Genomic DNA, 144,179 nt, shown 5'->3' on the forward strand with positions numbered 1-144,179 from the left:
GAAAGTCTCACAGGCGTGTACTTATGTAAGACGTACACAGGGAAGACATGTACCAGGAGACATCAACAGAGTACTGACGTTCCCAAGGGAATGGATAAATACTGCACATTCAAGTAAGTGAAAATGAATGACCTAGAGGTACACACTTCAACATGGATGAATCTCAAACACAACAAAGCAGAAGCAAAGGTCACACAAAAATACACACACTATTGCGGTGTGATTAATTACTTTTGTGTGTGGCCTTCCTAGCCATGATCTTCTATCTCCCACCCAGGTAACTATGTGATAGGGTAACTGTGGCCTACCAAGGGCTTGGTCAGTTTTGCCTTAAAAGAGAACCAATTCCAGAGCAGAGAGAAGGAGCCCACCACCACCAAGGAAGGAGAGACCTACAGCTGAGACCCGGCAGCAGGAGACGGTTAGGTGGGCTTCCCAGCCCATGGAGAAAGAAACTTAAGTGTCTTTGGGCAGACACTGAGGGCCAAGGAGAGGCGTGCCTGCGAGCACTGCTGGGAAGAGGCTATCCTCATGGAAGAACTGGATCCTGAGTGTTCCTGAACCTGAATTGTAACTGTTATTTCCCTAACAAATCCCATAATTGGGAGTATGGTCTGTGAGTTCTGTGTGGCCATTGCAATGAATTAGAACCCAGCAGAGAAGTAGAGAGTGCTGTGCGAGGGACAGCTGGTGTCAGAATTAGCAAAGATGGCGGAGAGAGGAGGCCTGTCTGATTCCCGCCTCAGAGGAATCAGCCTTGGGCTGTTGATCTTGATTCTCCTTTCTGTCATGAAGTGAGAGGAGGTCAGACACCGTCCCCATGCTGTTTTTAAAACAGTGGTTTCATTTTTACTCAAGGATGTGTAGATAGATGGTAAAAGTTAAAACTGCAATAAATAGACTGCAAAATTTAGGATACTAGTTACATCTAAGGAGGCCTGGTGGTGCAACAGTTATGCACTCGGCTGCTAACTGAAAGGCTGGAGTTTTAAACCCACCCAGAGCTCCGAGGGAGAAAAGACCTGCTGATCTGCTTCCATAAAGATTACAGCCTAGAAAACCCTATGGGGCCGTTCTACTCTGTCAGAGACGGGGTCCCTATGAGTGGAAATCGACTACAGAGCGCCTAACAGCAGCAGTTGCATCTAGTAAGGGGAATGAGGTGGGATGCAAATGGAGAAGGGTACACTGAGGGCTTCAAAAGAAGTGGCAATGTCTATATTTTAGGCTAGGCAGAGGGTACACATTTTCTTCATACCTTACATATACATAATTACCATTCTATTATTATACTTGATTTTTTTTAAAGAATTTACAAACACTGATCACTTCTTTGGAGGGATCACTTCTAGTACTACAGTGGTTAAGAGCTATGGCTGTTAACCAAAAGGTCAGCAGTTTGAATCCACCAGCCACTCCTTGAAAACTCTATAGGGACAGTCCTACTAGTCCTACTCTGTCCTATACGGTCACTATGAGTCGGAATCAACTTGACAGCAGTGGGTTTTGGATCACCTCTTTAGAGGGGGAAGGTAAACGGTTTGTTTGTATATTAAGAATAGTGTGTAATGGAGCAGAAATCCCTTCAAAATGGCGGCTGTGATGCCCAAAGCCATTTATGTGCCCACGCGAGTGCACTATATATCAGTTACTAATTCTTAGTCTTTTCCCACATTTTATTTTTATTAGTCCACTTTTTTTTTCTTTCTTCTTTCACTCCTAAATTTTAGTTTGTTATATTTTATGCATCTTTATTAGATAGCTCCCATCCAGTCGATTCCAACTCACCATGACCTTTGGTACAACAGAAAGAAACACTGCCTAGTGCTGCGTCTTCACAGTTGCAGGCATGTTCAAGTGCATCACTGCGGCTGTAGTGCTAGTTCCTCTCATCGAGGGTCTCCTTCACCCTCGTTGGCCCTCTACTTCACCAAACACGATGTCTTCATCTAGGGATCGAGCCTTCCTGATTACATGTCCAAAGCAAGTGAGTCAGATGACGTTCTGCTGTGATCCACAAGGTTTTCATTGGCTAATTCTTGGAAGTAGACTGCCAAGCCTTTCTTCCTAGTCTGTCTTAGCTTGGACGTTCTGCTGAAACTTGCCCACCATGAGTGACCCTGCCAGTATTTGAAATACTGATGGCATAGCTTCCAGTAACATGCAAGCCACCACAGCATGACAAACTGACAGGTGGTGAATGCGTCTTTGTAAATCACCCTAAATAACTTTTTAGAACAAGATACAAAAAAAACTCAAACCCATTGCCATCAAGTTGATTCTGACTCATAGTGACCCTATGGCGACCCTAGAGGACAGATTAGAACTGCCCCATAGGGTTTCCAAGGAGTGCCTGGTGGATTCGAACTACTGACCTTTTGGGTAGCAGTCATCATTCTTAATCACTATGCCACCAGGGTTTCTGAACAAGATACAGTGCAAAATAAATGAGACACACATTAAAAATAATAATATGGCGATGCAGACAGGTTGAAGGGATCATCTTCTAACTAGGCACACAAAATACTAAAAGGGCTCATGCCAGATTACAATTGGAGTGAACTTGGTGGTTATCCCAGTATATCACCACTTAAACGTCAAGCTCCAGGAAAATCCTTTCTTCACAGAACAGATGAGTCTAAGTAAATCATTGGGAATCCAGTAAGAAATGTCACGCATGAGCCAACAAACATAGTGAAATAACTGGGGTATTTTTTTTAAGTACATGTGAAGAATTGTGATCGCAGTGAAACTCACAGAAGCCACACTAGAGAAGTAAAGATGAGAAGCTTCACATGGCTAATATGGTGGCTTTGAACCCTTACACTTAGAAAATGTATTTACACATCATGGAACAATCTACAGAACAGTCTATTTCCTTGGTTACAGAACCAGAATTGCCATGCATTAATAACCCTACAATTATATTGCAAACTTCAGATGTATAATCCCACCGACTTTAAGCCTTGAGAACAGCTGAACTATGCAGAAATAGGCACACGCTGGCATTGCAATTTTCATTTAAAAATATTTTTATTCTTAGAATGCTATGAACAAATGAATGCATATGGGCATAATACAATCTCTCATTTAAAAAGAACTGGGCTAGTTGTGAACAAAACAACTTGTCAGAAATAAAGTCAAGGAGCTGGCAATTAAATGCATCATAAATCAATTAAGAAATATATACTCTATGTTGAGGTTCTTTCTTTCAGAAAAGAAAAAAACCTGTTTCTAGAACATGAAAGAAATTGAGTTTCTTCCATACTAACTAGAAATGCCAACACCAGGCCAGAGGTACAGAGATTATTAGGCTTAAGACACAGCAGACAAGATGCCACTTTCTCCCTTTCTGAGCACAATGATTTTACCATTTCCTCAAAATTGAAATCAAGTCCTTTTGTCAAATGTATCTAGCATCTCCCACAGGGAGAAAGTAAGGTTTTATCAAGGAATCATTCTTATCAAGGAATCATTTTGTATTGAAAGTCAAGTACTCACAAAGAGTTAAAAACAAATGAGATGCCCCAAAATAGATCACTTAACAGGCACTTGATAGTTTTTTTTTTTGTACTCTAGAAACACGTTTGGACTGACCGGAAGAGACAACTGAATGCCTCTTCGGTTAGTGGAGGTGATCCCTGGTTTCTGACCAAACACCTTCCTGCAGGCTGCATCTTCACTGAGTAGAGAGCTCTACGGCGCACATGGCAGACACTCTGCCCTTGGACTGGCACACACTGCAGCTTCCATCTGCTCAGATGGGGAAATGGGAAGGAAAGAGGCAAGGTGTGAAGGAAGACTCTTTATCAGGCACAAAGTAACCTGCAGAAATATGATGCAAAGGAGACACTATGCTGTGAAATATGTAAAATGATCCACGAAACTGAATAAAGGAGGAGAGCCCTCCATGACCCTCTGCTGCTCTTTACTCCTCCTGAGGCAGAGACAAGGATGAGCTCTGAGTGCTTGGAATTAGGAGAGCCCCTCCTCTGGCTGGGATTAAAATGGAGCCTTTTGCGCTGTGTAAAACCAACCCTCAAGAAAGAGTCTGGTGGGAGACCTTAACCAGGTCCTCCAATATCCACTCTGCTCTCCCCACATCTGATTCCCTATACTCATAGCCTTGGGATATCACATTTTATCCCTGTTAATGACAGTCACCATGAGAAGCCAAGGACTTCCAGGTTACTGCTCATCCCTGCAATTTTTATTGTCATATGGCCTCTTCCATTCCTTTCCTGACCCTGTCCCCTCTACCCCTCCCCAGTGCCTGAAACCTGTGCTCTCGGGAACTCACAGGCAGCCACCAGCAAGATACTCTCTATCCTTGGCGTCTTCTGTGAATGCTCCCCTCATCTTCCTGACATCTGGTTCTTCCCTAGCCGTCATAACTGCTGCCTATTTTCTCCCCATATTCCTTGAACCACAGGGTTTAGAGAAAGGATGGATGTCTGTACTGCTTCTCTTTACTACATCCAGACTATTCTCCCTCCATTCCTCTTCCATAAAAACCCTCAGCTTTGAATCGCACAAAATCAGATGTAGCACCCTGTCCGCCTCTCTTTGGGAAGATCTGGGTTCCTGGCTCCTGGACCTTCCCCATCACTGTTGTAACCATGATGCTCGGGAGTTTCAAAACCCACACAGATGATCCCTCCAATACTCTGGCCTCTCAGTCTTGTCCTCTGCCCTAACTTCAAGGACATACACCAGTTCTTAACTGAAATTCCTTCCATGTTACTCTCCAATACCACCATCTCTTCTCTTTCAAGTTCCACCCTTTGGTATCCCAATTCCTACAAACCTCTGACTCTACTGAGACCTGCAACCCATTGATCCTACCACTTATCATTGTCTCTCACCCTCTTAATATCCACCTCACTTTCTTAACCAGTTTAAATTCCAAGATCAATTGTCATAACCACATTCTCTCATATACCCTGAACTCTCTTCCTCACTGTCATGTGGACCTGCTCCTTGGCAAAACCAACGTGATTAATTTCAACACTTCACTTATTCGTATCTCAGCCCACACAGAGAAAAAACAGCCAATCCCAATGAATGGCCTCATTCTAAATTCATGACCTGGAACCTAACATGGGTACTGTTACTACTGCTGCGCAATCGGCAAACTCCTCAACAGTGTCATCTTCAACTTTTCTCCTCCCTTTTCTCTTGAATCCACAGGAACTTGATGAAATGAACGGACACTGAATAATGCCACCAGATTCTAGACTAAAACAAATTTAGTTCTGTGAAAGGAAATTTTATATGAGATTGACTTCAAGTTTCTAAGGAGGTATCTATGTCCCAAGTTAGAATATGTACCCAAAGATTCCCCTTAGCACAGGTTCTTAAGATAAAACCAAAAGAGAATGGATGGCAGAGTGCACTGAAGATTTAAGCTCACTAACGAACTTCCTTCAAACCTACTCTGATTCTTTAGACCATGGGCTCATACCCTACTAACCCAGAAGAATGCCCATTAACTACAGACAAATGCCTTTATTCTCTGAGCCTGGAGAAAATAAAAACAATTCTAAATAATGGGATGTCAATGGAAAATTAATAAAATTATCAAAAACTCTAAAAAGTTTTCTTGGCTATTGTATGTGTACCAGGTCAACAGGTTATGATTTTCCCATGTGAAAAATTATTAGCCTGATGCTGCTAGAGGAGAACACTCACATCAGAAAAGCAAAAACTGGATTAAGGAATGACTAAAGCCTAATTTTATCTGCAAAGCTAAAAAGTGACCTTTTCTCCTGTAAAATACATTCTCTTACTTTTTCTCCAGCACTGCCATAAAAGAATACTATTTTAGACTCACTGGCCATGTTATCAGATTTCAACTGCAGGTGTTTAGGATATCTAATGAATTTCCAATAAATGAAATTACCGGAACCTTTTTAAAATAAAGTGCCAAAACTGGGAGCAACACTCAGTTAAATGATGTTGGAGGTCCATAAAATTATGCCAGATCTCTCCTTCAGTGTAAAACGTTTGCCATTTTTCCTTTCATATTCGGGTGAACACTCAAGGTAAGTATTAAATTTGAATACATGTGTCAATAAAATCCCCCCAAGGCAGGTACGTAATATATTCCACACCACACAACTGTATACCTACTTGATAATATACCGCCTTGAAATTATTTGACTTTAAGCTTCTAGGGAACAAGGACACTCCTCTGTATGACATCCAGTGTCATAGTGTGTATGTAGCCGAACTTAATAGGTGCTCTATAAAAACAATGTCCAGTCTTTCCAACCCATTCAATGCTCTGCCTTATTCAGATAATGTTGCAAATACTCCGTCAGAAGGGCCAAGCATGTTTTAAATATTGTTAGGACTTGTGAGAGTCAGGCATGCTCCTTGTACAAACATTCAAGCTGCCCAGCAAAATACCAAAGCAAAAATAAAAATCATCTGGAAAAAAATACTAGTATTTTATTGAATATTCCTTTTTTTTATACACATACTTTTTTTTATACACATACGTACGATTTTTGCATAAACGGATTTATACTTTTCATGTTGTCCTGTGATATGAATTGTTTTAACTTAATATATCATAGATATCCTCCCATAAAAACAAATAAAGAACATATTTTAAGTGGCTATATAGCATTCTGTGGTACATATGTATCATATTTAATAAGAAATTTCCTGCTAATGGATATTTAAGTTATTTCTAGTTTTTTTTCTTACCAAACAAAGCAACGATGAGTATTTTTGTGGATGTATCCCTCACAGCTGTATCTTCTCAGGATAAATTCTAGAAGGTGAATTGCTGGGCAGAGTTTACATCTGTACATATGCTGTCAAACAGCCCTCCGGAAAAGTTATAACAACGTACACCCAACTAACCACACTGATCAAGAAGTCCTCTCTCTTGCCAAAACTACTATCAAACTTTATCATCATTGCCTATAGAATTGCACTTTAGGGCTATTAACATACAAGCATGCTCTAAATATTTCAGTTAGACATATCTTTTCAATATTGTGTACAGTGATTTTTACCATATACAAGCTTTTAATTAGTATGTAATAAAATTAGCAATTTTCCTTTAATAGTTTCTGATTTTCATGGCATTTATATAGAAAGATTCCATCACTCCAGAAGTTTTTAATCATCAATATTTTTTGTTAATTCCATTTTTCTTAACCTTTCTGAAACCAGACACTTCTTTGGGAATCTGATGAAACCAGAACTATCCAGAAAAATGCCCAAAAATATAAAAATTTTGCAGACAATTTCAGACAGCTCAACGATTCATTAAACAGCTATGTGATCTTGGGCAAATCACGTTTCCTATTTGTATGTTTCTCTGCCAACTAATGTAGAATAAAATATTTATCAGAGCACTAAGTGTACACATATGATGGATATAACCATTCTATCCCTTGGTCAAGCTGCTTCCCTTCTAACTTCTTCTCTCGTGTGTACTCCATCCCCACTGCCTTGCTCATCTACCCATGCATAATACATGAATAATTTGTGAGTAAACTTGTAAAGAGGAGTTCCCTTTTATTTCTGCCAGTTGGCACCTCTGGCCCAGCCCACACATATAAAGAGGTTTGGAAGAATTAGGAAAGAATGGAGCATGTATCCCTCTCCATTTTCTATCCTCTGGGCTCATTTCAGAGAGCTCTTAAGTTCATTTTATAATTTTTAAATTTTTTATTAAAGTTCTTACTTGCTCATCACTTATCTTTTGGCCACTCTCAGTTTCTATAAATCCTGGGTTTTTAATGTTTACCAGACTATAGGACAAGGTTTAAAATAAAACCCTAGAGGGTTACCGGGAATTGGAAAATCTTAAAACTTATGAAGGACATAAACTACTGCGTTGTTGAGAGAAGATAATAGAAGTGAAACTACTGACTACTCCAGAAGGCGGTAAGTGACACTGTATATTGCTTCATAAGTAGCAAGGAAGGAAGACTATGTCAGATGTAAGAAGTAAGGGTTTCATGGAAAAGCTAAGTTGTATGACCCAATGAGAGTCAAGAAAATTACAGTACTTTAATGATGAGTGCTTTTACAGCATCTCCTTGAAACTCAAAGGAATGACCCCAAAATCTGGGTCACAGCCCAAGGTTTGCTACACAAAATCTCATCCTCAGCTGAAACATCGCGTTCTTACAAATGTCCTCCTGGACCCTAAGCCAGCTTCCCATGTGGACTTCTGAACCTATGCCGTTGTAGTGCGCCACTGAGTCAATTCCGACTCATAGCGACCCTATATGACACAGCAGAACTGCCCCAAGGGCTTCCTAAACTGTAATCTTTACGGGAACAGATCATCAGGTCTTCTCTCCTGCAAAGTGGGTGGTGGGTTCAAATCACCAACTTTTCAGTTAGCAGCCAAGCACTTAACCATTGCACCAACAGGCCTCCTTTCTGTAGCTCTACATACTTAAATTTCTCACCAGACTTTTAAGTATTTCTTCAGTGTCTATCCTCTGCATGTCATGGTATGCTCCATGTAGATGTTCACCTTATATCTCCTGCTCCTTGCACAGCGCGTAGCACAAAAAGGTGAATGAATGAATGAATGAACAAATGGATGAAGGGATAATTGAATCAATAAACTGATGGACCAAAAAATGAGGTCGTATACCAGATGATCTCCAGAGTGTGTTAAGATGTGAACGTACCAAGGCCATTTTTTTTTTTCTTTTTGAACTCTATAAATGCCTGGGTCTAATTAGGTTAAAATATTTATGGATCACCTATTTTGAACAGTCTTGTGCTTGGTCTACAGGGAGAAAAAGGGTGAGTAAGGATACATAAGAATTATGTCTCATTCCTGCCCGTCAAAGAAATGGGTCTGGCTAGAAAGGGAAAATTTTCATTGAACAACTAGGATCAAGGAACAGTACAGCTTTAATGAAAACAGTGACTTCACGAGTATAACTGAGAACCCAAGGAACAGAGTAACTCATCTGAATATAAGGAGTTTGGAAGACTCTCCCAATTATGTGGGCGAGAGTACATTACACAGAGAAGTGACCACACAGCCGATTGAAATGAGGCCTCGTGGGAAAAACCTAGACCCCTCCCACCTCCTCACAGTGAAGGGGAAAAGAAGCTCCTTAAGTCAAAATTGGGGCTTCTGACATTACAAGCTTTTCATGGGGATACAAGGCAAGGAAAAGTAAGATTCACCTCAACAGATGAAGTCAGATATGGCCAAACTGATACTAATGCAGAATGCCTTCCTGAAAGAAAAAAAAAAAAACCAATTGCCATTGAGTGGATTCCGACTCATACCGACCCTACAGGACAGAGTAGAACTACCACATAGTTTTGAAAGTGTGTCTGGTGGATCTGAACTCCCCACCTTCTGGTTAACAGCCTTAGCACTTAACCACTACACCACCAGGGTTTCCCAGGCTGCCTTAGCGGCAAGAAAATTTGAAACCTTCCAGAAAAATAAGTGTCACTCTGGGGAGATCCAGGCAAGCAGAAGAAAAAATATAAGAATTGTAGGTAAGTTAGGGGGAAGGGACCAAGATAGACTACAAACAGAAACTATTAATATAATGAAGCTCCCATATTCTGAGCTCCTGCTATGCGCGTCACACAGTGCAGGGGACACAAAGAATGCCAGAGAAGCACATGGCATGGCCCCTGCTTTGTACAGACCTCCTTGTCTTACTGTGGAGACAAACTCTGTAATGGAGAAAAAAAAAAACACCCTATTAAGAAACGAAGGCCCCTGCTCCCAATCAAGATGTGGCCCCAAAGAAGCAAAAGGAGGTAAACAGAGAGGCCTGGAACAGAACTGTGGATCAGGGCTTTGTCCTTGGCACCTCTTGGTCTCCTCCTTCAGCCTCTCCTCCATCTGAAGCACTCCTCACCCACTCCTCCTACCCCAGGGAAGAGGACTTGTAGGTGCCAAAGTGGCCTGCCCTCCTAGTCAAACAACAGAAGCCAGGAAGGGAACTCCAGACAGGCAAGTGTGGCAGGGAGAGTGCCAGGCAGCAGTGATTCCTGTGGTTGAGCTGGGGGTGAGCTCCAGGCTTAGATGAAAGGAGAGCTGCAAGCCAGTTCTCATCTTCCCTCAGGAGCAAATCCTCAGAGAACCAGCCAGTCCTGCTCTGTCCCGCCAGATCTTCTTTCTAAATTAGGAGAGAACAGGAGAGTGCTCCCAGGAGCGGGAGAGGGATTCTGAGTAGCCCACACAGCAGGAAATAGAGAGGTTTATTAAAAAATGAAGGCGGATTAGGCTACCTAACCCCTAACACAAGTCAGCGAAGCAGTAACAGTTGAGCTCCTGTACATCTTTCTTTCCATTTATTTATTTATTTATTTTTACTTCTCTTATTCTTTCCTATACTTTGGAAACCCTGGTGGCATAGTGGTTAAGTGCTATGGCTGCTAACCAACAGGTCGGCAGTTCAAATCTGCCAGGCACTCTTTGGAAACTCTTTGGGCAGCTCTACTCTGGTCCTATAGGGTCGCTATGAGGCGGAATCGACTCGACGGTAGTGGTGTTTCTCATACTTTATAGTTTCTTAAATTGTACATTAGGTGAAAAGTTAACAGAGCAAATTAGATGCCAATTCAACAGTTTGTACATAAAGTGTTTCATGGCCTTGTGTGTCAGCACTCTCCCCATTTCCACTCCGAGTTCCCCGTTTTCTTTTATTCTGGTTTTCTACCTCTTCCTGCCTTCTCATCTCTGCTTTTGGGCAAATACTGCCCTTTTGATTTCGTATAATTGATTGTTCTAAGGAGCACATTCCTTTCAGGTGTTATTGTTTATTTTATGGGCTTGTTTATTGTTTGGATGAAGGTGGTCTCTGGGAATGGCTTCAGCTCCAGGCCAGAAGGGAGTCTTAGGGCCACAATCTCAGAGGTTCTTCCAGTCCCTGTCAGAACAGTTCTGCTCTTTTTTGGTGGATTTTATTTTTTGTTCTATATTTTTCTCCTGATCTGCCTGGAATCCTCTGCTGGGACCCCAGTTGGTCACTATATTAACAACTTTTTAAAAATTCAAAATCAATAGTTAAAAAAAAATCACCTTGCTCAAAGGCTGCTTTTATTGCTCCCTCCATCTATGAATATTTCTAGTGTGGAAGGACACAGGGTTCAGGCCCTGATGCCTTCTCTTCAGAAGGAATAACAAGTAATTTAGGGCAACTCAGGCCCCTAGTTTATTGTTACAACTCTTCCTTTTCTTTAACCCTCAACTCACTCAAACACAGGCACTCTCTCCTCTGTCAGTGCTTATACAGTGAAAAGATCAGGGTTCCTGTTGCCAGCCCATAAGATCTCTCCATTCAAAAAAGTTACACTAGATAATATTTGTCATTATGAGTCTAAAAAATAATCTATCTTAACTCTGCTCCAAAAGAGGGATCTGGGAAGAGTAATGTATTCTGCTGGATCCTTTTACACCACGGTTATTCCTATGGTCTTTTATATATTTCCCTCAGAGCCTGAGGTAAAAAGAGAGGAAATTACAATATTTTGACAACTGGCAAGGATCCAATGAGTAATATACATGAATGACCAAGGAAGGGAGAAGTGTCCAAGAAGGTGTGTTCAGTGTCTCTCAGCAATAAACTCAGGAGGAGAACAGAGAGATGAAGTTAATTCAATGAGAACACACATATATATAAGCTAACCAGGCCAAGCTAATAACTAAAAGCCAACAGGTCAAACTAGAGAAGCAATACAAGGAAAACTCAGAAGTTATGGTTACTTGAATGGAAAAGAATTTAAAAATTTTTAAATTTTTAAAAAGCAAGGAAAAGAGAAAAAGGAGTAAGAAAGAAGGAAAAGGGGCTGAATAAGGTACGCTTTGAGAAACCAGAGTTTACAGGTGTAACATATAGCTTCAATCATTTGAGCAAGAGGTAGAAAATGATGTTTTAAAGAGAAGGATGAAAGGAAACATTGATGTGCTCTCAGCGCCAGCCCGAGGAGGGCAGAGCTGCAGGAGAGCATCACTGTTTGATAACACTGGCAGGCTTGTTCAGGCTAAGCGTGTTATCACTGAGAATCAATATGGGGCAGTCTGCGTAAATGAACTTCCAGGGCTTGTCCAAGCTATCCTGTTAATGTCACGTTGCATTTTGTTAAGTGATGTTTGGAATAAAAAGCTTATCAGTTGGGCCTTAGAAACCCTTTAAAGTAGTATTCCTTGTCATGACAGCTATAACCTCAGCATTTGACACTCACGATAAATCTCACTACAACTGAGAGGAAACAAATGCTGAGCAAACGAATCAGTGCTCAAGGAGGCAGAGTGGCTGTGAAATTGCTGTCAGTTGCTGATACGGGTAGATATGCCATGCAGGACACCATGTGTGTGCACGAACATAATTTCCATAATCACTGGGGGTGGGGGTGGGCAATGGACCTTTAGGTGCATACCGATAGGGTAGAAGTGCTAGGATCCTGTCACAGAAAGATGTGGTTAGAGAAGATGTGAATGTGGCAGGTAGAAGATAACTAATCCAGAATTGAGGTGTCAACCAGCTCTCAATATCCGATCATCAATAAGTTAATCAGCAAGCACGTGTGATGAGTTTATATTCAGAGCTCTGTGCTAGACAGGCAGACAGAGGACATGGGCGGGAGAGTACCCCCAAGGCCATCCTAAGTGCTTCACCTCACTTTATGTTCACAAGCAACCTATCAAGTAGGTATTATGATTCTTATCCTGCAAATAAGAAAATAATATTTACAACAACAAAAAAGAGTAGCTGCTGAGGCTGCTTATGTACAGCCAAAAACCTCATGGGATTTGCTTCTCTGGTGTGGAGGTTTAGGGTCTTGGATACCCCAACTCATTGGCCAATAACAGTGTCTCTGTTCTGCCACCTGGTTTGTTGAGTAGTGCCTGGGGTCTTTCAAGTGGCCATCCAAAGCACAACAAATGGTCTATATTTGCCTGGAGCAACAGAGGAAGAAGGAGAGTCAGGAATAAGAGGAGGATATGGAATGAGTGGCTAACTGGCTCCAAGAACAACTGCCTCCTTTGCCATGAGACCAGAAGAGCTGGATGGTGCCCAGCTACCACTGCTGAATATTTTGATTAAAGATTTTGTAACAGAATCCTGGTCAAAAGCAGGAAAATGAAAAACAGATTTTCAAATTTTCATGGAATCCAGACTTTCTGGAGCCATAGAAGCAGGATGAACCCCTCAAACTACTGCCTTGAAAACTTAAACTAAAGATATCCCCTGAAGTCTTGTGAAAAACAAACAATAGTTTAGCTTAACTAGTAAAAAGGGTCTGCCTAAGCATTACGCTCTTTGAAGATCTATCCATACGGAATCAAACTGACAAGAGCAACTCAAAAGAACAGATAGGAACCTTAGAGGGCAGTGAGTTTATGTCGATGGGGGAGGAACAACTCCGAAAAGGAGGGTGAGAATGGTTTCACAACTCAAAGAATGTAATCAGTGCCACTGAATTGTACATGTAGTAACGGTTAAATTGGTGTATGTTTTGCTGTGTATATTCTTGACAACTACAACAAAATACATTTTATAAAAAAGAAAATTAAGGCTGAGTGAAATTAAATACTTTGCTCAAAATCACATTTCTAAAAACTGATAGAGACAGGATGGGAATACAGATTGATCCAGCTACTAAGTTCAAGGTTTATCAAGGCCATCAAATATTCACACAAAAAAGGAGGCGGACACCTATGCACGAAGGAGAGAAAGGGGGCACAGACCAGTTTGGATAAAGGACATGTTGTGTGCACAAAGAGCAGAAAGAAAGGGAGGCTGCAGTCAGCCTGGGGACGGCCTTTATACCCAGTTAAGAAGCACTTTGTCTTACAGCCCATTAACTCTGGAAATAATGGACTGACATAAGAGAAAATGCAAAAGATTAAAGGACCTAAACAAGGTAACACCATTCATGCAGGAAGAGAAAAGATAAAGGGGTATTTGGAGATACCCTAGAAGGGACAAAAAGTTAAAATCCAGGACTGTAAAAATGGAATTTTGGTCTCTTTTCTAAATTGGGGTCTCTAAATATTTCCTGGAAACCCTGGTGGTGTAGTGTTTAAGGCTACGGATACTGACCCAAAGTTCAGCAGTTTGAATCTACCAGGTGCTCCTTGGAAACCCTATAGGGCAGTTCTACTCTGTCCTATAGAGTCGCCATGAGTTGGAACTGACTCGGCAATGGGTTTTAAATAACGTCCTGACCTTTAATATCTGGCAAATATTTTATTACTGTCCAAAATTAAGAGTTCAAAAGTGATCAATAATGGTGCCCTGCAGACACCAATTGCAGCCCTGACAGGGAACAAAATGGAGACTGCCTGAAGGAGGAGAAAAGTGGGGTGTAGAACTGAAATTCTCATAAAAAGGCCTGACTTAATGGTCTGACTGAGACTGGAGAAACCCCAGAAGACATGGCCCTCAGATTCTCTGTTGACCTAGAACTAAAACCATTGCCAAAGCCAACTCTTCAGACAAAGAACAGGCTGGAGTATAAGACATAAAATGATACTCATGAAGAGTGTGCCTCAAGTGTGAGCTCAAGCATAACAACGATTGTAAGGATAGCACAGGACTGGGCAGTATTTTGTTCTGTTGTGCATAGGGTTGCTATGAGTCAGAACCGACTCAACGGCAGCTAACAACAGCGGCATCATCTTGGGCCATGTTCAAGCCTTTAGGTTATGTTATTTCCCTGTTTGCATGGTCTGATAGAGCTCATGAAGGTCTTAAAATTAAGACAAAGTGTAAGTGTAACTTTCCGGTAGCAAAGCAAGGGGTAAAATGCAAAGCATAAACATAAATGCCTAGCACCTCAGTGGTGTTAGACCTATTAGAGTCTAAGTCTGGACCCTCATCCTACATCTGCTTTGGAAACATGGTGGACATTACTCCTTTTTCTTGCCAACTTGCATCTTGTGAATATGCTCTCCTTACACCGGGATTACATACTACAATTTGAGACCTGTCCCATTTTCCCAATCTCCTTTGCAGCTAGGGCACAGGTACATGACCTTGGCTTCACCAATTGGAAGCTTTGCAGGTGACTTTGGTTTGGAAGAGAGAGAGTAAGGTAAAGAGATACATGCCTTTTTCTGGGCCATCCATTTTCTGGGAAGGATGGCAGTGAAGGTTGTTGTGTTTTCTGGACAATGAGAGGTGTTAAGTTCTAGTACCTAGGCCTCAGCATTACCAATATGATCTGTGATGCCTGTGCTCAGTAGCAACATTGGCTAAAGAAGGAACAGCTGTTACAGCAAAAAACAGTACTATTCAGCAGAAAGGAGCCCTGGTGGTGCAGTGGTTAAGCATTTCACTGCTAACCAAAAGGTCAGTGGTTTGAACCCACCAGCCACTCCACAGGAGAAAGATGTGGTAGTGTGCTTCCATAAAGATCTATACCTTTGGTGACATCTCCGATCAGCGGCTGATCTCTAAAATCTACATGATACTGCAAAAACTCAACAACAAAAAGACAAAAAATCAATTACCAAATGGGCAAAGGATATGAACAAGCACTTCACTGAAGGAGCCATTCAGGTAGCTAACAGATACATGAGGAAATGCTCATGTTAAAAAAAAAAAAAAAAGCCAATAGAGAAATGCAAATCAAAACTAGAATGAGATTCCATCTCACTCCAACAAGGCTGGCATTAATCCAATAAACACAGAATAATAAATGTTGGAGAGGTTGTGGAGAGACTGGAATATTTAGATACTGCTGGTAGGAATATAAAATGGTACAACCACTTTGGAAATCGATATGATGCTTCCTCAAAAAAGTAGAAACAGGACGTGGTGCCAAGATGGTGGAATAGCCAGACAGTTCCTGCGATCCCTCTGACAACAAAGACCCGAAAAAAAAGTGAAACGATTATATTTATGACAAGCTAGGAGTCTTGAACATCAACGGCAAAGTCAGAAGACGGACTGAGCAGCAGGGAGAGGAATAGATGGTTCAGAAGCGGAGAGGAGTTACTGGACCTGAATCACCGAGATCCCTCAGGCACCATTCCTGGAAGTGGCTGCAGTGGGCTGTTAGCAGTGTTCTGCTGCAGTTTCCTAAGGGAGAAGAAGCCAGCCACACAGCCTGCTGGCAAGAACAAGAGAAGAATGGCTCTCTTGGCAAAAGCCAAGCACTTGTGTATGTTTTACTGCACCCCCCACCCCCAGGCTGGCTTCAGTGGCTGTTGATGTCCCTGGGCCTGAGATAGGCCCTGTTGAGCACCCAGAGCCAACCTCCAGGCTTTGGAGTAGGAATAAATTCACAACTGGGTGAAAAGATAATTTGCCAGTTCCAGTAACCGGCAGCGCTCAGGACTGAAGAGGCTCCTGTCCAGGCATAAATGGTCCATGGACTTTGAATATCTTTCCCCCCTGCATGGACCTGTGAGGGCGTATTCCAGGAGAATAGGCTTTTGATGATAGACTGCAACCATTTCAGCTGTGCTGTGGAGAGGTGGTTGTTTTATATCTGACACTGCTTTGCCTCTTAAACAAGGGTCCTCACCTACCCACATCATGGGCACAAGGGCTGGTGGCTCCACTCAGGTCACCCTGCCACTCACGACATGGGTCCAAGGATAGCTGGTACCTCCCAGTCCTTACAACCACAAGCACTGGGTGCCCATGGTATTTCTGCAGAACCCACCCGCCTGTACGCTCTAGGGAACAGGGACACACTTTCTTCACAGATACATGGGGGATGTTTCTCAGCCCCCTCCTTGTTCAGAGTGTGACCCCCTGCTGCAACCCAATACCAGACCTACAGTAATCACCCCTGCCCCTCTAAGACTGTAGGAAAGAGCCTGTACCACACACTAGATGATCAGCTACCTGGACACCTGAGCTGAATCCACACAAGAAAAGTGAATGGACTCCTAGACTGATATATCTGATAACAGCTCTAGCCATCTGGTGACAGGACAGCAGAATTTTAAAGGTGAAAATAATCCAGCTAGCTCACTCAAGCAACCCATTTGGGCATATCAAAACAAAACAAGCAAAGAAGCTAGGATACAGGAAGCAAAAAATCTTATGAGTGGGTCACTAAGGGTAATAGTGAGTGGTGCCACTCCCTTTTCCACCCCTTGATTCCTGGACCCATGAATCCTGGCTATGGGAGATACAACACCATATACTGGACGCTAGTTTAGAGCATATACAGCCTCTAGGTGAACACTGCCCTAACCCTGCAAGGTACTGCCACCTGGCTGGCACTGTAATTGTGTCTTTAGGAGTCCATTCCGTCATTCTATCAAACCAGCTACTTCAGAATGATGGGAACATGGTAAGACCAATGAATTCCATGAGCATGGGCCCACTGCTGCATTTCATTTGCTGTGAAGTGAGTCCCTTGATTAAAAGAAATGCACTTGGGATACAATGATGGTGGATAAGGCGTTCTGTAAGTCCATGGGTGGTAGTTTTGGCAGGAGCATTGCATGCAGGGAAGGTAAATCCATATTCAGAGTAAATGTCTATTCCCGTAAGAACAAAACTTTGCCCTTTCCATGACGGAAGTGGTCCAATGTAATCAGCTTGCCACCAGGTTGCTGGATGATCACTTTGAGGGGTGGGGCCATATCGGGGACTCAGTGTTGGTCTCTGCTGCTGGCAGATTGGGCACTTAGCAGTGGCTGTCACCAAGTTGCCCTTGAGGAGTAGAAGTCAATGTTTCTGGGCCCATGCATAACCTCCATCCCTGCCATCATGGCCACTTTGTTCATAAGCATTGATGGGAGTACCTAGGAAAGGAGGTGAAGTGGTTTCCACAGAACACGTCATCTTATCCACTTGATTGTTAAAAAGTCTTCGTCTGCTAAGGTCAGTCTTTAGCAAGGGTTCACATGAGACACAAATATCTTCACTTCTTTGGCCCATTCAAAGAGGTCTATCCACGTATCTCTTCCCCATAAATCCCTGTCTCCAGTTTCCCAATCATGTCCTTCCAAGTCCTTGACAATCCAGGTAAACCACTGGCCACAGCCCATGGATCAGTATACATACATTCACACATCTGGCCATTTCTCCTTCCAAGCAAAGGGAACACCCAGGTGCACTGCTCATAGTTCTGCCCATTGGAAGGATTTCCCTTCACCACTGTCCTTCAGAGAGGTCCCAGCAAGGGGCCATAGTGCTGCTGCTCTCCATTTTCAACCAGTACCTGCATGTTGCACAGAACCATCTGTAAACAAGGCACAAGTTTTCTTATCTTCAGTCACCAGATCATAAGGAAATCCCCATGAGGCCATAGGTGCAGACTGGGAGATGAAAGGTATGTGACAGGAGTGGAGACCATGGCATTGGGGCCATTTCCTCATGCAACTTACTTGTGCCTTCGGGTCTTGCTCAGGCCCGATCTTGTACATACCACTTCCATTTAATGGTGGTGCGCTGCTGTGCATGTCCAAATGTATGACTCTCTGGGTCAGACAACATCGAGTTCATAATGGGAAGCTCAGGCCACATGGTGACTTGGTGGCCCATGGTTAAGAGTTCAGTCTCTACTAAGGACCCATAAGAAGCCAAAAGCTGTTTGTAAAAAGGAGAGTAGTTATCTGCAGAGGATGGCAGGGATTTACTCCAAAATCTTACAGATCTATGCTGTGTTTCATCAAGAGGGACCTGTCCTTCAAAACAAGGATGAAGAAAAAGGCACTGGCCAGATAAATGGCTGTATACCAGGTACCAGGAGGTGTGTTAATTTGCAGTTCACTCCTCCAGGGCAACTCCTCTTCCAACATCAAATCACAAAATGGAGGCTGATTACATAATGTCTGCCAAACCCTTGATTATGATGATTATGGCCTAAGCAAACTGACACATAACATGAGCCATCACAGTGGTGATGAAAATCTTCTGACATAGGTACTGATGATGGTTCAGTAAGACTGTAAAAGTACATAAAGCCACTATACTACACACTTTAAAACTACTAAAACATTTTATTTTATGAGAAATCTACCTGTTAAAATAGTATAAACTATAAAGTGATCTGGAAAAATACTACGACAAAACCAAAAAAATTCCCACTGAGGTGAGTTGAAGAAAGGGTGTGTTTCTGGAGCTGATGTTCCCTAGCTGTGAATGAGGGGTGGCTGTGGAGGAGTTACAGAAAATGGCTCATCCCCTGGTGACCAAGGCAGAGCTGGAGATGGAGGACCTGGTGCTCTATAGGGCTGTGATGTTGAGCAGGAGCAGGATCGACATCAGCAGGTGATCTGGGAGCCATTCTGGAGGTGGCCCAGGATTGAAATCTACCCCTCCAGCTGTTTGTCCATCTGCTGTTGGTGATGGAGCTGATGATGGAATAGTTGGTGCACTATGGAGCTCCAGTGTTAGTGCACGAGCAGGAGCGACATTAGCAGGTGGTCCAAGAGCTGGTTCTGAAAATGACCCCCGTGGTCCCTGTCCCCAGGAAGTCACAATCTGTAAGGAAAACATGAAGATGGATAGAAGAATGAAAAAAAAAATACATGCAAAGAAAACAGCGTATTTTGTAGAGAAAATAAAGCAGGGTGCTGTGAGATAAGGCTAGGGTGTGGTCCAAAAGGCCTCACTAAGGTGACATTTATGTGTGACCAAATGACAGGAGGCAACAGCCCTGCATGAGTCCAGGACAGCATGCCAAGGAAAAGACATAGCTCGTGCAGAGACTGGGAGGCAGCCATGAGTTTGTCTAGAGTGGGGGTTGAAATGCAGCCAGTATGGCTAGAGGGAGCTGAGGAGGAGAGGAGGCAGGGAGGAGAAGAACAGGTCCAGGACCCATGACCTGGTGGGCTGGAGGAGTTATCTCCTGCTCTGTGATAACAACACCCACAAAACTAATGACCCAGAACAGCACACAACACACAGTCTCTGTGTGCCAGGACTCCAGGCATAGCTTACCTGGTGACTGCCCCAAGTTCTCATGTGCCTGTGGTTGCTGTCTCAACTGAGTCTTGAGTCAGGAGATCTGCTCCCTACACACTTGCATGTTATCAGCAGAACTCTGTGAGCTGTTAGACTTCAGGGCCTCACTTCCTGTCTATTGATCAGGACCCTCCCTCAGCTCTGTCACATGAGTCACTCCATGTGCAGGTCATACATCACAGCTGCTTCCTGGGGGGAGAGAGAAAAATAAATGACAGAGAGAGAGATGACTGAGAGACAGAGAGAGAGGGAATAAAAAGAGAGCCAAGTAACATTTCCCAAATGGGGTCATTATGAGTTGAAATCGACTCAGTGGCAACTAACAACAACATTCTTCAGAAGTGAGTCCCTGAGTCCAATCCACACTGAGGGGAGGGGGCCACACAGGATGTGGAGACCAGGAGGTAGGACTGTTGGGAGCCATCGTGCAGGCTGCCTACACCCAAGTCTGAGATGAGGCACTGGGTTAGATTCTAAATGTAATGAAAGTTATTGGAGGGTTTTATTTTTTATGCAGAGGGTGACAATATCTGATGTTCATTTCATTCCAACCCCCTCCTGGTGCAGGCTGGGAATTGAGGCCAAGAGAGGAAGTGACTTTCCCAAGCTCACACCACCAAAACGCAGCCCTGTTTGGGGATCTACTCCATGCTGCTTCTCAAGCCTGCTTGAAATTCTTCCATTGCTGAGTTTGTGCATTAGCTACAGGGGCAGATTATCCAATAGGCAAGGTAAGCAAGGTGATCACCATATCATTGATGGGGCAAAACACATGTGAAATTTTTCACTACAGATTAGTAAGTAAGCACAAGTAGACCAATGCTTGCCTTGCTTACAGGGTCATCTGCCCCCGTCAGGGATTGTAAATTTGAAAAGAGGCACCGATTCTGTAGGAAGGTAACGTGGGGTTCGGAGAGAGAGACTTCAGCCATACCTAGAAGCAGAGTATTAGATGTGGTGAAAAAATATGAAAAGGTGAAAATGTTCATTACAGGTGATCTGCATAAGCAGGTAAGCCCTGTGCTTACCTTGCCTATTAGATAATCCACCCCTGATTAGCTACAGGTAATGCCTGCCCACAGGTTCTATAGATGTTATCTCACATATACCTGCTGAGTTCCATAGGAAGATGACGCTAGAATGATCCCTATTGTTTGGGTAGGGGGACTGGGGAGGCTCTGAGAAGCACCTAGGGTCACAAACTGGTTGAGAGGGATGAGCTTTGTCTGAACCCAGCTTTGTCTGCTCAGAGCTGGGGCCCTGGCTACACCCAGGCCTTCACTGGGTTCTGGGGGGGAGGGGGAGGGCTGTGTTGGTGTCACTGTGTACAGTTATGGAGATGGCAGGGGGACAGGTGAGCACTCAGCAACCCAGAGCAGACTTTGGGGAGGTCTTATCTGACATCAGGCCCAAATCAAGAGACCCAGGATATGACCTCACTTCCTTGACAACAGAGTACATAGAACTTGGAACCCTGGTAAACAGCCCCCTATCCAGCTCACTTGAGTGGAGACACTCAAACTAGGAACATGTTTTCTTGTTGTCTCCCATCTTCCCTTGTATCAAAGCTTGAGAGACCCAGGAGTTCGACACTTTCACCAAGGCTGAGGCATGGTCTCGTCCCCCAACCACAGAAGCTCAGGCCATTTACCAAAAAGAATCCGAAGGTAACACAGGGTGGTCCAGGGCTGCCAATCCAGGCCAGGCCACCACTGTGATCCCATCGGGGCAGCCACATATCCCTCCTCAAGTTCATACCATCCCCTTGGCCATGCCAGGCCTTGTCCTCATGGGGTCCCTGGTAACCAGTGCTGGGAGGAAATGTGGACACAACTGATGAGGCAGAAAGTCGTTGGCTGAGGCAGGGTCCATTTGGGAGAGAGATGGTGGGGGTCAGGGAAGGAGGAGCCATGTGATCTGGGTAGATTTGGGAGGGGAGGAGTGATAATGAGGATGATGAAAATGGGGCTGCTGCTTCAGGACTAGCACACATTGAGGGCTCCACCAAGCTCCATCCCCAAGGCCTCTCACTATACGGAGCTCATGGGGCTGAGTCTGAGCATGGCTGGGTGTAGTCCATCAGGCTGGGTGCCTTGGAGACCGAGTGCTGGGGTGGCAAATGTAGAGGCCTCTTTCACTTCCCTGCCCTGACACCCCTGATCACACAGAATGCTAGGATTTAAGTATACCCAGGGGTTCCAGTTCAGACCAGGTCTTAGGGAGGGACTGTTTGGGTCACAGGCTGAGTGAGCACTCTCACCTGGGCCTTCTCAGAGATCCAGCTGACCCTGAGTGGGGCAGTCAACGTGCAGCCCTAGCTGCTGGCATTGCCTGGGCCACTGCTGACCCTGTGCCAGCCCAGCTTCTGCCACATCCTGCTGCAATAGTCAGAGGTTGATTTTTCTATCCATGGACTTGGTCAGTGCTGGATGGTGCTGCCCACAGTCCAGCCCACCCAGCATGGGGCAACTGGGAGCTCCTCGGAGGCACAAGGGCTTGAGGGGCAGAGAGGGAAGGAGGTGGCTTGGAGGGGCTCTTGATGCCTCCCTGACTGCTGCCGGCACTGTCTCTGCAGAACTCTCCACAGGAGATCTCCACGGAAAAGGAGAACGGCATCATGTACTCGGTCTACCCCACGGAAGGGGCCAGGAAGGGCTGGCACAGGTGCTGGGTGAGTGCGGGGGGAGGAGACTGGCATCCCCACACAGGGACCCGAGATGACCAGAGGGGGCCCAGGGCCCAGACACCACCCTGTAGACCTCAAGTCCCTCTCAGGACTTTTCCTCTCGAGGGTCCCCAGTCTCCTCCCTAAGGAATACACCTCCCCACCCACCCCACTGCCTTCCCTGCCCTGGGCAGCTACAAAGTCACTCTTCCCATATTTGTAGGAATATCAGAAATGAGGTTTTTGTCCTGTCCTCACTTCACATAAGCCCACGCATCTTTCGCATGTTGCCACTGTTTTAGTGGTTAACTTTCAACCCCAGGGCCCCAGGCAACAGTCGGCTGGACTGTCCTTCCACACCTTCTCCCAGCTTCACGCGTCATCACAGTTAGCAGGCTTCTTTTACCCAGAAGTGCAGGGCTTAGGCTATGACACACCTTTTTCTACAACCTGCATCTCGGGGAATACATCACATGACACCTTCAGGTCAGGGGCTGTATCCTGGCTTGACACAGAATGTTCCAGAAGGGAGGCCTGTCCCTACAGTGACTGAGACTTTCGCTGCTGCTGGCCCTGGACTGATTCCTTGTGCTGCCCTTTCAGCAGGGCTGCAGGAAAGCTTCCATGTGTCCTCATATACTGACCCAACCAGGACAGATTCCCAGGAGTGGCATGCTGGGGGAAGGATATGCACATTTCAGGTTAGGATCACTAGAGCCAGGCTCCTTCCCAAAACAGCGGTCGCAGTCCCGGGGCCCAGCAGTTTGTGATGCTGGCTGTGTCTCTGCACTGAGCCTGTTCCAGGTGTTATGGCCCTTTTCCGTTTTGCCAGTCTGCTGTCAGGGTGGCCAACAGAACTGCTGGGTGGCTCCGAGGCACCTGTTGGCCCTAAGAAGCTGAGCCACCTCTCAGTCCTTTACCAACTATTGACATTTGATCTCCATTAGCCATTTGGTCAGGTCCTCAGTTCTGTAGGGGATTTTCTCCCACCCCAGGATCTCCAGGCTCTCACACTTGGCTGGATCTGGGTGCTCCATAGCTTCAGGTTCTCAAAATCCCCTTTAATGTACAGAAAGAAAAATCTGTGTCTTCCTTATCTCATGGGTGTGTCTGCTCTGTGCACTGTCTTCAGCTGGGAGGAAGTGAGCTTGCACCATACCTTCCCCTCTAAGTCAGGAGCAGAGCAGGCCTCACCTAGCACAGAGGGAACATCACTGAGCCCTAGTGTCAGACAGCTCTCGGCTCTGACCAGGTGACTTCATGTAGACAATGGATATCACCAAGCCTGTTTTCACATCTCTGGAATGGGGTGCTTTGTGAGGACTCACCGGGATACTGCTTGCTCTTCCTCCAGGGAGATACCATGGTTACTTCGTTAACAAAATCACTTCAGGTTCCTAATGTTTGTAATCATCCCCCACCTCCAATCCTGCTTGGAAAGCTGAGTCCTGTTTGCTGCTGAAGGCACTCGTGTCCCACCTCCTGCCACAGGTCACTGAGGGAGAGGGAGTGCAGGCCTGGGCTGAGCTCTGGGCCCCCAACCCTCCTGGCGGTTCATGGGGCTGCCTCTGATACTATGTCCCTCCTCTGTCCCACCCCAGTGTGTCTGTGGTTCTGATGAGGACCTGGATGAGGCCTGGGTGATGAAAACCTTCAAGGCAGGCTCACTGCAGAAGCTGGTGGAGCTCCTGGTGCCCACCTACCTAAAGGGTGACTTCTCGTACATCAAAATCTTTCTGGGAGCCTACAGAGCCTACGCCACCACCCAGCAGGTCCTAGACCAGCTACTCCAAAGGTGAGTGCTCTGCCCTAAACAGCCCAATGGGGACTCTACCCCCTACCTGTTCTGAGTCTGGAGAATGTCACTTAACCACTCAGAGCCTCAGTTTTCTCCCCTGAAAAGTAGGGTGGTAAAGGTCCAATCAGCTAGAATTAGTGTCAGGACAACATGGGATAAACCACAGGAAGTGTGTACCTGCAGCCCAGCTCTGTGGTAAAGGGTGTTGGGGGGGCTGGGATGTTCACATTTATTATTTTCCTCTCTCCCATGAAGAAGCTGTTTGCCTCACCCCTCACTGACTACGTACCCTTGAGCAAACTTACTTCCCATTTGTAAAGGGGAGGTGGAGATTCCATATAGTGGGTCCTTGTCCTTGGTGCAGCCAGAACAGGGATCCCTGGAGGCTGGTAGAGGGGCCCCAGGACTCTCAGATATCTGGGAAGGTGCTGGTTGGGTTCACTCATTCACCAATCATCCATGAAGCCCCTATTCTTGCAGACACTGTTCTAGATATTTAGCATTGTTCAGTGAACAAAGCAGATAGGAAGCTCTGCCCTCCTAGGCCTCCATTCCAGTCTGAGAGTCAGACAGGAACACTAGACATCTTAAGCAAGTGGTGTCCACAGTTCATTAGATGTGACATCCTCATACCACCTCTAGGTATAGATGTAACCACCCCTATTCTGCTGAGTACGGTGAACCCCAGGAACAGCTGAAAGGGTGAGTGGACTTTGTGTGGAGAAGGAGGGCCTCCTACCTCTACAGAACGGTGGAGATTTTAGGGGGCCTTTGTCTGGATTGGGGTTGGCAGACTCTGGGCCCCACACATCTAGATTCCACTAGAGAGTTGAGTTTAGGGGTGCCCCTGCAGGATGTAAGCAGATAGAGAGCTGGGAGTGGATCCAGGGTATCATGGGGAGCAGAGGGGAGGCTGGGGGCTCAGAGAGGCCCCTGAGAGAATTCATCCTCCCACAATTTCCTCACATCACTGCTTGCTCCCTCCTCTATTTGGGGCCCAAAAGAAGAGGTGGGGGGGGGCAGGACTGGAGAAAATTGCTTCCAAATCCCATTCCCCGGTTGTGGGTGCTCAGCTGCATGTGGGGCCCCAGTCCCAGGGGAGAACAATGTCCGTGGGAGAAGAGACACTCACACACGTGCAGAGAACCAGGCAGCACGCTGGTGCAGACGCTCCAGAGGAGGAGCCCTATGGCCTGGGCATCTGGGTCAGGGGATGGGCTCTGTGTGTCGCCCAGCATCAGATAATCCTGGAGTACTGCGTGCCAGGCTGTGAGATGAACACGCAGACATGCATCTCTGTGCCCGTAGAGGATTACTGTCCAGTGGGGAGAGGGCCAGGGGACTGAAAGGGATGTAATTCAGGCTCCCCGAGGAGGGAAGAATTGGTCAATTGTTGATGGGAGCTCCTTGGATAAGCCTCTGTGCTAGCCTCCTGTCAGTGACCTGCCACTGTCAGGGAAGCCAGAGGGCATGATACAGGGTGGTGCTGACCTTTGGAAGGTCAGGGGCAGACAGAGGGACCGCCCCCTTGTAGGGGTGTCCTGGGAGGGCAGTGTGGCAGGAAAAGCCAGGCCTCTGACCCTGCTCATCACCACCCACCCCCAAAGCCATCTCTTTTATCCTGGGCACATGGCTGAAGGAATACCCGGAGGATTTCAATCAGCCCCTGGACTTTCCCTGCCTAAAGCTTGTGGTGGACCATGTGCATGTGAACATGCCAGGCTCACATCTGGAGCGACGTGCCCAACTTCTCTTGGCACAGCTGGATCAAATGGAGGTCACTGAGGCAGAGCCAGAGGGTGGGAAGACTGGGGATGACTGCATGTGAGCTTGTGAGGGGCACAAGGGAACACCCCCAGAGGTTGGGGTTGAGCCAGAGCTCAGAGTAACTTGAGAACGTCCTCTGGTGGACTACAGTCTGGGAAGACTTCCTGGGGTGGAAATCTTGGAAATGGGCTTCTCTTCGTGGCAGTGGGTGTTTTCCATCATTGGCAAGGCACGAGGAAAGGTAGACATGGTAGTGAACCTTTCTCCTCTTGCAGCTCCAGAGCCGGGGCCAGCGCCAATTGTAAAAGGAGCTCAAGTGCTATGTTTGCCCCAAGAACTGACTCCTGGACAATCTCCTGGGGTACATTCTGCTCCTGTATCAGCACCAGAGTGCCATAGTGCACCACCTATTTTGTCATCAGCTCCAGCACTGGCACCAGAGGCAGAGCTGCCTGGAGGGGTGAACCCCTATCCTGGGCCACCTCCAGAACTGGCTCCCGGACCACAAGCTGATGTCAATCCTGCTCCTGCTGCTGCTCCAACACCGGAGCTGCAGAGAGCACCAGCTATTCCATCACCAGCTCCATCGCTGCCACCAGACCCAGAGCTGCCTGAGGGGTGGGATTCTTATCCTGGGCCACCTCCAGAACTGGCCCCTGTACCACCTGGTGAGGTTGATCCTGCTCCTGCACCAAAACCAGAGCTCCACAGAGCACCACTGATTCCATCACCAGCTCCTGCAGTGGAACCTGATGAAGAGCCAGCTGGAAACTCAGATTCGTATCCTGGGCCACCTCCAGAACCGGTTCCCGGACCACTGGCTATTGTCCATCCTGCTCCTGCTCCTGTTCCAACACTGGAGCTTGATGTAGCCCAGGTCTTCCCCCAGCTCCATCACCAGCATCAGGTGGAGAGTCAGATGGAGAGGTGGATTCCCATCGTGAGCCACCTCCAGAATGGGATCCTGGACCGCCAGCTGACAGCAATCCTGCTCCTGCTCCAAGACAGGAGGTCAACAGAGCAGCAGCTATTCTGTCACGAGCTTCAGCTCTGGCAGCACATGGACAGCCTGCTGGAGATTCTAATTCTTAACCAGGGCCACCGCATGAGCCAGGTCCTGGACCACCTGGTAATGTCAATCCTGATTCTGTACCAACACTGAAGCTCAACAGAGCACTGCCTGTCCCATCACCAGATGGAGAGCATGCAGCAGAGCTGGATTTTTACAACGGGCAACTTCCAGAACACACTCAAGGACTACTTCCTGAATCAGATCCTGCTCTTGCAGCAACATTGGAGCTGGGTAGAACAACAGGTCCTCCATCACCAAGTTCAGCACTGGCATCTGACAGACAGCCTGCTGAAAGATCAGATTCTCTCCCTGGGTCAAGACCATAAGGAGCTCCTGGACCGCCTGCTGAGGTCCATCATGCACCTGGGCTAACACTGGAGCTCCATAGAGCTCCATCACCAGCTCCAGCACTGGCAGCAAATGGAGAGCCAGCTGGAAGATCAGATTCTTATCCTGGGCTACATCCAGAGCTGGCTCCTGGACCACTGGCTGATGTCAATCCTGCTCCTGTTCCTTTACCAACACCAGAGCTCACTGTAGCCCACAGCCCTCCATCTTGATCTCTGGCCCAGGCACCAGGAAAAGAGCATCAGGGAGGGCTGGATTCCCATCCTGGGCCACCTACAGAAATGGTTCCTCAACCACCTGCTCCTGCACCAACACCGGAAGTCCTTAGAGCACCAGCTATTTCATCACCAGGTCCAGCAGTGGCGCTAAACAAAGAGACAGCTGGAGGGGTGGATTTCTATCCTAGCCCACCTCCAACTAGCTCCCAGAGAAACAGCTGATATTGATCCTGCTCCTCCTCCAACACTGGAGCCCCACGGGCTAATAAATCCACCACCTCTAGCTCTGCCTGGGGCACCAGAGGTGGAGCCAGTTGCCATGCCTCCTCCACAGCAGCTCCTCATTCCCGGAACATCAGCCTCAGAACCAGACATTTTCTTCTTCTCATCTCAGTGTGTACTTTTTTTGCTTTTGTTCCAGTATTTTTCCAGCTCAATTTATACTTTATAGTTTATACTATGTTAACTGGTAGATTTCTTATTAAATAAAGTTTTGTTTTAATGGCTTTAAAGTGTGCCATATAGTGGCTTTACCTGGTTTCATAATCCTATTCAACCATCACCAGTATCTACTCTAGAACACTTTCATCACCACTGTGATGGTTCATGTTATGTGTCAACTTGCATAGGCCATGATTCTCAGGGATTTGGCAGAAGTTATGTAATCATCCTCCATTTTGTGATCTTATGTGAGCAGCCAATCAGTTGGAAGAGAAGTTTCCTTGGGGATGTGGCCTGAAAATTAATATATCTTCTGGTGTATGCAGTCATTAATCTGGCCAATGCCTTTTTCTCTATCCCTGTTTTAAAGGGCCACCAGAAGCAGTTTGCCTTCAGCTGGTAAGGCCAGCAATACACCTTCACTATTTTTTCACAGGGCAATATCAACTCTCGAGCCCTACGTGATAATTTAGTCTACAGGGAACTTGATCACTTTTCCCTTTCAAAAGACGTCACTCTGGTCCATTACATTAATGGCATTATGCTAACTGAACCTAGTAAGAAAGAAGTATCAATACTCTAGACTTATTGGTAAGACTTTTGCATGCTAGAGGGTGGAAAATTATTCTGACAAAAATTCAGGGGCCTATATCTCAGTGAAATTTCTAGGGCTCCAGTGGAGTGGGGCATGTTGAGATATTCCTTGTGAAGTGGAGGATAAGCTAATGTATCTGCCCCTTCCTACAACCAAAAAAGAGGCCCTCTTTTGATTTTGGAGGCATCATATCCCTCATTTGGGTGTGCTATTCCAGCCTACTTATCAAATGACTTGAAAAGCTGCTAGTTTTGAGCAGGGCCCACAGCAAGAGAGAACTCTGGAACAGGTTCAGGCTGGTGTCCAAGCTGCTCTGCGACATGGGCCACATGATCTGGCAGAACCAACGGTTCTGGAAGTGTCAGTGGCAGATAGAGATGCTCTTTGGAGTCTCTGGCAGGCCCCTATTGGTGCATCACAGTGCAGATCCTTAGGATTTTGGAGCAAAGCCCTGCCATCCTCTGTATTTAATTACTCTCCTTTTGAGAAACAGGTTTTGGCTTGTTACACAGCCTTAGTAGAGACTGAACACTTAACCGCTGGACACCAAGTCACCATGCGCCTTAGCTGCCCATCATGAACTGCGTGTTGTCTGACATACAGAGCCATAAAGCTAGATGTGCTCAGCAGCACTCCATCATTAAATTCTAGTGGTATATATCATGTCACGCCTGAGCATGACCTGAAGGCTCAAGTAAGTCGCATGAGGAAATGGCCCAAATGCTCATGGTCTCCACTCCTGTTACATTACCTGCCCCTTCCTAGTCTTCATCTATGGCCTCAGAATCAGTTGACTGAGGAAGAGAAAGCTGGTGTCGGGTTTACAGATGTTTCTCTGCATGACATGCAGGCACAATTTGAACGTGGACAGTGGCAGTAAAGCACTACAGCCCCTTTCTGGGACCTCCTTGAAGGACAGTAGTGAGAGGATAGCCTTTCAATGGGCAGGACTTCAATCAGTGCACATGAGTTTTCACTTTACTTGCAAGGATAAATGGCCAGATATGCAATTGCACACTGATTCATGCGTTGTGGCCAATAGTTTGACTGGATAGCCAGGGACTTGGAAGGAACATGATTGGAAATTTGGAGCCAAGGAAGTATAAAGAAGTGGCATGTGACAGGCCTCTCTGAACAGGCCAAAGAAGTGAAGATATTTGTATCTTGTGTGAATGCTCTGACTTATGCAGCATTCTCTAAAGAAGCAAAACCAGTAAAGTGTATAAAGATGTATATATAGAGAGAGATTTATATCAAGAAAATGGCTCACACAGTTTCAGAGGCCATAACATCCCAAGTCTGTCGGTCAGGATAGAGGCCTCTCCTGATTCATGCAGCCTCAGGTGCTGGTGAACCCAATATCAGCAGGCTGGAGAACACAGCTGTGGCTCACAGGCTGTGAAGATCAACCAATCTCAAGATACTCAAGCAAGACTGCAGGTAAACAGCTAGCTCAAGTCCCAAAAACTGGAGGTCAGACGAGCAGGGCCAGCTACAGAATCCCGAGCAATCAAAAGCTCCCGAGCCCTGCCAGAATGTCTGCACACGCTGGATGCAGACCACACGCCCAAGAAAACTCCCCTTCAACCAAGTGGCTATTCACAGCATGTTGCACCGTTGGGGTGATCACATATCGTATCTCAACAGGGAAGTGACCACAACATAACATGACTGCCAAAACTCTGAGAATCATGGCACAGCCAAGTTGACACACAATCTTAGCTATCACAGTTCACCCCTTGCCAATTTGGCACCTGTACACATCTCGTTCACCCATACGTAATCTCCGAATAAAGACAATTACAAAGTCATTCTTGTGCCTAACATGATACAACGAACACACATACAACCAAAAATGCACTAGATCTGTTTACATCTTATATTTTATCAATGGAGAAAACAAAAATATTTGATGCACACATACAAAGCAGAAATACTCATAACTTTGTTACAGCCCTCATTTCTGCAACTGATCATGTGGCCATAACTAGTATTTAGAACTACCTTCTTCCACCACCCATTCCATATTCCCTGTCCTCAGCAAGCACCTCAGCTAGTCATGGCTCTCTGCCTGGTAGGGTGACCCAAAACGTCATTCCTAAAGGGTCTGGGCCATTAGTAGTCATATCAGAACAGAGTTGCTGTAATTTTCCATTGACTTTAATCACAGGGCATGTGTGATGGTTAAGATTGTGTGTGTCAACTAGGCTAGTCCATGATTCTCAATGTTTTGGCAGCTGTATGTTGTGATCACTTCCCTGTTGAAATTTGATATGTGATCACCCCCATAATGGAATCCTCTGAGTGGTATTAGTGCAGGTAGGGCCTGTGGTGGTTCACTTCTCCCTCAGCCTTTATCTTTTTGCCCTCTACCACCTACTTCCTTTTTGCTAACCTTGCCAAGGTTCTTGGCTTCTTCTAGATCCTGCACCACTTGTTCATCTGACCTCCAGTTCTTGGGACTGGACCTAGCAGCTTATCTAATGATCTTGGGTTTCATCAATCTTCACAGCCTGTGAGCAGGAGCCCTGCTCTCCAGCCTGCTAATCTTGGTTTTGCCAGCCCCTGTGGCTACATGAATCAGGAGAAGCCTCTATCCTGATCCACGGACTTGCAACTCTACAATCATGTAAGCTGTTTCCTGGATGTAAATCTCTCTCTCTATATATTTATACACTATTCTAGTTTTGCTTCTCTAGAGAACCCAGCCCAAGACATTTGGTACTGAGAGTGGTTCTAGAGAAACAAAATTGTAAGGATGAGTTTTCTAATCTAGCTCTCAAGTCTGCCTAGAGTCAAAGATGTTGATGACTCTGCTTTCAGCAGTAAAGAGGGCACTGCTAATCCATGGCACGAGGTGGCAATTCAAATATGCAAATTATCACCACCAATAGATCAGGTATTGGAGAAAGGCGAGGCTCCGAGCGATTGCATATATGATACCTTTTGACAATTTTCTCATACTGAGATGTATAAAGAAGCTGGGTGGTTGGTCCTAATTTCACTAGACGAACTGGTGAAAGAAAGAGATGTGCTCAGGGCGTCAGTGTCAAAACTCAAGTGCAGCATAAACAATGTCAAAGTTTCCACTTGAGCTTTGAAAGAAAGCCTTATTCTTGTAGCAACAGCGTTGATATGGCCAAAAACCAAACCAGATTCTTATTGTAAGAGTGGCTGAATTACAACACCACTTCAATTGCCAGCCTCAAGAGGTGTCTGAAGTTAAGGTGAGGGAATTCATTGGGAAGAAATGAGATCCTGAAACTTGGGATGGGGACATATGGGCAGATAATAAGAAAGTTGGAGACACTGAGCCCCTAAATTTCATTTAATCACTCCTTCCTATAGAACCACTTCCATATGAAAAGATGACGTCATGTTTGTCTGCTACACCACCCAGTCCAGTAAAAGCATCAGCCCCTCCACTTCCATCTAATGAGATTAGCCCTAGCCTAGCTGCCTCTAAAGAGCCCTTGCCTGAGTCATTGCCTGGGGCATCATCTGAGGCAGATGCTTTACAACATAATGCTGAATGTTCTCAAAACAATTCCACACTACTGATTCTGGCTTCTAGACCTATAACTAGATTTAAGTCCCAGAGAGCCCCAAAAAGGTGAAGTACAAAGTGTGACCCAGGAGGAGGTACGCTACACTCCAACAGAATTGCTTGACTTTTATACAAACAGGAACCTGGGGAATAGGTGTGGGAATGGTTATTAAGGGTGCAGGATAATGCTGCAAGGAACATAAAGATGGATCGGTCTGAGTTTATTGATATGGGTCCACTAAGCACAGATTCTCCAATGTTTTAGCTCGAGAAGTTAGGGAAAGATTTAATAGTTCCTTTGGTTGGGTTGCTGAAGCATGGATTACGCAGTTAGAAACGCAGTAAAAGCCTACACTAAATCAAGTTGAAGTACCAGGCCTGCCTGGGTATACTGCAGAAGAAGGTATTCAAAGGCTTAGGGAAACTGGCATGCTAAGGTGGATTTATCAGGTTAAACCCACACACCCACACATGGATGCCCAAAGAACACACCTTTCCCACAACTGTGAGGAACAAATTTGTGAAGGGAAATCCAGCACGCTTGAAGACTGCTGTGATTGCTATTTGATGTAAATCAGATTTGACAGTTGCAACCGCCCTAACTGAATTAAGACAGCTAAATACAATGGGGCTGATTAGACCCTGTAATAGTGGGAGGCAAGTGGTGGCACTCAATCGACAACGACAAGGTGGACAAAGACAAGGTGGTCACGGTTACAGTAACGGACAGCAGAGTCAAAGTAGTAATCAGAATAGTCTGCCTCATGGACTTATGACTCCTTAGTCATGGTGTCCCTAGGAGGGAAATAGATAGGAAATCTATTAAACATGTACTTGATCTGTACAAACGGACGAATTCTAGGTCAGGTGAACAGCAGCCTAACTCAAATTGCCCTTAGTAAACTCCCCTGCTTGACCAAATTTGAAGATCCACAACTCCTTGAATGAAGGGAAGGCCAGGTCCCTATCAGGAAGGACTCAAATACACTGCCAAAAACGTATACTGTGAATCTCTCTCCTAGCCTTCCTCAAAGGGATGTACAACCTTTTATGAGAGTGAATTTCACTGGAGAAAAGAAAATAATCAGACTTTTTGGGGAATACTAGATACTAGCTCTGAACTGACACTAATTCCAGGAGACCCAAAACAGCACTGTAGCCCACCAGTCAGGGTGGGAACATATAGAGGTCAGTTTATTAATGGAGTGTTGGCTCACGTTTGTTTCACAGTAGGTCCACTGGGTCCCCAAATTGGCCCATGGTGATTTTCCCAGTTCCAGAAGGCAGTATTGGAATAGATATACTCAACAGCCTGCAGAAGCCCCACATTGAATCACCAACAAATGAAGAAAGGGGTATTTTGGTAAGAAAAGCCAAGTGGAAGCCATTATGACTGCCCTTACTTAGGAAAATAGTAAACCAAAAGCAATACTGCATTCCTGGAGGAACTGCAGACATTTCTGCCACCATCAAGGACATGAAGGATGCAGGGGTGGTGATTCTCACCACATCCCCCATTCAACTCGCCTATTTGGCCTGTGCAAAAAACAGACAGATCTTGGAGAATGACAGTAGATTATCAAAAACCTGACCAGGTTGTGCCTCCAATTGCAGATGCTGTTCCAGATATAGTTTCATTGCTTGAGCAAATTAATACATGTTCTGGTAACTCGTGTGCAGCTACTGAACTGACTAATGTCTTTTTCTCCATGCCTGTTTGGAAGGACCATCAGAAGTTTGCCTTCAGCTGGCAAGGCCAGCAGTGCACCTTCACCTGCCTACCTCAGCGCTCCAAGAGCTTTCTAGCCCTGTGTCATAATTTAGTCCGCAGGGACCTTGATTGCCTTTTCCTCCGGTAAGATGTCACACTGATCCACTACATGGATGACATTATGCTGACTGGATCTAGTAAGGAAGAAGTATCAATGACTTTGGACTTATTAGTAAAACATTTGGCTGCTAGAGGGTGGTAAACTAATGCCACAAAAATTCAGGCACCTACCAGCTCGGTGAAATTTTTATGGGTCCAGTGGTATGGGGCCTGTCGAGATATTTCTTCTAAAGTGAAGGATAAGTTACTGCATCTGGCTGCTCCCACAATTAAAAAGGAGGCACAATGCCTAGTGTGTCTCTTTGGAATTTGGAGGCAACATGTTTTTCATTTGGGCATGGTACTCCAGCCCATTTATCAAGTGACTGGAAAAGCTGCTAGTTTTGAGTGGGGCCCAGAACAAGAGAAGGCTCTGCAACAGGATCAGGCTCCTGTGCAAGCCACTCTGCCACTTGGACCATATGATCCAGCTGATTCAATGGTGCCTGAAGTGTCTGTGGCAGATGGAGATTCTGTTTGGGGTCTTTGGCAGACCCCTATTGGTGAACCACTGCATAGACCCTTACGATTTGGAGCAAAGCCCTGTCATCCTCTGCAGATAATTACTCTCCTTTTGAGAAAAGGCTTTTGGCTTGTTACTAGGCCTTAGTAGAAACGGAACACTTAACCACGGGCCACCAAGTCACCATACAGCCTGAGCTGCCCATCATGAACTGGGTGGTGTATGACCCACAGAATCATGAAGTTGGATGCACACAGCAGGACTCCATCATTAAGTGGAAGAAGTATATACAAGATCGGGCCCGAACAGGACTTGAAAGCATGAGTTAAGTTCCATGATAAAATAGCCCAAATGCCCACGGTCTCTATTCCTATTACATTACTTTCCACGTCCCAGTCTGGACCTATGGCCTCATGGGGAGTTCCTTCTGATCAGTTGACTGAAAAAGAGAAACTTGTGCCTGGTTTACAGGTGAGTCTGTGCAATATGCAGACACCACTCAAAAGTGAGCAGTGGCAGCACTTCCCCCCCTTCTGGGACCTCCCTGAAGGACAGTGCTGATGGGAAATCCTCCCAACGGACAGAACTTCGAGCAGTGCACCTGGTTGTTCACTTTGTTTGGAAGGAGAAATGGCCAGATATGAGACTGTATACTGATTCATGGGCTGTGGCCCATGGTTTGGCTGGATGGTCAGGGACTTGGAAGAAACATGACCGGAAAATTGTGAGACCAGGATTTACGGGGAAGAGGTATGTGGATAGTCCTCTCTGAATGGGCTGAAGAAGTGAAGATATTTGTGTCTCATGTGAATGCTCACCAAAGAGCATTAATAATTAATTAATAATCCTCAGCAGAGGATTATTTTAACAATCAAATGGATAGGATGATGTGTTCTGTGGAAACCAGTCATCCTCTTTCCCCAGCTACTCCCGTCGTTGTTCAATGGGCTCATGAACAAAGTGCCCTGGTGGCAGGGATGGAGGTTATGCATGGAACCAACAACATGGACTTCTACTCACCAAGGCTGACTTGGCTACAGCCACTGCTAAGCACCCGATCTGCCAGCAGCACAGACCAACACTGAGTCCCCGATACGGCACCATCCCTTGATGTGATCAGCCAACAACCTGGTGGCAAGTTGATTACATTGGACTATGTCCATCATGGAAAAGGCGTTTTGTTCTTAATGGAATAGACACTTACTCTGGATAAGGATTTGCCTTCCCAGTATGCAATGCTTCTGCCAAAACTACTCCGTGAACTTGCAGAATGTCTTATTCACCATTATGGTATCACATACAGCATTCTCTCTGATCAAGGGACTCACTTTACAGCAAATGAAGTGCAGTAGGCCCATGCTCATGGAATTCACTAATCTTACGATGTTCCCCATCATTCTGAAGCAGGTGGTTTGACAGAACAATGGAATGGCCTCCTAAAGTCACAATTACAGTGCTAGGCGGGTGGCAATACCTTGCAGGTTTGCAGCAGTGTTGTCCAGGAGGCTCCATATGCTCCAAACCAGCGTCCAATACATGGTGATGTTTCTCCCATAACCAGAATTCAGGGGTCCAGGAATCAAGGGGTGGAAATGGAAGTGGCACCACTCACTATTACCCCTAGTGATCCACTCATAAGATTTTTGCTTCCTGTCCCTGCAACCTTATGCTTTGCAGGTCTAGAGGTCTTAGTTACAAAGGCAGGAATGCTCCCATCTGGAGACACATCACTGATTCCATTGAACTCAAAGCTAAGAATGCCACCTGGCCACTTTGGGCTCCTTATGCCTCTGGATGAACAGGCAAGGAAGGGAGTTACCATATTGGCTGGTGTGATTGATTCTGATTACCAAGAAGAAATTGGATTGATATTACATAATGGAAGTAAAGAAGAGTAGATCTGGAATTCAGGAGATCCCTTAGGGCATCTCTTAGTACTACCATGCCCTGTGATTAAAGTCAACGGAAAACTACAGCAACCCAATTCCATCATGACTACTAATGGCCCAGAACCTTCAGGAATGAAGGTTTGCGTCATCCCACCAGGCAAAAATCATGCCCTGCTGAGGTGCTTGCTGAAGGCAAAGGGAATATGGAATGGGTGGTGGCAGAAGGTACTTCTAAATACCAATTACGGCCATGTGACCAGCTGCAGAAACAAGGACTGTAATTGTTGTGAGCATTTCTGCTTTCTCTGCGTGCATCAAATATTTTTGTCTTCTTCACTGATAAAATATAAGATGTAAAGAGGGCTAGTGTGTTTTTGGCTGGACGTGTGTTAGTTCTATCTTAGATGCATGTGTGACTTTGTAATTGTCTTCATTCAGAGATTTTGTATGGTTTAGGGAGATGTGTACAGGTGCCAAGTTGACAAGCAGTGTACTGTGATGGATAAGATTGCGTGTCAACTGGGGTGGGCCATGATTATCAGTGTTTTGGCAATTCTATAGCGTTGTGATCACTTCCCTGTTGAAATTTGATATGTAATCACCCCAGTGAAGGAATCTGCTGAGTGGTGTCAGTGGGGGCAGAGCGTGTGGCAGTTCACTGCCCCCTCAGCCTTCATCACTCATCCCTCCGTTGCCTACTTCTTCCCTGCTTGCTTTGCCAAGGTTTTTGGCTGGTTCTGGACCCTACAGATACCTCGTGTTCATCTGACCTCTGGTTCTTGGAACTTGAACTAGCAACTTCTCTGCCAATCTTGGGATTCATCAGCCTTCACAGCCTGTGAGCGAAAGCTCTGCTCTTTGACCTGCCTATCTTCGGTTCACTAAATAAGAGCTGTCACATGAATAGACATATGCATACCCATGTTCACTGCGGCACTATTCACAACAGCAAAAGATAGAAACAACTTAAACGCCCGTCATTAAATGAATAAATAAAGAAATTATGGTACATACTCACAATGGAATATTATCAGTGATAAATAACGATGAATCCAAGAAACACCTCACAACATGGATGAATCTGGAAGGCATTATGCTGAGTGAAATAAGTCAGTCATAAAAGGACAAATATTATATGAGACCATTATTATAAGAACTGAAGAAAACATTTAAAAAGAAAAAAGTATTCTTTGATGGCTACAAGGGTGGGGACGAATGGGGTAGGGGAAACTGCTAACTAGATATTAGAAAAGGATCAACTTCGGTGAGGGGAAGGACAACAAAAAATAAAGAGGAAATCAGCACAACTGGACCAAAGCAAAAGCAGTTTCCTAGACACATCCAAACTTTTTGAGGGACAGAGTAGCTGGGACTGGGGTCTAGGGATCATAGTTTTGGGGGACATCTGGGTCAATTGCCATAACATACTTTATAAAGAATTTGTTCAAAATCCCACTTTGGTAAGTAGCATCTGGGGTCTTAAAGCTTGTAAGCGGCCATCTAAGATCCACTGATTGGTCCCATCCCACTCATAGCAAAAGAGAATGAAGGAAACCAAAGACACATGGAAAATATTAACCCAAAGGACTAAGGGACCAAACGAACCACAGATTTCACCAGCCTGAGACCTGAAGAACTAGATGGTGCTTGACTACCACCAACAACCACCCTGATAGGAAACATGACAGAGGGTCTTTGGACAGAGCAGGCGAAAAATGTAGAACAGAATTCATATTCACGTAAAAAGACCAGACTTAACCGTCTGACAGAGACTGGAGGAACCCAGAAATTAGGGCCCCCGGATGCTCTGCTATCCCAGAACTGAAACCATTCCCAAAGCCCACTCTTCAGACAAAGAATAGGCAGGGCTATAAAACAAAAAATAACACATGTGAGGAAGATGCTTTTCAGTTCAATCAGATATACGAAACCAAATGGGCAGCTCCTGTCAAAAAGCAAGACAAGAAGGCCAGAAGGGACAGGAACTGGACAAATGGACACAGGGAACCCAGGCTGGAAAGATGGAGGGTGCTGTCACATTGTGGGGACAGCAACCAATGTTAAAAACGATATGTGCATAAATTTTTGAATAAGAAATTGACTTGAGCTGTAAACTTTCACCTAAAGGACAATAATAAAAAATGGTAATAATAAAAAGATTTCACCAAAAGAGTAAAAAGACAGCCCACAGGCTGGAAAAAATTTTTTGGCTATGACAAATCCTACAAAGTTTTCGTCTCTAAAATCTGTATGAAAATCCAACACCTCTACAACAAAAAGACAAATAATTCAATTTAAAAGGATATGAACACACACTTCACCAAAGAATACACTCAGGCAGCTAACAGACACATGAGGAAATGCTCACACTCACAAGCCGTTAGAGAAATGCAAATCAAAACTACAATGAGATACCATCTCACCCTGACATTTCTGGCATGAATCAAAAAAAAAAAAAAAAAAAAAAAAAAAACAGAAAATAACAAACGGAGAGGGTGCAGGGAGCTTGGAACTCTTATGCATTGCTAGTGGGAACAAAAAAAATAGTACAACCATTTTGGAAAACAATATGGGGATTCCTTAAAAAGCTAGAAATAGAAATGCCATACAATCCAGCAATCACACTCCTAGGAATATATCATAGAGAAAAAAGAGCCATCACACAAATAGACAGATACACATCCATGTTCATTGCAGCATTATTCCTAATAGCTAAAAGATGGAAACAACCTAAGTGCCCATCAAGAGATGAATGGATAAACAAACTATGGTACATACACACAGTGGAATACTACCCAACTATAAAGAACAATGACGAATCTGCAAAACATCTCACAACATGCATGAATCTGGAGGGTATTATGCTGAGTGAAATAAGTCAGTCACAAAAGGACAAATATTCTGTGAGACCACTATTATAAAAACTCATGAAAAGGTTTACAAACACAAACAAACAATCTCTGATGATTACTAGGGAGGGGGAGAGTTGGTATGGAAAAACACTAACTAGACAATAGATAAGTGGTAACTTTAGTGAATGGTTAAGACAGTACACAATACTAGGGGTGTCACCTCTATTTGATCAGGGCAAAGTCATGGAAGCTTCACAGACACAGCCAAACTCCCTGAGGGACCAAATTACTGGGCTGAGGGCTGGGGACTATGTTCTCAGGGGACATCTAGCTCAATTAGCATAACATAGTTTACAAAGAAAATATTCTACATTCTACTTGATGAGTAGTGTCTGGGGTCTTCAAAGCTTGTGAGCAGCCATCTAAGATATCACACTTGCCCCACCCCATCTGGAGCAAGGGAGAATGAAGAAAACCAAAGACACAAGGGAAAGATAAGTCCAAAGGACTAATGGAACACAACTTCCACAGCCTCCACTAGACTGAGTCCAGCACAACTAGATGGTGCCCATCTACCACCACCAACTGCTCTGACAGGCATCACAATAGAGGGTCCTGGACAGATCTGGAGAAAAACGTAGAACAGAATTCTAACTCCAAAAAAAGACCAGGCTTACTGATCTGACAGAGACTGGAGAAACAATGAGAGTATGGTCCCCAGACACACTTAGTACTGAATTTATTCCTGAGGTTCACCCTTCAGGCAAAGATTAGACAGGCCCAAAAAAGAAAAGGAGACGAAATGGCCCAAAAAAGAAAAGGAGACTAAATGGGTACACCAGTCCAGGGGGAAGGATGAGAAGGCAGAAGGGGGCAGGGAAGCTGGTAATGGGGAAGCCAAGGTGGAGAAGAGGGGAGTGCTGACATGTTGTGAGGGTGGTAACCAATGTCACAAAATAATATGTGTATTTATTGTATAATGAGAAACTAGTTTGCTCTGTAAACCTTCATCTAAAGTACAATAACAAAAATGAGAATGAAAACACAACAAAAACTTTTAGGATACAGCAAAAGCAGTGGTCAGAGGAAAATTTATAGCAATAAACGTATACATCAATAAAAAAGAAAGGGCCAAAATCAATAGTTTAACCCTACAACTCAAACAAATAGAAAAGGAGCAGCAAAAGGAGTCCCCATTCAACAAAAGAAAAGAAAATAATAAAGATCAGAGCAGAAAAGAATGAAACAGAAAACAAAACAAAAAATAGGAAGAATCAACAAGACTAGAAGTTGGTTCTTTGAGAGGATCAATAAAACTGAAAAAACCACTGGCCGAAACTGAAAATGGAAAAAAAATCAGAAGGTGGAAATAACCAAAATAAGAAATAAGATGGGTGATATTACAACAGTGCCAACTAAGGTAAAGGATCGTAAGAGAATATTATGAAAAACTGTTATTCCAACAAATCTGAAAGGCTAGAAGTAATGGACTAATTTCTAGAAACATACCACCTAGCTAAACTAACTCAAAAGAGGTAGAAAATTTGAACAGGCTAATAACAAAAGAAGAAATTGAAGATGTCATTAAAAAAAAAAAAAAAAAAACTACTAACAAAAAAAAAAGGCCCAGCCAAGTCAACTTCACTGGAAAATTCTAGCAAACATTCAGAGAAGAGTTGACACCAATTCTACTCAAACTATTCCAGGACATAGAAAAGGAAGGAACAGTCCCTAATTCATGCTATGAAGCCAGCAATATCCTGATACCAAAGCCAGGCAAAGACATTACTAAAAAAGAAAATTATAGACCAATAGCCCTTATGAATATAGATGCAAAAACTCTAAACAAAATTCTAGCCAACCGACACTACATAATGATTCAAGGGACAATTCATCATGAAGATTTAACTACAATAAACAACTATGCACCCAATGACAGGGCTCCAAAATACATAAAACAAACATTAAGAGCAATGAAAAGAGAAATTGACAGTTCTACAATAATAGTGGGAGACTGCAACGCACCACTCTCAGTAACGGACAGAACATCTAGAAAGAAACTCAAGAGAGATACAGAAGAGGTAAAGAGCACAATCAGCCAACTTGACCTCACAGACATATATCGAACACTCCACCCAACAGCTGCAAAGTACACATTCTTTTCCAATGCACATGGCACATTCTCCAGGATAGGCCACATCTTAAGCCACAAAGCAACCCTCAGCAAAATCTAAAGCAAACTCTCTTCTCTGACCACAATGCCATCAAAGTAAAATCAACGACAGGAAGACTAAGGAAAAAAAATCAATTACATGGAGTGTGAATAACACCATGCTTCAAAACTACTAGGCAATAGAAGAAATCAGAGATGGAATCAAAAAATTCCTAGAATCAAATGAGAATGAAAACACATCATACCAAAACCTTTGGGACACACCAAAGACAGTCCTCAGAGGTCAATTTACAGCAATAGATGCACACATCAAAAAAGAAGAGCCAAATCAAAAATTAGCTACACAAATTGAACAAATAGAAAACAGCAAAAAAAAAAAAAAAAAAAAAAAAGCCCACAGACACTAGAAGAAAGGAAATAATAAAGATCAGAGAAGAAATAAATGAAATAGAAAATAGGAAAAGAATAGAAAGAATTAAGAAAACCAAAAGTTGGTTCTCTGAAAAGATCAACAAAATTGGAAAACCACTGGCGAAATTGACAAAAGAAAAACAGGAGAGGAGGGAAATAACCCAAATAAGAAATGAAATAGGGGACATTACAACAGACCCAACTGAAATAGAAAGGATCATAACAGAGCATTATGAAAAACTATACTCCAACACATTTGAAAATCTAGAGGAAATGGACAAATTTCTAGAAACACACTACCTACCCAAACTAACACAAAAAATGGTGTTGAAAATTTGAATAGACACATAACAAGAGATTGAAAAGGTAAAAAAAAAACTCACAAAAAAAATGCTCTGACCCAGATGGCTTTACTGGAGAATTCTACCAAACATTCAGAGAAGAGCTCACACCAGTACTACTCAAACTATTTCAGAGCACAGAAATTGAAGTGATACTCCCAAATTCATTATAGGAAGCCAGCATAACCCTGATACCAAAACCAGGCAAAGACACCAAAAAAAAAAAAATTTACACACCAAAATATCTCATGAATATAGACACAAAACTTCTCAGCAAAATTCTAGCCCATAGAAATCAGCATCACATCAAAAAAAATGATACACCACAACCAATTAGGATTCATACCAGGTGTGCGAGGATGGTTCAACATTAGAAAATCAATCAATGTAATCTACCATATAATCAAAAAGAATCACATGATCATCTCAATCAATGCAGAAAAGGCATTCAACAAAGTCCAACACACATTCCTGATAAAACTCTCAATAAAATAGGTATAGAAGGAAAATTTTCAACATAATAAAGGGCATATATGCAAAACCAATGGCCTACATCATTCTTAATGGAGAGAGGCTGAAAACATTCCCCTTCAGAACAGGACAAGACAAGGATGCCCTGTATCACCACTCCTATTTAACATTGTATTGGAAGTCCTAGCTAGAGCAACAAGGCAAGAAACAAAAATAAAGGGCATTCAAATTGGTAATGAAGAAATTAAACTCTCTCTATTTGTGGATGATATGACACTATACATAAAAAAAAAAAAATTTTTTTTTTTTTTTTTTTTTATATAGAAAACCCAAAAAACTCCATGAGAAAACTACTGGAACTAATACAAAGATTCAGCAGACCAGCAGGATACAAGATAAACATACAAAAACCAGTTGGATTTCTATACATCGATAAAGAGAACAATGGAAAGGAAATCAGGAAAACAATAGCATTTGTAATAGCCCCTAAAAAAATAAAATATTTGGGGAAAAAATCAAACCAGCGGTGTAAAAGACCTATACAAAGAAAACGATAAAGCACTACTGCAAGAAACAAGAAATCTACATAAACGGAAAAACATACCATGCTCATGGATAGGTAGACTCAACATTGTGAAAATGACAATTCTTCCCAAAGCGATTTACATATACATCGCAATACCAATCCAAATACCAACAACATTCTTTAAAGACATGGAAAAACTTATCATGAACTTTATATGGAAAGGGAAGAAGCCCCAGATAAGTAAATCACTATTAAAAAGAATAAAGTAGGAGGACTCGTACTACCTGACCTCAAAACCTACTATACAGCTACAGTAGTCAAAACAGCCTGGTACTGGTACAATGACAGATACATTGACCAATGGAACAGAGTTGAGAACCCAGATGTAAATCCATCCACCTACGGTCACCTGATGTTCGACAAGGGCCCAAAGTCCATCAAATGGGGAAAAGATAGGCTTTTTAAAAAATGGTTCTCGCAAAACTGGATGTGCACTTGCAAAAAGAAACAGTATCCATACCTCACACCATGTTCAAAAACTAACTCAAAATGGATCAAAGACCTAAATATAAAGCCAAAAACCATGAAGTTCACAGAGGTCCTAATACACGTCATTAACAGGATACAAACCACAACCAACAACACACAAGCTCCAGAGGATAAGCTAGATAACTGGGATCTTCTAAAAATTAAACACTTATGCTCATCAAAAGACTTCACTAAAAGAGAAAAAGAACCTACAGACTGAGAAATGATTTTTGGCTATTACAAATCAGACAAAGGTCTAATCTCGAAAATCAATAAGAAAATGCAACACCTCTACAACAAAAAGACAAATAAACCAACTAAAAAACGGGCAAAGGAAATGAGCAGACACTTCACCAAAGAAGATATTCAAGGGGCCAACAGACGCATGAGGAAATGCTCATGATCTCTAGCCATTAGAGATACACAAATCAAAACCAGAATGAGATACCATCTCACCCCAGCATTACTGGCATAAATTAATGAAACAGGATATAACAAATGTTGGAGAGGATGCAAGGAGATCAGAGCTCCTGTGCACTGCTGGTGGGAATGCAAAATGATACAACCATTTTGGAAAACAATATGGCGCTTCCTTAGAAAGCTAGAAATAGAAATACCATATGATCCAGCAATCCCACTCCTAGGAATATATCCTAGAGAAATAAGTGTCATTGCATGAATAGACATATGCACAACCATGTTCACTGCAGCACTGTTCACAATAGCAAAAAGATGGAAACCACCTACATGAACATCAACAGGTGAATCGATAAACAAACTGTGGTACATACACACAATGGAGTATTACCCAACGATAAAGAACAACGATGAATCTGCAAAGAACCTCATAACATGGGTGGATCTGAAGGGAAATAAGTCAATTACAAAAGGACAAAGATTGTATCAGACCACAAAACAAAAAGGTTTACGTACAAAAGAAACTATCTTTGTTGCTCATGAGGGAGGGGAGCGGTAGGGATGGAAAAACACTTAATAGACAATAGATAAGTGGAAACTTTGGTGAAGGGTAATACAGTACACAATACTGGGGAAGCCACCATAATCTCTATAAGGTAAGGTCATGGTAGCTCTACAGATACATCCAGACTCCCTGAGGGACCTAATTGCTGGGCTGAGAGCTGTGGAGACCATGACCTCGGGGAATATCTAGCTCAACTGGCATAACATAGTTTATAAAGAAAATGTTCTACATTCTACTTTGATGAGTAGCATCTGGGGTCTTAAAAGCCTGTGAGCAGCCATTTAGGATAATCCACTGGTCTCACCCCTTCGGGAGCAAGGAAGAATGAAGAAAACTAAAGATATAAGGGAAAGTTTAGTCAGAAGGGCTAATGGACCACATCTACCGTGGCCTCCACCAGACTGAGTCCAGTACAACAAGATGGTGCCTGGCTACCACCACTGACAGCTCTGACAGGATCACAATACAGGGTCCCAGACAGAGCTGAAGAAAAATGTAGAACAAAATTCTAACTCAAGAAGAAAGACCAGATTTGCTGGCCTGACAGAGACTGGAGAAACCCTGAGACTATGGCCCCCAAACACACTGTCAGCTCAGTAATGAGGTTACTCCTGAGGTTAACCCTTCAGTCAAAGATTAAACAGCCCCATGGAACAAAATAAGACTAAAGGGGTGCACCAACCCTGGGGCAGGGACTGGAAGGCAGGAGGGAACAGGAAAGCTGATAATAGCGAACCCAGAGTTCAAAAGGAAGAGTGTTGACATGTTGTGGGGTTGTTAACCAATGTCACAGAACAATGTGTATACTAACTGTTTGATGAGAAACTAGTTTGTTCTGTAAACCTTCACCTAAAGTACAATAAAAAGAAAAATAAATTCTAGCCAACTGAATTCATCAGCATATCAAAAATATAATACGTCGTGATCAAGTGGGAATTATGCCAGGGATGCAAGAATGGTTCAACATTAGAAAATCAATCAATGTAATTCATCACATAAATAAAACAAATGAAAGAATCATATGATCATCTCAATTGACACAGAAAAGGCTTTTGATAAAATCCAACCCCCTTTCCGGATAAAAGCTCTCAACAAAATAGGAATAGAGGGGAAATTCCTTCACATAATTAAGGGCACATATGAAAAACCAACAGCCAACATTATTCTCAAGGGAGAAAGCTTGAGAACATTCCCTTTGAGAATGGGAAAGTGACAAGGATTCCCTTTATCACAACTCTTATTCAATATTGTACTGGAAGTCCTACCTAGAGCAATAAGGCAAGAAAGGGAAATAAAGGTCATCCAAATTAAAAAGGAAGAAGTAAAACTATGCTTATTCACAGATGACATGATCCCAAACAAAAAAAAAAAAAACAAAAAACCCACTGCTGCAGAGTCAATTCTGACTTATAGCGACCCTATAGGACAGAGTAGAACTGCCCCATAGAGTTTCCAAGGAGCGCCTGGTGGATTTGAACTGCTGACCTCTTGGCTAGCAGCAGTAGCTCTTAACCACTACGCCACCAAGGTTTCTGGCATGATCCTATACATAGAAAATCCCAGAGATTCCACAAGAAAGTCACTGGATCTAATAGGAGGATTCATAAAATTGGCAGGGTACAAAAACAACACACAAAAATCAGTTGGCTTCCTCTACACTAACGAGAAGGACTCTGAAAAGGAAATCAAGAAAATAGTACCATTTACAATAGCTCCCAAAAGGAGAAAATACCTAGGAATAAACCTAACCAGGGATGTAAAAGACTTATACAAGAAAAACTATAAAACATAACTGCAAGAAACTAAAAGAGATCTACATAAATGGAAAAACATTCCTCAGTCATGGACTGGAAGACTTAACATTGTGAAAATGTCAATACCACCAAAATAATGCAACTCTGATCCAAATCCCAAAAACATTCTTTAATGAAATGAAAAAACTAATCTCCAACTTTATACGGAAAGGAAGGAGGTCCTGAATAGCTAAAACACTATTAAGAAGAAGAATAAAGTAGGACTACTCACACTTCCAGCTCTTAAAACTTACTACACAGCCAGCGTACTCAGAACAGCCTGGTATTGGTTCAATGACAGACACATAGACCAGTGGAATACAACTGAGAACTCAGAAATAAATCCTTCTACCTGTGGGCTTTACTGGTTTTTTTTTTTTTACCTGTGGGCAGCTGATCTTCGGCAAAGGGTCAAGGTCCATTCAATGGGGAAGAAACAATCTCTTTAGCAAATCGTGCTGGCAAAGCTGGATATACATATGCAGAAAAATGAATCAGGACCCATACCTCACACCATGCACAAAAAGTAACTCAAAATGAATAAAAGATCTAAATGTTAAAGCTAAAACTGCAAAGTTCCTGGAGGATAACACAGGGTCAAAACTAGGTGTAATGGTTAAGACTGAATGTTGACTTGGCTGGGCTATGGTTCTTAGTGTTTATATGTGATTGCCCCCATTATGGGATCTGCTGTGAGTAGTCAATCAGTCAAAAGGGGGCTTCCTTGGACTTGTGGCCTGCATCGGAACATAAGTGTTCATTGTGGCTATTGTCTGCTCTGGATCCTGCAGCTGCCTCCTGTTCATCTGACCTCCATTTCTTGGGACTTGAGCTAGCATCTTACCTGCTGATCTTGGGCTTCATCAATCTTCACATCCCATGAACAAGAGCCCTGCTCTCGAACATGTCGATCTTGGGTTTGCCGGCCCCTGTAGCTACGTGAATCAGGAGAAGCCTCTATGCTGATCCACGGATGTGGGACGTTCCAGCCTCTACAATGCTGTGAGCCATTTCCTTGATATAAATCCCTCTCTCTCTCTATATATATTTATTATGCTTTACTGGTTTTGCTTCTCTAGAGAACCCAGCCTAAGACACTAGGGGGCCTAATTTTTGGCATAAATAGCCCATCAAACAAAACTACAAATGCACAAATGACAGAAGATAAATTAGATAACTGGGACCATAAAAACATTAAATATTTATGTTCATCAAAAGATTTTACTAAGACAGTGAAGAGAAAGCTTATTGACCGAGAAAGAAATCTTTGGCAACAACATATCTGATAAGGGTCTAATCTCTAAAATATATAGAAAGCTTCAACAACTCAACAACAAAAAGACAAATAATCCATTCAAAAAATGGGCAAAGGACATGAACAGATACTTCCAAAGAGCATATTTAGGCAGCCAACAAATACATAAAAAGATGTTCATGATCATTAGCCATTAAAGCGATGTCAATCAAAACTACAATGAGATACCATCTCACCCCTGCAAAAACGGCAGTGATCAAAAAAACAGAAAACGACAAATGCTGATGAGGTTGTGGGGGATTGGAACTCTTATACACTGCTGGTGGTATTTTAAAATGGTAAAAGCACTATGGAAAACAGCATGGTGCTTCCTCAAAAAGCTAGAAATAGAAATACCTTATAATTAACAATCCCACTCCTAAGTATATATCCTAGAGATATAAAAGCAGTGACATGCATAGATATATGCACATCCATGTTCGTCGCGGCGTTATTCACAATAGCAAAAAGATGGAAATAACCTAAGCGCCCATCAACAGAGAAACGGATAAACATATTGTGGTACATACATACAATGGAATACTGCACAACTATGAAGAATCAAGAGGCGTCTGCAAACCTTTTATAATTTGGATGAATCTGGAGGACATTATGCTGAGTGAAATAAGTCGGTCACAAAAAGACAAATATTTTATGCTCCCACTATTATAAAAAGTCAAGAATAGATATAAACACAGAAAGCAAAGTTGATGCTGCTCACCAGGACTGGAGGGAGAGGGAAGGGGAATCACTTTCTACATAGTAGACACTTGTTACTTTTGGTGATGGGAAAGACAGTCCCAAATATGGGTGAAGTCTTGACCAAGGTAAATAAAGACACTAAGAAGTACATTTAGAGAAAAAGGGCCAATTTTGGTAAAAACTGTAACATATACAATTTTGCAACAAACAGTAAAAATAACCAAACGATATGTGTGTGGTTACGTAGGTAGATACAGGTGCACATACGTATACAGGAGGGCAGATGCGAGTAAATGCATGCACTTGTATAGGTGTATCTGTGGGCATCTGCATATACACCTTTGTGTGTTGTTATGTATATCCACACATATAACAAACCATATGGGAGACACCATTACAGAGGCTTCCTAGACATAACCAAACAACTCACAGAATTGGTTTACTGGATTAGAAGGCTTGGAATCATAGTTTCGAGGGATGACTCAGTCAATTGGCATTCACAAAGATAATGTTCTACATCCTAGTTTGGTGAGTAGTATCTGCGGTCTTAAAAGCTTGCCAACAGCGATCTAAGATACGATTGTTGGTCTCTACTCGTATGGAGTAGAAGAGAATGAAGGAAATCAAAGGTTCCAAGAAGAAATTAGTCCACAGGTAATTATAAAGGCCAGTTATATTGTATTTTTGGCTAATAAACTTCTAATGTCTCCCATGACATAGAAGATACATTAAAAATAACTATAAATTTATGTTTTTGGACATATAATTTATAAAAATATAACTTGTGGCAACAAAATCAAGGGGCAGTGAAGCTGTATAGGAAGAGAATTTTCCTATGTTATTGAAGTTAAATTGGTATCAATTAAAACTAGATTGTTATACATTTAGGATATTAGTGTAATCACAATGAAAATATCTTAAAAATTTACACAAAAGGAAATAAGAAGGGAATCAAAATTGTTTACTGTAAAAAATAACAACAGAATATATGGCCGTGTAGAAAGAAATGAGGACAAAACAGGTATAAGACACATAGAAAACAAACAGCAAAATGGCAGGTTCCTTATCGGTAATTACTGCACATGCCAAAAAAACAAACCAAACCCACTGCTGTCCACTCAATTCCGACTCATGGCGACCCTACAGGACAGAGCAGAACTCACTGTAGGGTTTTCAAGGCTGCTTTACAGAAGCAGGCTGCTGTAACTTTTCTTCCCCAGAGTGGCTGGTAACTTTGAATCACTCAACATTTCGGTCAGCAGCCAAGTGCTTTAGCCACTGCATCATCAGGACTCCTTCCTCAAACATAACCCATTGCCACTGAGTCGATTCCGATTCACAGCAATCCTATAGGACAGAGCAGAACACTCCCATAGGGCTTCCAAGGAGCAGCTGGTGAATTCGAACTGTCAACCTTCTGGTTAGCAACCAAGCTCTTAACCACTGTGCCAACAGGGTTCCTCTGCAAACATACCCATTGCTAAAAACCCATTGCCATGGAGTTGATTCAATTCTGACTCATAGCGACCCTATAGGACAGAGTACAACTGCCCCATAAGGTTTCCAAGGAGCGGATGGTGGATTTGAACTGGCAACCTTTTGGTTAGCAGCCATAGGTCTTAACTACTGCACCAAAAGGGCTCCTCCCCAAACACAGAGCTATATTAATCCACATCTCTAGGCAAGGGAATAATATGAAGCTATAAAAAGAAATGAAGTTCTGATACATGTTGTGACATAAACGAACCTTGAAAACATCGTGCTAAGTGAAATGAAGTCTGACACAAAAATGTTGTATGATCTCACTTCTATGAAGTATTTAGAACGAGCAAACACATAGAAACAAAAGTATACTGGTGGTCACTAGGGGCTGGGGTGGGAGGAATGGGGGGTTATTGCTTAATGAATACTGAGTTTCTGTTCCAGGTGGTGAAAAAGTTCTAAAAGTGGATGGTGATGGGGATGGCACAGCATGGTTAATGTAATTAATGTCACTGAACTGGACTCTTAAAAAGTGGTTAGAGTGCCAAGTTTTGTGTCATATATATTTTACCACAATAAAATTTTTGAAAATAGAGCTGTTTTAAGGGAATGGTGGATGTTTTTAATGAATCCTCACAACAATCCAATGAAGGAGATGTGCAAATGGAACTCATCTGACAGATGGAGAAGCTGAAGTGGGCAGTGTTCAGGAACTTACATGGTCCACACGGCCAGGAGTGGAGGAGCTGGGATTCAAATTCAGGAGAGGGATTCACTTTACAAGCTGGAACTAGAAAGGAAAATTTTTAGTTCATTTATTCCAAATGTATACCACGTTTTTAGCCTCAGCATCATGTAGATAAAGAGAATATGTGAATACTAAACAGCCAGGTCCAGACATTATTCAAAGAGGTGTCTTAGTAGGAAATTACAAGGAAAGGCAATCTGTGGAATTATATGGATAGAAATAAAGATTAAGTTTTGTCTCGCATGCAATCCTACAATACATTTTGTTTTTGTTTGTTCATATGTCACCTTTCTCAAAATTCTGAAAAACATTTAATCCTGTCTCCATAGGAATAAATGAAATGAACATATGGCTTTGAGCTGTAACAAGAAAGACGGTTATATTGAATAGCCACCATAACCAAGACTGAGTCATTTCAAATGAGCCTCATTTAAAACTACTGTGGAAGCTTTAGCCATATTGAATTGTGTGACCTGTTTTTAATGCACCTCTCTATATACAATAGTTTTTATTTAATATGGGAGAAGAAGCAAGAATAAAAATGTCATAGGTCAGGGGCATTAAGGCACATTGATTTCCCAGTAGTCCCTTCCTTTAATGATTGAATTCCCTACATCTTCCCTAATGACACAAAATTGTGAGCCATTTAAATTCAAACAACTGTACAGGACATAACCAACTTAGCATGCAGAGGGTTGCAAAAGGAACTTATATGGATCAGGGAAGATATTAACCACCACAAACAAACAACAAAAGATAACAGGATATTGCTTACCACATATGCTTCTAACTATGGGGAATAAATATTTCTTTGATGTTTTTTCAAATGAGACATTAAACAGAAAGGCCACAGAGGGGAAAATTACATACTTGGGAGAAGAAAACGTAGATATACTAACAACATGATATCAATAATGATAATACCAAATAGTATAATTGGTGCATGATTCTCTAAAACCCTAAACTATAGGGCAAAGAGGTCAAGTCTTTTACAAGAGGCCTTAAAACAATGTTGTCCGCTAGAACTTTCCGTAATGATGGAAATGTTCTCTATCTGCTCTGTCCCACATAATAGCCACTAGTCACATGCAGCTAACTGAGCACTTGAAATGTGGCTAGTGTGACGGAGGAACTAAATTTTTTATTTTATTTCATTTTAATTAATTTGGATTTAAATAACTACATGTACCTAACGGCCAATGTAATTGACAACATAGCCTTACAATGTTTCCGAAGAAATAGATAAACATTCAAAACTGACGTAATATTCAAACAAACTCCTACTACACGAACCACAGCCGACATGACCCTGAGACAAGAACTAGATGGTGCCCAGCTACCACTACTGACTGCTGTGACTGGGATCACAAGAGAGGGTCCCGGGCAGAGCGGGAGAAAAACGTAGAACAAAAACCAAACCCAGAAAAAAGACCAGCTTACTGGTTTTATAGAGACTGGAGGAACCGCAAGACTGCGGCCCTAAGACACCCTGCTAAGATGGAACTGAAGCCATTCCCAGAGACCACCTTTCAGCAATACACAGGCCTACAAAATAAATAATAACACATGAGAGGAACAAGCTCTTTTGAACAGTTAATTATAGGAGACCAAAAGGGTAACGTGCCCAAAATGAAAGATAAGGTGGAAGGGGTAGGAAAATCTGACGAAAGGTAACAGGGACCCCAGGGCAGAAATGGGGAGAGTGCTGACACACTGCGGGGACTGAGATCAATGTCTTCGAACATTCTGTGTACAAATCCTTGAAAGATAAACTATTTTGCTTTGTAATCATCACCTAAAGCTCAATAAAATATTTTAAAAAAGAAACTCCTGCTGACTGTTATTTCCCAAACTGACTCCTGAACATTAGCCAGAAGTATGTCTGTATGGTTGAAAGCGTCGTATTTGTTGAAGATACCTGCTGTTCCTGGGGGAAAAACTTACAGCAATGTCTACTGAAATTTTGCCCCACAATAATGAAATGGAATGTGACATTCAGAAGTTCTCTCACTCCTTTCCTCGGCTTATGGGATTCCCAGGGCATGGCCTCACACTCAGTTGATGTAGACCTTCATCTGATTCTTGGATTCTAAACTAAGAAAATAACAAGGTCTCCTGATTGGTTACTTGAGAAGAAAATAAAATTGGCCTGAGAGACTGGCAAGGTATTATTGCTCTTACTAACAGATTTCTTCGGTGTGGTCAGCGACTTCACATGCTACAATGCTATCATCTAACTTTCTACCTCACCACATAAATTCAGACCATGGTGGAAACCACCCTTGGAATCTACGCAGTGAAATTCACTTCAACCAACCATAGCATTAATGTTTTGTTACGAACAAACTCATAAATTCAGCCACAGGTGGAATGCAGATTTCATTTAATTGACTGGGTATAACTGTCAGGAGCCGCACTATCCTGAGACAGTATTTGAAAGTGCATTTAGGCTCCGTGGAAAATCACGCTGTAATTGTTTAATAAGGAACCCTGGTGGTGCAGTGGTTAAGCACTCAGCTGCTAACCGAAGGGTCTCTCGTTCGAACCCACCAGCTGCTCTGTGGCAGAAAAACAGAGCAGTCTTCTTCTATAAAGATTACAGCCTAGGAAACACTATGGGACAGTTCTGCTCTGTCCTAGAGGTTCATTATGAGTCAGAACCGATTCGACAGCAATGGGTTTTAAGGGTTTAATAATGTCTGCCGTAGGCTCACAAATGGGGATCCATGGCTTCAGTGCTGTTATGGACTGAATTGTGTTCCCCAAAATATGTGCTAAATTCCTGGCTCTACACCTATGGATTGTGACCCTGTTTGGAAATCAGGCTTTTCTTTTGTTACATTATTGAGTCATACTAGAAAAAAATGTAAAAAAAAAAATTTTTTTTTTTTAGAGCATTGAGTAGGTGGGTCCTAAACCTAATCACTTCTGAGTTATAAAAAGACCAGAACAGACACAGAGACATACACACACAGGGAAAGACAGAGGTCATGTGAGGATTATCCACAAGCCAAGAAACACCAAGGAACCACGGAATGCCCGGGGCTGCAAATAAGGAAGGAATCAATATGGCCAAGACCCTGATTTGGACTTTTAGCCTCTAGAACGGTGAGAAAAGAAATTTCTGTTCTTTAAAGCCACATACTGTGATATCTGTGCTATAGCAGCACTAGGAAACTCAGACAGGTATGTATCTGTCATCCCTGTGCTAGACAACATAGGGTGACAAAGCCCAGAGGGAGAATGGGAAGTAGAGTAGGAGCACAGAGATCACAGACATTAATTGCCACCAGGAACTATTGTTGGTGGCATCATGGAAGAGCTGGTATTTGAGCTGGACCTTGAAAGATGATTGGATTGGAGGGCAAATAAGAACGGCAAAGGCATTGCTGCAATAACAGACACATGAATACATAGCATGTCAGAGGAAGGGCAAAGTTTTTTTCTAACAAAGGTGGAAGGAGGTGCACTGAAAGGTAATATTATGAAGGCAGCTTGAAGCCAATTTCAGAAAGGCATGGAATGCAATGTTATGGAGTTTGTTTTCTAACGACAGGTAGCCAGCGAAATTTTCGAACAAAGTTGTAGCATGGTCAGATCTGCATTGTAGGAGGATAAGTTTGTCTTCTATGATTGGGCAGGTGAAGCAAGATGTGGAACACAGCAAGTTCTTTTATTATTTGTAATGTAAGTTTCTCAAAAGTCTAAAACTGAGTTGAGAAGGCTTATTGTGGCAGATACTATTGGTTGCTAATCCCAACAACCACTTGTTTTTCTTCTCAGTTTATAAAACCTTGAATTTGTCCAGGCAACAAAATGCACAGAGAAGGCGGGCCTTCCAGCTTGCCTCAGGGGTTGAATCATGATTTCCCTAAACCAAATTGAAAATCCATTGCCTTTTTTGCTAGAGACTGGTTCAGGTGTGCCCCAGTTCTGAACAGAGAAACTGAAAGTGAAGTCTACTAGGAGGACTTTGGGTATGGTAAGTATTTTGATCCCTGATTAAACTATAGATGGCAAAGGGGCCTATTCCTTCTTACTGCCCTGAACACAGCTACGTGAGGATGTAATGTCTGCGGCAGCAGCAGACATCTTGCAACCAAGAGACAAAAAACTAATGTTCAAAAAAATGATACATAAGAGGATAGCAAAGGCAAAAGACAGTAAAAGTATATTTAAAAAGAACCAAAGTTGTTGCCATGGAGACAATTCCAACCCATAGTGACCCTATAGGACAGAGTAGAACTGCCCCATAGGGTTTCCAAGGAGCACCTGTTGGATTGGAACTGCCAAACTTTTGGTCAGCAGCCAAAGCACTTAACCACTATGCCACCAGAGTTTCCACAAAAGTATACAGGTCCTTGATATCATTGATGGCCTGCTGTTATATGGCAGGATTAAATGTATCGTTTGAGATACTGTGCTATTCAAAAGTATTTTAAGTTATAAGTTGTATTTGTATCTCTATATCTAGATATAGATCTATAGAGATATATATCTACATATAGATCTATATAGAGATATAGATCTCTATATAGATCTATCTATCTCTATCTCTATGATATAGATATAGATGATAGAGATATAGATATAGAGATATAGGTATAGAGATAGATATAGGTATATGAATTTCTATCTCTATATCTAGATAGATGGATTTATTCCAGAGTGCCCTAAGCCATTTTGCAGTAACTGGTATTGGACTTATCCTCCCACAGTAAATAGGTATTAAACTGGATAAAACATACGAGGCAACAGTTTTCAGTCATTTTCAACAGGTAATGCAAGACTGTAATCCTTGGGGGAAAGGAAACACATGAGCTTTGTCCCATATTCACCTTGACTCTCCACCTAGCAGCATTTTCCTGACCATGCTGCAGGAAGATGAAATAAAAGCTGAGAGCAATGTGCTGTTATGCTAAGGAGACAGAGGTGAGATTTTAGGGCTGAAGATGTAACTAAAATTTGCAGGGCAGGGTATCAGAGAGGAGAAAATTGGGGATGGAGGAGGAGGGAAAAAAGTTGGGGTGGGTGTCCTTGGGTTGTTGGTTGAGGACTAGGCTGCACAAGAAAGAAGTAATACCAATCTAACACAAACACTTTCAGAAAACAGAGGAGGAAAGCACACTTCCCAACACTGGCCAACTTTAGTATGGCCAGCAGAACCCTGATACCAAAACCTCACAAGGTCATTCAAAGAAAAGAAAATACCACACCAATATCCTAAAAAAAAGAAAATTTTTATTTTCTTTTTTTTAGATAGACACAAAAATCTTTAACAAAATACTATCAAGTCAGAGCTCACAACATATAAAACGGACAATATAACAAAGTGAAATTTGTTTCTGAAATGCAAGGTAGATTTAATATTTGAAAATTAGTCCATGTAAGTCACTGTATTCAGAATAATGCAGAAAAATCAGGATTATAAACACATTTGAGGCATTTGACAAAATTCGATGCACATGCAAGATAAAAACTTTGAAACCAGGATCAGAAAAGAGCTTCCCAAATCCGATAAAAAGCAGTATCAAAAAACCTGCAACTAATGTTTTTCTTCATGGGGAAATGTTGAACACTTTCACCCCACAACCCAGAGTAAGACAAGTCTGTTCTCACCACTTCCAAACATTGCCCTTGGGGTCTCAGCCATGCATTAAAGCAAGAAAAAAAAAAAAAAGCATAATGTTTGGAAAGAAGTAAAGCTGTCTTTATTTACGGTCAACAAGATTACGTACATGAAAATTGTAAAGAATCTGTGAAACAACTAATAGAACCAAAAAGTGTATTCAGCAAAGTCACAGGATACCAGGTCAATACACAAAATCAACTGTATTTCTATATTCTGACAACAAACATTTGGAAAATAGAGTCTTAAAAATACCATTTACAGTAGTTATGTATCTATACATACATATATATGTGCAGATGTAAAATAGGCACAAATTTAACAAAAGTCATGCGAGTCTTATACATAAAAAACTGCAAGATGTGGCTGAGAGATACCGATGGTTACTGTTATGTGTCAACTTGGCTAGGCCATGATTCTCCGTGATTTGGTAGAAACTATGCAATCGCCTTCCATTTTGTGATCTGATGTGAGCAGCCAATGAGTTGAAGGAGGGAGTTTCCTTGGGGGTGTGGCCTGCCTCCAGTACATCAATGGATGTTGGGGCAAAGCCCTCTCTCTCTCATTGCCTGACCTCTGGTTCTTGGGATGGAAGCCTGCAGAAGTATTCAGCCTGCTGCCTGGTCTGCAGATTTTGGATTTATCAGCCCCCACAGCCCCACGAGCCAGCAGTGGTCTCCCAGCAGAGGCCACCAGCCTGCAGCCTGGTCTGCAGATTTAGGATTTATCAGCCCCCACAGCCCCGTGAGCCAGCAGTGGTCTCCCAGCAGAGGCCACCAGCCTGCAGCCTGATCTGCAGATTTGGGCTTTGTCAGCCCCTGCAGCCACAGGAGCCAGCAGAGGTCTTCAGCCTGTCGCCAGGCTCACAGATTTGGGACTTGCCAGCCTCCACAACTGCACGAGCCATTTCCGTGAAGTAAATCTCTGTCTCCATTTTTATACGTGCTTCACTGGATTTGCTCCTCTGAAGAACCTTGACTAACACAGAGATACTAAAGAAGACCTGAGTGAATTAAAAAAAGAAGAACAATGTTTGTGACTCACCCTACCTGATTTCAAGGCTTACCCTAAAGGTACAGTGATCAAGACAGTGTGGTATTGGTGAAGGAGAGGCAGATTAATGGAACAGGTTAGAGTGCAGACATAGAACCACACACTTATGGTCAACAGATTTTGGACAAAGATGCTAAAATAACTCAATAGGGGAAGGGAAAGTCTTTTTAAATAAATGTCGCTGTTACAACTGGATAAATATATGGAAAAATTAATAAGAGCTGAACCATAAATCTAATGTAAAAGCTGAAACTATAAAGCTTACAGGAGACAACATAGACCATCTTGTGATCCTGAAGTAGGCAAAAAATTCTTAGGTACCACGTAAAAAGCAAAAACCATACAAGAAAATATAAATAAATTAGATTTCATCCAAACTAAAATCTGTTCATAAAAAGACACCTTTAAAAATGACCAGGTAAGCCCCAGATTAGGAGAAAATACTTGCAATACATATATATGACATAGGATTTGTACTCAAAATATATTAAAAACTGCTACAAAAAAACTCCTAAAAAAGACACAATCTAATTTTTTAAATAGGCAAAAGACTGGTACAGGTACTCCAAACTGCTGTTGTTATGTGCTGTCAGATCACCAAGTTTGTTCTTCCAGGGAGCTGCTGGTGGGTTTAAACTGGCAACCTTTCAGTTAGCAGCCAAGCCCTTCACCATTGCAACACCAGGGCTCCTTACTCATCAAAGAAGTTAAATGAATAGTCCATGAGCATATCACTGACCAGCAGGAAAATATAAAACCATAATAAGATAGAATTTCACACCACTAGGATAGTTAAAATTTTTAAGTGCAATAACATCTAATGTTGGCAAGGATGTGGAGCAATTGGAAGTCTCATAGAAGGTTAAACGTGTACCTACCCAATGGCTTAGCAATTCTGTTCCCACAGAGAGTAACTTAATTACCTTAGCGTTTGTGAAAAACGAAAACGTACACCCACAAGACTTGTGCAAAAATATTTATAGCAGCATTATTCATAAATGCCCAAAACTAGTAACTATACAAACACCCATGAACATGAGAATTGTGGCATTATTTATAGAATGGAATTCTACTCACAATAAAAAAGAATGAACTACAAATATGTGCAGTAACATGTATAAAACAAAAACTTTGTTAAGCAAAAGCAGCTAGATAAAAAAAGAGTATATACTGTACAAGTTCATTTATATGAAGTTTATGAATGGGCAAAGTTAATCTACCACACGAAAAAACTAGAACAGTGTTCCCCTATGGGGATTCACTGGAAGGGAGACAAGCAAATTTTCCGGAGTGATGGAAATGTTCTACATATTAACATGAGTGGGTTATGGATTGAATTGTGTCCCTCAAAACATCTGTTGGAATCCTAACCCCTATACGTGTGTGGTGCAGTGGTTAAGCATTTGGCTGCTAACCAAAAGTTCAGTGCTTCAAACCTACCAGCGGCTCCCTGGGAGAGAGATGTGGCCTTGGAAATGCTATAGGGCAGTTCTGCACTGTCCTAGAGGGTCGTTAGGAGTCAGAACCAACTCAACAGCAATGGTTATACATGTGTATGTAATTTCATCTGGGAACAGGGTTTCTTTGTTATGTTAAGGAGGCTGTATCAGTGTAGGGTGTGTCTTGGGCCAATTACTTTTGAGATATAAAAGGAGATTAGGCACAGAAGCAAGCAAGCAGAAACAGGAGAAAGAAAGATGCCTGTGGAGATCTCCAAGGAACGCCAAGAAGAATGCTAGAGAAGCTGACATGAGGATTTTCCCTTACAGCAGACAGAAAGAGCCTTCCCCTAGAGCTGGCAGCCTGAATTGGGACTTCTAACCTCCTAAACTGTGAGAAAATTAATTTCTGTTCACTAAAGCCACCCACTTGTGGTATTTATGTTAAAGCAGCATTAGATAACTAAGATAGAGTGCTAATTATACAGTTGTACACATTTGTCAAAATTCATTGAATTGTACGTTTAGGATCCATGTACTTTACTACACTGAAATTTTACTTCAGTAAAAAAGTACATAAAATGACAATTAGTAATTAAGTCCCTTTGCTCCTTTGCTAAATTTTCTCAATTCTCCATATTTTACCCTTCACAATATTCATCACGCTTTAACATTTGTCTGTCTCCCCTACCCCTTCCTTGTTCACGGCTTGTTCATCACAGTATTCCCGGGACCAAAAAGTATTCAAAATCGAACAGGCGCTTAATTATTATTTCTCTAATCAACAAATAAATGAGACTTAAAAAAGCTGGGAGATAAACTACCAAGAAGCTGCATTAAGATGGTCACTCAATTTTATGCTTCCCGATACCCAAGGCAAAAAGAGCAATATTATCTGTCCTATTGTTTTTTTTATTGTTAGGTTTTTTTTTTTTTATTGTTAGGTTTGTTAGAAGGATATGTGATATTGGTATGTCAATGGTATTATGGCCAAGGTACTCAGGGATACCTAAATCCTATCAACAGGCAACTACCCTTTGCCATGAGGTCCCTGAATAAGATTAGGCACAGCGCCGGCAAATGTGAAGCAATGTTGCACTTCCTTTTTAGCCGGGCATGTTCTTTACCTGGACCCAACTATAACTCAGATAAGCTTATAAATTGGGCTGGATGACATGAAGTACACATTTTCCTAAACTAAAAAGAAAAAATAAATAACTAGTGCGGCCTAAATAGCTTCAGACCAAAGCAGATCATAAGAGCAGCTTCATCTCTTTCTAGAATTACCCTTCACCTCTTACCCATATCTAGGGTACAGCTCTTATCCATGTCATTAGACAAATCACTCATCCAACATGTAGCCAGAGAGAACCCAACATAAATAAATCTGCTACAAATAATCTCAAAAGAGAGACTTGGGGGATTGAGAAGTGAAAAGAGGTAGAGTAGGTGCAGAATACAACAGTGAGAGTTTAGGCAAGGGCAAGGAAGAGCTGTCATTCTCCTCAGCCCAGTGTCTTGCTAAACTCCACTGGCCTCTGGCATACTGTTATTTTGGCTATGTACCCAGAATGCAGCACCTGCAAAGGCAACTAGGTTATTTCTGCCTTGTGCTGCCAAGCTGGGTAAATTGGTCAAGGACTTCTCTCTCCAGCATCCAGGTCTGCCCTGGGAGGTGAGAATAAACATAAACCATCTCTTGAGCACAGAAGCGGAACATGCTTTCACGAGAAGGGGACAAGGTATTGTCATAAAAGGGCTTAAAATGTTTATCTGTTGATGAAGCGGGATGTGAGAAGCTAAAGCCGTACCTAATATACATTAACTATAATACGTAAACATATTTTTAAAATAACTATAAGTGACGCACCCCCACATCTCTGTCAGTTTGTTGTACTGTGGAGGCTTGCATGTTGCTGTGATGCTGGAAGCTGGGCCATCGGTATTCAAATACCAGCAGGGTCACCCATGGCAGACAGGTTTCAGCTGAGCTTCTGGACTAAGACAGACTAGGAAGGAGGACCCAGCAGTCTACTTCTGAAAAGAATCAGCCAGTGAAAACCTTATGAATAGCAGCAGAACACTGATGTAGTGCTGGAAGATGAACTCTCCACGTTGCAAGATGCTCAAAAGACGACTGGAAGAGAGCTGCCTCCTCAAAGTAGACTTGACTTTAATGACATGAATGGAGCCAAGCTTTTGGGACCTTAATCTGCTGATGTGGCACCACCCAAAATGAGAATAAACTGCTGCAAACATCCATTAATAATCACAATGTGGAATGTATGAAGTATGAATCTAGGAAAATTGGAAATCGTCAAAAATGAAATGGAATGCATAAACAACGATATCCTAGGCATTAGTGAACTAAAGTGGACTGGTATTGGCCATTCTGAATCAGACAATCATAGTCTACTATGCCAGGAAAGACACCTTGAAGAAAAATGGTGTTGCATTCATCAGCAAAAAAGAACATTTCAAGATCTATCCTGAAGTACAACACTGGCAGTAACACGATATATCCATACGTCTACGAGGAAAACCAGTTAATACGATTATTATTCAAATTTACACACCACCACTAAGGCCAAAGATGAAGAAATTGAAGACTTTTACTGGCTTCTGCAGTTTGAAATTGATTGAACATGCAATCAGGATGCACTAATAATTACAGGTGACTCGAATGCAAAAGTTGGAAACAAGACAATCGGAAGTTGGAAAATATGGCCTTGGTGATAGAAATGATGCCGGAGAGCGAATGGTAGAATTTTGCAACACCAGCAATTTCTTCATTGCAAATACCTTTTTTCAGCAACCTAAACAGTGACTTATACACATGGACCTCACCAGATGGAATACAAAGGAATCAAATCAACTACATCTGTGGAAAGAGACAATGGAGAAGCTCAATATCATCAGTCAGAACGAGGCTGGGGGGCGACTGTGGAACAGACCATCAATTGCTCACATACAAGTTCAATCTGAAACTGAAGAAAATAACAAGTCAATGGGAGGCAAAGTACGACCTTGAGTATCTCCTACCTGAATTTACAGATCGTATCAAGAATAGATTTGAAGCGTTGAACACTAATAACCGAAGACCAGATGAGTTGTGGAATGACATCGAAGACATCACAGAAGAAGAAAGCACAGCAAGGGCAAGGGTTTGGGAACCATGTGTTCAGGGGACTGAAGTTGTCAAGGATTTCATATTACTTGGATACACAATCAACACCCCTGGAAGCAGAAGTCAAGAAATCAAAAGTTGCATTGCATTGGGCAAATCAGCTGCAAAAGACCACTTTAAAGTGTTGGAAAGCAAAGATGTCACCTTGATGACTAAGGTGTGCTTTACCCAAGCCATGATATTTTCAATCGTATCAGAAGCATAGAAAGCTGGACTATGAAGAAGGGAGATGGAAGTAGAACTGACGCCTTTGAATTGTGGTGTTGGCGAAGAATATTGAATATACCATGGACTGTCAAAAGAACGAAGAAATCTGTCTCGGAAGAAGTACAACCAGAATGCTCCTTAGAAGCAAGGATGACAAGACTGAGTCTTACATACTTTGGACTTGTTGTCAGGAGGGATCAGTCCCTGGAGAAGGACATCATGCTTGGTGAAGTACAGGGTCAACGGAAAGAGGAAAACCCTCAAAGAGAGACTGACACAGCAGCTCCAACAATGTGCTCAAGTGTAACAAGGACTGTGAGCATGGCGCAGAACCAGGCAGTGTTTCATTCTGTGGTACACAGGTTCGCTATGAGTCAGAGCCAACTGGACAGCACCTAACGATAACAACAAAGTGATGCACCAGTATTGTTAGCGAAGCCTAGAACAATGCATAGCACTTAACTAAGCCAAAAAAAACCCCACTGTCATCGAGTCGATTCTGACTCAGCAACCCTATAGGACAGAGTAGAACTGCCCCATAGAGTTTCCAAGGAGCGCCTGGCAGATTCGAACTGCTGACCTCTTGTTTAATGGCTGTAGCACTTAACCACTACGCCACCAGGGTTTCCAAATAAAGGTTTATTGGATGAAAATTGAGAAACATAGTTTAATACACAATCCTATAACAGTAGTTCTCAAATTTAGCATGCATCAGAATCATCTGGAGGGCTTGTTAAAATATAGATGCTGGGCCCCACACCCAGACTTTCTGAATCAGTACATCTGGGATGGGGCCTGAGAATATGCATTTCTACTAAGTTCCCAGGTGATGCTGGCACTGCTGGCTTGGAACTGTACTTTATTAAAGAGCCATTGCCTTACAACGTTAGAAGCCCTTGGCCCTGGGTGAGTCTCTTTTGGTTCTTATCTTAGCTGTGTAAGGATGTGCAGGTCCCTACCTTCTCTAACATCATAGTCTGTAAAGTGGGAATAATGCTAGTACCTACCTCATGGGGTTATGGTGAATTTAAATGAGATGGTGCAAGTAAAGCATCTAGCCCAGGGCAGGCATTTAATAAATATTAAGTATTGTTATTGTAAAAGCATTCCAACACATAAAGCCCTTATTACCCAGCACATAGTCAGCTTTCAGTAATTTAATTAGGTGCTCTCGAGTCAATTCCGACTCATGGAGACCCCATGTATGCTAGAGTAGAACTGTGCTCCATAAGGTTTTCAGTTGCTGATTTTTTGGACGTAGATTGTCTGGCCTTTCTTCTGAGGCACCTTCAGGTGGACTCAAACTTTCAGTTAGCAGCCAAGTGCATTTGCTCTTTGTACCACCCAGGGACTTTCAATCATTTTTATTTTCATATTAGCAAGAGTCAGAGTGATCTTTCTGAAACACCAATCTGATCCAGCATCTACACCCCAAGTACCAGGCCTAGTAGTAACAGACATTCAATAATCACTGTCCACCAGAGGTTTCTTTTGGTTTTCCCCTGTCTTTGAAGAAAAAGTCCAAGAAAAAGACACAAGGCCTTCTGCTTGGTCCCTGCTTATTTCTCTCCAAGCTCTTCTCTTAGCAATTCCACTCCACTCCTTCCTCTCCAAGCTTCTCCCCTATGGAACTATTTGAAGTTATCAAAAATACATTTTGTGATCTATCTCTGGGGATTTCACTTTGCCTTGAATATGCCCCCTGCTCACCCCGTTGCCCACATCACCTCCACTTTTCCTTGGCTAACTACTGCCCCTCTCTGAAATTTTTCCTAAATCCCCCTACCCACCACTGAGTCTAAATTTGTTGTTGCTAGCTGCCATCCAGTTGGCCCCCAACTCATGGCAATCTCATGTACAAAGAGATTGGACCACTGTGAGCCGTAGGGTTTTCATTAGATGATTTTTTTGGACGTAGATTGTCAGGCATTTCTTCCTATTCTGTCTTAGTCTGGAAGGTCCACTGAAACCTGTTCAGCATCATAGCAACACCCAAGCCTCCAATGGCAGATAGGTAGAGGTTGTATATGAGGTGCATCGGCCAGGGATCAAATCCAGGTCTCCCATATGGAAGGTGAGAATTCTACCACTGCACCACCACTGCTCCCTAAATCTAGAATAGGCACCCCTGATTTTGTGATCCCACAATACCGTCCATTTCCTCTACCATAATCTTATCCCAGTGTATTGTCATTTCCTGTTCCTTTTCCTTTTTCTTTTATTCCACTCTTTAAAGGAAAGGCTCTGTCTGCTGGGTGCCATGTCCCTAGCAACAAGTACAGTGCTGGGTACAGAGTAGGTGCTGAGTAATAGTGAATAAATGGAGTCAGGGTAATAATATGATTACTTTAGTCAATGAAAGGGATATTGCAGGGCTCCAAGTTTTTTTTTTTTCACAAGTTAATCTGATCTGGCAGCATCCTGGATTTATAAGTCAGATACTGGACTCATTAACTCTCATTTGTCCCTTTCAGAGAAGTGCTTTTCAAAATTTAATGTACAGGGAGACAGAGCCAAGATGGTGGAATAAACAGATGCTTCCGGCGAGCCCTTTTGCAGCAAAGACCCGAAAAAACAAGTGAAACGAGTATATTTATAATAAGCTAGGAGCCCTGAACATCAAAGACAAGCTTAGAAAATAAACTGAGGGGCAGAGGGAGGAAGAGACAGTTTAGAAGCGGAGAGGAGTTACAGGACCTGAATTGTGGGGAGCCCTCAGGAACCATTCCCAGAAGCGGCGGCAGAGGGCTGGTGCTACCGTTTGGTTACAGTTTCCACAGGGAGGAGCAGCCAGCCACACAGCCTACTCATACCTCCGAAACCAGAGAAGAATGGCGCACTCGCCATAAGCTAAGTACTTGTGTATATTCTACTGCGCTCCACCCCCCCATTCCCCACCCCCCGCCCACCACCCCCATTCCAAAGCTGCCTTCAGCGGCTGATTTCACTGGGCCAGAGATAGGCCCTGTTGAGCACCTAGAGCCATCGTCCCAGCTTTGGAGAATGAATAAAGTTGTAATTGGGGGAAAAGATAATTTGCCAGAGCCACTAACCAATGAAGCTCAGGATAGAAGTGGCTCCTGTCCAGGCATAAATAGTCCGTCGAATTTCAGTACTTGTCCCTCTGCATGGACCTGTATGGGCCTATTTCAGGAGAAAAGGCCCTTGAAGGCAGACTCCAGCTGTTTCAGCTGTGTGGGGGAGAGGTAGGTGTTTGATATCTGACATTGCTTTGCCTATGAAACAGGATCTTCACCTACCCAAATAAGGGACCTAAGGACTGGTGGCTCCTCTCAGGTTACCCAGCCACCCATGACAGCAGTCCAAGGAAAACTGGTACCTCCCAATCCTTACAACCAAAAACACTGGGTGCCCATGGTCCATCTGCAGAACCCACCCACCTGTACGCCCTAGGGAACAGGGACAGGCTTTCCTCAGAGACACGTGGGGGACTATTCTCAGCCCTCTGCATTTTTCAGAGTGTGACCCCCTGCTGCAACCAGTACCTACACCACTCACCTCTGCCCCTCTAAGACTGTAGGACAGAGTCTGAACCACACACTTGATGATCAGCTACCTGGACAACTGAGCAGAATTCATACAAAAAAAGTGAAAGGACTCCTAGACTGATATACATGATAACAGCTCTACCCATCTGGGGACAGGACGTCAGAGCTCAGAAAGCAAAAATAATCAAGCTAGCTCACTCAAGCAACCCATTTGGGCACATCAAAGAAAAACAAAGGAAGAAGCTATGACACCGTAAGCAAACATAAAATAAACTAATATAATAACTTATAGATGGCTCAGAGACAACAGTCAATATCAAGTGACATAAAGAAACAGACCACGATCGCCTCAACAAGCCCTCAAAATGAAGACTTAAAGGAGCCTGTAGATGAAAGTGCCTCCCTGGAATTGCTAGGGGCAGGATACAAAAGATTAATATATGGAACCCTTCAATACATCAGGGAGGAAATCAGAAAATATGCAGAACAAGCTAAGGAACACAGAGATTAAGCAATTGAAAAACTTGAAAACTTGATTCAGGAACATAATGAAAAATTTAATAAGCTGGAAAAATCCATAGAGAGACAGCAATCAGAAACTCAGAAGATTAACAATAAAATTATAGAAGTACAAAACTTAATAGAAAGTCAGAGGAGTGGAACTTAGCAAGCGGAAGGCAGAATTTCTGAACGTGAAGATAAAGTACTTGGCACTAGCATATTTGAAGAAAAATCAGATAAAAGAATTTTAAAAAATGAAGAAACATTAAGAATCATGTGGAACTCTATCAAGAGAAATAACCTACGAGTGATTGGAGTACCAGAACCGGGAGGGATAACAGAAAATACAGAGAGAATTGCTGAAGATTTGTTGGCAGAAAACTTCCCTGATATCGTGGAAGAGAAGATATCTATCCAAGATGCTCATCGAACTCCACATAAGGTAGATTTTAAAAGAAAGTCACCAAGAAATATTATAATCAAACTTGCCAAAACCAAAGATAAAGAGATAATTTTAAGAGCACCTAGGGAAAAGTAAAAAGTCACCTACAAAGGAGAGTCAATAAGAATAAGTTCAGACTACTCAGCAGAAACCATGCAGACAAGAAGGCAATGGGATGACTTATATAAAAAGCTGAAGGAAAAAAATTGCCAGCCAAGAATCAAACAGCAAAACTGTTTCTCAAACATGAAGATGAAATTAGGACATTTCCAGATCAACAGAAGTTTAGCGAATTCGTAAAAACCAAACCAAAGCTACAGGAAATACTAAAGGGCATTCCTTGGTTAGAAAATCAATAATATCAGGTACCAACCCAAGACTAGAACACTGGGCAGGGCAATCAGAAGTCAACCAAGACAGGGAAATCACAAAAATAAATAAACAAACAAAAAAACCACTCAAGACAGGGAAACGGCGATGGTATTATGTAAAAGAAGATAACATTAAAACAATAAAGAGGGACTAAGAACTGTAGTCATAGATCTTCCATATGGAGAGGAAGATAAAGCGATACAACGAAATAAAGATTAGGCTTAAATTTAGAAAAATAGGGGAAATAATAACGTAATCACTAAGGACAAAAACTATCCTACACGTCAAAATAAAATACAAGAAAAAAATAGAGACTCAGCAGAAACAAAATAAACAACAATGAGTATGAGGAAAGGACAATATATAAAGATAACCTACTCAGCACATAAAATCCAGTGGGAAAAAGAAACTGTCAACAACACAGAAAAAAAGACATCAAAATGATAGCACTAAATTCATACCTATCCATAACTATGCTGAATGTAAATGGACTGAGTGCACCAATGAAGAAAGAGTGGCCGAATGGATTAAAAAACAGGATCTGGCTATATGCTGCCTACAAGAGACACAACTTAGGCTTAGGAATGAAAACAAACTAAGACTCAACGGGTGGAAAAAAATATATCAAGCAAACAACAATCAAAAAACAGCAGGAGTGGCAAGAGTAATTTCTGACAAAATAGACTTTAAAGTTAAATCTGTCACAAAGGATAAGGAAGGACACTATATAATGATTAAAGGGACAATATACTCAGAAGACATAACCATATTAAATATTTATGCACCCAAAGACAGGGCTGCAAGATACATAAAACAAACTCTATCAGCATTGAAAAGTGAGATAGACAGCTCCACAGTAATAGTAGGAGATTTCAACACACTACATTTGGTGAAGGACAGGATATCCAGAAAGAAACTCAGTAAAGACACAGAAGATCTAAATGCCACAATCAAACCAACTTGACCTCATAGACATATACAGAACACCCCACCCAGCAGCAGCCAAGTATACTTCCTTTTACAACCCATATGGAACATTATTTAGAACAGACCACATATTAGTTCACAAAGCAAGCCTTTAGCAGAATCTAAAACACTGAAATATTACAAAAAATCTTCTCTGACCATAAGGCCATAAAAGTAGAAATCAATAACAGAAAAAGCAGGGAAAAGAAATCAAACACTTGGAAACTGAACAATACCCTGCTCAAAAAAGACTGGATTATAGAAGACATTAAGGATGGAATAAAGAAATTCAGAGAATCCAATGAGAATGAAAATACTTCCTATCAGAAACTTGGGGACACAGCGAAAGCAGTGCTCAGAGGTCAATTTATATCAATAAATGCACACATAAAAAAAAAGAAAGGGCCAAAATCAAAGAATTGTCCCTACAACTTGAACAAATAGAAAGAGAGCAATAAAAGAAACCCTCAGGCACCAGAAGAAAACAAATAATAAAAACTACAGCAGAACTAAATGAAATAAAAACAAAAACAACTGAAAGGATTAACAAGACAAAAAACTAGTTTTTTCAGAAAATCAACAAAATTGATAAACCATTGGCCAAACTGACAAAAGAAAAACAGGAGAGGAAGCAAATAGGCCAAAGAAGAAATTAGATGGGCGATATTACAACAGGCCCAATAGAAATTAAAAGAATCATGTGAATCATATCAGATCACTATAAACACAAATTTGAAAACCTAACAGAAATGGATGAATTCCTGGAAAAAGACTACCTACCTAAATTAACATAAACAAGGGTAGAACAACTAAACAGACTCATAATGAAAAAAGAGCTTAAAAAGGGTATCAAAAAATTCCCAGCCAAAAAAAGCCCTGGCCCACCAGCTTCACTGCAGTTTTAACAAACTTTCAGAGAAGAGTTAACACCGCTACTACTAAAGGTATTTCAGAGCATAAAAAAAGACGGAATAATCCCAAACTCATTCTATGAAGCCAGCATATCCCCGATACCAAAATCAGGTAAAGGCACCACAAAAAAAAGAAAATTACAGACCTACATACCTCATGAACTTAGATGAAAAAATCCTCAACAAAATTCTAGCCAACAGAATTCAACAACATATCAAAAAAATAATTCACCATGACCAAGCGGGATTCATACCAGCTATGCAGAGGGTTCAACATTAGAAAAACAATTAATGTAATCTCTAAATAAAACAAAAGAGAAGAATCACACGATTTTATCAAACGCACAAAACACATTTCACAAAGTTCAACACCCATTCATGATAAAAACTCTCAGCAAAACAGGAATAGAAGGAAAATTGTTCAACACAATAAAGGGCATTTATACAAGGCCAATAGCCAACATCACCCTAAATGCACAGAGCCTGAAAGCATTCCCCTTGAGGTCCGGAACCAGCCAAGGATGCCCTTTATCACCACTCTTATTCAGCATTGTGCTAGACGTCCTAGCTACAGCAATTAGGCTAGATAAAGAAATAAAGGGCATACAGATTGGCAAGGAAGAAGTAAAAGTATCTCTATTTGCAGATGCCATGATCTTATTGACAAAAAAGCCTAAGGAATCCTCAATAAAACTACTGAAACTAATAGAAGAGTTCAGCAGAGGATCAGGATACAAGATAAATACACGAAAATCAGTTGGATTCCTCTACACCAACAAAAAGAACACTGAGGAGGAAACTACCAAATCAATACCATTTACAATAGCCCCCAAGAAGATAAAATACTTGGAGGTAAATTTTACCAGAGATGTAAAAGACGTTACAAAAAAAAAAAACTACAGTAGACTTCTGTAAGAAACCAAAAGAGACTTACATAAGTGGAAAAACGTACCTTGCTCATGGATGATGTTTTTGTTGTTAGGTGCCAATGAGGTGGTTCCAACTCATAGCGACCCTGTGCACAACAGAACGAAATACTGCCCGGTCCTGAGCCATCCTTACAATTGTTGTTATGCTTGAGCTCATTGTTGCAGTCACTTTGTCAATCCCCCTTGTTGAGGGTCTTCCTCTTTTCCACTGACCCTGTACTCTGCCAAGCATGATGTCCTTCTTCAGGGACTGATCCCTCCTGACAACATGTCCAAAGTATGTAAGATGCAGTCTCACCATCCTTGCCTGTAAGGAGCATTCTGGCCGCACCTCTTCCAAGACAGATTTGTTCGTTCTTTTGGCAGTCGGTGGTATATTCAATATTCTTCTCCAACGCCACAGTTCAAAGGCATCAACTCTTCTTTGGTCTTCCTTATTCATTGTCCAGCTTTCACATGCATATGATGTGATTGAAAATACCATGGCTTGGGTCAGGCACATCTTAGTCTTCAGGGTGACATCTTCGCTCTTCAACACTTTGACGAGGTCCTTTGCAGCAGATTTGCCCGATGCCATGCGTCTTTTGATTTCTTGACTGCTGCTTCCATGGCTGTTGATTGTGGATCCAAGTAAAATGAAATCCTTGACAACTTCAATCTTTTCTCCATTTATCATGATGTTGCTCGTTGGTCCAGTTGTGAGGATTTTTGTTTTCTTTATCTTGAGGTGCAATCCATACTGAAGGCTGTGGTCTTTGATCTTCATTAGTAAGTGCTTCAAGTCCCCTGCACTTTCAGCAAGCAAGGTTGTGTCATCTGCATAATGCAGGTTGTTAATGAGTCTTCCTTCAATCCTGGTGTCCCATTCTTCACATAGTCCAGTTTCTCACATTTGCTCAGCATACAGACTGAATAGGTATGGTGAAAGAATACAACCCTGACGCACACCTTTCCTGGCTTTAAACCTATCAGTATCCCCTTGTTCTGTCTGAACAACTGCCTCTTGATCTATGTAAAGGTTCCTCATGAGCACTATTAAGTGTTCTGGATTTCCCGCTTTTCGCAGTGTTGTCCATAATTTGTTACGATCCACACAGTCGAATGCCTTCGCATAGTCAATAAAACACAGGTAAACATCCTTCTGGTATTCTCTGCTTTCAGCCAGGATCCATCTGACATCAGCAATGATATCCCTGGTTCCATATCCTCTTCTGAAACCAGCCTGAATTTCGGGCAGTTGCCTGTTGATATACTGCTGCAGATGTTTTTGAATGATCTTTAGCAAAATTTTGCTTGCGTGTGAAATTCATATTGTTCTATAATTTCCACATTCGGTTGGATCACCTTTCTTGGGAATAGGCATAAATATGGATCTCTTCCAGTCAGTTGGCCAAGAAGCTGTCTTCCATATTTCTTGGCACAGACAAGTGAGCACCTCCAGCGCTGCATCTGTTTGTTGAAACATCTCAATTCATATTCCATCAATTCCTGAAGCCTTGTTTTTCACCAATGCCTTCAGAGCAGCTTGGACTTCTTCCTTCAGTACCATCGGTTCCTGATCATATGCCACCTCTTGAAATGGTTAAATATTGACTAATTCTTTTTGGTATAATGGCTCTGTGTATTCCTTCCACCTTCTTTTGATGCTTGCTGGGTCCTTTAATATTTTCCTCATGGAATCCTTCACCATTGCAACTCGAGGCTTGAATTTTTTCTTCAGTTCTTTCAGCTTGAGAAACTCCGAGCATGTTCTTCCCTTTTGGTTTTCCATCTCCAGCTCTTTGCACATGTCATTATAATACTTTGTCTTCTCGAGAGGCCCTTTGAAATCTTCTGTTCAGTTCTTTTACTTCATCAATTCTTCCTTTTGCTTTAGCTGCTCAATGCTTAAGAGCAAGTTTCAGAGTCTCCTCTGACATCCATCTTGGTCTTTTCTTTCTTTCCTGTCTTTTCAGTGACCTCTTGCTTTCTTCATGGATGATGTCCTCGATGTCATTCCACAACTCGTCTGGTCTTCAGTCACTAGCATTCAATGCGTCAAATTTATTCTTGGATGGTCTCTAAATTCAGGTGGGATATATTCAAGGTCATATTTTGGCTCTCGTGGACTTGCTCTGATTTTCTTCAGTTTCAGCTTGAACTTGCATATCAGCAATTGATGGTCTGTTCCACAGTCAGGCCCTGGCCTTGTTCTGACTGATGATATTAAGCTTTTCCATCATCTCTTTCCACAGATGCAGTCAATTTGATTTCTGTGTGTCCCGTCTGGCGAGGTCCGTGTGTATAGTCACCGTTTATGTTGGTGAAAGAAGGTATTTGCAATAAAGAAGTCGTTGGGCTTGCAAAATTCTATCATTCGATTTCCAGCATTGTTTCTATTGCCAAGGCCACATTTTCCAACTACTGATCCTTCTTCTTTGTTTCCAACTATCACATTCCAATCGCCAGTAATTATCAATGCATCTTGATTACATGTTTGATCAATTTCAGACTGCAGTAGCTGATGAAAATCTTCTATTTCTTCATCTTTGGCCCTAGTGGTTGGTGCGTAAATTTGAGTAATAGTCGTATTAACTGGTCTTCCTTGTAGGCGTATGTATACTTCAAGATAGATCTTGAAACATTCTTTTTGACGATGAATGCAACACCATTCCTCTTTGAGTTGTCATTCCCAGCATAGTAGACTATATGATTGTCCGATTCAAAATGGCCAATACCAGTCCACTTCAGCTCACTAATGCCTAGGATATCAATGGTTATGCTTTCCATTTCATTTTTGATGATTTCCAATTTTCCTAGATTCATACTTCATACATTCCATGTTCTGATTATTAGTGGATATCAATGTTCCACTGCTATTCATAAGGTTTTCACTGGCTAATGCTTTTCAGAAGTAGACTGCCAGGTCCTTCTTCCTAGTCTATCTTAGTCTGGAAGCTCAGCTGAAACCTGTCCTCCATGGGTGACCCTGCTGGTATCTGAATACCGGTGGCATAGCTTTTAGCATCACAGCAACACACAAGCCCCCACAGTATGACAAACTGACTGACACAACAACATTCTACCAGAAGCGATCTCTACATTTAATGGAATTCTGATCCAAATCCCAACAACATTCTTTAATGAGATGGAGAAACAAATCACCAACTTCATATGTAAGGTAAAGAGGCCTTGGATAAATAAAGCATTACTGAAAAAGAATAACAAAGTGGGAGGCCTTACTTTACCTGATTTTAGAACCTATTATACCACCACAGTAGTCAAAACAGCCTGGTACTGGTACAACAACAGATACGTGGACCAATAGAACAGAGTTGAGAATCCAGACATAAATCCATCCACATACGACCAGTTGATATTTGACAAAGGCCCCAAAACAGTTAAATGGGGAAAAGACAGTTTTTTTAAGAAATGGCGCTGGCATAACTAGATACCCATCTGCAAAAAAAAAAAAAAAAAATGAAAGAAGACCCATACCTCACTCCATGCACAAAAACTAACTCAAAATGGATCAAAGACCTAAACATAAAATCTAAAATGATAAAGATCATGGAGGAAAAACTAGGGACAATGTTAAGAGCCCTAATACATGGCATAAACAGTATACAAAACATTATTAACAATGCAGAAGAAAAACTAGATAACTAGGAGCTCCTAAAAATCAAACACCTATGCTCATGCAAAGACTTCACCAAAAGAGTAAAAAGATTACCTACAGACTGGGAGAAACCTTTTAGCTATGACATTTCCGATCAGTGCCTGATCTCTAAAATCTACATGATACTGCAGAAACTCAACTGCAAAAAGACAAATAACCCAGTTAAAAAATGAGCAAAAGATACGAACAGACACTTCACTGAAGAAGTCATTCAGGTAGCTAACAGATACATGAGGAAATGCTCACAATCATTAGCTATTAGAGAAATGCAAATCAAAACTACAAAGAGATTCCATCTCACTCCAACATGGCTGGCATTAATCCAAAAACCACAACAACTGTTGAAGAGGTTGTAGAGAGACTGGAACACTTCTACACTGCTGCTGGGGACATAAAATGGTACGACCACTTTGGAAATCAATTTGGCGCTTCCTTAAAAAGCTAGAAATAGAACTACCATACGATCAAGGAATCCCACTCCATGGAATATATCCCAGAGAATTAAAAGCCTTTACACGAACAGATATATGCATACCCATGCTCACTGCAGCACTGTTTACAATAGCAAAAAGATGGAAACAACCAAGGTGCCCATCGATGGATGAATGGATAAATAAATTATGGTATATTCACACAATGGAAGAGTAGGCATCAATAAAGATGAATCCGTGAAACATTTCATAACATGGAAGAATCTGGAAGGCATTATGCTGAGTGAAAAAGGACAAATATTGTATAAAACCACTATTATAAAAACTCGAGAAACAGTTTAAACAGAAGAAAATATTCTCTGATGGTTACGATAGGAGAGAGGGAGGAAGAGAGGGTGGGGGTTTTCACTAATTACATAAGAACTACTTTAGGTGAAGGGAAAACCAACATATAATACAGGCGAGTTCGGCACAACTGGACTAAACCAAAAGCAAAGAAGTTCCCTAAATAAACTAAATGCTTCGAAGGCCAGCGTGGCAGGGGCAGGGGTTTCAGGACCATGGTTTCAGGGGATATCTAAGTCAACAGGCATAATAAAACCTATTAAGAAAACATTCTGCATCCCACCTTGGAAACTGGCGTCTGGGGTCTTAAATGCTACTAAGTGGCCATCTAAGATGCATCAATTGGTCTCAACCCACCTGGACCAAAGGAGAATGAAGAACACCAAGGACACAAGGCGATTACGAGCCCAAGAGACAGAAAAGGACACATAAATCAGAGACTACATCAGCCTGAGACCAGAAGAACTAGATGGCGGCCTGCTACAACCGATGACAGCCCTGACAGGGAACACGACAGAGAACCCCTGAGGTGGCAGGAGAGCACTGGGATGCAGGTCCCAAATTCTCTTAAAAAGACCAGACTTAACGGTCTGACTGAGACTAGAAGGACCCCAGTGGTCATGGCCCTCAGACCTTCTGTTAGCCCAGGACAGGAATCACTCCCAAAGAGTGTTCTTCAGACAGGGATTAGGACTGGACAATGGAATAGAAAAAGGTGATCGTGAAGAATGAGCTTCTTGGATCAAGTAGACACTTGAGACTATGTTGACAACTCCTATTTGGAGGGGAGAGGAGAGGGAAGAGGGGGTTAGAAGCTGCTTCAATGGACACCAAAAGAGAGAGTGGAGGGAAGGAGTGGGCTGTCTCATTAGGGGGAGGGCAATTAGTAGCATATAGCAAAGTGTACATAAATTTTTGTGTGAGAGACTGACTTGATTTGTAAACTTTCACTTAAAGCACACTTAAAAAAATAATAATTGTGATGTAGACCAGCCCTGAAATTCTGATCATCAGTAAGTTAACCAGCAAGCACCTATGATGAGTTTATATTCAGAGCTCTGTGCTAGGCAGACAGAAAGAGGACTTGGGCATGCTAAGTGCTTCACCTCACTTTAGGTTCACAAGTATCCTATAAATTAGGTTATTATAATACTCATCCTGCAAATAAGAAAATAATATTTACAACAACAAAAAAGAGTAGCTGCTGAGGCTATTTACGTATAACCAAAAACCGCATGGGATTAGGTTCCCTGGTTTGGAGGTTTTGGGTCATGGATATGTCAATTAACTGGACAGTAACAGTGTTTCTGTTCTACCATCTGGTTTGACGAGTAGTGCCTGGGGTCTTTCAAGTGGCTATCCAAAGCACAACAAATGGTCTCTCTTCACCTGGAGCAACAGAGGAAGAAGGACAGTCAGGAACAGAAGGAGGATATGGGATGTGTGGCTAATTGCCTCCATGAACAACTGCCTCCTTTGCCACGAGACCAGAAAAACTGGATGGTGCCCAGGTACCATTGCTAAACATTTTGATTAAACATTTTACAGCAAAATCCTGATCAAAAGAGGGGAAATGAAAAATAGATTTACAAATTTTCATGGAATCCAGACTTTCTGGAACCATAGAAGCTGGATGAACCCCTGAAACAACTGCCCTGAGATAATCTTTAAACCTTAAACCAAAAATATCCCCTGAAGTTTTGTTAAAACCAAACAACAGTTAAGCTTAACTAGTGAAAAAGGTCTGCCTAAGCATTATGCTCTTTTAAGATCTATCTACACAAAATCAAACTGACAAGAGCAACTCAAAAGAAGAGATAGGAACCTTAGGGGGCAGTGAGTTTATGTCAATGGAGGAGGAATAACTAAGAAAAAGAGGGTGAAAATGGATGCACAACACAAAGAATGTAATCAGTGCCACTGAATTGTACATATAGTAACAGTTTAATCTGTGTGTGTTTTGCTGTGCACATTCTTGACAACTACAACAAAATACACTAAAAAAAAAAAAGATAATTGAGGCTGAGTGAAATTAAATACTTTGCTCAAAATCACATTTCTAAAAACTGATAGAGACAGGTTAGGAATACAGCTTGATCCAGCTACTAGGCCCAAGGTCTATCAAGGCCACCAAACATTCACACACACAAAAAAGGGAGACATCTACGTAGGAAGGACAGAAAGGGGACACAGACCAGTTTAGATAAACGGACATGTTGTTCATACAAAGAGTAGAAAGAAAGGGAAGCTGGAGTCAGACTGGGGACAGCCTTTGTATCTAGTTAAGAAGCACTTTGTCCTACGGCCCACTGGGAACCACAAAACTCTGGAAATAATGGACCAACATAAGAAAAAAAATGCAAACGATTAAAGGACCTAAACAAGGTAACAGCATTCATGGAAGAAGAGAAAAGACAGAGAGAGGCATTTGGAGAAATGCTACAAGTGCCAAAAAGTTAAAACCCTGGACTGTAAATACGGGATTTAGATCTCTCAAAGTAAACCATTATTTTCTAAATTGGGGTCTCTAAATGATTCCTGGAAACCCTGATGGTACAGTGCTTAAGTCTACGGATACTAACCAAAAGGTCAGCAGGTCAAATTTACCAGGTGCTACCAGGTTTTACTCTGCCCTACAGGGTTGCCATGAGTTGCAGCTGACTTGGTGGAATCGGGTTTTAAATAATGTCTTGACCTTTAATATTTGGCAGATATTTTATTAAGGTCAAAAATTAAAAGTTCAAAAGTGATCAATAATGGTGCCCTGTTACCACCAATGACGGCCCCGGCAGGGACCAAGAGAGTCCCTGATGGAGCAGGAGAAAAGTGGGGTGCAGAACTCAAATTCTACTAAAAAGACCAGGCTTCATGGTTTGACTGAGACTGCAGAAACCACAGAAGACATGTCCCCCAGATTCTCTGTTAACCCAGAACTGAAACCATTCCTGAAGCCAACTCTTCAGACAAAGAACAGACTGGACTATAACACATAAAATGATACTCATGAAGACCGTGACTCTTAAAGTAGATACACGAGACTAAATGGGAAGTTCCTGTCTGGAGGCAGGATGAGAAGGCAGAAAGGGGCAGAACTGGTTGAATGGACAGAGGCAATCCGGGGTGGAAAAGAGGAATGTACGCTCACATTATATGGATAGCAACTAGGGTCACATAAAAATATGTGTATAAATTTTTGTATAAGACACTAACTTGAGCTGTGAACTTTCACCTAGAGCAGGATAAAGAAATAAAATAAAATGGGGAAAAAAAAAGTGACCAATAAATGTTCTTTCTCGTGGAACAGGGAAAGCTATTGATAGCTAGGAGGATCATGCTCCCCCTTGCCTGCTTTCTTCCTTGTTTCTGATGCCCACTCTAAGGAGGTGGGCTGTTTGGAATGCGTCACATTTAAAAACATTAAATCAGGGGCGGGGACAAGATGGCTGACTAGGTAGAAGCTACCTCAGATCCCTCTTGCAACAAAGACTCAGAAAAACAAGTGAATCAATCACATACATAACAATCTATGAACCCTGACCATCAAACACAGATCTAAAGAGTTGACCTGAGTGACAGAGACTAAGCCAGCGCAAGCAGGCTGCACACTGAAGCGGCTAACAAAAGAACAAGCAACCACGGGGAAGCACCGACTATTTCCGGAGCCTGAAGCCAGCATCCCAGTCAAAAAACCTTGGCGCCAGGCTTTGGACTGGTCGCAGGGGAGCTGAGCATGGCATCCTGAGACGGCGCAAACAGAGGATGCAGCCCTAGCCCCCAGAAGTGAACTTGGGGGAAGCCCAGACAGTGCACGCAGGCAGCACAGCGATGCGGCTGACAGGAGGAGAAGTCACTGGGAGGCAGCGACTGGTTTTGGAGCCTGGAGTGTGGCATCCCAGGCGGGGAACCTTGACACTGGGCTTTGGACTGGGAGCGGAGGAACTGACCACCACTTCTAAAACAACACAAGCACATGACGCGGGCCTGGCCCTCTGGGGCAATCTCGACCCAGCCAACACACACAGGCAACACACCCCTGGGGAATCTCCGATAAAACAGTCATCACCAAGCAAGATAAGTAACTTTGTCTATATTTCTGGGTGCTACTCTCTCCTATCTGATTCCTCCCCTCCCCTCCCCAGGCAGCTTCATTAACATTGGAATTTCCTGGACCAGAGAGTGAAGTGGTCTGCAGTTTTTTTTCGTTTTTTTTTTTTTTTTTAATCTTTTCCTAACCCATTCTCCTGGCCTGAGAGAAGCAGCTACAAAAAACCCAGGGACCAAAAATCTTTCCCTGACTTCCCGAAATTGGACTAAAAATACAGAACCAGCACCAGCCAAGCATATGAGATCCACAGTCTTGGGCTTTCATCCCTACAGGGAACAAGATGGCTATTATAATGCAAAGGCAATTCTGATAGTGATCTGACTGTAATTGTTTCAGGGGATTACAGAAAAGACCAGTTTCCCAGGTCTGATATCTCTACCTATTAAACAGAGCCCTCACTGACCCACAATGGGGAACTGAGGGCTGAAGCTCCACCCAAAACACCTAGCATCCTGCCATAGGGGTCTGAGGATAGTGACATCTACCAATCTGTAGAGCTACATGCATTGGGTGCCTAAGGTACAGCTGCAGAGCCCACCCACCAAGGTGCTTTAGGAATAGAGATACACCTACCTCACTGGCACTTGGGGGAAACCTGTCAGCATCCTGCCCCCCCTGGAGTGTGACCCCCTGCCGCTACTAGAATCTGGTGCACACAACTATCACCACTACTCCTCTAAGTGAATAGGTGACAGTCTACACCATACCCTTGGTGACACAAAATCAGATTCTACTCAAGAAAAGTGAATGGACTCTTAGGCTTATATTATCTGGTAATAGCCCAAACCAGCTGGTAATAGGACATAAGTGAGTCAAAGCCTACAACAATCAAGACAGAGCAATCTAGTAGCCCATCTACGTATATTGAAAGAAAACAAAACAAGACTCAGTGAGTGAATATAAAAAAAATCATTACAATATCTTATAGATGGCTTGGAGACAGCAGTAGATACCAAACCACATAAAGAAGCAGACCATGATTGCTTCTACAACTCCCCAAATTAAAGAATCAAAATCTTTCCCAAATGAAGATACAATCCTGGAATTGCCAGATGCAGAATAGAAAAAACTAATTTACAGAATGCTTCAAGACATCAGGGATGACTCAGAAATGAAATAAGGCAATCTACAGAAAAAGCCAAGGAACACACTGATAAAGCAGTTGAAGAAACCAAAAAGATTATTCAAGAACATAGTGGAAAAATTAATAAGCTGCAAGAATCCACAGAGAGACAGCATTCAGAAATCTAAAAGATTAACAGGAAGATTCCAGAATTAGACAACTCAATAGGAAGTCAGAGGAGCAGACTCAAGCAATTGCAATGCAGAGTGGGGGATCTGGACACCAATATAGCTGAAAAAAAATCAGATAAAAGAATTAAAAAAAATGAAGAAACCCTAAGAATCATGTGGGACTCTACCAAGAAGAATAATTTGCATGTGATTGGAGTTCCAGAACAGGGAGAGATAACAGAAAATACAGAGGGAATAGCTGAAGATCTGTTGGCAGATAACTTCCCTGACATCATGAGAGACAAAAGGATATCTATCCAAGATGCTCATCGAACCCCATATAAGACTGATCCAAAAAGAAAATCACCAAGACATATTATCATCAAACTTGCCAAAACCAAAGATAAAGAGAAAATTTTAAAAGCAGCCATGGATAAAAGAAAAGTCATCTACAAAGGAGAATCAATAAGAATAAGTTCAGACTACTCAGCAGAAACCATGCAGTCAAGAAGGCAATGGGATGACATATATAGAGTGCTGAAGGAGAAAAACTGCCAGCCAAGGATCATATATCCAGCAAAACTCTCTCTCAGATATGAAGGTGAAATTAAAACATTTACAGATAAACACAAGCTTAGAGAATTTGCAAAAACCAAACCAAAGCTACAAGAAATACTAAAGGAAATTGGTCAGAAAATCAATAGTACCAGATACCAACACAACACAAGGTCACAGAACAGAACATCCTGATATCAACTCAAATAGGGAAACCACAAAAACAAACTAAGATTAATTTTAAAAAGAAAAAAATGCTCAAAACAGGGAATCATTGAAGTCATTATGTAAAAGATCACAATAATCAAAAAGAGGGACTAAATACAGGAGGCATAGAACTGCCATATAGAGAGGAAAACAAGGCGATATAGGACAATACAAGTTAGGTTTTTACTTAGAAAAATAGGGGTAAATAATAAGGTAACCACAAAGAGGTCTAACAATTCCATAACACAAAATAAAAACCAAGAAAAACATAACGACTCAGCAAACATAAGTTCGAACACTATGAAAATGAGGAAAACCAATTTACAAAGAAAAATGTCTCAGCACAAAAAAGTAAGTGGAAAAATGAAATAGTCAACACACACAAAAAGGCATCCAAATGACAGCACTAAACACATACTTATCTGTAATTACACTGAATGTAAATGGACTAAATGCACCAATAAAGAGACAGAGAGTCTCTGACTGGATAAAGAAACATGATCCGTCTATATGCTGCCTACAAGAGATGCACCTTAGACTTAGAGACACAAACAAACTAAAACTCAAAGGATGGAAAAAAATTTATCAAGCAAACAATAAGCAAAAAAGAGCAGGAGTAGCAATATTAGCAATATTAATTTCTGACAAAATAGACTTCAAAGTTAAATCCACCACAAAGGATAAAGAAGGACATTACATAATGATTAAAGGGACAATTGACCAGGAAGATATAACCATATTAAATATTTATGCACCCAATGACAGGGCTGCAAGATACATAAAACAAACTTTAACAGAACTGAAAAGTGAGATAGATACCTCCACAATTATAGTAGAAGACTTTAACATACCACTTTCGGAGGATAGGACTTCCAGTAAGAAGCTCAATAGAGACACAGAAGACCTAATTGCTACAATCAACCAAGTTGACGTCATAGACTTATACATAACATTCCACCCAACAGCTGCAAAGTATACTTTTTTTTCTAGTGCACATGGAACATTCTCTAGAATAGATCACATATTAGGTCATAAAACAAACCTCTGCAGAATACAAAACATCAAAATATTACAAAGCATCTTCTCAGACCACAAGGCCTTAAAAGTGGAAATCAATAACAGAAAAATCCGGGAAAAGAAATCAAATATTGGAAACTGAACAATACCCCACTCAAAAAAGACTGGGTTATAGAAGACATTGAGGAGGGAATAAAGAAATTCATAGAATGTAATCAGAATGAAAACACTTCCTATCAAAACCTCTGGGACACAGAAAAAGCAGTGCTCAGAGGTCAATTTATCTCAATAAATACACACACACATAAAGAAGAAAGAGACAAAATCAGAGAAGTGTCCCTATAACTTGAACAAATAGAAAGCGAGCAAAAAAAGAATCCATCAGACACCAGAAGAAAACAAATAATAAAAATTAGAGCTGAACTAAACGAATTAGAGAACAGAAAAACAATTGAAAGAATTAACAAAGCCAAAAGCTGGTTCTTTGAAAAAATTAACAAAACTGATAAACCATTGGCCAGACTGACTAAAGAAATACAGGAAACAAATAACCCAAATAAGAAACAAGATGGGCCATATCACAACAGACCCAACTGAAATTAAAAGAATCTTATCTGATTATTATATAAATTTTACTCTAACAAATTTGCAAACCTAGAAGAAATGGATGAAATCCTAGAAGAACACCACCTACCTAAACTAACACAATCAGAAGTAGAACAACTAAATATACCCATAAAAAAAAAAGAGATTGAAAAGGTAATGAAAAAATTCCCAACCAAAAAAAAGCCCTGGCCGGAATGGCTTCACTGCAGAGTTCTTCGAAACTTTCAGAGAAGAGTTAACATCACTACTACTAAAGGTATTTCAAAGCACAGAAAATGATGGAATACTACCTAACTCATTCTATGAAGCCACCATATCTCTGATACCAAAACCAGGTAAAGACACCACAAAAAAAGAAAATTACAGACCTATATCCCTCATGAACACAGATACAAAAATCTTCAACAAAATTCTAGCCAATAGAATTCAACAACATATCAAAAAAATAATCCACCACAACCAAGTGTGCAAGGTTGGTTTAATATTAGAAAAACCATTAATGTAATCCACCATATAAATAAAACAAAAGACGAAAACCACATGATCTTATCAATTGATGCACAAAAGGCATTTGACAAAGTCCAACACCCATTCCTGATAAAAACGCTCAGCAAAATAGCAATTGAAGGAAAATTCCTCAACATAATATAGGGCATCTATACAAAGCCAACAGCCAACAGCATTCTAAATGGAGAGAGCCTGAAAGCATCTCCCTTGAGAACGGGAACCAGATAAGGATGCCCTTTATGACCACTCTTATTCAACATTGTGCTAGAGGTCCTAGCCAGAGCAATTAGGCTAGATAAAGAAATAAAGGGCATCCAGATTGGCAAGGAGGAAGTAAAATTATCTCTATTTGCAGATGACATGATCTTATACTCAGAAAACCCCAAGGAATCCTCCAGAAAACTACTGAAACTAATAGAAGAGTTTGGCAGAGTCTCAGGTTATAAGATAAACATACAAAAATCACTTGCATTCCTCTACATCAACAAAAAGAACACCGAAGAGGAAATAACCAAATCAATACCATTCACAGTAGCCCCCAAGAAGATAAAATACTTAGGAATAAATCTTACCAAAGATGTAAAAGACCTATACAAAGAAAACTACAAAGTACTAGTGCAAGAAACTAAAAGGGACCTACATAAGTGGAAAAACATACCTTGCTCATGGATAGGAAGACTTAACATAGTAAAAATGTCTATTCTACCAAAAGCCATCTATACATACAATGCACTTCTGATCCAAATTCCAATGACATTTTTTAATGTGATGGATAAACAAATCACCAACTTCATATGGAAGGGAAAGAAGCCCCAGATAAGCAAAGCATTACTGAAAAAGAAGAAAGTGGGAGGCCTCACTCTACTGATTTTAGAACATATTATACAGCCACGGTAGTCAAAACAGCCTGGTACTGGTACAACAACAGGCACATAGACCAATGGAACAGAATTGAGAATCCAGATATAAATCCATCCACATACGAGCAGCTGAGATTTGACAAAGGCCCAGGGTCAGTTAACTGGGGAAAAGATAGCCTTTTAAACAAATGGTGCTGGCATAGCTGGATATCCATCTGCAAAAAAAATGAAACAGGACCCATACCTCACACCATGCACAAAAACTAACTCCAAGTGGATCAAAGACCTAAACATAAAGACTAAAACGATGAAGATCATGGAAGAAAAAATAGGGACAACTTTAGGAGCCCTAATACAAGGCATAAACAGAATACAAAACATACTACAAAACCAGATAACTGGGAGCTCCTAAAAATCAAACACCTATGCTCATCTAAAGACTTCACCAAAAGAGCAAAAAGACCACCTACAGATTGGGAAAGAATATTCAGCTGTGACATCTCCAACCAGCACGTGATCTCTAAAATCTATATGATTCTGTTAAAACTCAACCACAAAAGACAAACAACCCAATCAAGAAGTGGGCAAAGGATATGAACACACACTTCACTAAAGAAGATATTCAGACAGCTAACAGATAATGAGAAAATGCTCTCGATCATTAGCCATTAGAGAAACACAAATTAAAACCATGATGAGATTCCATCTTACTCCAGCAAGGCTGGCATTAATCCAAAAAAACACGAAATAATAAATCTTGGAGAGGCTGCGGAGAGATTGGAACTCTTATACACTGCTGGTGGGAATGTCAAATGGTACAACCACTTTGGAAATCTATCTGGCGCTTTCTTAAAAAGTTAGAAATAGAACTACCATATAAAAAAAAAAAAAAAAAAAGAAATCCCACTCCTCGGAATTTACCCTAGAGAAATAAGAGCCTTCACACGAACAGATATATGCACACCCATGTTTATTGCAGCACTGTTTACGATAGCAAAAAGCTAGAAGCAACCAACGTGTCCATCAACAGATGAATGGTTAAATAAATTATGGTATATTCACACAACGGAATACTACGCATCGATAAAGAACAGTGACGAATCTGTGAAACATTTCATAACATGGAGGAACCTGGAAGGTATTATGCTGAGTGAAATTAGTCAGATCCAAAAGGACAAATATTGTATAAGACCACTATTATAAGATCATGAGAAATAGCATAAACTGAGAAGAACATATTCTTTTGTGGCTAGGAGAGGGGGGAGGGAGGGAGGGTAGGAGAGAGTTATTTACTGATTAGATAGTAGATAAGAACTACTTTAGGTAAAGGGAAGGACAATACTCAATACAGGGAAGGTCAGCTCAACTGGACTGGACCAAAAGCAAAGAAGTTTCAGGGATAAACTGAATGCTTCAAAGGTCAGTGGAGCAAGGGTGGGTGTTTGGGGACTATGGCTTAAGGGGACTTCTAAGTCAATTGGCAAAATAAATTCTATTATGAAAACATTCTGCATCCCACTTTGAAATGTGGCGTCTGGGGTCTTAAATGCTAACAAGCGGCCAACTAAGATGCATCAATTGGTCTCAACCTACATGGATCAAAGGAGAATGAAGAACACCAAGGTCACACGTTAACTATGAGCCCAAGAGACAGAAAGGGCCACATGAACTAGAGACTTACATCATCCTGAGACCAGAAGAACTAGATGGTGCCCGGCCACAACCAATGACTGCCCTGACAGGGAGCACAACAGAGAACCCCTGAGGGAGCAGGAGAACAGTGGGATGCAGACCCCAAATTCTCATAAAAAGACCAGACTTAATGGTCTGACTGAGACTAGAAGAATCCCGGCAGTCATGGTCCCCAAACCTTCTGTTGGCCCAGGACAGGAACCATTCCCGAAGACAACTCATCAGACATGGAAGGGACTGGACAATGGGTTGGAGAGAGATGCTGATGAAGAGTTAGCTACTTGTATAGATGGACACTTGAGACTGTGTTGGCATCTCCTGTCTGGAGGGGAGATGGGAGGGTAGACAGGGTTAGAAACTGGCAAAACGGTCACGAAAAGAGAGACTGGAAGGAGGGAGCGGGCTGACTTATTAGGGGGAGAGTAAAGGGGAGTATGTAGTAAGGTCTATATAAGCTTATATGTGACTGACTTCATTTGTAAACTTTCACTTAAAGCACAATAAAAATTATTTAAAAAAAAAAAAAAAAACATTAAATCAGCCGCAGCTTTACTTGTTTGGAAGTCCAAGGCAACAGCCAATGATGGGCTCAGGAGAGAGAGCACCAAGAGGCACTGCCCCTTCCTGCACCTCATAGGAAGGGTGGGATCGCTCACCAGATGGGAGGTTCTCGGTCACAGGTCCTCAATCAAGCATCTGCACCCACAGTCCTTCCCCTGGTGCACATTTATCCCTCAGGGGTCTCACAGGGAGTGGCCTGCAGCAGGATACGATTCAAGGATCCAGGATTTTAGCCTCTCAGCCATCTTTTAGAATCTCTCAGGATTTCTTTACATCCTGGAGGGAGCAGATGTCTTTATCATTGCTACAGAATCTTAATGAGGGTTGTGGCAAGTTAATTTCTGATCCTACTGGAACAAAGATAATTTTGTTTTATTTTTGGAAAAAAAATTATATACGCACAGATTTGAGCTGTTTTATTTTTATCTAGTTTAGCCTGCAAGATTAATGCTCATTTAAAATTAAAACTGAAGGTTTTAATTTTCTGGCAACATGTGATCATCTATATATAAATCTTCCTATTCAAAAGAAATAAAATTAAAATTGACTATATATAATTCTGTACTTTTTTCTCTTCTCATTTATTTTTTTAATTCCATAGAGGGTGTAGGAATCTTCAAGAAGTGGAAGAAGGGCAACTGGAGCAAATGATTCCTCTCTGTGCTTTTCACTTCGGAGGTCAGCTGCTGGGTGAGAAAGCTGACCCCGGCCACCCCTGGGTAACAAACTACACTTTCCACTCACCCACCAGCTGGAGAAGCTCTGCTGCACCCCTTCTCTGCTGACTCCCAATCAACAAAGCTCCATCCCTCTAAGGAAACGCGGACTGATTCTCTGTATGCAGTACCACCGGGATCCAGCTAGTCGGTGAGAAGAATTCAGTATTAGAGCCTTAAATGAATTCATCGACATGGTGAGCTCTTTGTGCTGCCACAGATCACCCCGCTCACAGCTGTGCCGGTCCCAATGGAACCTGGACCGTCGTTCTTACCCTGACACAGAATCAGGAATAAGGACAGAGCCTTTTGTGATATTGTAATGCATTCCCTTGTAAAGTCACACTCAATCGTTTGTTCACATGAACAAAACACAGTATAAAAAAATTTTAAGTACACTTTCTAAGACAGTAAGCCCTGAAATGACACAATTTACAGGGAATTTATTTTTAGACTAATAAGCCAACCTATTTTCTTTGTCAGAACTAAAATTTTACAAGCCCAGCTGTTGAACAACACTTTTCACAGGTGTCAAAACGTCTTTCAACATTTAGACGCTCACAAAGCCATTATTCTCGTGGGATACATTAGTGGCTGAGAGAATCACACTTGACAGATGCAAAAAATAGGCTATCCATGTGGAAAATACAACTCCCCATTTCCCAATCATCTAGTGCTAGTCTAGCAATTCCCTACAGTTCAATACTGAGATGCAGCCCATTGTGTCAATTAAAAGAAAGGGTTCATGCTTTTCCCCAACTGCTATTAAACATGAGAACATATAAGTTTTTTGAATAATCGTCCAGTTCTCTATGCTACAAATAAACCACAAATGCTATTTATATTGATTCTAGAAGTTAACAATTCAGGGTCCCTATGCCAGAGAGAGAAGTCCCTGAGTGGCGCAAACGCTGACGCACTTGATTACTGGCTAAAAGGTTAAAGTTTGAACCCATCCAGAGGTACCCTGGAAGACAGGCCTGGTGCTCTACTTCTAAAAGGTCACAGCCTTGAAAACCCTATGGAGCATTTCTACTCTGCACGCATGCTCTTGCTATGAGTCAGAATCGACTTGACGGCAACCGACAATAGCAACATACTAGAGACAGAGTCCCTGGGTGGTGCAAACGGTTAAGCACTTGACTACTAACCAAAAGGGTGGTAGTTCGAAGCCACCCTGAGGCTCCCTGGAAGAAAGGCCTGCTGATCCGTTTCTGAAAGCTCACGGCATTGAAAACCCTATGGAACAGGTCTACTCTGCACACATGGTATCACTGTGAGTCAGAAATGATGCAAGGGCAACTGGTTTTTTGGTTTACACTGGAGAGGGGTCTCATGTTCTATCAGTCTATTCTACCACTGCTCCCTTCTAGGAAAACTGCCAGGACCACACTCCTTACTGAAGCAAGTAGCCCTAGGCCACAAATGTTTGGACCATGTCTTGGACTGAATTATGTCCCCCCCAAAAATGTGTGTATTAATTTGGCTGGGCCATGATACCCAATATTGTGTAGTTTCCTCCATTGCATGATTGTAATTTTATGTTAAAGAGGATTAGGTCGAATTTTAACACCCCTATGAAGGTCATACCGCTGATTCAATGTAAAGAGAGTTTCCCTGGGGTGTGGCCTACACCACATTCATCTCACAAGAGATAAAAGGAAAGGAAAGCTAGCAGAGAGGGGGACCTCATACCACCAAGAAAGAAGCACTAGGAGCAAAGCACATCCTTTGGACCCAGGGTCCCTGTACCTGAGAAGCTCCTCCACCAGGGGGAGATTGAGGGCAAGGGCCTTCCTCCAGAGCCAACAGAGAGAAAGCCTTCCCCTGGAGCTGATGTCCTTAATTTGGAATTCTAAAAAAAAACTAAAGCCTACTAAAAAAAAAAAGAAAAGAAATTTCTCTTTGTTAAAGCCATCCACTAGTGGTACTTCTGTTATAGCAGCACTAGATGACTAACACAGACCAGGAGAAGGTATCAGCATCCATAAGATTGCCTGGTATAAGAGTTTAGGCCAAAAGAGATGATAGCTACTTCAGAACCTATCACAGTCCATTCTTTTCTTGCAGTTTAGTCCGTACACAGACCATCAGCTAGGCTGTGGGAGCAAGAAGAGGGAACAGAAGCAGAAAGACACCAGAAGAGAAGCCAAAATGGAAATGCTGTGTCTTGTTAATGGCCAAGAAGTAGAGCACCAATGAGCAACCAGTGTTAGTGCAGACACATCCTGGAGTGGCACCAGACCAGGAACTATCTTCCTGCTCATGAGTTAGGTCCCTCCCTGGCAGTAACAGAGGCCTCTGTTGATTTTGAGCCTCGGGGGCCAAGTATTGCAGTAGCAGAATGCAATTCCTCTTGTCTAATAGAACAAAATCAGCTCCTAGTATCAGTTCTAGCACTGCGAGAAGTGGCTGTTTGGGGCCAGGTTATGTCAGAAATTAATGAGCCAGCCCCTTGGAGCACCTGCACCTTCACCAACTCTCATCACTTCTCCCTCTGGAAAAAGACACCAAGCTAATCTCTTTAGCAGCCAGTGATTCTCAATCACAGGCATTTGGAAATGTGTATTGCGAGTGGGGTGGATACCTTTGGTTGACACAATGACTTGGTTAGGTTGGATTAACATGGGCATCGAGGGACCAGGGATGCTAAATGTCCTAAATGGGCAGGGCAGTTCCATACCATGATAAATCACGCCAAAACATCCTCCTTGAGAAACACTGGGCCCCCTCCAACATTCTGGGCAGACAAAAGAGGATAAGAAAGGCAATTAAAGAGAGGAGGGCATTAAGAGAATAAACAACATCCTCCCTCAGAAGTGAACCTGTTAAGTTAAGGCTGTCCAAAGGTCAACATGATCTCCTATGCACCTCCTTCCCTCACCTCCAGCAATAATGCTAAAGACACACAAAGTTCTTACTCTCACACTCCTTCCATGGGCCCAGTAGCTTTCAATTTCATCTTTTAAACACTGTGCACTTCCACATCTTTTCATTTGTTCTAATTAGGAGAATTTCTTAGCAAATAAATAATTATTGCTATTGTTGATAACAGCAATGCCAAAATCAAATTCATTGCCATCGAGTCGTTTCCAGCTCAGAGCAACCTGACAGGGCAGAGTAGGCTGCCCTATAGGCTTTCCAAGGTTGTAATCTTTAGGGAAGCAGACTGCCCCATCTTTCTCCCTCTGAGCAACTGGTGGGTTCCAACTGTCGACCTTTCAGTTAGCAGCTGAGCAATTAACCACTGCATCACCAGAGCTCCTTGATAATAGCAATAGAGTATCAGCTGAAAATTTTTCCACGTTGCTAAAGAGCTTAATTACTAAATCTGTGGTGTAATACGTCTGTGGAAATTTCACTTTAGCGATTAATTCTTCAGAGGATAACTCTTCACAGATTAAGTCTGTGAATTAATATCCTCTTATGAAACACTTTTTTGAGCCATGCTGGGGAAAGACCAGAGGTGAAATTCTCTTGCCACCTCTTCCAGACTCTTTACAAAGTTCTAGGCAGTATTCAAAGAGACATTCTGCACAAACAAGCTTTACCACCGATGGTCAGGGCATGGGGAGACCAAATGGAAAGAGACAGCTCAGCAACCTTAGATTAAAGAGCAAATATTTTAGAGGCAGTGCACTCAATCATGTGGGAGACAGGCCCATGGCACTTCTATACCAGGCAGATAAAAAGTTCACCAGGATACAACTACAGACGGAAAGTCTCCCCAGGGTAGAGAAGTCCAAAACTCAATTTTGCTTTGAATGAGTTGAGTTCTTGACTTAACTAGAACACACCATCACTACAAGTGGGGGTTTCCAGCCTGTATGAGTCAAACAGGGGTCATAACAGGCTGAAACACTGTTGTCCGATAGAACTTTCTGTGATGATGAACACGTTCTACATCTGTGCTCTCTAATAAGGTAGCATTAAGCACATGTGGCTACTAAGCACTTGAAACGTGGCTAGTTCAACTGAATAACTAATTCAGTATTTAACTGTATTTAATTATATTAATTGTATTTAATTATACTAATTTAAAAATGAATAGCCACATGTGACTTGTGGCTTTTATACTATACAGCATAGTTAAAGGCTTAGACCAAAAAAAACTGGGTAAATAATCCAAAAGTATATCACAAGACAGTCTTACTCATCCTCCGACTACCTGATAAAACACTTCCTTAACCCTTGCCCTTCATACACACACAGACACTATGCATAAGATATCACCATATCACGCATCACCAGAGCAGTACTTTGCAAATTTTAACATACATCAGAATCATGGTGGGCTTGTTAAAACACAGATTATTGATCTCCAACCCCAAGGTTCTGATTTAGCAGGTCTGGGTTGATTGAGCCCCGATCATTTACAATTCTGACAAAAAAAAAAAAAAAACCCCACTGCCACTGAGTCAATTTCAACTCATAGCAACCCTACAGGACAGAGCAGAACTGTCCCATAGAGTTTCCAAGGAGCGCCTGGCGGATTCGAAGTGCCGACCTCTTGGTTAAGAGCCGTAGCACTTAACCACTACACCACCAGGGTTTCCCACCTCTGACACGTTCCTAGGTAATGCTGATGCTGCTAGGACCACACTTTGAGTAGCACTAGAATAAAAACTTCAACTATTCAAACACCAACTGTCATGGATTGAATTGTGTCCCCCCAAAATGTGTGTCAATTTGGCTAGGCCATGATTCCCAGTATTGTATGACTATCCACCACTTTGTCATCTGATGTAATTTCCTATGTGTTCTAAATCCTACCTCTGTGATGTTAACGAGGTAGGGTTAAGGGCAGTTATGTTAATGAGGCAGGACTCAATCTACAAAATTAGTTTGTATTTTAAATCAATCTCTTTCAAGGTATAAAAGAGAGAAGTGAGTATAGAGACATGGGGACCTCCTGCCACCAAGCATGCAGAACCAGGTGGGGAGCACTTCCTTTGGACACAAGGCCCCTGCACTGAGAAGTTCCTAGGATGGGAAGGAAGGTAGATGACAAGGACCTTTCCCCAGAACTGACAGAGAATAAGCCTTCCCCTGGGGCTAGCATCATGAATTTGGACTTCTAGCCTCCTAAACTGTGAGAGAACAAATTTCTCTTTGTTAAAGCCATCCACGTGTGGCATTTCTGTTACAGCAGCACTAGATGGCTAAGACACCAACCTATCTACCAAAACAGCTTCTCTCACTGTCCCCTTTCTGCTACACAGAAGTGCCCCCCTTTTCTTCTAGTAAAAACTTAACACCTAGTAGTATAAATGCAGGGCAGACAGAATATGCATAACAAGGCTACCTGTCTAAGATGGCTTCTCCACCTATTAGATCCAAAATCTGTCCACATTTGTCAGAAGCTTTGCAAGTGTGTCTAACACTACAGAGACCAGAAAACACCGCAAGGGCGAACGCAAGCCTGTCAGGGTGGTTTACATCTAATACCTGCACTGACCCTGTCTTAGAGTCAAGTTGGTGCTTTCTATTAAAATAACGTACATCACTCGGGTCTAGATCAGGATTACAGCCTTTTTCACCTTTCCGACACACAGTTCTGAAGAGTAACAAAAGAACACACGTATCACAGTAACGCATTTATCAAAGGCATATGTTGAAGACAACGTGTTTCCATATTCCAAAAGAGAGGAGAGAGAAAAGTAAAGGCTCTAGAACAAAGAGGCTTCTCCAAACAGTCTCTGGTCTTCATTAATCACCTGCAACAACTCTTCTGGATCAGCAGTCATTTGAAAAGATATTTTGATTTTGGGGGTTACTTCTCTATGTCCTCTGGTCTAATTACATATGAGTCACTTTCACAGTATGAGATCACCCCGTCAAGTGCACTTCCCTGACTGCTCTAGTAGCAGCCACCTTCCTGCCTCCTTCACCCTCCCCTTTCTTTCCTCTCCAAAAGAAAGCCTTCATCCAGAATACACTGTCACAATAAACTAGGACAGGATGCCTTCAAATAAACTCAGATGTCAGCACTGTTCACCATTTCCCACACCACTAAGCCTTTACCCTTTTCCAAATTCCCACTACCCCTCAGTTACTGCCATTACAAAGATTAAGAGTGATCTTTCGGTCCTGGAAATGTGGGGAGACAGGTATTGTCTAGAGCACTTACAGAGTACTTGCCACGCAGTACTATGCACATTACTTCCTTAGACTGTGTCTACAGGTAGGGAAACTGAGGCACGATGAGGTTAAATCATTAAAATACAGTCCCAGAGAAACTCAGAGAAGATTAAATTACTGTATCTCCCACTGTAGTCACTCTCAACTGGGGCTAATTTGGTGCCCCTCTGCCCTCATGCAGACATCTGGCATGTCTGGAGACATTTTTGATTGTCACGACTGGGGAGGGGGCAATGCTACTGACATCCAGTGAGCAGAGGCCAGTGACGCTGCTAAACATCCTACAACAACCGCCCCACCCCCACCCCCCAACAAGAACTGTCTGGACCAAAATGTCTACTGCATTGAGGTTGAGAAACTCTGGTCTACTGATATCTCTAGGATTACTTCTTTGGCCCCTAACTGATAGTTAAAGAATGGCTTACTCTACAATTTTATCATTGTACAGCATTTACACATGCTGGTCAAGTGCTATTTCTGACATGCTATACTTTTTTAGTTACTGTTAAAACAGAGGATATAGGGAGCCATAGAGGAAAAAGAGTAGAGCTCACAAAGCCCAACTCTTCCTTTATTGAGAAAACCTGGCAAAGACCAGCTCCTTTCCTTAGCAACCTCCATCCGCTGAGCTGTGGTCAGTCTGTGCCTGGCTGCTCACCTGGAGTCTTCAGTTGCTGACATGCTCCTTCAGCTGCCTTTTCTCTGCTTTGCTCATCTCCACGCACATGCGTCACTCAAGAGCAGTAATGATATATGTTGATGGGACTCTCCAGAGATCTACAGACCCTAATTGTCTATTTTACTCAGTAAATTGCACTCATTACCAAGCCATGCGAGGCACCTACGGACATCAGCCTTTGTGGCTGCCCTCTGTCTGAGGCTGGGCAGTGGGATATTATCTAGTAAGGTCTCCAAAGTACTAAAGTAAGCTTGAGAAAAACACTCCAACCAGTTTTTCAGCTGAATACAATTTTTCTTTTTTAATTTTTCACCTCCTGTCCCTCTTTCCTAACCATCCTTAGCTCTGCCTAGATTTTTATTAGTTGTAATTTTCTCTTCAAGGAGTCTGATTTGAGTTCAAGCTGTAGAAGCTGGAGAGCTCAGAAAGAGATGTGGTATCTTTTCTACCCCTTCTTCCCAGACTTCCACCTGGACTCTGAGAAGGGAACACCAAACAGAGACTTTCTCCTTCTGGCCTCAAAACTCTTCGGCATGAATGAAAGCTCAAAGTTAGCCTTGGTCAATGCTTCCAATGCCAATGCCTGATTCACTGTTGTCAGGTGCTATCAGATTCCCAGGTCCTTCTCCCATGGAGCCCCTGGGCGGGTTCAAACTGCCAACCTTATGGTTAGCAGCCATGTGCTTAACCATCGTGTAACCTGGGCTCCTTACCTGATTCACCAGGAACTGTAAAGAGATGAGTAAACAGACATGTGACCGCCAGTGATGAAGGATAAAGTGGAACTGGCAGGACCATGTGCTTTGCTCATGCTATTATCCACCAAACCTGGAATCTTCAACTCTGTGGCAATCTGCTTCCTTTCTAGAAAAAGTAAATAACAAAACAACAGTTACGGAAAGTCAGCCATGGAGAAGAAGGATGGTGGCTGAGGGAATGTGAGCTGGCAGAGCTAACAACCTGATATGGTACAGGGGAAGGGCAATCAGACCTGGTTCCATTATCAACAACACATCTCAGGAAGGTCCAACAACGCTTCCCTGATTCTTGGAAAATCACATCTCATGTCAATAAATCCCTAATAATGCCTGAGATATTTCCATGCACATAATGAATTCCATCCTATCACCCAAAAACCGAATGGTTTTCTCTTCAGAATTACTGATTGGCATGGTGTCTACTACACAGAGGCTTTGGGAACCTTTCACAGGCAGGGCATCCCACTGCACTAACTCTGAGAGGCTGGAGAGACAAGAGTCCCTGTGACTTGGCAAAGTCAGAGTAACAGTGGCAGCCACTGCCTTTGCCTTACCCTGGAGTAGAGAGTGTGGCAGCCCTCAAACACACGTCTTCACAACTCATCAGCTCTGCTGCTTTTCCCCACTCAGTCACTTCTGCATGCTGGACCACGATCGATCGATCACCAACTGCCAGGCACAAAAAAAATGAATGAATGTATTAGGCCAAAAGAACCACGACTTCAAGTACTAGGTCACTGCTCGAGTGTATTTGTTAGAGTTGGGTAAGCGCTTAAGAAATAGACCCAAACACAGATAATGGCTCAAGCTCAATAAAAGTTTACTTCTGGCTCCTGTACAGATACTGGACAGGTGAAAGGTCCATCACTGTGGTGGGCCTTCTGAATGCAGTGATCCAAGTACCCAGGCTGACAACAGTCTTGCCATCTCTAAACCATTTCTAAGGTTGCTCTGGGGTAAGGCAGGGCCAAGATGGCATAGTAGTTAGATGCTTCCAGCGATCCCTATTACAACAAAGACCAAAAAAAACAAGTGAAACAGTTATATACATGAGAAGGTAAGAGCCCTGAACTTCACAGGCAAAGTTCGGAAATTGGACTGAGCTGAGCGGCAGGGGGAGGGAGAAATGGTTCAGAAGCGGGCAAGGAGTTGCTGGACCTGACTCGGCAGGAACCAGCACCCCTGAGGCACAATTCCCCAGAACAACCACAGCAGAGCTGGCGGTTATGTTCAGGATGCGGTTCCTCAGGGAGAGACAGCAGGCCGCACAGTCTGCTCACATCTCCCCAACCAGAGAAGAACAGCACTCTCGGCAAAAGCTAAGTACTCGCGTTTATTTTACCACACCCCCAGGGGTTCTGCTGCGCACCCTGAGCCATTCTCCTGTCCTTGGGGGAAAAGATAATCTGCCAGCTCCACTAAGCGGGGGAGCTGAGGATAGAAACTCCTGCTGAGGCACAAACGGTCAATGGATTTTGAATACCTTTAACCCCTGCATGGACCTGTGTGGGCCCATTTCAGATTAGGCCCTTGTTGGTAGACTGCAACAGTGCATCTACTTGAGATCTGACTTCAACTGTCTCAGCTGGGCAGTGGAGAGGTAGGTTTTTCATGTGTGACACCACTTTGCCTATTAAACAGGTTCCTCACCTACCCACATCAGGGGCCTGAGGACTGGTGGCTCCACCCACGTCACCAGGCCACCCACAAGAGAGGTCCAAGGATAAGTGGTGCCGACCAGTCCTTACAACCAAAATCATTGGGTGCCCCTGGTCCAGCTGCAGAACCCACCCACCTGTGTGTTCCAGGAACAGGGACATGCTTCCCTCACAGACACTGGGGGGATGGCTGGTAGCCCCCTAACTTGTTCAGAGCATGACCCCCTGCTGCAACCAGAGACCTGTACTTACACCATTCTCCCCTGCCCCTTGAAGACCAAGGCTGCTCTCAGTAGTTCTCTCCTTTCAAGCCAGCTAGGAGTGGAAAACACAATGGAGGAGATTGCACGGCAGTTATATTTTTGAGTTTGTCTCTTTTCCCTAGAAATGGATCTCAGTACCTCCCACCTACACTCATATTATGCTGGCCAGAGCTCAGCCACTAGTTGGCTAGAACTATCCACATGGACTGCTAGGCAGCCAGGAGTCTCTGTTGTACAAGGCTGACTCCAGCCCAACCAAGAAGACAACATTAGGTTTGTTGTTGTTGTTGTTGTCAGGTGCCATCAATTCTGACTCTCAGAGACCCTACATACGATAGAATGAAACACTGTGCCGTCCTCACAATCATTGCTATGTTAGAGCCCACTGTTTCAATCCATCTCATTGAAGGTTTTTCTCTTTTTGGGTGACCCTCTATTTTTCCAAGTATGATATACTTCAGAGGTGGGACCTGATCACATGTCCAATGTACATGAGATGAAGTTTTGCTATCCTCACTTCTAAGGAGCATTCTGGCTGCATTAGGTTTAGAGCAAGAAATTTTAGATAAGACACAAGCACAGTAACCTTGACTTAGTTACTTAACAACTCTGAGTCTTGATTTCCTCATCTGTAAAATACCCTGCCTTCCTCTGAGGGTCACTGTTGTTACTGTTGTTAGGTGCTGGTGAATTGGTTCTAAATCATAGCGACCGTATTAGGAGACTGAAAATGAGACAAAGCAGCAGTTCTCAGACTCCCTGTGCATGCACATCACCTGAACATCTTGGTAAAATGTAGATTCTAACTCAGGAGGACATGGTGAGGTCTGAGATTGTGTTTTTCTGGGAAGTTCCCAGGTGATGTCAACACTGCTGGCCTCAGAAGAACAGAAAAGAGAGTAAAAAGGGATAAAGAGTTAGAGAATAGTTTTGTAAACCACAAAGTGATTTGTAGAAATAAAGAATAATTTTCCTGGTCCTGACTTTAATTGATTATAAATGAATTCCCAACTAGCCAGCAGTTCTAGGATGTGTTTAGTATGAGCATCAGATAGAATCTGACAGTCACAGGGTTTGGAGAAGAGGAAGAATTTAAGGAGTTACTACCCAACCACCCCCCCCCCCCGCCCCTTATATTTAAGACAAGGAAACAAATTCAGAGAAGTCACTGATGCCTCCAAAATCTCTCAGTAACTTAGTAGTGTGGTCGGATTAGAATGCAATCACTTGACTTTTTTCTGTCATTAAATAAGCTCAATGATAACCACCTAAAGAAAAGGTATTGTTATTCTTCACTAAAGCTAGAACAAATATGATTCTGGCCCATACCCAAAAAGGTCCCAGAAGGTGAAATTCACCAAGAAAGGCCACCAGGGTACTAGACAGAGGCAAGCTGTCACAGGGTACACATCAAGGGATTTTTCAGGGAAATGATCTTCACAACACAGTGAGCCCTAAGAAAGATACGTCCTATGGATCCAAAATGTCACTTAAACACAAATTTCCTTCTTTTTACTTTCTGGCAAAAATGAGAATTTTGTTTCCAATGTATACAAATTCTGAGTCATTCCTATCTGGGGACAATCAGAAAAAGAGAGAACATAGAGTAGCAAATAGTAAAGGGAAAAAATGAATTCGCCGAAGAGGAACACTGGTTTCTGCGGCAAACTCTGAAGGCAAAAGAATCTAACATTTGCTTTTTTTTTTTCAATTCCTGGCATGTAAATTATCTTGCACCTCTGAGATGATGGTGGGTCCTAGGCGCTTATAGAAGTACATGAGATGTAGGATGACTGACGTGAAAGACAGGAGTCAAAAACTCCCAAGTCATAAATTAGAAAGGCACAGAATATCTGGAAACCAAATCAGAGTAGAAAAGAGGGGAGCCACTTAGCACACGTGTCATCTCCAACAAAGCAAAGTGAATCTAAAAGTGTCTTCCTGAAATTAGGAAGGAGTACTTATTGAACACGGTACGGTAAATGGAAATCAATACTTGCATATCCATTATTATTTTTTTTTAGTTAAGTGTATTTGCATTTTTCATTGTGCTTTAAGTTTACAAATCCAGTCACTCACAAAAACTTATATACAACTTGCTACATACTCCCAATTACTCTCTCCCCACTGAGACAGTCCGTTCCCTCCCTCCATTCTCTCTTTTCATGTCCATTCTGCCATCTTCTAACCCCTTCTACCCTCTTATTTCCCCTCCAGACAGGAGATGCCAAAATAGTCTCAAGTGTCCTCCTGATCCAAGAAGCTCCCTCCTCACCAGCATCCCTCTCCATCCCATTGTCCAGTCCATGTCTGAAGAGTTCGCTTTGGGAATGATTTCTGTCCTGGGCCAACAGAAGGTCTGGGGGCCATGACCACCAGGGTCCTTGTAGCCTCAGTCAGACCATTAAGTCTGGTCTTTTTACGAGAATTTGGGGTCTGCATCCCACTGCTCTCCTGCTCCCTCAGTGGTTTCCTGTTGTATTCCCTGTCAGGGCAGTCATCGTCTGTAGCCGGGCACCATCTATTTCTTCTGGTCTCAGGCTCACATAGTCTCTGGTTTATGTGGCCCTTTCTGTTTCTTCGGCTCGTAATTACCTTGTGTCCTTGGTGTTCTCCATTCTCTTTGGTCCAGGTGGCTTGAGGCCAATTGATGCATCTTAGATGGCCGCTTGCTAACACTTAAGACCCCAGACGCCACTATCCAAATTGGGATGCAGAATGATTTCTTAATAGATTTTATGCCAGTTGACTTAGATGTCCCCTGAAACCATGGTCCCCAGACCCCCGCCCCTGCTACGCTGGCCTTCGAATCATTCAGTTTATTCAGGAAACTTCTTCACTTTTGGTTTAGTCCAGTTGTGCTGACCTCGCCTGTAGTGTGTGTTGTCTTTCCCTTCACCTAAAGTAGTTCTTATCTACTATCTAATTAGTGAATACCTCTCCCCTACCCCTGCTGCCTCTCCACTCTCATAACCATCAAAGAATATTTTCTTCTCTGTTTAAACTATTTCTCAAGTTCTTATAAAAGTGGTCTTATACAATATTTGTCCTTTTCCAACTGACTAATTTCACTCAGCATAATGCCTTCCAGCATAATGCCTCCATGTTATGAAATGTTTCCATTGTGTGAATATGCCATAATTTATTTATCCATTCATCCATTGATGGGCAACTTGGTTGCTTCCATCTTTTTGCTATGGTAAACAGTGCTGCAGTATACAAGGGTGTGCATATATCTGTTCATGTAAAGGAGCTTATTTCTCCAGGATATATTCCAAGGAGTGGGATTGCTAGATCCAATGGTAGCTTTTTAAGGAACTGCCAAATAGACTTCTAAAATGGTTGTACCATTTTACAATCCCACCAGCAGTGTAGAAGTGTTTCAGTCTCTCCACAACCTCTCCATGTATTATTTTGTGTTTTTTGGATTAATGCCACCCTCGTTGCAGTGAGATGGAATCTCATTGTATTTTTGATTTGCATTTCTCTAATGACTAACGATCATGAGCATTTCCTCATGTATCTGTTAGCTTCCTGAATGTTTTCTTTAGTGAAGTGTCTGTTCATATCTTTTGCCCATTTTTTCATTAGGTTACTTGTCTTTTTGTAGAATTTTTGTAGTATCATGTAGATTTTAGAAATCAGGCAATGATCAGAAATGTCATAGCTAAAAACATTTTCCCTGTCTGTAGGTAATGTTTTCACTCTTTTGGTGAAGTCTTCGGATGAGTATAGGTGTTTGATTTTCAGGAGCTCCCAGTGATCTATTTGTATACAGTTTATGCCATATATTAGGGCTCCTAGCATTGTACCTATTTTTTCTTCCATGGTCTTTACCGTTTTAGATTTTATATTTAGGTCTTTGATCTATTTTGAGTTTTATTTTTGTGCATGGCGTGAGGTATGGGTCTTCTTTCCTTTTTTTGGAGATGGATATCCAGTTATACCAGCATCATTTGTTAAAAAGACTGCCTTTGCCCCAATTAACTGGCTTTGGGTCTTTGTCAAATATCTACTGCTCATCTGTGGATGGAATTATGTCTGGATTCTCAATTCTGTTCCACTGGTCTATGTATCTGTTGTTGTACCAGTACCAGGCTGTTTTGACTACTATGGTGGTATAACAGTTTCTAAAATCAGGTAGAGTGAGGCCTCCCACTATGTTCTTCTTTTTCAGTGATGCTTTACATATCCGTGGTCTCTTTCCCTTCCATATGAAGTTGGTGATTTGTTTCTCCATCTCAGTAGAAAATGTTTTTTTGGAGTTTGGATCGGAATTGCATTAAATCTACAGATCGCTTTTGGAAGAACAGACATTTTTACAATGTTAAGTCTTCCTATCTATGAGTAAGGTATGTTTTTCCACTTATGTGGGTCTCTTTTGGTTTCATGCAGAAGTGTAGTGTAGTTTTCTTTGTATAAGTCTTTTACATCTCTGGTAAGATTTATTCCTAAGTATTTTGTCTTCTTGGGGGCTACTATAAATGGCATTGCTTTGGTGATTTCCTCTTCGAGGTTCTTTTTGTTGATGTAAAGGAATTCAACTGCTTTTTGTATGTTTATCTTCTCTCCTGATACTCTGCTGAACTCTTCTATTAGTTTCAGTAGTTTTCTGGAGGATTCCTTAGCCTTTTTTGTGTATAAGATCCTGTCATCTGCAAATAGAGATACTTTTGCTTCTTCTTTGCCAATCTGGATGCTCTTTATTTCTTTATCTAGCCTAACTGCTCTGGTTAGGACTTCCAGCACAATGCTGAATAACAGCAGTCATGAAGGGCATCCTTGTCTGTTTACCGATCTCAATGGGAATGTTTTCAGGCTCTCTCCATTTAGGGTGATGTTGGCTGTTGGCTTTGTATAAATACCCTTTATTATATTGAGAAATTTTCCTTCTATTCCTATTTTGCTGAGAGTTTTTATCATGAATGAGTGTTGAACTTTGTCAAATGCCTTTTCTGCATCAATTGATAAAATCATGTGATTCTTGTCTTTTATTTATATCATGGATTCCATTAATTGTTTTTCTAATGTTGAACCATCCCTGGATACCTGGTATGAATCCCACTTGGTCATGGTGAATTATTTTTTTGATACGTTGTTCAATTCTATTGGCTTGAATTTTGTTGAGGATGTTTGCATCTAAGTTGATTAGGGATATAGGTCTGTAGTTTTCTTTTTTTGTAGTGTCTTTTCCTGGTTTTGGTATCAGGAATACACTGGCTTTATAGAATGAGTTTGGGATTATTCTGTCGTTTTCTATGCTCTGAAATACCTTTAATATTAATGGTGTTAACTCTTCTCTGAAAGTTTGGTAGAACTCTGTAGTGAAGCCATCCAGGTCAGGGCTTTTTTTGTTGGGAGTTTTTTGATTACCTTTTCAATCTCTTCTTTTGTTACGAGTCTATTTAGTTGTTCCACCTCTGTGTTAGTTTAGATAGGTAATGCGTTTGTAGGAATTCATCCATTTCTTCTAGGTTTTCAAATTTGTTAGAGTACAATTTTTCATAGTAATCTGATATGATTCTTTTAATTTCAGTTGGATCTGTTGTGATATGGCCCATTTCATTTCTTATTCGGGTTAATTGCTTTCTCTTCTGTTTTTCTGTTGTGAGTTTGGTCAATGGTTTTTCAATTTTGTTGATTTTTTTCAAAGAACCAGCTTTTGGTCTTGTTCATTCTTTCAATTGCTTCTCTATTTCAGTTCTGCTCTAATTTTTATTATTTCTCTTCTCCCACTGCCTGAGGGTTTGTTGTTGGTTTGTTTGCTGTCCTCTATTTGTTCAAGTTATAGGGAAAATTCTTTGATTTTGGCCCTTTCTTCTTTTTCTTTGTGTGCATTTATTGATATAAGTTGACCTCTGAGCACTGCTTTCACTGCATCCCAAAGTTTCTGATAGGAAGTGTTTTCATTCTCATTGGAGTCTATGCATTTCTTTATTCCATCCTTAATGTTTTCTATAATCCAGTCTTTTCTGAGGAGGGTACTGTTCAATCTCCAAGTGTTTGATTTCTTTTCCCTGCTTTTTCTGTTATTGATTTCCACTTTTATGGCCTATGGTCAGAGAAGATGCTTTGTAATATTTCAATGTTTTGGATTCTGCTAAGGCTTGCTTTATGACCTAATATGTGATCTATACTAGAGAATATTCCATGTGCACTAGAAAAGAAAGTACACTTGGCTGCTATTGGGTGGAGTGTTCTTTATATGTCTATGAGGTCAAGTTTTGTTTACTGTGGCATTTAGATCTTCCGTGTCTTTACTGAGCTTTTTTCTGGATGTCCTGTCCTTCACTGAAAGTGGTGTGTTGAGGTCTCCTACTATTATTGTGGAGATGTCTATCTCACTTTTCAATGCTGGTAGCATTTGTTTTATGTATCTTGCAGCCCAATCATTGGGTGCACAAATAGTTAGGATGGTTATATCCTCTTGGTATATTGTCCCATTTATCATTATATAGTATCCTTCCTTATCCTTTATGATGAATTTAACTTTAAAGTCTATTTTGACAGAAATTAATACTGGCACTCCTGCTGTTTTTTAATTGTTGTTCGTATGATATACTTTTTTTTCCATCCTTTTTTTGTTTGTTTGTGTCTCTATGTCTAAGGTATGACTCTTGTAGGCAGCAGATAGACAGACTGTGTTTTCTAATCCATTGTGCCACTTTCTGTCTCTTTATACGTGCATTTAGGCCATTTACATTCAGCGTAATTATGGATAGGTATGAATTTTTTTTTAATGAATTTAGTGCTATCGTTTTGATGTCTTTTTTTCTGTGTTGTTGACAGTTTCTTTTTCCCACTTAAATTTATGTCCTGAGTATCTTCATATATTGTCCTTTGCTCCTATTTGTTGTTGTTGATTTTGTTTCTGAGGAGTCTCTATTTTTTTCTTGTATTTTATTTTGATGTGTAGGATAGTTTGTCTCCTTTGTGGTTACCTTATTATTTACCACTATTTTTATAAACTTAAACCTAACTTTTATTTCTTCGTATCACCTTGTCTTTTCTCCATATGAAAGATCAATGACTACACTTCCTAGTCCCTCTTTATTGTTTTAATGTTGTCTTCTATTACATAATAACATTGTTGTTTCCCTGTTTTGAGCATTTTTTATCTTGATTTATTTTTGTGATTTCCCTATCTGGGTTGACTTCTGATTGCTATACCCAATATTCTAGTCTTGGGTTGATACCTGATATTATTGATTTTCTAACCAAAGGACTCCTTTTAGTATTTCTTGCAGTTTTGGTTTGGTTTTTACGAATTCCCTGAACTTCTGTTTATCTGGAAATGTCCTAATTTCACCTTTATATTTCAGAGACAGTTTTGCAGGCTATGTGATTCTTGGCTGGCAATTTTTTTCCTTCAATTTTTTAGATGAGTCATCCCGCTGCCTTGTTACCTGCATAGTTTCGGACGAGTAGTCTGAGCTTATTCTTATTCACCTTCCTTTGTAGGTGACTTCGTTTATCCCTAGTTGCTCTTAAAATTCTCCCTCTATCTTTGGTTTTGGCAAGTTTGATTATGTGTTCATGAATTTCTTTTAAAATCTACCGTATGTGGAGTTCGATAAGCAACTTGGATAGGTATCTTCTCATCTTTCACGCTACCAGGGAAGTTTTCTGCCAGCAAATCCTCCGTTAATTCTCTCTGTATTTTCTGTTATCAATCCCTGTTCTGGTACTCCAGTCACTCGTAGGTTATTTCTCTTGATAGAGACCCACATGATTCTTAAGTTTTCTTCATTTTTTTAAATTCTTTTATCTGAGTTTTCTTCAACTATATTGGTGCCAATTTCTTCAATTTCAGAAATTCTGCCTGCTCAATTCTGCTCCTATGACTTTCTACTGAGTTGTCTAATTCTGTAATTTTATTGTTAATCTTCTGAATTTCTGATTGCTGTCTATGAATTTTTCCAGCTTATTAAATTTTTCATTACGTTCCTGAATCATCTTTTCAATTCTTCAACTGCTTTATCTGTGTGTTCCTTGGCTTGTTCTGCACGTTGCCTCATTTCCTTCTTACTCTCTTAAAGGTTACTGTTTATTAATCTTTTGTATTCTGCCTCTGGTAAATCCAGGAATGCACTTTCATCTAGAAGATCCCTTGATTCTTTCTTTTGAGGTGATCGTGGTCTTTTCGTTTATGTGGCTGAATGTGGACTGTTGTCTCTGAATCATCTATAAGTTATTGTACTAGTTTTTTTTTTTTTTTTACGTTTGTTTACTGTGTCGTAGCTTCTTGCTTTGTTTTGTTTTGATATGCCCAAATGGGTTGCCTGAGTAAGCAAGCTTGATTATTTTCACATTTGGAGCTCTGACATCCTGTCTCCAGATGGCCAGAGCTGTTATCAGGTATATCAGTTTAGGGGTCCATTCACTTTTCTTGTATGAACTCAGCTCAGGTATCCAGGAAGCTGATCATCAAGTATGTGGTGCAGGCTCTGTCCTGTAGTCTTAAAAAAAAAAAAAAAGAGGGGCAAATATCTGGTTGCAGCAGGGTGTCATGCTGTGAACATGGCAGGGGGCTGAGAATTGTTTGACTATTAGTAGCCGTAACCGTGCTTCTCACATTATTGGTTTTCCTGCATATTAAAGTCCTAAAGATTCTTTACTTTCTTTTTCCACTATCTAAAAAACTCTTCAAGAAATCATGCATCTTCCCTTGAAAAACAAAATGAACGAAAAACTATCCCTGTTCCCTACAGCGTACAGGGGGGTGGGTTCTGCAGATGGACCATGGGCACCCAATGTTTTCAGTTGTAAAGCCTGGGAGGTACCCGTACTATACCTGGGTCAGGGTCAAAGCTGATGTCCTCGGTATACACTGTAACCTTCCCATCACTGGCAACCACACCCATCTCCCTCAAACATCATGTTTACAAAGTTCATTCCTAAGAACAGACACCTAGTAATTTCAAAAGAGAGAATGGATGAATGAACCCTGGCTTGTAAGGTCAATAAAACCGATGTTCACATTTTGGATTGTGAATACAATCACAAAAGGACAGAATTTAAGAAAATCCATACTTATTAGGAAGATTCAAGTTTCAGAAGAGACTGATTTCAGAATAACTTTGACCTGTCTTCTGTGCCAGCCCTGAAGTATGATGACTAATTAACCAACATTATTTTTACTAATACTCTCACCCCTAGCTTCAAGGTATGTAATTATTGGATATTGATCAGGTTTAAAAGTCACATATATATTTCCAAAATCCCACCCATGTGTGTAGACTAGCTTTACAAGCAAAGAATCACAAGTATGAAGTTACTGGGAATTTTAATTGAATCATGATTTCAACTTCACATTCAATTAACCAATTTATGTAAAGTGCTGTCAAACCCTGCATTATGATGCTTAATTCTTACGTTACATTCCGCCTTCTCCTCCACTACACACACACACATACACAACCAGCAGAGTAACCACAACCATCCCTCAGTCCCCACGACACCCATTATTCCAAGCTTATATAAACACTTTGGCTTTCACAACTATTTTCTTTGAGCTTCTCTTTGACTGAGATCTCACAAAGCCTCTCAAGATCTTCTAGAATAGACGCTACATGCTGCTGGTTTGCCAGCTCCATTATTTCACCTCCTCCAGGCATTCCCAGAGACAGCAGTGCCACCTGCTGGTAGGGAGCGCACAATCTGCTTTCTGGAAGCCTATGGGTAACAGGAATGGCAGCCTAGATTTCTGTCTTTGTGAGCCTTTCTTTTCTAGACCACATTATAAGCATAAGCTACAACCTGAGATGTGTCACCTCCACAGAAGCCTTCACTGTGACTGGCAAGTTGTCCAGGAGCCATATAAAGCAAAGCCAGGCTAGCCAACACTGAGGCACTTCTGCCCGGAAATGCCTCCTCAATGTTCTAAATCCAAGAGCCTCACTGAATTCAGCATTTCCTGGCTCTCCTTTTCCCCCACTGCTTCAGTATCAGATAATAGCACTCCCAGTCCCTACCTGTGGCTATGATATCTAGCTCTATCTCACATCCTAAGGAAGGTGCTCAGACCCCTCTCGATGTGAAGGCTCTTACATTTACAATGTGACATGGATTGTTCTCAAAGGACACTACTCCTTAGGCATGCAGGTCAGACTCGAATCTCTTTCATTCGCTCTCCATCTTCCCAGTGCCTAACCCAAGGGACAGAAACGACAGAAGAAAAATGATTTTGTTGTTGTTTTTAAAGTAACACTAGTGAGCTTTCATTGATTCAGAGCATAAAACCTTGTGCTATAGGTTACTGATACATGTCGCGTCCCTCAAGATGAACTCAGCCTGCTGATCTTCCCCGTTTCCCTTCCTTAACCTGATCAGTGTTTTTCAACCTTTTCAAAGCCCCTTCTTGTAAGAACTGCACACCCTTTGTGTAGTTTTCACAGGCAGTCCCCAGGTACATCCGACTAACATGCAACCTGTAGTTACAAACCAACCCCCTATTTATATTAAATATTTAGATATATACATTGGTTTGTAAAAATACATTGGCGCTACTTTGGGAAGCACATTAAAACACTGTTATTATTACTATATTATCATGTTAAAGATATTTTAGTGTATCTGGAAATGATTCGTTAATGTTTATGTATAGAAAAGGAACACTACATGCTAAGACAAACACTTGATTAACTGACATTAGATACATACCGTACCTAACTGTTCAGACTTATGTACAAATTCAACTTAAAGACAGATTTAGGAACGGAAATGGTTCGTAATCCGGGGGCAGCCTATATGACAAAAATGACATTTTTTCTTTAGACCTAAAAGCACATACTTTTTCAAGTTATACTACCTCCCTCAACCTTCAGAATTCCTTCCCCCACCATCAACAACACCAACTTAAAAACTCTAGACAAAATATTAAGTTATTCCCAGTAATTTGCTTTGTGTTCCAAACCTGTCAACCTATATTTCAGTTTACGTTCCCAGAGAGCTTGAGCTTCACAGCAACTTCTCCTTTTACTTTCATTCACCTCAGATTTCTCATCTCCGTAACAACTGTTAAGTGCTCCCTATTCATTTTTTTTTAACTTGCCAAGCTAATTGATTTCCTATGAAGTGTAGACATTTTGCAAGTATGCAGGGGCAGATTAACCAGTAAGCAAAGTACCCACGGAGTTACACTAAGCAACGTGTGCAACAGGCTTAATCGTGTTTACTTACTAATCAGTAGGGCACAATTTCACAGGCATTTCAACATATCAAAGATGTGGTGAAAAACAGGTAAATTGTGACTACAGGTTAGTAAGTAGGCACAAGTAAACCCGTGTGTACCTTGCTTATTGGATAATCCATCTCTGGAGTATGTCTTAAAAAAAAAAAATGTCTTAGATGTGCGAAAATCACAGTTTCCTAAAGAAACAAATTTGTAGGGAGAAGAGTAATAAAAGGGCTTTGAAAATGTATCAGGATGTCTCCAAGGAATCAGGTAGATAGATCTTTGTCAATCTCATGCCAGAATAAGTTCTAAATGGATTACATTGAAACTCCAGAATACAATAAAATTTGCACACTAGTTAACCACTGGAAAACTGGAAGGACTTCTTACGTTTCACTACAAGGACGGGAAACCCTGGCGGCATAGTGGTTAAGTGCTACAGCTGCTAACCAAAGGGTCGGCAGTTCGAATCCGTCACGGACTCCTTGGAAACTCTATGGCGGCAGTTCTACTCAGTCCTACAGGGTCGCCATGAGTCGAAATCGACTCGGCGGCACTGGGTTTGGTTTTGATTTTCCATATGGATGTACAGTATGCCCTTGCTATTGCAGGTCTGGGGAAATGAAGGAGACAGGTAGGTGATACCTTGCAGTTTTAATCTGCTCTTAAACTCCTGCACACACCTCCCCTTTTCAAAGCATGGTTTACAAGAGATACTCCCTCCCAATCCCTCTTCTGTCGGCCAAATGGTCTTCTTCAAACACACACTTTTCAAAGAACTGAGGAATTCTGAAGAGGCTTAATTTAGACCCTGCCTTCCTCTCCCTACAACCCATTAACGTGCAGAAAATAAGTAATTACCCGCTTGAACAGCCTCAGAAAAACCTCAGTTTACAGCGACCCCCCCAACCCCCCCCCACACACAAAAAGTCCTGTCTTCTTGAAGAAGAATCTCAGTGTGCTGATCTGGTCTGCAGTTCACTGCAGGCATTTCCTTCCTCACAATTTACCAGTCATCAGTTAAGCGTCTCATTCAGACCTGCTCCGCCAGTGCCCAGCTACTTAGGACATTTTTACCCCTGTAACGAGTCTCTGGCTTCCTTCAGCCCACTCAGAGTGCCCAACTGCGGGGAACCTGGGCCCGGGGCTCGCCTGCAGGTCCAGCGGGCAGAGAAGCTTCTTCAGGCGGCACTCGGGCTCGGTCCCCGGGTCACGCCGCCCCGCCCCGCCCCGGCCCATCCCGACCCGGAGAAGGTGAGGCAGGACCGGCAGCCCCACGGCGTTGCTCACCTCAGGACAAGCGCTCCGGCTTCCTCTGACGGCGCGAGATAAAGTCCCGCCGCTCGCGCACGCGCACTAGCGCTCTCGCGCCTTCTCCCCTCTGGCCCTCGTGCCCGCCCCTCCGACCAGGCTCTGACCCGCCCCGGCCCCGTCCGTCAGCGTCCGCGAGAGCCAATCAGCTCGCACGGGAGGCCCAGCGCCGGTCACGTGGCCACAGCAGCCAATCACTAAATGGCCCTCGGCTGTGCCGGCTCCAAAGTCCCAGGGGGTTAGGTTGCTACAGCGCCCAGGGGGTGCGAGGTGTGCACAAAAGACTGAGCCTGTGTGTTCAGGGACTGGGAAGCGCTCAACTGATCGTTTGCTACATCTGTTAGTTTCTAAAATCCTAATATGAATAGTCATCACCTGGGTATCTTGTTAAACTGCGGATTCTGATCCAGCAAGTTTGGGGTACAGACCTGAGATTCCACCTTTCTAACTTGCTCCCAGGTGGTAGTGATGATGCTCCTGGTCCAAGGACCACCCTTGAGGAGCAAGATTTTAAGGAAATCGGTCAAAGTGTCGGTTTTGCACCTGCCCCATGTTATTTTGAAGTTTTGAGACCTCTTCCTCCAGTGATGCAGAGCATTCCAGTGACTGACTAAGCACGGGGTGTCCTGGTGACGCTCATACTTTGGGCACCGGCTGAGGGAAAAAACCCGCTAACCAAACGCACTGCTGTGGTGTCGATTTGGACTCATACGACCCTACAGGACAGAGTAGAACTGCCCCATAGGGTTTCCAAGGCTGTGAATCTTTAGGGAAGCAGACTGCTTTGTTCCAGGAGCAGCTGGTGGATTGGAACCCCTGACCTTACACCGCTGTGGTGTGTTTAATTCCCACACCACCCCCCTTTAGGCTAAGGGACAACAACCTATGCCAACTTGGGGTTGAAGTGTGGAAAGTAGAAATGGAGACTGTATGATCCTTGGAGATAAAGAGGACTGTGTTTTTTCTAAAATATTGGGCATGTGTTTCTGAGTGGCAACTGTGCCAGACTCTGGCATAAAGTGCACCCTACTTTATGGGATTTACAGCCTGTCATAGAACTACAAGGGTAAGTTCAGGAAAGGAGCTTCAAGTATAGGAAAAACATGCAGGGACCTAATGGTTGCAGCAGAAGCGAGAGTGGTTGTAAACTAACCTGCCTTAGAAGTCTTGAAAATTTTCCAGATGCTCTTCTGTAATTCCAGAGTCAGGACGTCAAGAAGCCCATTGCCTTCGCCATCTCTCAAACTTGACCTGAACTTAGTGTACAGACTGGCCATCTAGAAGCTTTGTGGTTCAGCATAGCCAAGCTCTTATTACCCGCTGTTGTACTGCTGTGGCTCAAGAGTCTAAATGCTAAATTCTCCAAAACCTTCAGACCAGGTGGTGTGGTATTCCACCACATTGCTTCAAGCAGTTATCACTCATTATTCATCAAGGGGACTAAACTGCCACTTAGAGAAAACTTCATCCTTGTCAGTGTGTCTTATCAGCGCTAGAAGTGAAGCCCAACTGGTAACCTCAGACATTGTTCATCATATTGCTCAGTATCAGAGCAGGCATAGCACAAAATTCAGAGTTTCTGGGAACACATTAAATCAATACCGCACTAGTTCTGGTTACAGCAGGAATAAACAGATGTCCGACCAAGAAAAATACATTTGAAGTCTCAAAGAAAATTTCCTTTGCTGTCTTCTAATGTCGCTATGAGTCAGAATCAACTCGATGGCAATGGGTTTGGTTTGGGTTGGTTTGAGCATTAAACTGGAGGAGTCCTGGTGGCTCAGTGGTAAAGTGCTCAACTGTTAACCAGAAGGTCAGTGGTTTAAACCTACCAGCCGTTTTCATGGGAAGAAGATGTGGCAACCTGCTTCTGTGAAGATTACAACCTTGGGAATCCTATGTGGCAGTTCTACTCTGTCGTATAGGGTCGTTATAAGTCAGAATTGACTCAACGGCAACGGGTTTGGTTTTGGGTTTATCATTAAAGCAGTGGTTCTCAAGCCTGACTGTACAGTAAAGGTTTTTAAGGGTATAGATTTTTGGGTCCCTGTGCCCAGAGATTCTGATTTGGGTGAGGCGTGGAATCTGGGTAGCTATAGGTTTAAAAGACTCCACAGGTGATTTCCTATCCAGCATGTGTGAGAACACCTGCATAAGTTGCTACATCAGTAGAGTCATTCTTTCACAAGGAAAAGTCAGTTCTGCAACATAGATCACTAATGACATGAAGACTATGAAGACAGAGGGCATTTTCCACATAATATGTGAGAATAGATAAGAAAGGCCAAAAATAATTCATAGGAAATAAATACACCAAGGACAATTCAGCAGAACAAATTGAAAAGCCAGCTCCACTGAAATCCACCCACTGATCTGTTATGAGCAGAACGTGCATACACTCCTTTATAATTGCTAATTACATTTTTTCTCTCTCTAGCTATAAACATCTTCTCTAAATGTAATTGATTTCATTCACAAAGACCACAGGTTATCCAAAAATTTACTCTCCGGAACATTTTATATCTATGTATCTGTATTTTGAAAACCCTGGTGGCGTAGTGCTTAAGTGCCACGGCTGCTAACCAAAAGGTCAGCAGTTCAAATCCACCAGGAGCTCCTTGGAAACTCTATGGGACAGTTCTACTTTGTCCTATAGGGTCTCTATGAGTCAGAATCAACTTGACAACAAAGGATTTTCCCTGTATTTTAATAACTTGCTTTTTTCTTCATCCAGTATAGTCCTGTACAGATTTAGATTTAACCTAACACACAAGGCATAACTTAGATAAGATGATTTTCTTTATAGTCTCTATAGGTTGTTACTTTTAAAAAATATATTTCAGACTTAAGAAATGTGTAGGTTATAATACAGTATACCCTTCTATAGCCCTCCCCTTCAATTCATGAAATAAAACATTATAAATAAAGTTAAAACTCCATGTACCACTCCCAAGAAGTTTATTTTTCAGATGGAGAGTTCACATTTAGCAAGCTTAGCCACAAAGGAAAGAGAATGGCTTATGCAAGGAAACATCATATTGTATATATGTAATAAACAACATAAATATAAATGGACAAAGTTCTTACTGAACAAAATGGTTGGAAATTCCAAACTGGTATAAGAACATGATAACAGAGCTGGAGATTCCACGTGGTCCAACCAACCCTTGTGTTTTACAGTTACAGATTTGGAGCTGGAAAGCAGGTAACCTTTGGAAGGTAGCACAGGTAATTAGGAGCAGGCATAAGGTGAGGGATCAGATCTCATTCATTCAATAAACACACACCATGAGTCCTGTGTTTAACAGCCAAGTATATTAACCGTTTGCACCACCCCGGGACTCCTTAGGAAATTTACTCTCCTTCATATCCTGCACATTCTTCCAGCCTTACCTTCCAGGCTGAGAAGCTCTGTCACCCTGGGATGGATGGTATTTGTCATGGATTGAATTATGTCCCCCCACAAATGTGTGTATTAACTTGGTCAGGCCATGATTCCCAGTATTTTGTGGTTGTCCTCCATTTTGTGATTGTAATTTTATGTTGAGAGGATGAGGGTGGGATTGTAACACCACCTTACTCAGGTCACCTCCCTGATCTAATGGAAAGGGAGTTTCCCTGCGGTGTGGCCTGCACCACCTTTTATCTCTCAAGAGATAAAAGGAAAGGGAAGTAAGCAGAGAATGGGGGACCTCATAGGTAGTGTGGGGAGCAGAGCGCGTCCTTTGGACCTGAGGTTCCTGTGCTGAGATGCGTCCAGACCAAGGGAAGACTCATGAAAACAACCTTCCTCCAGAGCCAACAGAGAGAGAAAGCTTTCCCCTGCAACCAGTGCCTTGAATGTGGGCTTCTAGCCTACTAGATTGTGAGAGAATAAATTTCTCTTTGTTAAAGCCATCCACTTGTGGTATTTCTGTTATAGCAGCACTAGATGACTAAGACACTATTGGTGTCCCACCCAGATCCACTGGAATTCCTTCCACCAGCTCCGTGTGCCCATCCCCCAGTCTCTGCTCTTTTTACTGTAATCTTCAGAGGATTGCCTTTGAGACTGGAGCCACCTTGCCCGTATGAAGAGTGTACACTGCCCTGTTGGACAGCCCATAACCATGACCAACAGGACAAATGCACATGTACAAAAGCCCAGCTCCTTTACCTCAAAGTGTGACAAACTCTGAGGAATAGTTGACACTACAGACCTCCCCACAGGGTCAGGCTGAGTCTGTTGCTTGAAATAGCATGTTTGTTTAGCCCACTCCCTTACTGACTTCTCCTGGGAGCACTTCTTTTATAAATCATTTGCCCCTGAATGTTTGACTCAGCTCTGCTTCCAGGAACACTCAACCTATGGCCACCCCTTTGCTTATTATTATGGTATAGCATTATCACACTGTATTTACTTTTTTTTTTTTTTAACTAAGTTGTGTGATATAATCTATATTAGAAGCTCCTTGAAGACAGAGGCCATGCTTGATTTATCTTTGAAATTAAGCTATGGCCCTGGTCCTGACACCTAGCTGGAGCTCAATAAACCTTTGTTAACTCGACTTGAACTGAAATTATGTCTTTGCTATGTTTCATCACACCATTCTTACCCCTCACCAGCTACTTCTCCACCTTATCCCCACCTCTCTGTCCCTTGATAACTTAGCTTCAGCCACAACTATCTTCTTAACTTTTCCTCAAATACTCCAAGCCCACTCTTGTATCAGGAAGACACCACTCTCTCTGAATGGAATCTTCTGGCCCCAGGTACCTGCACGACCCCCTCTCCCTCACTGAATAGGTCTTTGCTTAAAGGAGTCCTTGTGAGAGAGGCCTTCCCATGTCAAATGATCCAAAGAAGCACCTCTTCCAGCAACGGCTGCCCTCTAACCCAGCCTTTCTCAACCAGGGTTCTGTGAGAGAATTTCCCTACAGAAAATCATGTCAGTGACTGTTTTTTCATGCCTCCCAAGGATGGTACATAGCTAGCATCCTTCTAGTTGCATAGAAGAAGTTAATTCATTGTATATAACAGGTGCTTTAGGGCATTAGTATTTAATTCTCTGTTGGAACTGATAGAAAAGGGCTGCTGTAAATGATTATCCTACTTGATTTTTCTTCTGAGCTCTTACCAACGTTTCATGAATTATTTCTTTATTGTCTCCTACCCCACCCCTCACTAGGATGTAAACATATGGGCTTTGATTTTGTTCCCTGTTTATCCTCCATGCCTAGAGCTGGTATATATTTAAAAAAAAAAACAAAAAACAAGTCCACTGCCATCGAGTTGATTTCAACTCGTAGTGACCCTACAGGGCAGAGTAGAACTGCCCTATGTGGTTTCCGAGGAGCGCCTGGTGGATTTGAACTGCTGACCATTTGGTTAGCTGTCATAGCTCTTAACCACTATGCCACCAGGGTTTTCCTGGTATATACTAGACACTCAAAAGGCTGTTGTTGAATAAATTGCACAGCAGCAATTTGTGTTATAACTTTTTACGTAAAAGCTTTTCCATTGTTGAAACAATTCATGTTAAAACTTCTATATCCAGAAACACGTATATTATGGATTTCCTGAGTAGTGTAGTAAGACAAAAAATGTTAAAAGAATTGGAAAAGCTAAACATATTAGTCCAGATAATAATAACAGAAGGCTTTCCCATCTCTTTCCTGATTGAGCAGTTGGTCATTTATGTTTGGATGATGAAAGCCCAACCCAGTGCCTTTGAGTCGACCAACTGCTCAATCAGGATGAGAGATGGGGGAGGGGTTAATAATTTGAGGATGTTTTCTACAATCCTTCACGACAGAAAATAGAGTGGGCTTTCATTCAAAACACGATCAGAAATGGACTCCAGAGATTGGTGTGGGTAAGCCACTCAGTAAGAATTAATAACATAATTAAATTCTGTATCCTCATGAAAACCAAAATATGAAACCCAGTGCTGTCAAGTCGATTCTGACTCATAGTGATCCTATAGTACAGAGTAGAACGCCCCATAGAGTTTCCAAGGAGCACCTGGCAGATTTCAACTGCCAACCCTTTGGTTAGCAGCCGTAGCACTTAACCACTACGCCACCAGGGTTTCCATGCATCCTTATGAGCAGAGGAAAACCAAGAAACCCGTTTCATGCACTCTAGATTTTCAAAAGGAAAATATGATAAACGTAGGCCCCATTTAGGAGATAATTGAAAGGAAGTACTTTGAAAAGTCAATAACCCACAAGAAAACCCTATATAATTTTTCCCCGCTTTGCATGAAAAGTATGTACCAAGAAATAAAAATAACAAGCATTTGGGGGTAGAAGCTAAAAAGAGAACTGGTAAAACCATACAAATTACTAGAGAAGAAATAGGGCATTTTCCCCAAACTCACAAGAGAGCTAATGTGAAAAGGATAATGACACCCAATAAATTGTAAATGAGGAGAATAATAACTACACCAGAAAGACTTTGAAGAGCGCCTTGCAAGTGTCTTAGAAACCAATAAAAGGAGGTTATTTCAACATGTGAATGGGAGGAAGTCACTCAAAGAATAAGTGGAATCTTTGATCCTTGTGGATAAAGGATTTGCTCAAGAATGGAAAAGGGGACATTTTACAGGCTGAATTGTTTCACCCAAATTGAAAGAATAAATGGAGAATTCCTTTCCCATGATGTCCCCAAAGATGAACTATTTGGAATTATTTGACTGCATGCTACTTTACCAGGCTGGACAAAATCAATGCGGAAAAACTGTCAGGACAGAGAGATGGAGAATCTGCTGACTCTGATGGGTGGCTTATATCTACAAATGTGCAGCTGTAACCCCATTCAATGAAGGAGTTCAGAGGAGACCTGAAGAATCACGATCAGAAGAGTTTTGCCTTAATACCAGGCAAAGTCACAGAGCCTATAACAGCAATTAAAAAATCATTGAATATTTAAACAAAAATCATCTTTGGGAGGAAAGACAATGAGAATTTTAAAACTAAAAGCATGCTTAATTTGCTGGTTTCAGGATAGATGCACTGGTCACTAAACAAATGAGTACCGATGAGTATCTTCTAGGCTAGTATATTTCTTTCCAATTGGCTTTAACTGGACTCTCCAACATGGCAACAGGGGTACAGACCACAGAATGCTGCGCAATCAATAGACAGCAACGTGCCCTCCTCTGAATGAAGTCCAAAGAGTAGGAATCCTCAGGGCTACCATTAAACATACACCTACTTCTTAACCTCTGTAGTAAAGAAATACTTAAGTGTTTGCTAAGTAGGTTACTTTCAAAATTTGACATGCTTCAAATGCCCTCATCATATACACTGTCTTCCTGTTTGACTGGGCGTGATAAGAATTACATATTACCATATTGTATTTTTGCTTATCTCTTATGACCTTACTGTTATTTGTGAATTTATTAACCAGTTAAAGTTACAGGTTTAAAACAAACTAAAACCCAGCACATAGTAAGCATTCAATAAATGTTAACTGTGTTTAAATTGATTTGTTTTAAGTAAATAAACAAAAATTTAGAAAATCAATCAATAAATTCCAGGCTGTCCACTCTCCCCTCCCAACTCCAACTTTCTTTTCTTTTGTACTGGGCTCCCTTCTGGAATTTCATCAGCTATCTCCAGCTCTATCAGCAACAGCCCTCTGACAAAAAGTTCCTGCTAATAAGGGTGCAAAAAAAAATGCTCTTTATATGTTTTCATAGCTATTTATGTGAGTTCCCGGATGGCACAAACAGTTAAGCACTGGACTACTAAGCTGCAGAGGTTGGCAGTTTGAACTCACCCAGAGCTGTCTGAAAGTTCGCTGCCTTGGAAATCCTGTGGAGCACAGTTTTTAACACACATGGGGTCGCCATGAGTTGCAGTCAACTTGGAGGCAACTGTTTGTTAGCTTACCTAAAAATATTAAAGTTACTGAACAGTAATCCCATTCATTCCCTCACACATGCCCCAGCTTTGAGGAAGCCCTCCTTGGGTATGGTAATTTAGTCCTGATAAGTGTGTAAGGTTTGGGATGCAGCAGTCACCCATAGCTGAGGCACAGGCAGATAAGACATGGCATAAAACAGAGAAAGGGAAAAAAGAGTGAGAGAGACACAGACTATGGTTTAGGGCAGATGTTGTAAGACAGATGCCTATAGGGTGAGACAGGCAGAGATAAAACAGTAAGAAGAGCTGGGGACTGTGGTATTACTAAATTGCAGCCCATTTTTGCAACATGAGAGTGCAAGACCTACAGTATCTCATGATATTTTTAGAGATCTAGAAATCTGGATTTTTATGAGAACTTTACCCATTTTTAAAAAAGAAATCTCTGTGGGCCAAGCAAAACGCATCTGCAAATCAGATTCAAGCCACAGCTACAACCCTTAGCTAGAAGGGTCAATTCTCTAGCCTAAAATCTTTCAAATTCCTTCCCAGAACTGTGTCATATGACCACTACTAGGTGCAGGGGAGGCTGGGAAATTAGGTTTTTTTTTTAAGCTGAGTACATTGTTGCAGTAAAACCTGGATTCAGCTACTAGGAAGGAGACCACACATCCAACGGATGCAATATGCCCCATGCTTTGAAATACTAGGTCTAAGAGCAACCTCCTTTCTCCCTGCTCTTGCATGTTCCCTGGAGGTCCCCAGATCAACCAACTAGCCTGAGTATAATGTGACTTGAACTGTTTTATTATACAACTGCATTCAATTAAAGGACTGCAATCACTGTGCTAAATGTGGCTGTTATCAATATAGTGTGTGTCTGGGTAAAGCAGACAAATGAGAAGGGAAATATATGCTAGAAATACCAGGTGCAAGAAATTAAAGCCTGAATCCCTACTTTTGCTGGGCCTTTCATGACGTGACAGATGTACTCCTGTCACTGTCCCAGCCTCAAGACGAGCAAATGTCTGAGAAGTCATTAGATTTAAATTACTTAGGAAAATATCTCTGAAGTCAAAAGCTGTATGAACCAAGTACACATTTCTCATTTTCACGTCAGTGACCGTCCTATCAAAGAGTTAGATGTACCAACTTTAAAATGTGAAAGAGACGGCAATGATCTACTAGTAATGATGCAACAGGAAGCCCTGGTGGTTAAGTGCTATGGCTGCTAACCAAAGGGTCGGCAGTTCGAATCCGCCAGGCGCTTCCTGGAAGCTCTATGGGGCAATTCTACTCTGTCCTATAGGGTCACTATGAGTCGGAATCGATCGACGGCACTGGGTTTGGTGGTTTTTGGAATGATGCAATATCAATGGGTGTGGGTTGATCAAGACCTCTGGACTGCCATATTATTTTTCTTGATTTTATACTCTCTGGGCTTTACCTTAAACAACATAGGAGCAATACATCTAGTTGAGACACTAAGCAGAGTATCAGTTTCCGGTTTTCTGTAGTCTTTTTTTTTTTTTTTTTTGAACCTTTTCTTGTGATTTGAGTAAAATTTCACAAAGAGAATTAGTTTCCCATTCAACAACTTATACACATTTTATTTTTTGACGTAAGTTTTAATCCCCTCAATCCCCAGTTCCTTCCTGGGTTCCCCATTCCCATTAGCCCATCTTTCCTGCCCCTTCCTGCCTTCTGAATTTTGTTCTGGGGAAAATGCTGCCCTTTTGGTCTTGTGTGGTTGATTGTTCTGAGGAGCAGGTTCCTCAAGGGTGTTATTCACTTTAGGGGCCGGTTTATTGTTTGGCCGAAAGGTGATCTCCAGGAGTGGGTTCAGTTCCAGGTTTGAAGAGTATCTAAGGGCTATAGTTTCAGGGGTTCTACCAGTCTCTATCAGACTGGTAAATCTGGTCTTTTTTATAAATTTGAATTTTGTTCTACAGTTTTCTCCCACTCTGTCCAGGACCTTCTATTATGATCCCAATCAGAGTGGTCAGTAGTGGTAGCCAGACACCATTTGATTCTCCTGGTCTCAGGCTAGTGGAAGCTTTGGTTCGTGTGGTCCATTAGTCCTTTGGACTAATTGTTTCCTTGAATCTTTGATTTTCTTCACTCTTCTTTGCTCCAGACAGGAAGAGAGCAATAGTTGTACCTTAGATGGCCGCTCACAAGCTTTTAAGACTCCAGTTGCTACTCACCAAAGTAGGATGTAGGACCTTGTCTTTATGGACTGTGTTATGCCAATTGACCTAGAGGTCCTCTGAAACTATGGTCCTAAGCCCTCAAGCCCAGTGACTCAGTCCCTCAAGGTGTTTGGTTATGGCTAAAAAGTTTTCATAACTTTGCCCACTGTGTGCTCTACTGTATACATGGATATGTTGGCAGCGCATACATATATGTATATTCTCATGGGTGTACTCTCACACCTGTTCACCTTGCATACCTAACTACGTATCCACTCTTAAATTATTGCTTGTTGTTATGTTATTGCAGAATTGTGTATTTACCTGCCAGTGCCTTCTTTTGCCTTGGTCATGTGGTGCTGACCTCTCCTTTATTGTGTATTGCCTTTCCCCTTACCCAAGTTAATATGTGTCTACTATTTATTTTGTGATTTTCCCTCCCTCCCACTCCCATCCCTGGTAACCATCAAAGAATGTTTCTTTCTGTGTGTAAACCTTTTATTGACTTTTTATAATAAAGATATCACATAATATTTGCTTTTTATGATTGACTTATTTCACTCAGCATAATGTCCTCTAGGTTCATCCATGTTGTGAGATATTTTGCGGATTCATTGTTATTCTTTAACGTTGCATACTATTCCATTGTGTGTACATATCATGGTTTGATTATCCATTTAGCCAATGATGGATACTTAGGTTGTTTTATCTGTAGTCTTAAGAGGCCTGGAATTGCTCTTGATTTCTACCTAGAATATACTTTCTTCAAATTTTTTGAAGATCAAGTTTGTACTTAACCTCATTTTCCATTTACTGGGAAGAAAGAAAAATCATTTCCTTCCATTTTTACTTTTTACTTATTTCTCGGCATTTTTGTGGAGCTCTCCCCCACACTCCTCCACCAATTATGAAATCTTCTTTAATTAACATCTCTAGTCATCAGGATTTTCTAGAGCTAATGATGCCTGGGAGCCCTGGTGGTGCAGTGGTTAAGAACTCAGCTCCTAACCAAAATGTCTGCAGTTTGCATCCACCAGCCGCTCCTTGAAAATCCTATGGGGAAGTTCTACTCTGTCCTTTAGGGTCACTATGAGTCGGAACTGACTCGATGGCAGTGGGTTTGGTTTTTTTGGGGGGGGCTTAGTGATGCCTGAGGAGCCTGTCAATAGCAACACAATTCCACATACGAACATTAAATCCCTGGTACTGGAGTTGTTAACTCTGGGCCTTGCTGACCAGATCTTCGTGTTCCTTCATCTATTTGCATCGATGTGGGCTGCCAGCTTTGGTAGAGTCAATACTTGTGTTTCAATCTAGCCAAGTGTCTTCGAAGTTCATCCTTCTTTACTCTTCCAGTGAGAAATGTCAAGGCCCTGCCCTTTCCTGTAGTTTTAGGGAATGGCTTGTCCTCATCCTCATATTGCAAAGCAGGAATCAAATGCGAATGACTGTTTCCCTCTCAATCTAGCACTTTCACTTCTGTTACATTAGCCTTCAGCAACCCAAGCTAAGTCTCGGGAGTCAAATCTTAATTTAGATTTTAAAACTATATTTCAAAATATGAGATACCCTTCTGTCTTAGATGGGGATTGCTTTGGACTATATATATGGGAAATCCAGTTGCAGTGGCTTATCCAACATTTTTAAAAATCTCAACAAGTCCAGAGGTAGACTGGTGCAGCAGCTGTGCAAAGTCATTGCTGCAGGTTCGGTTGCCCGGAAAGCAACTCTGGGATGGAGAATGCACACAGGGAGTTTACTGAGGAACGCTCTTGGGATCAGTCCCTACGGGATAATGAAAGGAAGCAGGATTGGACAGAGAACAAGTTGGGCTGTGGAGCCCTCACAAGAGGACCTCAGCCAATCACGTGAGATCTGAAGCTGTGATGGTTTTTTTTAGAATTTTCCTGAGTTGGGGCAAGGGAACAGGCCTTTACACTCCCTCAGAAACCAGTCACTGGATGTGGGTTGCCCACCAGGAAGGAGGCATGACTTTGGGAGGGGTACCATCTTCAGCTGAGGGTAATTCCCAGAGAGGGCTCACAGCTGATGGCTATCCACTGGCCACACTCCCAGCAACGCAGGGTAACAGACTCCAGTCCTGAAGGGAATCTGGGTAGAGAAGGTCTGTGCCCACCACAGTCATCATGTCCTAGGCTCCTTCTACCTTTCTGAGCTGCCACTCTTAGCATTTGGCTTTCACGCTTACGGTTGCTTCATGCTCTCAAGATGACTATTCCACCCCGTGCCTTATTTCTGCACTTGAGGCAGAAATAAGAAGGGTGCAACAAGGACGAAGAGGTAGCACCTATGTTAAGAAAGGAATGATTTCCCAGAGATGTCCATCAATCTTCTGTTTACATCTCACTGGCCACAACTTGTCACATACGTATTTCTAGATGCAAGAGCTGATGGGAAATGTATGTTCTAGCCAGACACATTGCTGCCTCGATGAAAGTCAGAATTCAGAGTTTTGATTTTCAAGAAAAAGAGGAGAAAGGAGATTGGAATTAACAACTAGCAATACTCTCACACCATCTGATTTTCAAAAATAGTTCACTCTCTTTGACAAGAAGTTGGCAATTCTCTGTAAACCTCAAGGATTTTTTCCCTAATTTCTTCCCAGAAGCCACTTCTCTATCCTAATCACACACGAGTTGTACTACTTCCTTCTGTGGCCACTGCAGGTTAGGGTTCCTTTTCTAGTAGTCATGATTATCTCAAAAGGTAAACCTTAAACTTCTTTCTTACTGATTCATCATTTCTCTCTTTTGCCCTTTTTCTCTCTCACACACAGGCACAGAAACACCTGATTTTACTCTTCCCATGTTTTTGAGAGTAGAGTGATAGTAACAAAGTGCCCTCATTTCATCCAGTCTAAAATCATCATTGTATCCTTGTCAGTGTGGGATCATGCTAAAGTGCATCTACAGATAAAAGAGGAACCATTGGCAATAACGGATACACAGAGGATAGAGGTATAGCAAATCCAAGGGAGGGAATCCAGCCAAAGTAGAATGGACTGGGAAAAAGGCTGCCAGGTTGGGCAAATAAAAATACAGGACACCCAGTTAAATTTTAATTTCAGATAACTAACGAATATTTTTAGTATAAGTATATCCCAAATATTGTATGGGACACACTGATACTAAATATTTATTTGTTGTTTATCTGAAGCTAAAATTTAACTGTTTACCCTGTGTTTTATCTGGCAACCCTGACCAGGAGGAATAGTGTCCACACCATCACAGAGCTGAATACAGCTACTGTGCCCACTTCTCTAACTGCTGACTTCACCTCCTCCCCTGGAGCTTTCCCATAAACCTCTAGCCTGAGAACTACTGTCCAGTATGTTTGCAAAGTCATCAAGACAGCTAAAGCTGAAGCATTCTTTGCAAAAACTTACATTTTTTATTATTTCCTGGAACACAGACCCTCTTGGGCATGTAGATGAGCTTCAGGTGGGTCTCTGAATCCACTGAAATTGTGGCCTTATATTATTTTCATTTATTTATATTCATTCATTTATTCATCCTTTCATTTAGTCATTCAACAAACATTTATGGCTCCTTACTGTATTCAAGGCACTAAACAAGGTCCAGAGATAACAGTCAAATAACACAGAGTCCCTTCATTCAAGATGTCCCTGTTATATTTGACATAACCTACTCTCGGGTGTAGTTAATGGTGGTGTGCCAGGGACCCTTGGTGAATTCTGCAGACATGGCTGGAGGCCTTCTTGGCAACTTGCCGTGGTGTAAGTCTGTCATTTGTGAGTACATGGACTCAGAAAACTTGTTAGGAGCACACAATGCTTCAAAGGGTAGACCACGCCATTGCATTGAGTACTGAAGGGAGCTTGAAGTGAGGGGTATTCTGCTATCTTGCATTATTAGATCATGAGACTCTTTCCACGCTTGCTACTGTGTAGCATTCACTCTAAGAGGACAGAAGTTCAAATGGGAAGCAAAGAATAGTAATTGGAGGTTTTCACTGTCAAGCACTGCGAACGAACAGGACACTTAAGGGAGAGAAGTAGTGAGAAGGTCTTTTCACAGGACTTGATCATAGAGAAACTTCTTAACCTGCCTCTCCAAAGACAGGGTTTGGAGAGGGAGTACGGTGGTCTCTAATCTCTACCCTTTGAAATAGCTGAACAGTTTAAGGAAAGAAACCTCACAGGCAGAGATGCTGGGAAAGCAGTGCTAGTTATTTGTGAGATTAAGGGCTTTGCTGAAATACTCTCACAACTAATGTCTAATTCTATCATTGACTTTGGACTGGCAAAGAAAAGGGCTAATATCAACCTTCCTTTTTCAGACCTACTCCTCCCTAAGAACTCGGAATACAGAACTACGTACTTCTTCCCAGCCTCTACAAAGAAGGGAGCAGATTTTGAACATGTATTCTACTCCTGAGGGATGTTGTCATCTTTTATTTTGAAGTTTCTAGTGATTAGATTTGAGAGACAGAAAGAGAAGATAGATTCAAAGATCCCAGATTTATCTTAAAAACACAGCCCATAGCCAGAATGCTCCTTAGAAGCAAGGATGGCAAGACTTGTCTCACGTACTTGGAACATATTATCAGGAGATTCCAGTCCTTCTGGATTCAACAGGGCTTGTAAAACATACTACAGAAAATCTCCACCCTTAGGTATGTCCCAAGTGCCCCCCTTCTCAGGGGAGGCCATAGATCCTTCTATGCCTCAGGGGACCCATGCTTTGGAGGGCTTCCTTGAAATTTTCTGTCCCCTTCTTGTAGGTATGGCAACACCATTTGCGCAGCTTGCCCAGAGCCCAGACTGGGATCTCTGTGGACCTTGTTGCCTGTTTTGTCCTTTGGAGCACTCTCTAATTCTCTACCTCATGGGTAGAGTTCACCAGATGCCCCAAGAAACTCAGGCCCATGTATCTGTGGGGGTGTCACAGACCTTCTGGGCTAGGTCCTGAATCTAGAATGCCAGTTTGGTGAGCAGATTGCTCCTGATGGCAAAAGCAGTACTTCTTGTGTGGGATCACATGAGATTAGAATAAATTCACAGCTGGGGAAAAGATAATTTGCCAGCACCACTAACCAGCAGAGCTCAGGACAGAAGCAGCTCCTGTCCAGGCATAAACGGTCCACTGACTTTGAATATCTTTCCCCCCTGCAGGGACCTGTGATGGCTTATTCCAGGAGAATAGGCCCTTGAAGGCAGACTGCAACCATTTCAGCAGTGCAGTGGAGAGGTGGGTGTATTATATTTGACACCACTTTGCCTATTAAACAGGGTCCTCACCTTCCACATCAGGGACAAAAGGACTGGTGGCTCCACTCAGGTCACCCAGCCACTCGTGACAGGGGTCCAAGGATAACTGGTACCTCCCAGTCCTTACAAACAAAAGCACTGGGGGCCCATGGTCCATCTGCAGATCCTACCCACCTGTATGCTCTAAGGAACAGGGTCGCGCTTTCTTCACAGACACTTGGGAGACGTTTCTCAGCCCCCTGCCTTGTTCACAGCATGACTCCCTGTTGCAACCAGATACCAGTACCTACAACAATCATCTCTGCCCCTCTAAGATTGTAGGACAGAAACTGTGCCACAGACTAGATGATCAGCTACCTGGACACCTGAGCTGAATCCACACAAGAAAAGTGAATGGGCTCCTAGACTGATATATCTGATAACAGCTCTAGCCTTCTGGGGACAGGACAGCAGAGTTTCAAAGGTGAAAATAATCCAGCTAGCTCACTCAAGCAACCCATCTGAGCATATCAAAACAAAACAAGCGAAGAAGCTAGGATACAGGAAGCAAAAAATCTTGTGAATGGGTCACTAGGGGTAATAGTGAGTGGTGCCACTCCCTTTTCCACCCCTTGATTCCTGGACCCATGAATCCTGGCTATGGGAGATACAACACCATATATTGGACGCTGGTTTAGAGCATATACAGCCTCTAGGTGAACACTGCCCTAACCCTACGAGGTATTGCCACCTAGCTGGCACCATAATTGTGTCTTTAGGAGTCCATTCCATCATTCTATCAAACCAGCTACTTCAGGATGATGGGGAACATGGTAAGACCAATGAATTCCATGAGCATGGGCCAACTGCTGCGTTTCATTTGCTGTGAAGTGAGTCCCTTGATTCAAGGAAATGCATGTGGGATACTATGATGGTAGATAAGGCATTCTGTAAGTGCACGGGTGGTAGTTATGGCAGAAGCATTGAATGCAGGGAAGGTAAATCCGTATTCAGAGTAAGTGTCTATTCCCGTAAGAACAAAACTTTGCCCTTTCCATGATGGAAGTGGTCCAATGTAATCAGCTTGTCACCAGGTTGCTGGATGATCACTTTGAGGGATGGGGCCATACTGGGGACTCAGTGTTGGTCTCTGCTGCTGGTAGATTGGGCACTTAGCAGTGGCTGTCACCAAGGTGGCCTTGATGAGTAGAAGTCCATGTTGCTGGGCCCATGTATAACCTCCATCCCTGCCATTGTGGCCACATTGTTCATGAGCAATGATGGGAGTACCTGGGAAAAGAGGATGAGTGGTTCCAACAGAACACGCCATCCTATTTACTTGATTGTTAAAGTCTTCATCTGCTGAGGTCACTCTTTAGTGAGCGTTCATATGAGACACAAATATCTTCACTTCTTTGGCCCATTCAAAGAGGTCTATCCACATACCTCTCTTCCCCATAAATCCTTGTCTCCAGTTTCCCAATCATATTCCTTCCAAGTCCTGGACAATCCAGCTAAACCGCTGGCTGCAGCCCATGGATCAGTATACATACATTTGCACATCTGGCCATTTCTCCTTCCAGGCAAAGTGAACACCAAGGTGCACTGCTTGAAGTTCTGCCCACTGGGAGGATTTCTCTTCACCACTGTCCTTCAGGGAGGTCCCAGCAAGAGGCTGTAGTGCTGCCGCTCTCCATTTTCAACTAATGCCTCCATTATTGTGCAGAACCATCTGTAAACAAGGCACGAGTTTTCTCACCTTCAGTCACCTGATCATAAGGAGCTCCCCATGAGGTCATAGGTGCAGACTGGGAGATGAAAGGTATGCGACAGGAGTGGAGACCATGGCATTTGGGCCATTTCCTCATGAAACTTACTTGGGCCTTCACATCCTGCTCAGGCCTGATCTTGTAGATACCACTTCAGTTAATGATGGAGTGCTGGTGTGCACATCCAACTTTACAACTGTGGGTCAGATAACATCCAGTTCATAATGGGAAGCTCAGGCCACAGGTTGACTCGGTGGCCCATGGTTAAGCGTTCAGTCTCTACTAAGGCCCAGTAACAAGCCAAAGGTGTTTCTCAAAAGGAGAGTAGTTATCTGCACAGAATGGCAGGGCTCTGCTCCAAAATGCTACAGATCAGCGCTGTGATTCACCAAGAGGGGTCTGTCCTTCTAAACAAAAAAGAAAATGAAGAAAAAGGCATTGGCTAGATTAATGGCTGCATACCAGGTACCAGGAGGTGTGTGAATTTGCAGTTCACTCCTCCAAGGAAACTCGCCTTCCAACTGATTGGCTGCTCACATCAGATCATAAAATGGAGGCTGATTACATAATTTCTGCCAAACTCCCGAGAATCGTGGCCTAACCAAACTGACATATAACATTAACCATCACAGTGGTGATGAAAATGTTCTGAAGTAGACACTCATGATGGTTGAATAAGATTGTAAAAGTACATAAAGCCACTATATTACAAGCTTTAAAACTATTAAAACATTTTATTTTATGGGAAATCTACTTGTTTAAAATGGTATAAAGTATAAAGTGACCTGGAAAAATACTACAACAAAATCAAAGAAATTCCCACTCAGGTGAGTTGAGGAAAAGGTGTGCTTCTGGAGCTGATATTCCCTAGCTGTGAACGAGGGGTGGCTGTGGAGGACATAGAGCAAATGAATCAACCTCTGGTGACTGAGGCAGAGCTGGAGATGGAGGACCTGGTGCTCTATGGAGCTTTGATATACAGCAGTAGCAGGATCAACATAAGCAGGTGGTCTGGGAGCTGGTTCTGAAAATGACCCATGTGGTCTCTGTCCCCAGGAGCTCACAATCTATCTGTAGGGGAGACCCGAAGATGGATAAAAGAATGAAAACAAATACATGCAAAGAAAAGAGCATATTTTATTGAGAAAATAACATAAGGTGCTGTGAGATAAGGCTGGTGTGTGGTCCAAAAGTGACATTTATGTGTGACCAGAATGACAGAAGGGACCAGCCCTGCTCTTGTCTGGGGACAGAATGCCAGGGAGAAGACACAGCTGGTACAGAGACTGGGAGGCAGACGTGAGTTTTTCCAGAGAGGGAGTTGAAATGCAGCCAGTATGGCTAGAGGGAATGGAGGAGGAGAGGAGGCAGGGATAAGGAGAACAGGTCCAGGACCCATGACCTGGTAGGCTGGAGGGGTTATCTCCTGCTCTATGATAACAACACCCCCAAAACTAATGACTCACAACACAACATGGCACACAGTCTCTGTGGGCCAGGAATCCAGGCATGGCTTACCTGGTGACTGCCCCAAGTTCAGGAAACTATGGTTGTGGTCTCAACTGAGTCTTGACTAGGGAGGATCTGCTCCCTACTCACTTCCATGTTACGAGCAGGACTCTGTGAGCTGTTGGTCTGGGGGGCCTAACTTCCTCTCTGTCTGTTGACCAGGACCCTCCCTCAGGTCTTTGTCACATGAGTCCCTTCATGGGCAGGTCACACATCACAGCTGCTTCCTGGGGGGAGGGAGAGAAATAAACGACAGAGAGAGAGATGACTGAGAGAGAGACAGAGAGAGAGAATAAAAGAAAGCCAAGAAACATTGCCCTAAGTGGGGTCATTATGAGTTGAAATCGACTCAGTGGCACCTAACAACAACATTCTTGAGAAGCGAGTCCCTGAGTGCAATCCACACCGAGGGGACGGGGTCACACAGGATATGGAGACCAGGAGTTAGGATTGTCGGGAGCCTCTGTGCAGGTTATCCACCCCCTAGTCTGAGATGAGGCACTGGGTCAGATTCTATATAATGGGAGTTACTGGAGGGTTTCATGGAGAGGGTAACGATATCTGACGTTCGTTTAATTCCAACCCCATTCTAGTGCAGTTGGGGAAATGAGGCCAAGAGTAGAAGTGACTTTCCCAAGCTCACACCACCAGGGCCCACCCCTCTTTGGAGATGTACTCCATGCTGCTCCCCACCCCTGCTTGAAATTCTTCCATCTCTGAGTTCATGCATTAGCTACATGAGCAGATGACCCAATAGGCGAGGTAAGCATGGTGAACACCACATCTCTGACGTGGCAAAACCCATGTGAAATTGCTCACTAAAGATTAGTAAGTAAGCACAAGTAGACATGTGCTTATCTTGCTTATAGGGTTATCTGCTCCCCGTCAGGGATTGTATATTTGAAAAGAGGCTTTGATTCTGTAGGAAGGTGCTGTGGGGTTGGGAGAGACAGATACCAGCCATACCTAGAAGCAGAGTACTGGATATGGTGGAAAAATATGAAAAGGTAAAAATGTTCATTACAGATGATCTGGGAAGCAGGTAAGGCCTGTCCTTACCTTGACTATTAGATAATCCACCCCTGATTAGCTTCAGGTAATGCCAACCCATGGGTTCTATAGGTATTATCTCACGTATACCTGCTGATATCAGTCCCTAGGAAGAAGACACTAATATGATCCCTATTGTGTGGGTAAGGGGACTCGGGAGGCTCTGCGAAGCACAAAGACTTGTCCAGGGTCACAAACTGCTTGAGAGGGATGAGCTTTGTTTGAACCCAGCTCTGTCTGCTCAAAGCTGGGGCCCTGGCTACACCCAGGCCTTCCCCAGGTTCTGGGGGCAGGGGGAGGACTGTGTTGATGTCACTGTGTACAGTTATGGAGATGGCATGGGGAGAGGTGAGCATTCAGCAGCCCACAGGGGACTTTGGAGAGGTCTTAACTGACATCAGGCCCAAGTCAGGAGACCAGGACATGACCTCACTTCCTTGATGACAGAGTACATAGAACTTGGAACCCTGGTAACCAGCCCCCTATCCAGCTCACTTGAGTGGAGACACTCAAACTAGGAATATATTTTCTTGTTGTCTCCCATCTTCCCTTGTATCAAAGCTTGAGAGACCCAGGAGTTCGGCACTTTCACCAAGGCTGAGACATGGTCTCGTCTCCCAACCACAGAAGCTCAGGCCATTTACCAAAAAGAATCCGAAGGTAACACAGGGTGGCCCAGGGCTGCCAATCCAGGCCAGGCCGCCACTGTGATCCCACCTGGGCAGCCCCACACCCCTCCCCTAGGTCATACCATCCCCCAAGCCATGCCAGCCCTTGTCCTTATAGGGTCCCTGGTAATGGGCACTGGGAGGAAATGTGGACAGAACTGATGAGGCAGAAAGTTGCTCGATGAGGCAGGGACCATTTGGGAGAGAGGTGGTGGGGGTCGGGGAAGAAGGAGCCATGTGACCTGGGGAGATTTGGGAGGGGAGGAGTGATAATGAGGATGATGAAAATGGGGCTGCTGCTTCAGGACTAGCACACATTGAGGGCTCCACCAAGCTCCATCCCCATGGTCTCTCACCATACTGGGTTCATGGGCCTGAGTCTGACCGTGGCTGGGACTAGTGATCAGGTTGGGTGCCTTGGGGAGGCTGCGGGCTAGGCTGGCAAATGTGGAGACCTCTTTTAGTTCCCTTCCCTCACCATCCCGATAACACAGAACACTGGGATGTAAGTCTATCCAGGGGTTCCAGTTCAGACCAGGCCTTAGGGAGGGACTGTACGGGTCACAGGCTGAGTCAGCACTCTCACCTGGGTCTTCTCTGATATCCAGTTCACCCTGAGTGTGGCAGTCGACATGCAGCCCTAGCTGCTGGCATTGCCTGGGCCACTGCCGACCCTGTGCCAGCCCAGCTTCTGCCAGATCCTGCTGCAATCAGATCCTGATTTTTCTATCTGTTGACTTGGTCAGGCCTGGATGGTGCTGCCCACAGGCCAACCCATCCAGCATGGGGGAACTGGGAGCTCCTCAGAGACACAAGGGCTTGAGGGGCAGAGAGGGAAGGAGGTAGCTCGGAGGGGCTCTTGATAACTCCCTGTCCGCTGCTGGCACTGTCTCTGCAGAACTGCCCCCAGGAGATCCCCAAGGAAAAGGAGAATGGCATCGTCTACTCGGTCTACCCCAAGAGCGGGACCAGGAAGGACTGGCACAGGTTCTGGGTGAGTATGGAGGGAGGGGAGTGGTGTCCCCACCTAGGGACCCGAGATGAACAGAGGGGGCCCAGGACCCGGACACCACCCTGTAGACCTCAGGTCCCTCACAGGGCTTTCCCTCTTGAGGGTCGCCAGTCCCCTCCCAAAGGAATCAACCTTTCTCCCCTCTCCCCCCCACTGCCTTCCCTCCCTTGGCCAGCTGCAAAGTCACTCTTCCCATATTTGTAGGAATATCAGAAATGAGTTTTTTATACTGTCCTCACTTCACATCAGCCTATGCATCTTTTGCGTGTTGCTGCTGTTTTAGTGTTTAACTTCCAATGCCAGGGCCCCACGCAGTAGCTGGCTGGACTGTCCTTCCACACCTTCTCCCAGCCTCACATATCATCACACTTAGACTTCTTTTACCCTAAAGTGCAGGGCTCAGGCTATGACACACCTTTTTCTACAACCTGCAATCTCGCAGAATACATCACATGACCCCTTCAGGTCAGGGGCTATATCCTGACTCGACGCACAATGTTCCAGAAGGAAGGCCGGTCCCCACAGTGACTGAGCCTCTCACTGCTGCTGGCCCTGGACTGATTCCTTGTGCTGCCCTTTCAGCAGGGCTGCAGGAGCACTTACGTGTGTCCTCATACACTGACCCACCCGGTATAGACTCCCAGGAGTGGCATGCTGGGGGAAGGATGTGCACATTTCAAGTGAGGATCAGTAGAGCCAGACTCCTTTCCCAAAACAGCGGTCGCAGACCCGTGGCCCAGTAGTCTGTGACAATGGGTGTGTCCCTGCATCGAGCCAGTTCCACGTATTAGGGTTCTTTTCCATTTTGCCAATCTGCTGTCAGGGTGGCCAATGGAACTGCAGGGTGACTTTGAGTTGCTTTTTGGCCCTAAGACGCGGAGCCCCCTCTCACTCCTTTACTGGCCATTCGGATTCACTCTTCCTGAGTCATTTGTTCAGATCCTGGGTCCTGTGGGGGTCTTTCTCCCACCCAGAATCTCCAGGCTCTCACTCTTGACTGGATCTGGGTGCTCCCTAGCCACAGCTTCTCAAAACCCCCTAATGTACAGAAAGAAAAACCTGTGTCTGGCTTATCTCATGGGTGTGTCTGCTCTGTGCACTGTCTCCAGCTGGGAAAGAGTGAGCTTGCACCAGACGTTCCCCTCTGAGTCAGGAGCAGAACAGACCTCATGTAGCACAGAGGGAACATCACAGAACCCTAGCGTCAGATGGTTCTGGGCGCTGACTAGGTGACTTCGAGCAGACACTAGATGTTACCAAGCCTCTGTTTTCTCATCTGTGGAATGGGGTATTTTGTGAGGACTCAATGGGATACTGCTCTTCCTCCAGGGTGGTACCATGGTTACTTAGTTAACAAAATCCCTTCAGGTTCCTAATGTTTTTAATCATCCCCCACCTCTAATCCTGCTTGGAAAGCCGAGGCCTGTTTTCTGCTGAAGGTACTCGTGTCCCACCTCCTACCACAGGTCACTGAGGGAGAGGGAGTGCCTGGGCTGAGCTCTGGGGCCCCAACCCTCCTGGTGGTTCATGGGGCTGCCTCTGACAATATGTCCTTCCTCTGTCCCACCCCAGTGTGTCTGTGGTTCTGACGAGGACCTGGATGCGGCCTGGGTGATGGAAACCGTCAGGGCAGGCTCACTGGAGAAGCTGGTTGAGCACTTGGTGCCCGCCTTCCTAAAGGGTGACTTCTCCTACATCGAAATCTTCCTTGGGACCTATAGAACCTACGCCACCACCCAGCAGACCAGCTGTTCCAAAGGTGAGCACCCCGTCCTCCACAGCCCAGGGCAGATTCTGAACCCTACCAGTTCTGAGTCTGGAGAATCCCACTTCAGCACTCAGAGCCTGTGTGCTCCATTGAGAAGTGAGGTGGTAAAGGACAAATCAGCTAGAATTACTGTCAGGAGCCCATGGGACAAGCCATGGAAAGTGTGTACTGGAGCCTAGCTCTTTGGTAAAGAGTGTTGGAAGTGCTGGGGTGTTCACATTTATTATTTTCTTCTCCCCCATGAAGAAGCTGCCTCCCTCACTCCTCACTGACTACGTGCTCTTGAGCAAACCTATTTCCTACTTGTGAAGCAGGATTGAGATTCAATTTAATGTGTCCTTGTTCTTGGTCGACTCGACTCGAAGGCAGTGGGTTTAGTTTTGACATTTTTTTTTTTTTTTTGTCCTTGGTATAGCCAGAACAGGACAAAATAGAGCATCACCAGCTCCAGCACTGCCAAGAGATGGAGAGCTGGATTTTTACACTGGGCGACTACCAGAACAGACTCCAGGACCAATTCCTGCATTATATTCTGTCCTTGCAGCAACGTTGGAGCCGGGTACAACAACAGGTCCTCCATGAGCAAGTTGAGCAGACAGAGAGCTTGCTGAAAGATCAGATACTTTTCCTCGGCCAACACTGTAATGGACTCCTGGACCACCTGGTGGAGTTGATCATGCTCCTGGACTAACACTGGACCTCCATAGAGCACCATCACCAGCTGCATCATTGGTACCAGATGGACAGCTGGCTGGAAGGTCTGATTCTTATCCTGGGCTACATCCAGAACTGCCTCCTGGACCACCGGCTGATGTCAACCCTACTCCTGCTGCTACACCAACACCAGAGCTCACTGTAGCCCACCACCTTCCATCTCCAGCTCTGGCCTGGGCACCAGGAGAACAGGCGGCTGGATGAGCTGGATTCCAACCCTGCACAACCTCCTGAAATGGTTCCTCTGTCACCTGCTGATGTTGATCCCGCTCCTGCACCAACACCAGAGCTCCTTAGAGCACCAGTTTTTCCACAATCAGCTCCAGCAGTGACACTAGACAAAGAGCAAGCTGGAGCATTGGATTCCTATCCTGAGTCACCTTCAGAAGTGGCTTCCATAGCACCAGCTGATGTCCATTCTGATCCTGGACCAACACTGGAACTTGTTGAAGCCACAGGTCTTCCTTCTCCAGCTTCATCACCGACACTAGATGAAGGGCCAGCTGGAGGGGTGGATTTCCATCCTGGGCCACTTCCAGCTGGCTCCCAGATGAACAGCTGATATTGATCCTGCTCCTGTTCCAACACTGGAGCCCCATACACCATTAAGTCTTCCATCTCCAGCACCGTTTGGGGCACCAGAGGCTGAGCTAGATGCCACACCTCCTCCACAGCAGCTCCTTATTGACAGCCAGGGAACATCTGCTCCAGAAGCAGACCCTTATTTCTCCTCACCTGAGTGGGTAGTTTTGGGGTTTTGTTGCAGTATTTTTCCAGCTCAATTTATTCTGTATAGTTTACAGTATTTTAACTGGTAGATTTCTCATTAAATAAAGTTTTGTTTTAATAGCTTTCAAGCGTGTAATATAATGGCTTTATGTACTTTCAGAATCCTATTCACCATCATCAGTATCTCCTTCAGAACATTTTCATCACCACTGTGATGGTTAATGTTATGTGTCGGCTTGGGTAGGCCACGATTCTTAGGGTTTTGGCAGACATTATGTAATCACACTCCATTTTATGATCTGATGTGAGCCGCCAAGCAGTTAGAAGAGGCGTTTCCTTGGGAACGTGGCCTGCAAATTAATACATTTCCTGGGGTATGCAGCCATAAATCTGGCCAATGCGTTTTTTCTCCATTCCTGTTTAGAAGGACCACCAGAATCAGTTTGCCTTCAGATGGTAAGGCCAGCAATACACCTTCACTGTTTTATCTCAAAAGTATATCAACTCTCTAGCCATAAGTCATAATTTAATCAACAGGTACCTTAATCATCCTTCCTTTCCACAATACATCACACTGGTCCATTGATGACATTATGTTGATTGGACTTAGTAAGCAAGAAGTATCAACGACTCTAGAGTTATTGGTAGAACATTTGCATGCTAAACCAAAAAACCAAACCCAGTGCTGTCAAGTTGATTCCGACTCCTAGCGTGCTAGAGAGTGGGAATTATTCCCCAAAAATTCAGATGTCTTCTACCTCAGTGAACTTCTAGGGCTCCAGTGGTGTGGGCTTGTCAAGATGTTCCTTGTAAAGTGAAGGATAAGTTGCTGTATCTGGCCCCTCCTACAACTAAAAAGGAGGCACAAACCCTGCTGGATGTCTTTGTATTTTTGAAGCAACATACCCCTCATTTGGGTGTGCTACTCCAGCCTATTTATCAAGTGACTTGAAAAACTGCTAGTTTTGAGTGGGGCCCAGAACAAGAGAAGACCTTTCAACAGGTTCATACTGACATGCAAGCTGTTCTGCCACTTCAGCCATATGATCCAGCTGATTCAGTGATGTTTGCAGAGTCACTTGCAAATAAAGATGTTATTTGGGGTCTTTGGCAGGCTCCTATTGCTGAATCACAGTGCAGATCTTTAGGATGTTGGAGCAAAGCCCTGCCATCCTCCACAGATAACTACTCTCCTTTTGCGAAACAGCTTTTGTCTTGTTACTGGGTCTTAGTAAAGACTGGACTCTTAACTATGGGCCACCAAATCACCAAGTGACCTGTGTCGCCCGTCATGAATTGGGTGTTGTCTGACCCACAGAGCCAGAAAGTTGGATGTGCACAGCAGCACTCCATCATTAAATGAAGAGGTATATATGATACAGGGCCTGAGCATGACCTGAACACTCAAGTAATTTGCATAAGGAAATGGCCCAAATGCTCAGGGTCCCCACTCCTGTCACATTACCTGTCCTCTCCCAGTTTGCACCTATGGCCTCATTGGGAGTGCCTCATGGTCAGTTGCCTGAGGAAGAGAAAACTCGTGCCTGGTGTATTGACTGTTCTGTGTGACATGCAGGCATCACTTGAATGTGCACAGCGGCAGCGCTGCAGCCCATTTCTGGGACTTCCCTGAAGGACAGTGGTGAAGGGATATCTTCCCAATGGCAGAACTTCAAGCAGTGCACCTGGTTGTTCACTTTGCTTGGAAGTAGAAATGGCCAGATATGCAACTGTACACTGATTCATGGGCTGTGGACAATGGTTTGGCTGGATAGCCAGGGACTTGGAAAGAACATGATTGGGGAATTGGAGCCAAGGAGGTATGGAAACGTGGTCTGTGATAGACTTCTCCGAATGGGCCAAAAAACTCACATTAATGAGTGGTGACTCCTTGTCTTTTACCAGGGACCCCTGATTCTGCATTGGGCCTTTAGGGCAGACAAAAAGCATTATTGCTCTAAGCACCATTGTGGATTGAAATTATCATTGCAAGGTGTTTCATCCTGTGATCTGCTGAACTGGAATAATGAGGAGAGGCATAGTAATATGTGTAGGGCCTTTCCCACTTATTAGCTGTGAGATCTTTAGCAAATTATTGCCCCTCTCTCACCCTTGGTTTCCTCAGCTTTACAATGGGAGTAATACTGTCTTCCTCACAGAAAATGGCCCGTGGTGAGGGTGAGTCTTGAAGGTGATTGGACACAAATGTTGGACTTTCAGATATTCCCAGAAAGTGGACAAGGCTTGAGGGCTTCTCTTTAGGGCCTGACTGAAACATATTAATCCTACCTCAAATAATAAAAACAGAACGAGTCAGGAAGTGAAAAATACAAGTCAGAGACAATTTCCATACTATGTGGTTCTGGCATTAATCTCCAATCCCTACTGACTAAGAATCAAGGGACTCCATCTGGGTGTGGCAAGGACTTCTCTGTCCTGGCCCAATCTTTTCTTCTATCACCTGGTTCTGCAGTCCTCACTGATCCTCCTTTGTGTGCCATGCTGTTCTACATCAAGTTTCAGGCATTAGGAAAGATGCCTTCTTAAACAAAAGTTCTTTGCCTGTTTTGGCTTTTACACTGAGATTGCAGAGGATTCTCATTCTTTTCCAGCCTAAAGGTACGGAGCTTTATCGGCTGTATTCCTATAGCTTTAAGGTCCCTGGGTGGCTGTGGAAACAGCATGGGGATGGTGAGTGACCTCCTCTGACCTCACAAGGGGGAAAAGAACCAAGACCAACAGCCTGGCCCCCATGAGGTGGAGGCCAAATGCGCCTCCTCTCTCCACCGTCTTCACCAATTCTGACATCATCCTTCCCTCGCACAGCACTCTCTACTTCTCTGCTGGGTTCGATAATTCATTGCTGTGGCCACACAGAACTCACAGCCCATACTCGTTATTATGGGGTTTATTAGGGAAGTAACAGGTTACAATTCAGCCCCAGGAACACTCAAGGATACAGTTCTTCCATAGGCCAGTCTCTTCCCAGCCATGCTCACAGGCATACTTCTTCCTGGCCCTAGGCCTCTGCCCAAAAGCACCCTCTCTCCGTGAGCTGGAAAGCGCAATGTGCAGTCTCCCGGCTGCCACGTCTCTGCTGCAGCTTCTCACTGCCTTTAGTGTTACAGTTCTCTCTCTCTCTGTCTCCTGGTTCCAGGAGCTTCTCGGCATACGGATCCCAGGTCCAAGGACATGCTCTCTGCTCCTGGCTATTCTTCCTTGGTGGTGGTGGAATCTTCTCCTTACTGTCTCCTTCAAGCCTGGCAGGATGGGAAACCTGACCAATTCCTTTGGTAGGCTGTAATTACCATATCTGCACAGTCCTGCCCAATCACTTGGGTGGGAATTGCAAGACCAGGGCTAGAAAGGCCATACAAAAGTGATCCATCACACTGCAGTGGTGCAAACTGTTTGCATTGGACTACGAACCAAAAGGTTGGGGATTCAAAACCACACAGCAGTGTCACAGAAGAAACGCCTGGCAATCTTCTTCCATAAAGATTACAGCCAAGTAAACACTATGGAGCTTGATTCTACTCTGTAACAATTGGGGTCCCCATGAGTAGGAATTGATTCAACTGCAACAGGTTTAGTTTTGGTTTTCATGTAGTTTTAACTTTGCCTTTTGCTATTGGGACATTAAGGGAATCACGCCTCCTTTTCCAAGTGGGCTGTGAAATGCTGCTGCTGCCGGGTTCACTGGGAATGGCCTTGTACTGCCTGTGCTGCTCAGCGTTCTGCCTCGCTCTGGTTTCTGCACACTCTGATCTGCCTCGCCGGACTATGAGGGGGTTTTAAAGCCTGTGCTGTTAACTGGGTAGCAAGAGATGTAAACAGACTACAAAGGCCTCCCCTGTGTCATCATAAGCTGTGGGACAAATTGGATGTTGCACTGGGAAACATTCCCCCGTCCCTGTCCCCCTCCCCCCCAGCTACAGCTGTCTGAGGTTTTTATTTTTATGGTTTGTTGTTTAACTATTTCATGCCCAATTCTATGCAGGCTGCCTAGGCAGTTCTCCAGCCCACACACTGCCCAGCTCAGGTGAGGCCCTGAATTCGCCCTGGAACCAAGATAGAGCCAGAGCAACTGCCACCATGAGCACAAATTAGTGACACAAAGGTCCCCAGACAGACTTGTGTCCCTAAGGCCCCCAGCTGTCTGGGGCTGTTAGCTGAAGCTTGAGGAGTTTTTAGATTTTAAAACACTTCAGTCTCTAATATCAAAAGAGGTGCTGAATAAAACATACAAGGTATACACACGGCAAGGGAATCAAATTCTGAACATCAGGACTGAGTGTAGTTTTTTTTTTTTTAATGTTACGAAGTTTAGCAAGAAGCACTGTTGTGTTTATGTAAATTTTATATGCACTAATACGGAAATTATTGTTTTGGGACAAAAAACCTGAGCTTCTTTGAAGGAAAAACACAAATAAGGACAGAAGAAATAATGCAGCAATGACAGGACCCCTTAGCAGTTACTCAGCCCGTGTGCTAAAATTAAGGGGGAAAAGGTTCTAATTGTCCCATCCAGGTTCCAGCTGAGTCCTTCTCAACGGACTGAGATAAAGTATATGTGTGGGTGGGTTAGAAAGAGAAACCAAAAACCTGTTGCCGTTGAATTGATTCCGACTCATAGCGACGCTATAGGACAGAGTAGAACTGCCCCATAGGGTTTCCAAGGAGTGGCTGGTGGATTTGAACTGCCAACTTTTTGGTTAGCATCCGAGCTCTTAACCATTGCATCACCAGGGCTTTAAGAAAGAGAAAGACAGAAAACGTAAATGTGAGTGTGCCAGTCTAACTTGTGTTTGTAAACATGAGTGTAAATGTGAATGTGTGTGTGACTATGAATATGAGTGTAACGTGTGCATTTGAACATGAGTGTAAGCTGTGTGAGAGTGAACGTGTGTGTACAAGTTTGTGAATATGTGGATATAAGTACGTGAATGTGTGTGTGAGAGTCGCATAAGTGTGAGAGTAGCTATGTGTGAGTAGAAGTTGTCTGGTGTGAATGTGAGTGTACAAGTTTGTGTGTAAGTGGGTGTGAGTGTGAATGTGAGTATGAGTGTAAGTTCTCTGAGTGTGTGCATTTACTGTGCACCCAAAAATGTAACATTCAGGGATCTCAACTTTCAAAACTCCATTATTTCTGAGCACGAACGCCCCCTTGTGCCCAGTGAGGTTAGCTTGGGGGTTGGTAATGGCTACAAGGAGCCCTGGTGGTGCAGTGGTTAAGTGCTCGGCTGCTAACTGAAAGGTTGGTGGTTTGAACCCACAAGCCGCTCCACAGGAGAAAGACGTGGCAGTCTGCTTCTGTAAAGATTGCAGCCTTGGAAATACTACGGGGCAGTTCCACTCTGTCCTACAGAGTCACTGTGAATCAGAACCAACTCAACAGCCACAGGTTGTAACGTCAACTCAGCCCTATTTGCCCAAGACAGAGCTCATTTATGCCTGTTGTCCTGGCATAACTTTCATTTCTTTGCAGCCATATTGATTCTTGGTTGAGGTATAACTCACATCAGTAAAGGACACAACTCTTAAGAGTACAGCCTGATGATCACTCCGGGGAAGTCTCCCTGGGTTCCTCGTCAGCCCACCTGAAAGAGGGCGGATTTCATTGTCCACTAGCATTTTACTTCCCTTGTGGTCTTTGAGGAGTATTTTATACATGCTGGAGAATAAAAGGAAACCCTGGTGGCATAGTGGTTAAGTGCTACAACTGCTAACCAGAAGGGCAGCAGTTCTAATCCACCAGGCGCTCCTTGGAAACTCTATGGGGCAGTTCTACTCTGTCCTATAGGGTCGCTATGAGTCGGAATCTACTGATGGCAGTGGGTTTGGTTTTTGTTCTGGAGAATCAAAGGAAATGTACTGCAGCTGTTTGAAAACCAGTGAGGGTTTTAAAGTACGTTGCCTTGACTTAATGGACTTTATGGCTGTGCCGATTACAGAAGGTAGAAATCATTAGAAACCTTCATAGAAGTTACCATAATTCAAAGTGTCTGAACTTCCCTTTACCCCATCACCACCAATCCAGCATTCCCCTGACAAACCTGACTTTGCTTAAAGGAATGAGTCATCCCATTGGGAATCATATAGGAACTGTGGGAAAGAGTATGGGATTTGGAGTCGCCCAGGCTTAGCTTTGCAACTTGACTCTACCATTTGCTAGCTCTATGTCTCTGGCTGGGTAAGTTGGTTTTACTTTTCTGGGCCTCAGTTTCCTAAACTATAAAAGGGGCAACAGGATTTACTTTGCAGAGTTGGGGTCAGGATGATATTTAATGGATATAAGGGGCCTGGCGCATGGGCACCAAGTAGACGATAGCTAAGATTTAAGGATCAGAATAAAGGCAAAGTGTGGCAGATTATATTTTCCAAAATTGGCTGCAGCACTATTTTCAGTTTCACTCATTCTTCCAGAATTTTGCTGCTCCCTATCAAGGGGCAGGGTCTATTTCCCCTCCCTGTGAACCTGGACAAGACTTTGTGATTGCTTCAATAAACAATGTGGCAGAAGCAATGTTACACGACTTCAGAGGCTAGATCAAAAAGGACAATACAGCTTTTGCCTAGTCCTCTCTCTCTCTCTCTCAAGATGCTTACCCTTGAAACTCAGTCACTATGCTGTGAGGAAGCCCATACTAGCCTACACAGAGAGACTACATGGAAAGGCCCACATGAAGAGGAATCAAGGTCTCCAACCAATAGCCATTATCAACCATCAGACTTTGGAGTGAACAGACCTTCAGATGATCTCAGCTCTCAGTCAATGAGCCTTCCAACTGAGGTCGCAGAAATTGTGAAGCAAATACGAGACATCCCTGCTGTGTGCCGCTCAAATACCTGACCCACAGGATCCATGAGCATAATAAATGGTTATATTAGCTATGAAGTTTTGAGGTAATTTTTAATACAGGCATAGTAATTGGAATTCAGCATAATCAAGGTGTTTCAGATGGGGTTGACATTTCTCTTATACATCTGCATCAGCCTGTTTGCCTTCATTCATTCAAAAATCAAAGATTAAGAGCCTATTACACATATTTGTACTGTTGCTTATGTTTGTAACCCAGTGTAGAGGTTTCTTTTCACAAAATTAATTGGTTCTGTACTCATACCCAATGTGGTCTTCTATATCCAAGCCCCTACAGCCCTGTGTATTATTTAACACTGCCCATTGACTAGGCTGTGGGAGGTGGAACTATAAAATAATGTAACCATTGTATAATCAAAGATGTGTGAAGTTGTATATCCAAATTGCTGCTATCCCATCCAGACAGCAGCTGTGCAAGACTGAATCCTGTTCCTTTGTTTCCCGTGCCACAAAGATGGAAACTTTCTCCAGTACTATGAATTCATTTGAGGAAGAGAATTACAGTAAACCAGCAAGACCTCAAAGAGCCCTGACAGCTCAGTGGTTAAAGCACTCAGCTGCTAACCAAAATGTCGGTGGTTTGAACCCACCAGCTGCTCCATGGGAGAAAGATGTGGCAGTCTACTTCCATAAAGATTTACAGCCTCAGAAACCCTATGGGAGACTTCTATTCCATCCTAACGGGTTGCCATGAATCAAAGTTGATGCAGTCGCAGTGGGTTGGTTTGGTTAGCAAGACCTCAGGTCACAGCCAAGGAAAATTAGGCCAGAAAGCTAAGGCAGCAGCAACACCAGTTTTGCAGACAGATCCAAACCAGAGAGAATGGGATCCACAGGCAGGTCATGCGCATGAGAATCACACTGTGGTCTAGAGCAGTGGTCACAGTAGAGTGTGTAATAGAGCAGCTAGAGCATGAGCTTTGGATCAAACAAAGCTGGGTTCACATCTGGTGTCTCCACATACTGGCTGTGTGACTTTGAGTGAGCTCCTCAATTTTGTCATCTGTAAAATAGTACCTCCCTCTGGCAGAGGTAACTGTTTTCCAAAGATATGCATTCCTCCTATATAGTGTAGTTGTGGCTGGGAAGCGGCTGCCCAGCATCTAAATTGCTGTGTGACTAGACCTGGTTAATGAAATACGAGCAGAGGTCACGTGTATCACTGCTATGCTGAGGTGGCTAAGTACCCACTGCACGTTGCCCATGCTAACTTCCCCTTTCCTGGTGAACTTGGAGGCCACAAGTTGAAGATGGTGACATCACAAGGTACAGTGAGTCTGGATTCCTGCATCACCACTTGGAAGAGAACCACTCAACCAAGAACAGACACATTGCACTTTGTGTAAGTTACTATGTTAACATGCTGAAAATTGGGGGTTGTTTGTTACAGCTGCTAGCCTACCCAGACTCAAACACTGTTAGATAATTGTTAACTGCATAATTGTAGGTAATTAAAAACGATTTTTTACCATCTGTCTTTCCTACTTGACTAGATATTCCTTGAGAGCAAGGACTGGACCCTATTGACCCAGTGCCTTACACTGTGTCTGGTGCATATGTTATGGATTGAATTGTGTCCCTCCAAAACACGTGTGTCAACTTGCATAGGCCATGCTTTCCAGTATTGTGTGATTGTCTACCGTTTTGTCATTTGATGTGATTTTCCTATGTGTTGTAAATCCTATCTCTATGATGTTAATGAAGCGGGATTAGTGGAAGTTATGTTAATGAGGCAGGACTCAATCTAAAAGATTAGGCTGTGTCTGAAGTCAATCCCTTTTGAGATATAAAAAAGAAAATCGAGCAGGGAGACATGGGGACCTCATACCACCAAGAAACAAGAGCCAGGAGAATAGTGTGTCTTTTGGACCAAAGTCCCGGCACTGAGAAGCTCCTCAGCTGGGGAAGAGTGATGATAAGGACCTTCCTCCAGAGTTGACCGACAGAGAAAGCCTTCCCCTGGAGCTGGCACCCTGAATTTGGACTTCTAGCCTCCTAGACTGTGAGAGAATAAACTTCTCTTTGTTAAAGCCATCCACTCGTCGTATTTCTGGTATAGCAGTACTAGATAACTAAGACAACATACAAGGCAGTAAATAAAATTTGCAGCTTGATTAAGAGAAGAAAATTAGAATCTGGGCTGTTTAGCAAAAGGAGAAAGAAAAGGTTGATGTTTAAAAAAAAAAACACTTCATTACTGAAAGTAGTTATTTAAACACTTGCCAGAAGTAACCCCCCCCCAAAAAAAAAATCTGCTTAGCTGTAAAGTTATGATTTGCCAAAGAGCACTTTGATGCCAAGTGGGACTGGTGGAATGAGTTTTCCCAATAGAAAGTTTTGGAAGCCAATGTTTCCTGGTAGACATTCTTTATTTTTTTTTTTATTCTTTAAAGTTCCACAAAGCTTTTCAAGGTTAATTAAATGGTTGGCTTAACCACTGGTTCATGCTTTCAGCAGATGAAATGGAGTCATTTAGAGAAGGAAACAATTGTGTAAATGCAAACTTGGCAGCAAGAATTGTACCCCAAAATGATTCCTTATTGGTAACATCTAGGTTTCCTCTTTGAATTATCAGTGTGAATAAACATAACTTGCATTTATACAGCACTTTCTTTTTATCATTGCCACGTATTTTCACAACAATCTTGAGAGTTAGGACATATTTTATTGTCATTATTTCAAGATGGAAAATCCACGAAATAAAGAGAGATGTGATTTGGCCGCGTCTGATGGCCCATGTGAGAATCAGAAGCCAGGTCTCCTGCCTCTCAACATAGGCCTTTTTCCCCACCAGACCTCCCAGATCGATATGTTTTCAACATGGATGACAGCCCAGTAGGAACCAAATCAGACAATTTTTGAGCCCAGTCTGGGCAAGGTCTCATGTTTGGGTGTTTTATGGGATAAAAAACTAGGACATGGGCTTATAGTCCAACAATAGCCCAGCTAGGGAGAAATAATCTAAATATGTGGCCAGTTAAAAAACTCAATAAAATATTAAAGTATTCATCCCTTTTGGTAACAGCAGATACAGCATTGGACGTGAGGGGTTAAACAACAAATAAGTAGCACATCCAAGAAGCATGATAGCCATTCAGAGGAGACATTCAGAAGAGAGGCTTTGGTAAGTGCAAGAGGCAATAAGAGGACCGAGGAAGTAAGAGAAAGCAGGGTCACCACAGCCAGGGAAGCAAAGAGATTGAATAGGGAGAGGTTAAGCAGTGGTGAAAGGAGGCAGGGAAACCAGTGAGAAGTTTGAAGAGAAAGTCTATGGAGATTGGGGAACAGGAAGTTATTGGTGAGCCTGGAGATGGGAGACTGTAACCGGATGATGGAGAGAAGGATAAGTTATAGGTACAGCAATGCAGCAGATGTTGTCAATGCTCACCCACATCCCTTGGACTTCCTGTGGGTTCTGGCTGAGGTTCAACTGGGAATCTACATCTCTTTGCTTAAGCAAATTTAATTTGCTTAAATTTATTTATTGCCCCCAAACTACTGGCCACTCTGCCATGAGGCAGATCAGATGGGATGGGGAATTAGGAGCCCCACGAATAGCCTTGTGACTCTCGGGAATTGGTGTATAAATACCCCAGCTCCCTTGCCTTTCCCTTGCTTTGGGGTGGCACAATCCTCAGGCATGCATTTTGTACCATTTCCCAGAGTTTTCCTGCAGGATTAAGCTCCAGGAGCCCACTGTGGTAGCTGGCTTAATGCTCTTGTTGTTGAGTGCCATCGAGTCAATTTCAACCCATAGCGACCCCATGTGACAGAGTAGAAGTGCCCCAATAGGATTTTCTAGGCTGTAATCATTATGGGAGCAGATGTCCAGGTCTTTTCTTCTGTGGAGCCACTGTGTGGGTTTGAACTGCCTACCTTTTGGTTAGCAGCCAAGCACTTGACTGTTGTGCCACTAGGGCTTCTTATGAGTATTCTAGGACTGACTTAATAGCACAATCTTCATTAGCTGCCTTCCCTTTCTTGTCTCACTGCCCCACTCTTCTACCAGTGTGTTTCCTATGCTTCCCAAATAAATTGCTTGTGCTTGAATCCTTGTCTCAGTCTCCTGTTCTGAGGGAACCCAGACTAAGAGAAATGATCATGTAATTTATGGTTCAAACTAGGACACCTGTGAGAGTGAAAGGGAGAAGGGTGCTGTTAATAATTATGGCAGAACAGCTAGTGCAAAGCAGGATTTGAATTCCCAGGGATATGCCTCTCCTTTGAGAGGGAAGGGAAGTGAAATTCAAATACCAATTCCTTATAATAACAGAAAGTAAAGATGTGCAGAGACTAAAGATGCCTT

General features: G+C 42.8%; 1 long non-coding RNA gene across 2 annotated transcripts; it reads right to left on the reverse strand.

Annotated features, from left to right (window-relative positions):
* Nucleotides 1–15,565: 15,565 nt before the first annotated feature.
* Nucleotides 15,566–108,596, reverse strand: LOC111747638 (uncharacterized). Of its 2 annotated transcripts, XR_010319495.1 has the most exons (6): nucleotides 108,481–108,596; nucleotides 94,648–94,762; nucleotides 94,049–94,199; nucleotides 50,848–50,919; nucleotides 19,878–20,090; nucleotides 15,566–19,418 (listed from the first exon to the last, which is right to left on the reverse strand). It is a non-coding gene; the product is annotated as an uncharacterized LOC111747638 (long non-coding RNA). The 2 variants fall into 2 exon arrangements; XR_010319494.1 differs by lacking the exon at nucleotides 50,848–50,919.
* Between the last annotated feature and the right edge of the window lie 35,583 nt (nucleotides 108,597–144,179).

This window comes from Loxodonta africana, chromosome 26 (genome assembly GCF_030014295.1).
Source record: "Loxodonta africana isolate mLoxAfr1 chromosome 26, mLoxAfr1.hap2, whole genome shotgun sequence".
In the NCBI taxonomy this organism is placed as follows: Eukaryota; Metazoa; Chordata; class Mammalia; order Proboscidea; family Elephantidae; genus Loxodonta; species Loxodonta africana.